This window comes from Eubalaena glacialis, chromosome 6 (assembly GCF_028564815.1).
Source record: "Eubalaena glacialis isolate mEubGla1 chromosome 6, mEubGla1.1.hap2.+ XY, whole genome shotgun sequence".
Classification (NCBI taxonomy): domain Eukaryota; kingdom Metazoa; phylum Chordata; class Mammalia; order Artiodactyla; family Balaenidae; genus Eubalaena; species Eubalaena glacialis.
In genome coordinates, this window is record NC_083721.1 from 12,259,465 (window position 1) to 12,381,360 (window position 121,896).

The following is a 121,896-nucleotide window of genomic DNA, read 5'->3' on the forward strand; positions in this document are numbered from 1 at the left end:
CTGTTTTCCTGGGTCCTACCCTTCTCAACCAAAACTAAAATATGCTCTCTTTTTGTTTGTTTGCTTTGTTGCTGTATTAAACTAATAATCTTCAAGATGGGACTTAATTAGCAGTCACCTCTGCAGTGGGTCTTCCTTTCTAATTCCAGCTGATCTAATTCCTGCCTCTTTTAGAGGCAGATGAAACAGTAAACGGGAAAAAGAAAAAACAAAAGATCTCTGCCGCTGCAAGGTTAAATATCAAGTCTTTGAAAGCAAATGATTTGTATGTAGCACAAAGGGGAGGGAAGAGCAAATTTCTGAATGAAGGTAAAACCTAAGAGAAAAGATACACTTGACCGTAAACTCTTGGAAGGGAAACAGTGTATACTCAGAGCAGGGCTGCTCAAACTTTAATGTGCCTTGGAGGCACCTGGGGATTCCCTAGGACTTGCAGAGCTGGTTCAGTAAGTAGAGCTGGGGCAAGACACCTAACCGTCTCCCAGGGGCTACTGATGCTCCTACGAGACCAGGTACCACAGCGGGCAGCAAGGCTCTAAAACATAAATCATACATCCACCTTCAACTATTATCCTTACAATAAGAACACACATTAGGAGATTTAAGGACCAAGCTTGACAATTCCACTCTGGTATAACCAAAAGAATTGAAAGCAGAGTCTTGAAGAAATATACGTACACCCATGTTCACAGTAGCATTATTTCACAATAGCCAAGACATGGAAGCAACCCAAGTGTCCATCCCTGGATGACCTGATAAATAGAATGTGATATATAAATGTAATGGAATGTTATTCAGTCTTAAAAAGGAAGGAAATTCTGGGACAGGCTGCAACATGAAAGAACCTTGAGGACATTATGCTAAGTGAAATAAGCCAGACACCAAAGAACACATATTGTATGATTCCACTTAGATGAAGTATCTAGAATAGTCAAACTCATAGAAACAGAAAGAATGGTGGTTGCCAGGGGCTGGAGGGAAGAGGAAATGGGGAGTTGTTTAATGGATACAGAGTTTCGGTTTTGCAAAATGAAAAAGTTCTGGGGATTGGCTGCATGACAATGTGAGTAGGCTCGACAATAACTGAACTACGCACTTAAACATGGTTAAGATGGTAAATTTTATGTTATGTGCATTTTACCACAATTTTTTTAATGTTTTTAATAAATTGGAAAAAAATCTTGGTTTTAGAAACATTGTAAAAAAAAATTCTTTTTCTACCAAGAAAGCCATATTTCAGCTAACTCTTATTCAATTCTTCAATGGGCTGGTCAGCTATCACCAGTCCTGATACCAGCCAAAAAAGGATTAATCAATTTTTCTTCCACACTCCCATGTCCTCTGGTCAAAACTCTATTTCAGTAATTATTGCATTCTGATCAACGTTCAAATTCTGTGTGTCTCCACCTCACTCTCTTGAATGTGAGGTTTTGAAGGCGATGGTTTGCCCTACAGCTATTTGGTAGATGCTGCTGGAGGCCGAACCCTCAGGCACTTCTCCTCTCCTGCTTCCTGACACAATCCCCATTTTACTCCGGTGTCTCCCCTTCTCCAATCTGTCCACGTGCTTCCGAGGAGGCTGGGCCCCTAGTGCGTGGGCCATGAGGAGTCCAAGTCAATCATGATGGCGCCATTCCCCTTGTCAATGATTGGTTCCAACATAGTCATGGGCCAATTTTGTGGTCAATGAGATAGGAGGGGGTTCTGCTGAGGAGCTTCAGGAAAAGATTTCCTTGCTTTTTTATTTTTTTTAAAAAAAGACACATTTATTCAGCTTCATGATCAGACTATTACATTTAGCAATCAGCAGCATGGGTGCAAAAAAAAAAAAATCTACATTAAAACCCTTTGTTGGAATGCTTTATACTTTCCACAGAACAGAAACTAAAATAATCTGTTATACAATTGGTCACAAATACAGTCCTCCAGGTTTTTTTGCCCATGCACATGAGTTTTGTCTAAAACATGTCTTCTTTGTAGCAGCCAAGCCCTGCCACCACTGTGCTGGGCTGAGTTCACAAATTTGTTGTAGCCTGGAGCTTCCCTGTTACTTCTCCGGGTCTCCTCTCCTGCTAAGCTTTGTTTCCCGGCAGTAATTAAAATCTTCTGCCCCCGCCATAGCTCCTGCTGCTGCTGGAACCACCACAGCCACCCTGTTTTCGTGGTTTGGCAAAGTATTGGCCTCCACCACCACAGGGGCCAGCACTTCTGCCTCCAAAGTTTCCTCCTTTCATGGGTCCAAAATTTGAAGATTGATTGTTGTAACTGCCAAAATCATTGTAGCTTCCGCCACCTCCAAAATGGCTTCCATCATTACCGAATCCATTATAGCCGTCCCCACTGCCACCATATCCCCCACCACCGCGGCTGCCACCAAAGGCATCTCGACCACTGAAGTCTCCTCCACGACCAAAGCTGTCATTCCCACCAAAACCACCTCCAAGACCACCACCAAAGTTTCCAGAACCACTTCGACCTCTTTGGCTGGATGAAGCACTGTCATCTCTTGCTTAGGTAGGGCTTTCCTTTCTTCACAGTTGAGGCAATTCACAGTGTGGTATTTCTGAATGACAATCTTGTCTACGGAGTCATGGTCATCAAAAGTTTGGAAAGCAAAGCCTCTCCTTTTGCCACTGCCTCCATCAGTCATGAATTCAGTCACTTCAGTTTTCCCATACTGTTCAAAATAATCTCTTAGGTGATGTTCTTCAGTGTCTTCTTTAACGTCACCACCAAAAATCTTTTTTACAGGTAAATGGGCACCAGGTCTTTGAGAATCTTCTCTTGAGGCGGCCCTCTTTGGTTCCACCACTCTCCCTGCATCCATGGCCGCATCCACCTCCTCCACAGTGGCGTATGTGACAAACCCGAAGCCTCTGCAGCGCTTGGTGCTTGGATCCCTCATTACCACACAATCTGTGAGCGCTCCCCTTTGCTCAGAATGGCTCCTCAGACTCTCATTGGTTGTTTCAAAGCTCAAACCTCCGATGAAGAGCTTCCACAGCTGTTTGGGCTCTTTGGGACACTCTGACTCGGACATGACGGCAGTGGAGGGGGGAAATGTCAACGATACTTACTCAGCAGCATCCATGGGCAGAAAGCCCATCTACCGAACATACCTGGATTTCCTTGCTTTTAAAAGAAGACACAAGGAAGAGATTGTTCCTCTGCTTAGGAGGGATGTGGTCCGCCCGAATGAGACACAGGGGATGAAAGCCGCTCTCTTGACACCAGTCTGAGGGTTAAGCCAGCACCAGAAAGGGGCAGAGGCAAAGGAATCCCGAAAGACAGAGAAAGAGCCAGAGCCACGCTGCCTTTGGATCCCTCACCATATAAAATAATAGAGTGCTTCATGGTTTAAGCTGGCTGAGTAGGAGTTTTCTGTCTCTTGCCTCCAAAACCACCTTAACCAACACCAGTACCTTGCAGACAGGAGATACTCTGAAGTTTGCTGGATGAATTAAAGTAGGAAGACGGGGCTGGTTCATTGCCCTCAGAGGACTCCTTAGGCAGCATGACTGTCTCCCATGCTAAGCAACCTCATACACGAAAAGATTTTTCCAGCTAGAAAGATACAGGGTCTTTTTGTTTGTTTGCTTGCTTGTTCTATTAAAGGATTCTTCATGGGCTACTTTTCCTGGAAAACATTTAAAATGTCTTTTAATTTTACCTTTTGACAGCCTGTGTGTTACAGAGCAAAGTTCAGGAATAGGTCATCACAATGGCAGGTGTTTATTGAGTACGTATTATATGCCAGACATTATTACGCTGTTGTCATCTACACAACGGCCCTCGGCTTGATACTGGTATCACCCTCCTTTTACAAATAAAGAAACAGAGGCACAGAAAATTTAATTCCCTTGCCCAAGGCTAGCAACTGGGATTTGAACCTGAACAGTTGGCTCCTACATTATGCTGTGTAGGTACACTTTGGCTAGGTGCACTGTGGCACTCCTTAGTTCAGATAACTGCAATCCATTCCCTAGAGGGTGGTCAGAAAAATCTTTAAACTATTAAAATCTCCTTAAGACTCAAATCATATTAACCTCCACTCAGTGCGCTTCAGTGGATTCCTGTGGCTGTTCTAGAGAGCATCCAAGATAACTGACACAGCCCACAAGGCTCTGCCTGTGTTATCCACAGTCATTTCCAGCCCTGCCCCCATCCTACTGACCACTCTGGCCACTCTGACCACCTTCCAGCTCCTCTAACATTCAGTCTTTTTCATCTCAAGACCTTTACACCTGCTTTTCATTCTGCCTGGGCTCACACCTTCCCCTCTCCCCTCAGACAGACAGATACACACACACACACACACACACACACACACACACTTACTCCTAGATAACTTCAGCTCATGCTTCAAGTCTCAGTGTAAACATTTTACTTTCTCAGCGAGTTCTTTGCTGACCCGTTAGTCTAAGTTTGTCCCACCATCATCCTCTCCCCTGTCACCTTTGTCACAGCCTTTATCAGAATGGATAATCCCATCAGTCGGTGTGACTTGCTGCTTTGTCTCTGTCCTCCCCAAGGAGAGGCTCAGCTCCATGTCTCTGTTGTCACTAAGGTGTCCCCAGCGACAGACAGGCGTATTATTGGCAATGGTGGGGAAATATTCGGGGAAAAGGGGGAGGAAGGAAGTTGAGAGGGGAAGAAAAAGTTGGACGGAAGGAAGGCAGGTGAAACTGGGAGAAGATTGGAAGGAAGGAAGGGATTGTGGGGCTCCTCTGAGTTGCCACTTTCATCACTAACATTCTCCACTCAAATAAGCAAGGGCTTTGGCCTTAGCAATGGCTAGCTTGTTTCCTTCCTTCCTCCTTCCCTTCTTTCCTCCCTCTTTTTCTTCCCTCTTTCCTCCCTTCTTTCCTCCCTCCCTTCCTTCCTTCCTTTCTCTTTGTATGTCTACCCTCCTATTTCCTTATTCCTTTTTTTAAATCTCCATAAAACAAAAGTAAATTATTAAATAGAACCAGCATCAAAACATTAAATTATCCTTAAATTTTAAAGTGAAACATCTGTATTGGGCACACAAGACATTTTTACCATTTTTTACAGAGAGTCACAGGGATTTTCCTCCTTCCACCCTCCTTTCCTTCTCAAGGACGTATCCATTTATATTACGTGGATGGGTCTTACAATCTCCCCTACATTTCGGTGCAATAATACCAACCAAGTTAATATACTGGAACTAGGCATATAACTAAGAAAGGCAACTAGACAAATAGCTGGATCTTTCACATATAGGATTAAGTGACTGTAAAGAAATTGTATCATGGGGTCAAGAGATTTACTGCTTAAACATTTTCCTTTAATGAATTAAGAAAGAACTAGTGAGGAAAATATAATGACATGGAAATATCCAAGCAAACAGAAAACATTTAAAGTTGAGAACTGTTAAAATAGAGAGTAACCTGAGAAAAGCAATACAATTTCTAGCACTTTAAGTCGATTTAAAATAGACAAAATAAATTCATTCTAGAACATACCCAGCTACCTACGAAATGTGATTATATTCAATATACTGCCTTAAAATTTATTTTTCAGAGCACTGCATTAATAATATAAGTAAAATGGTATTGACCAACAAAACTCTACACCACTGACGCCATACATTGTTTTCCTGGGTATGAAAGCACAAAGGATTGTGCTTTAAGTATGGAAAAATGGGAAATGCCTTCTTTCTTTGTTTGGGTCATTTTCACATTCATTTTATTCAGAATACCCATCAATTAAGAGCCTGATGTAGCAATGAGACTGATGAAAGCAAGGAAGGAGGGAATCTATGCATTCAAATTAGTATTATCATTCAAGGGTGTTCCCTGGAGATTATGCATTTATTCTTCAGTAACTCCATCCGCAATTATTTTGGGAAAATTTCCATTTGGAACTATCTTTTCTGTGGCGGTTCTGCTTGGCAGGAGGTGTACAAGTTAGCTCATCACTGATATACGTGTATCACCTGCCATGATAAAGGTTTAGGCTTGGAAGGGACTTTACAGTTTATAAAGTCTTTATTTTATGGATGAGAAAACTGAGATCCAGAAAATTTAAGACAGTTGACAAAGTCACAGAGCTTTCATTCACTTAAAAACCAATGAGAGGGCTTCCCTGGTGGCGCAGTGGTTGAGAATCTGCCTGCCAATGCAGGGAACATGGGTTCGAGCCCTGGTCTGGGAAGATCCCACATGCCGCGGAGCAGCTGGGCCCGTGAGCCACAATTACTGAGCCTGTGTGTCTGGAGCCTGTGCTCCGCAACAAGAGAGGCCGCGATAGTGAGAGAGGCCCGCGCACCGCGATGAAGAGTGGCCCCCGCTCGCCACAACTAGAGAAAGCCCTCGCACAAAAACGAAGACCCAACACAGCCATAAATAAATAAATAAATAAATATTAAAAATCAATGAGAGAATGAGAAAAGGGATTTGAATCACCACTTCATTGAATTGTTCAACGTATATAATTCTTTTTTATTGGATCCCCTCATTCATTCATTCCACAAATATTTACTGAGTACATGCCCAGCACTGCTGAGGATATAGCAGTGAACAAAACAGACAAAAAACTGCACATCTTCATGGAGTTCACATTCCAGGGATTCAATAAAATTTAAATTCCTGATTCTATTTTCTATTCTAAGGTTGCTGTTTTAACAATTCTCAGGAACCACCTGATTAGAATCAAAGATGTTGAACAAAATGCTCTACTGACATAATTTGATGAGTGTAGGAATTACAAAAATGAGTCAACTCTATTGATTACAAAGAGACAAGAAAGCAGTGCACGTTCAATTTTTTAAAGGAGAAATTAAACCCCATGAAAAAACAATGTTCCAATATGACATCCAGATTCACCAGCCATATCTCCTAAAACAGAGGGCAAGACTGTTAGAAATAAGAGAAAAGAAAACTAAGCATTTTTAAAGGCTTTCCATGCAGGGTAAGAAAACATGAAACTTTTGGCAAGCATCCTGGCAGCTTGCAGGATGAAACCACTCACTGCCTGCAACTGTTTATCCCACAGCTGTTGGAAATGAAGGATGTCAAAATACGCAAAAGTAAGAATCCATGCACAAACATCAAAGAAGCAAATCTCCTGGGCGCACCCAGTGCCGAAGTGGACGATAGATGGAGCTCATGAGGAGACGCAGGAATGAGAGGTCCTGGACCATGTAGAAGACCAACCAATCTTGATGTCACAACCAGAACCTGGCCTGTGTTCATGTCTCCTGTACCGTCATGGAAAACTATCCCAGACATTCGGAAATCCATTTTAATAGGATACAAGGCCTGTGGCTGTTACTTCATTCTGTACAAGGTGCATTTATTTACTCAATGATGACATCAAGAAAACTTAGGCAGAGTTCCCTTTTTTCTTTTTGTGGTTTTTTTTTCTTTTTTAAAGAAATCTCATATTTACTGCCCCAAAAGAAATCGTTATTCTTAAAAGCCAAATGTTGATCCTATCTTATAAAGAAAAAAACATTTTTATTTTGAGAAGCTGATATTCTGAAAGTTCATACAACCCTGTAGTTCTTTGGTTTAAGTGAAAATACCACATTCCAGGCACAAAGGAGCGGCTAAATTCACTAATGGGGCAAAGACTATGCAACCTTCTAGGTGACAGTTTCACAATTTGGAGAAATGGTGAAATGCTTTGTTTCTCTGTTTTTCAATCTTTGTGGAATTTGACCATGTTAGTTTTACAATTTCAATAAATGTTTACTAAAAATAAAATAGAGTGAATCTCTACTAGGGCTAGAAGAGGCATGTGCTAAGGTTCCCCCTTTCACATAAAGTAACAAAGGAAGGTGACGAAGCCATAGAAAGCAATGGAGAGATTATCCACAGGTCAACCAAGTCATAGAACATGGGATATACAAGGATTAAGTTTTTTCTCTTACATCACCTATTCATTCAAATAATTCAAGACACTTTTGTAAGCATTAGGAAATTGGTCCCTAAAATGTCATATGCTATTAAGGTAAGAAAAAGAAAGAGGGGGAAGGCAGTCGAGGTGCATTATAAATCACTCTGATGAGAACCTAGAGAGGACACAGGACAAGCCACAGTTCTGAGCTGCAGGCTGCACGAGGCTGAATCAATAGAGGCAAATATGGCTTCCCAGCCACCGTGTGCTCTGGCCCGCAAAAGTCAGCTGGCAGGACTTGTATCATATAATAAATTCCCAGAGGACAGCTTGACTACATATATAAAAACATGTATATCCTTCAACCCAATAATTCCTCTTTTAAGTCTTTAAGAGCTAATCAGAGAAGTACACAAAAATGTCTGCATAGAAGATGCTCATTTCAGCATTCTTTATAACATGAAAAAAATGGACATGCCCTCAATGTCCCACAAAAGGGCTATATGAGGGACTCAAGCTGCCTTTAAAAGGAAATACACAGACATAAAATCAGTGATATGAAAAATATCTCCGTGACATATTGTTGAGCAAAAACAAGCAGTTTATAAAATGACATGCATGGTATAGTGTCATTTTTATTCAACGAGATGTACAAATGATAGAGAGACATCTGGAAGAATGGTCTCCAGTCAATTGGCAGTGGATATCTCTAGGCAGAGAATTTAGGAAAACCTTTACTTTGTTTCTTATTCTGTCCTGTGTTGTTCCAACCTTCTAAAAGAGTGCGTGTGGATTTCATCATCTAGTCCTGGAAGGACTGGGAAAGGACCACCACTGGAGCCTCTTGGAAAGTCCCAGGAAACCCTGGGATACTGGTCAGTGGGAGGCCCCGTGGCTGGATTGGAGGGTAGGCAGAAAGGCTTAAATGATGTGGAAGCATAGAGAGAGCCAAGGCAGTTTATGGCAAGAGGAAGGACTGTGACGAAGCAGAATTTCCGGGTGATTAGGCTGAATTCTCTTCAAGTCTGCATGGCATTGCATGTCCCCATTATTATTCATAGAATTCCTGCCGTCAGAGGACTCAGTGGGCCACCGCAACAGCCTGGCTAACCAAGATTTCCTCGGTTAGCTTAGGGCCTGTGCAGGAAAAACAAATACCAAGTTAACTTTCTCAAGAAATACCACCGTCTTTCGAGGTGGAGGAGAAATTGTTCCAGGGAACATACTAAATCATCAAGGTCCACGGGTAGGCTCAAAACTATCTTGAATGGCAGTTGCATTCAGCACTATGAGATATACTAAGTTTTTCTTTCCTAAAAAAGGATGAAAAAAGAGATCAAAGGATATATTTCTTACTATGACAGGAATCCAGCAGTGATTATGGAATATCCTGTAACTATTATATTTAGCTTTGAAATCCTGATAAACCAAAGATGTGCGTAGTTATCTACTAGAAGTGTAAGAGCTCTAATGGGTAAAATTTTCTGGGTGGGTAAATGAGAAGCATTTTGGTCCTGGTTACTAGTTTGCCTGATTGGAGATTTCTTACAGAGTGGGTAGAGCTAGCAACAGAAATTAAAAGTATTCACTTTTCAAAGAATCTTCAATACTTCAATAACACATTTTCCATTACCTAAATTCACAAAGGTGTCATAAAGATATACCCAAAATACTTATTTAAAAGGAAAATATCTCCAAAATTATTACCCCAAAGAGTTCTAATTTAAATGTCTGGGAAAATGACATCCTAATTTTCAGAGGGCTTTCCTACTTGATCCTTTTCAAACTTAACTGCCAAAAGAAATAAAAGATAAAACCATAAAGTAAAACCAAGCTGCAACAAAGAATCTTCAAACATTTGAGCCTCTTTAAACATTTTAGAACATCTCAAAGTGAAAAACGTCTCTGCTCAAACCTAGTTAGAAAATATTTGATGTTACAACACAGATTTTCTATCATGCACTTTGAGTTAACACAGAGATACGATCTAATACAAGAAGCATGGCTTCTCCCACTGGGAATTCTTAAGATATAAGAAATACAGCATGCTGCCTATTTACTTGGTTTGAATTAATAGCAATGTATTTATAGGATATTACTGAGATCAACTTATTCTCTGGCTGTTCACCGCTTAAAATTTTTCCCATTTAGCAGAATCCATACATGGCTAATGTTAAAAATGAGTTTTTTTGTGAGACCAAAAGAGAAAAAAAAAGTATTTGATTGTATAATCTTCAAAGTGTTTAATTTGTATTAAAGCTAAACCCAGAGGCTCTGAAACCTTCAGGGCTCTCCATGTGGATTTTTGTTCTGGTTCACACACCTTGAGACAAAGGCTCATAGTCAAGATGTGAAAAAGACGTTTTTTTGTGTGCGAGATGCGGGGCAAATTTATTCCCGAGGCAGCCTGGAATGGGCTTCAGAAAATGGATAGAGTGTCTTCTTAAAGAAAGGGCCTCTAAGTAAACTCGACTGCCATTCAAAAGATTTGCTCTGACACTTAACAAGTGGTGCGGGAAGAAAGGAAAATCTGTTGTTAGGTTTGGGGTGTTTATCAGCCCCCCTCGAGACACTTGACCTAATGCTTTGGCCCCCCTAATCCGCTGATCTGCATGCCGTGGCTTCGCAAGCCTCAGCCCCCAACTGCCGGCCAAACTGCCTGCAACACTTGTCCCAACATACAGCTCCCTGGGTACATTGTGAGCCGCTCACCTACTCCCCCGCCTCCCCTGCCTCCCCCCTCTCGCGGCTCCCCCTAAATTTAATTCTGCTCACAAATTGTGAAATAAGTTGTTTGGGCTGGATTTGTCGAGGGAATTGTCCCACTAATGAAACAGTCTGTTCATTATACAGTTGTAGGACGGAAGATTTAGCGCTCCCATACCCCGGGCCCCGGGCAGGTTAAGGTTTTTAGACTGACAGTTGACAAAAGAATGAATAGCTCTCTCCTGTCAAATCAGGCTTACAAACAGCTTGGCATACAAACAGTTACTGCTTGTATGCATGCGGATTTAGGGTCCCCGCCTGCTAATGCCCCAGATTTGTAAGTACAAATTGGTTAGGCTTCAAACTGTTTGCAAAAGGAATAAAATGACCAAAAATTAGTTTGTGTTAGCCTTTCCCCAACCTCCCCGCTCCTGCAAGTGAAACATTAAAAAAAAAGAAAAGGATAAAATAGTGTGTAATGGTCTCATGGAATATTGTTGGGTTTTTGCTTAAGACATCAAATTAAGCAGGACCATTGTTTGGCAGGAAACATTTTGTTCTGTTCGGGCACCCTGCTTCCCAGAAAGCAGCTGAAAATCTAATGGAATTAATTTAAGATGTGTGATTTTAAAAGATGGTGGGGAGGAGATCAAAAACTTTCATTTCTATTCATTTTAGTACCTGTTGCTTAAAAGTAGTCACAATACTTCCCTTCCTTTTAATTGCATTGGTCGTTTAAAATGAGTCATTTAGATTTCTGAACCTTACTCATAGGCAATTATGTGTAAATTAGATAAAACCCATTTTATTTTTCTATGGCGTTTCAATTGTTTTGTGACTACGTTAAACTAATTTATTGATGCAGAATGCTTTACAGGTAATAAGGTGACTATTTTTATCATGTGATTTATCATCAGTTTGGTGATAATTTTTAGTCTGGATTGGCTTAAGTATAACTCTTTGATTTATTATAAATGCAGGAAAATAGCAGACAAAAGTAATATCACGTATTTCTATCACTTTATAGGAGAAACAAACAAAGGTAACAAACTAAGATTTTTTTCAAATTCAAGCTTGATCTAACTAACATTTTTGACTTAAGAACTCTTTCCTTCTTGATCAGATACAGCCCCAGGAAGGCCAAATTCCCTGTAATACTAGGAGTTAGCACTTCATATTTTAGTAAGTTCGTTATTACGTTTCTGTGTACCCTAAAGACAATTTTAAAAAACCAGATCTTTTGGCAACTTTGCAAGCAGCCATTATGAATTAGTTCAAACATCCCTTAAAACCTTTACCCTTATCAGTGTCTAAATCCTGTACTGTTATTTTGCAGCATTTAGAGTTCCAAACAATAAGTATAATCTTAACTCATAAATGTGCAAGGTCAATGATATTTGGCTGTTGGAAATCTGAATAGAGCAAAAACATTAGGCTGCTAGAGGGTAGGAGGGACAGCCTTCATCCCTGATGTGGTTAAATCATTTTCTATGATGTTGTCCAAGTATATACTGCACACATGAACCCTGATGTCAACATTGGTCCTTTAAATCTGGGGGCAGGAGTAGGAAAGAAAGTTTCAAACAACTCAACAACAAACTCTACACTAGGGCTGCACAAAAACCATCCCCGGGGGGGTCTCTTTCCACTTTCCATCTCTCCTCCAAAACTTTGCCAATATTTCCCTGTAATGGCCATTCTTTTTTCAGCAAACCTAAGATTTTTTTCCTACTTCATCATGACATTTTAAGGCATTTCAAAGACAGACGCCATGACTTGTGAAGAACTTTGGGCTGAGGAAACGCATATGTTTAGTGAAAACTTTTTAGAGAATTATGCTTAGAAAAATGGCATTTCCCCATGAATTTTGCCATGGAATGACTCCTTTATCGTGGAAAGCTGTTGGAAAAGTCAAGGGCTTCAGTAATCGGTCACTTGTTTGGGGCAGGCTTCTCTTTACAATCCACTAGGATTAAAAAGAACCCAGGGATGAGTAAGACCAAAGCTGATCCAAGTTCCATGCAAAGACTGAAGAAAAATGAATAAATACTTAGGGTTGCCTATTTGCCTTAGTACTGATGAGATACGAAAGTTGCTGGTGGAAGCCATTTTTAATAGCAAGTGGTAGACTAAAATACAAAGCTTTTCTGCTCAAAAAAGGAGACCTGGTGCTAAAGAAAACGGCATAATTAGCAGGGTGGGGGATGGGCATTGTATGCAGGTCTCTGTGGAAGGAAGTGCCATTGACCTACATGTACAGTCTTCCAGGGTGGCAAAGTGACCCCTCTAAGAGCTACCCTGCCCCTGCAATATGGGAAGAATAGTATTTCCTACTGTTGTTGTGATGAATAATTTATGTGTAACACTATGCCTGGTCGCCTGGTCCAGCAATTTAAAATATATATAAGATCAGTATCTATATCTAGATCTGTATCTATCCTTATGAGGTTTTTGAGCAATCTCAACAGGCTAAAGCAGAAAAGTACTAGTGTCTTCTGAGGCATCCAAAAAACCCAGTGGAAAACACAGGGCCATGGTTGTAGCCTAATAAGCTAACCTGACTGGTAAACCCCACTCTGGTGCTAGACTACCAGGTAAGACTTAATTCATCAAATGTCAGGTCTGGATGTCTGCCTCCCTCATTTCACAGATGAGGAAACCAAGGTTCAAATTCACATGGGGTTAAAACTCAGGTCCTGTAACCCCCAGTCTAATAATGTCTTCAGCACATTCATTTTAAAGGAAATACTGTAAATGCTGTAAGCTGGTTTGTCTTTTGGGTACGTAATTCTAATTTTATTTGTATAAAAAGGGACATTTGGGTGAGCTCAGTGCGTTTTCTAATTGACACTGTTTGGCCACTTTTTGCCTTCTGAGTGTGTGTGCAGATCTGTAAGAGCTATTTTTAGAAGTTAATTACAGTGTCTAATTTTTCCAGGTAAATGCTGAGGTGGTAGTTATTGTCTTGTTACTTGTGAAGTCAAATAAACCAAACTAAACACACCTATTCGTTTTTCTTAACATCTTTTAAAAATTTAACATTGAAAATACATTTTTCATATAAAAGAATTAGTGATTTGAGAAAACTGTACCTAAACCTGGGCCCAAGGGAAAAATGAATGGCAAACAGGAATGCCAATTAAAACAGGTTTTATGAGAAATGTACTTGCTTCACCTTACACAGGTTTTCTAAGATGCCCTCAGTTCCCCTAGAAACCTCTAAAAGGTTTTTGTTTTCTCCTTTCCATTCCCTTTCTGGGGTGGCTGCCAGACCAACTTCACCACAAGCACCAACTCAACAAGAAGGGACAGAAGCTAAAACAACTACCCCTCAGGGCTCAGGATAGACTATTAGCAGCTGATCTCTTGGACTACATATTGCATTGATTCAACAGACTCCTTGTAAAATTCAAGTATTATCAGCACACCAGTTCGGCAGAGATTATCTTTTAGAGAAAGGGGTACAGAAAGAGAAAGCTAGATCCCCCAAGATGAATTTCATCAATTCTCCCAGTACCAGCTCACAGAAGATGCATATGAGAGCCACCACTGTTTAACTAAAGATGGGACCTGGATATTCAATCCCATGTGAGAAGGAATACGGTGTAGGAGGTTGAAAAGCAAAACAAAAAACAAATAGGCTGTGCAGTCAGAGGACAAGCCTTTGAATTTTATTTCAACTACCCAAAAGCTATCTGACCTTGGTTATTTTTTTCTGCATGTATAGACTTTTTTTTAGTTAATTTTTTGTTGAAGTGTAGTTGATTTACAATATTGTATTAATTTCTGGTATACAGCATAGTGATTCAGTATTTTTGCAGCTAATACTCCATTGTCGGTTATTACAAGATAATGACTATAATTCCCTGTGCTATATAGTATATCCTTATTGCTTATCTATTTTGTACTTAGTAGATTGTATCTCTTATTAATCCCATACCCCTAATTTGCCCCTCCCTCCCCCTTTGGTAACCACAAGTTTGTCTTCTATGTCTGTGAGTCTGTTTCTCTTTTGCCTATACATTCATTTGTATTATTTTTTAGATTCCACATATAAGTGATACCATACATTTGTCTTTGCCTGATTTCACTAAGCATAATACTCTTTAGGTCCATCCACGTTGCTGCAAATGGCAAAATTTTATTTTATTTTTTATGGCTGAGTAATGTTCCATTGTGTATATGTAACACATCTTCTTAATCCAATCACATATTGATGGGCACTTGGGTTGCTTCCCTGTCTTGTCTATTGTAAAGAGCCCTGCTATGAACATTGGGGTGTGTGAATCTTTTCAAATTAGTGTTTTTGTTTTTTTCTGGCTATATGCCGAGGAGTGGAATTGCTGGATCATATGGTAGTTCTATTTTTATTTTTTTGAGGAACCTCCATGCTGTTTTCCGCAGTGGTTGCACCTTGTTTAAGTTATTTAACTAGGTTGTGCATGGTTTCTTCATCTATAAGGTGGGGGTGACATTGGATATTCTCAAGCTCCTCCAGTGCCCTGCTCTTCTAACTGAGGTCCTTGGACCAGCAGTATCCACACGACCTTTTTAGGAATGCAGAATCTCAGGCCCCGTTCCACCTGCGGAATCAGAATCTTTTTTAATAAGACACTCCTATGATTCATACACATGTTAAAGATTGAGAAACGCCGGTTTAGAATACACTTTCCTCTACACTCTCAACTTATCCCTTGAGGCTTTGGCTGGGTGGTGTATAAATGAAGGCTAGAGTTTTCGACTAGGATCCCCCATACACCAGAACACTACCCAGCAGTAGGGGTTGCCAGGCTGGTTATTTAATGAGTTTTATGATACATTGAATCTTCCAGACATCAAGGCAATTTGACCATTAAAGAAATAACTTTTTTTAAGGTAGCCCAAAACAAGCCAACTCAAGCGATTAATGGGATTAGCGTGGCGATACTGAAATCAGAGCAGTACCACGTGAGTCTCTCTCCGTCACTCGCCACTGCTGTCCTCACGGCTGATTATGGCACATTGTTTCATCAAATTAAACACCAGAGGGATGTTGTAAAGGCAACATATGGTCCTCTTTCAAAAGTAGTTAGCCTGACATTGCACAAGTGGCCTCATCGTGGCTTCCCTGAAACCTTCTAAATCAATGCATTGAGGGTATTTGCTTTTGCAAAACAATGTCTCATAAAAGTAGTTGCTTCTAATTGCAGGGTTGCTGTTGTCGGAAGCACGGCCAGGATATGAGATGCGAAGGAGAGCAGACAGAACCAGGTTAGGAGGGGTTCATCTTTTCCTGGGAGACCATCACGGTGGCAGCAATCATAGGAGAAAAGATGTCTGTTCTCAGAACTGCCACTTGGATGGATGTGGAGCTCTCAGAAATCTATTTTTTGCCCTCTCTACTAGGCATAGCAGACAGGGCGTAGGTTTTAGAATCAAGATATGAATAATTACATGCAATTAAAAGACTTGCTGAAAGGGAGAAGATTTTCTTTAATGATCAGGAGAGAGAGAGGACAGTGTCTTGTGGAAGAGCCAGGCTCAAGGCAGCTTCGTCAGCCTCTGCTGGGTCCAGTGGAACCTTCGGAGTTTATAAGAGGCAGTTTATACACCATTGAAAGGTGAGACCAGCCCAAGACTGAATTTCAAGAGAAAAGTCATTAGACAATATTAGGAGTAATGTTTGGTTGTTATTTTGCATTTATGTGTCTGACCTTTCCTCCAAGTAGCATGAGCACTCACCAAAGTATAATTACCAAACAGCAATCCTCACAGAGCCCCTGTGAGCCCAGTGTGCGATGGCATCAAAGCCATCTTCCTTTCTCCTGGTTGCAACTCTTTTTCCCACTCTCCCCTCAAAGCACCCCCAAAATAAGAGGGCTTGACCAAACTGGGTGTGGGATTTAGATTGCCACGGGGTATGTCAAGTCATTCTGCGGCACACCTTAAATTTATACAGAGCTGTGTGTCAATTATATTTCAATAAAACTGGGGAAGAAAAAAGATTTTACCATGAGGTACCTCCTACCTTCTGGTTTGTGTGTAACACTTTGTCAAATGTTATGGAACAGTTGCCACCACCTGTAGGGGGCAACCCTAGGTCCATAGCCCCTTCTGTGTCTATGCAGAGGTAAACACGACCAAGCAGGTAGGGAATCTTTGAATCACAGCCTGAAAAAACACATCTTTTTTTTTGTATTATTGAAAAAGAAGATATGATTGTTTTCTAAATTTTTTAAATATACTGTAGAGGATAAAATAAAAAGTGAAAGTTTTGTCAACTGACCATCCCCTCTGATCATCCTTCTCCCTTCTGCCTAAGGACACCACTGTTACTGGGTATGTTAGGTATTCTGAAAGGGATCTTAGATGGTGCCTCATCAATTTCCCAATGGTTATTGGAATCTCCTTTATGATGCTGAGAATGAGTGAAAATATCCCTGTAACTTCACCCTGGTGAGAATATCCCACAAATAACATAGCCTTTTACACTGGAAGTTGGGAGATACTGATTTTTATCTTGATTGATTGATTTTTTTAAACTCTGGTAGGATCATAGGGATACTATTTTACTCTTCATAAAATGGACATGATAAAACTCACCCCCTTCTTACCACAGGGCAAGAAGCAATAAATAACTAGGTATCCAGGATAATAAAATCCAGGACAGTGGCAATTTTAGTGACCTCAAAATTCCAAGTTGTTTTCCTTAACCCAATGAAAACTTTAAAAATTTAAACAGGTAGAAGTTGAATAAACAATCGTTAAGGTCGTTATCTGCCAAAGAAGCTATTCGTAAAGTAAAAGGATGATTTTAATAAGAAATAAAACTCATCTACTGGTCTATTAAGAAAATTCAACGTGGAGAGATATCATTATAAATGTGAGCGAAACATTGTGTTCCTGCTGGAATAACAGGGGCGTGTGTGTCTTAGAGTGGAGCATGGCCCCTCCATTACAAGGCTCAGAACATAACACAAATCTATGCCCTCAACCACGACAGGGGCAGGACCTAACGACCAGGTTGCTCCTGGTGTGAGATTCATGGGGGTTGGTGTGCATGTAGTGCCTTTGTCACTCAGCTGAAATAATAGATAGTCTTAACCAATTTAAATGACCTTAATAAACTCGTAACCCTGGTGTTTTGGCCACTTTGGGATCTGCTGTAGCTGAAGCGTAGCAAACAACCAACCTGCTGGGGGAAGGTGCTACTCAAAACACACCTGTGATGAGTTATTTTTTGGTATCAGTTTAAAGCCCAAACACTGATGCAATTTGGCCCTCTTTAGAGCCAGGCTGCATCAGCCGCTCTCCCCATTAATTAGCGTGAGCTCTAAGATGTTGCTAATAGCTACACATCTTGTAAACATGTTGAGTGGACCCTGCCCCTGAAGGCTCTCTCTGTTAAGTGATATCTCAGCTGGGGCTGGCAGAGCCAGCGTCACCCCCAGGGAATAGCGGATAGGTGCGCAGCCTCTGTGCAGAATCAAAACATCGTGCTCTGAGTGCTCCCTTTCTCGTGTGGTTCCCATAGAGGCGACTGCCTTTTGGTAGTAATGATAGTAATACTGAGGAGAATAAAAATAAAGAAGAAGGGGAGGCGCAGGAGACAAAACTTGCCTTTATACTCACTAGGGAAGATTTCTGTGAGGCCGGGTGGTGGGATTTTGGAAATACTGGTTTCTTGCCCCCAAGGTAAATGGGGACATCAGCCTTGCAGAGAAGAAAGTCTCTTGGACTGTTCCTTAGTCAGCTGAGATAACCGGTCAGCCGCTTTAGAGCTACTAGCTACCAAAACTAAAACCACAGCTGAAGATGATGAAAAACAGGTTTGCAAACCAGCTTTCAGCTAGGAAACAACTAAGGGAGAAGAAAGGATGAGTGAGGAGGTGGAGAGGCCGCATGGCTGCAGCATGGTTGGTTTGCTAACTTTATGCTTGAATTCTTTTGTAGGATTAGGTTCAATTTTAAGTGTGCAGTGGAATATGGGGAAGGTTGATGGTGGAAACCAAGGAGAGAGGAAGCCTGAATTTGGGGTGAACTCATCCCTGTTTGTCAGTTTCAGCTGAAACTCTGCCAGTTTCAGCACTAGAAGTCCAGTGCCCAGGGAAACCTCTCAGTCCCAGACCAGGACAGTTGGTCACCTTCCTGGAGTCACAGAAGTGCATAGTGGACAGAGACCCCAAAGACCATCTCATCCAACTCCTTCATCTTATATAAAGGGAAACTGAGGCCCATTGGGGTCCACGAGCAGCACAGCATGAGGCTCAGGTCTTCTTAATAAAGGATGAATAGATCTACTGTCTTGTCACGTGGGTAAAATCACCAGAGATTACTAAATGCAAATATGGCACAAGACAAAGGACAGGCTCAAAGGAAGGTGGGTTCTAATCCCGGTTCTGTCACTAAATGGGGACCTTGGATAAGATAATTTCCACCTGCCAAGCACTCTCCACAGATTATTTCAGAATCTGAATGATAGTTCTTTGAGGGAAGATTAATCTATCCATTTACCAGATGAAAAATTGGATTCAGAGAAATCAAGTAATTGGCCTAATGTCATAGTAAGAGGGGAGATTTGAAGGTGGACTGTTTTGACATCAAACTAAATATGCTTCCCAGAATGACACTTAACTGGTATGAAACTGCAGGCAAATTCCAACAGCCCATTGCTCCCACCAAACGACTCATCAAATAGGAACGACTGTTGGAAAAGAATTTTTTTCTGTTTGTGCACTGCAATCAGAGAGGTAACCCAATCATCACAGAATGCCCAAATGGTTGATAACTGAGGGATAAGTACCTTGCTACTTCCAAGAAGGATTTAGCTTAGCAAGATACACTTATTAACCTGAGCTTTCATTTCTTTTCTCTTCTTTTCTTTCCTGAGAAACTCAGTATCTGATAGACTTTAAAAATTTTTTATGTCATCAGTTTCTTATCTCTACCAGAATCAGAATATAAACTCAATGAGGACAAGAATTTTATTCACTGCTATAACATATATACCTGGCACAGAGTAGGTTTTCAGTACATCTTTGTTGAATGAATGAAAGAAATTCAAAATTAGACATATAGAAAAGTTAAATACTTTTGCTATACATTTTTATTTTATAGTGTATTCAAAGTTGATTACAAGCTCAATAGAGGAGGAAGTAGAAATTAGGGAAGCAAAGATGTATCTGCCAGAAAAATTTTACTCGAAAAATTATTGGATGGGCTCTTAAATAAATGTGTGTATTTTTAATTTTTGTAAATTAACTATTTTAGTTATACTAAAGGAGATTGGTATTTAAATGAATCCATTTTTTTATGTGTGTGGGGATCATATAATGAAACAAAGAAATGAAATTTTATGGTAAAGTTAAGTCTCACTTCCCTTTGTTTATACAGTGATATATACATAGGGAGCACAAAGCTGAATGGTGTGATATTTTATAATTATTTTTGCCTTTTGCATATTTATCAAGTATCTACTGTCAAAACAATAATAAATAAACCAAATTTTTCAAGCTGATTTTTAAAGTAAATCTTTGGATCTTTTCTAAATGATTAACATTTTTAAAATTAAAAATTTCTACAAACATATACAAGCACCTCTGTTTTTTCAGCATATATGTTATATATAAGTTTCCTCTGATACTGTGGATGAAGTGGGTATGCAAAATTAGGGTTTGGGATTTATGAATGAAGCTTTATATCACTTACCAAGTTTTATGTTCCCTAACTAGTTAGCATTTGAAAATGATAACACATCTTTGAAATGTATATTTGACAGTGTCAAGTAAATAAGAATAAATCACATAACTTCAAAAATGTTATTAAAATAGCCTCAGCCCTTAAAACACATTTTAGAGGAAAAAGTAAACTCTTATACAGAGTTAATCATAATAAAGCAATAAGTCAGGTTTGATGGCAGGAGATCAGAAAGTAAGCTTTAAAGCAATATATGGTGTTTGGAGTTTCTGCACAAATGTAATGGTCTGAGAAATAACTTTCTGATTGGATTGCACTGCCACTCTGTTTTAGATGTGCTATTAAGATACTGATGGAACATCTTCTTTCTTTGTGGATACAAGAGATCTAGTACCATAAAGAATTGATTAAATCTGTGACCATTTCAAGGCAAACAGTGCATGAAATACCCATACTACAACAAGGAAATGTGTCAAAGCCAGGTTAACAGATGCATGAAGCCATATGAACTCTGCTTCTTTTGGCTTAGTCTTTATATCTCCCTAGAACTATGACTAATCCTCTTTATTTGAACAACTTCAAAGGCTCTGATTTAAAACACATGGCACACATATAACGACAAACTTAGTTCCTGCCAGCAGGTAATCAGAGGCAACAAAAAGTGTCTCTTGATGAGGAATTGCCTTGTTGTCCAAGGCACCACTTCAGTTTATCCAACAGAAATTCATCATGTCACAGCCCACTGCTCAGAGGCAGAATGAAGCCTGGTTTGCTGAGGCAAAAAATAATATAGCCTATCAGACTTGGAAGTGTTCAATTTCATCCCACTGTACCTACTTATAGAAAAACCTATTAACTTTTGTATAACTAACTTTGTAACCAGGCCCTTTAGTTAGTTATCTTGTTTCTAACAGCTTTTCAATTGACTTTTATGAATTTTAGAAATATATAATAATATCATCTGCAAATAATTCCTAACCCCATATGTATAGGGGTTTTTTGTTTGTTTGTTTCTCCTCTCTTTTGTCTTCTCTTTTCTTGTTGCATTGGCTAGTACTTCCAGAATAATATTAAATAATAGTTTCCATAGTGGTCAATATTGTCTTATCTTTGATAATAGGAAAATGTTTTTTCCCATTGTGTCTAGGATCTATTCCTAATTAAAACTTTGTAAATAAAAAATGGCTGTTAAATTTTGATAAAAAGTTCTTTTGGCCACCAAAAATATACTTATGGGGTTTTTGCCCTGTGACCTATTAATATAGTGAATTTTGATATCAGATTTCATACTGTCAAACTATCCTTGCATTCCTATGACTTTTGCATTTTAATAAACTCCTGAATCCTATATGCTAATATTTTCTTTTAGAATTGTACCTAAGGATATACAATATAAAGAAATAGTATTATCCCTCTCCACACTGCTGTTTCTATTCTCTTTGGCACTGTAGGAAGGGGGATGCTGTTAATACACCTCTAGAAATTTTTGCTGAAAGCAAATAATAATAATAATTGTAGTTTACACTTATATAACATGTATTCTGTGACAGATGCTAATCTAACAGCTTTGCATGTATTAATACCTTCAATCCTCAGAGCAGTCTGTAAAGAAAGTACTATCATCGTCATCATCATCATCATCTTTGTTTTTCAGATGAGGAAACTGAGCTTAAGTAACATGTTCAATGTCACACAGGTAGTAAGTGACAAAGTCCAGGCAATTTGCCATGAAAGTTTATGCTTTGATTCCCTAAGTCACTCATTTATTCAACTGTAACATGTACTTACTGAGTGCCTACTACTTTGAAGGCACTGCACAATACATTTGCCTTTAAATAAGCAAATGAATATTTAGGCCTATGTAATGAATCTAATATTTATATCCCTTTAGTCCAGGCAGTATTTCCATAAATCCTTCTCCCCAACCTTTTAATATTTCTGTCCTGCCTACTGAGACCCAGTATGTAGACAGAGGGAATATTAAGTTTAGCCCAAGATACTAGCTTAGTCTGATGGCATCCTGGCAGATCCTGTGTGGGTACCCATGGTGACAAGGGAGAACTAAATACCAAATGTCATCAAACATCAGTTTGATAAAGAGGCTGCAGGTGATGCTGCCACACAACATGTATTGTCTGGAAAAGGTAGAAAACTAGCTAGGCTAAGATGTGCCATAAGACACAGCGTGCTTGGTCGGGAGAAGGGTAAAAAATGGGGAGAAACTACTTCCTCACATCCATCAGCACAAGAAAATCACTGAGTGCAAGCTCCAAACAAAGCTTGAGAGTGGAGCCGTGGCCAGGAAGTGGCTTTCACACCATATGTCTTTTCCCCTGCCCCAGAGCCCCTGTGGCATTTTTGAAGTGTTGGTCCTTGATACCTTCTATTACCTGGTTTTAATTAACCTCCTGAAGCCCCTTTGTCTGGGTGGCAGTGTCAGCTGTGAGGGCGATGAATAGAAGGCACCCCTGTCAATATTTTTTGGAAGGAGCCTTGTGAATGGGCCTGATGAGCCGAGGTTGGGGGGCAGGGAGGGTTGGAAGGAGTGCTTCCTCTTTAATCCGGCATTTAATCACTGGAGCTGAGGACAATGGAGGCTCCTCCAGCCTCCCAGAGCCCAATTCCATTTGGCAAGACCAGCCCTCTTTCGTCAGCCTCCCAAGGAGGCCCCACCTCCCCATGCTCCGCACAAGATTCGCTTCACAAGTGTCATTGAGATGAAACAGCCAGTCCGTGGGACTTAGGACTGCGGGGCCCAGCCTTTGCGACCAGCCCCAGCCCATCCTTCACAGGCCTTTGTTACTCTATAGATCCATAATTCCCTGAAAAGCTTTATTTCGATTTCCAGGCACCTTTATATTTAAAGTTCTCAAAGCAAGTACAACCCAGTGGAGTTATTTTCGACATATATTATTTTTCCTAAGAAAATTATGATTCCACTGAAGAGTTAAGGGTGCCAGGTGGTTTCATAGCAATATGAAATTATAAACCCAGTGGCACTAAAATAAAAGGAAACTTCTCAGTGATTTTAATCTCTTCCTTTTCCTTCTAAGTCCTTAACTGCTATGGCTATCTAATTCTATATAATAATCGCAGCAAAGATGGGATTTTTGTATTTTGCGTTTTTTCAGCCACGTGTTGTTGAATATTGCTATGCTGCTTTTGTAACGATTGTTTTAGTGCCTAGATATTTATTTCATCAAGCTCATATAGTTAACCTGTACCCTACTGCTGGATATATATATATATATATATAAAGGGATGTTATACTATAGGCGAGACAGCTTCAGCCCTGGGCTGCCTTTTTCCAACAGTGTGATCTGTGTACCTTAACCACTCTGAACATGCGTTTCTTCGTCTATGAAGTGAGGGTAACAGCGCTGTACCTCCCAGGGCCACCATAAAATCAGAGATGATGTGCATGAGAGCTGTTTCTGAGCTGCAGAGCCCATACAAGTGGTAGTTATTATTAGCTTGTTTCCAAATGTTCAACCTTAACAGTAAAGGTTATAGTGAACATTTTCAAACACATAGTATTCAACTTCTTTTGAATTCTTTGCCTAAGACAGATTCCAAGAAGTTTGATTACTGGATCAAAAATTACGAACGTTTATTTCATGTTATTAGATCTTAAATCCGAATTGTTGCCTGATTTTCAAATGCTTTGAACGAATTTACATTGTAACTGGCTATGTAGCCTTTTGCCAAGGCCTCAGGGACACAGCATATTTTCATCCTAAAACATGTTGGCTAATCACATAAGTTGCTGCCATTTCCGTTGCTGGACTACTGGTGAAGTCTGAATATTTTTCATGTCTTCCTTTACGAAAAATAATTCCTTTTGTGTGTGATTGCTTATCTATTTGTCACTAAGTGAGCTTTTATACAGTATTAAGACCATTTTTTTAAGAACACAAATTCCCCAAGGTAGCAAGAAAGAGACTACAGCACGTAGAGAAACCAACTTGAGCTTTAAAACATCACTTATGTACAAACACATTTGCAGGATTCTGTAGTCAATGAGCTCTCAAAAACCAAGAACCCAAGTCTCAACTTTTTTCTTGAAATGCCTCCCTCCACTATGGTTTATCCACATCTGATGCCTGACCCTGAATCTTTGGTCCTTTTCTGTAGTGTGGTGTAATCCAATGGTGTTGCCTCTATGCATCCCAGGAGACCAGGAAACTGGGAGACCATGTAGCCTGGATTGAGTGGAAAAGTCTTTTTTTTTTTTTTTAACATCTTTATTGGAGTATAATTGCTTTCCAATGGTGTGTTAGTTTCTGCTTTATAACAAAGTGAATCAGCTATACATATACATATAACCCCATATCTCCTCCCTCTTGCATCTCCCTCTCACCCTCCCTATCCCACCCCTCTAGGTGGTCACAAAGCACCGAGCTGATCTCCCTGTGTTATACAGCTGCTTCCCACTAACTATCTATTTTACATTTGGTAGTGTATATATGTCCATATCACTCTCTCACTTCATCCCAGCTTACCCTTCCCCCTCCCCGTGTACTCAAGTCCATTCTCTACATCTACGTCTTTATTCCTGTCCTGTCCCTAGGTTCTTCAGAACCTTTTTTTTTTTTTAGATTCCCTATATATGTGTTAGCATACAGTATTTGTTTTTCTCTTTCTGACTTCCTTCACTCTGTATGACAGTCTCTAGGTCCATCCACCTCACTACAAGTAATTCAATTTCGTTTCTTTTTACGGCTGAGTAATATTCCATTGTATATATGTGCCACATCTTTATCCATTCATCTGTCAATGGACACTTAGGTTGCTTCCATGTCCTGGCTATTGTAAATAGAGATGCAATGAACATTTTGGTACATGACTCTTTTTGAATTATGGTTTTCTCAGGGTATATGCCCAGTAGTGAGATTGCTGGGTCATATGGTAATTCTATTTTTAGTTTTTTAAGGAATAAGCGGGAAAATCTTGAGAGAGGAGGTAAAATTGCCCTGCCTCGGATCAACGACAGCAGAACACAGATGTGAGGAGCTGGTCCACCTAAAGCATTTAGTGCTCAGCTGTCCTATCTATGAGGAACTTCCGTTCCATCCAGGAGATGGGTGTTCACAGAGTCAAAACTTGGAAATAAATGGCAAAACACAAAACAAAGAGATAACTATAAGAAAACTCAAATGATAGTATTATAATCACAATATGTGAGTGTAAATATAATGGTATAATATTTGAGTATGGTGTTATAATTACAATATTTTAGTATTAGTATATTAGAATAATATCTGAGTATGGCATTATAATATGTGAATACTGGTCCTATAGTATATTCTTTGAGTATGGTATTAATCTTATAACATTTGAGTATTAGTATTTGAGTGTAATATTAATATTATAACATTTGAGTATAACGTTTAAGAATAGCATTATAATTATAATATTTGGGCTGTATCCTAGCTGGAGGACTTCACGTTAATGTACTTGAGCCTCAATTTCCTCATCTGTGGGAAGATATTTTTTTCTCAAGGTAACATGAGAAAAATGTGTGTTGAAAGATGTATTTGTAATATTATTTAATGCTTTACCATTTACAAAGCACTCTCATGACCCGGTCTTGATTGAGCCTTATGGACTCATTTTACAGATGAAAACACGGAGGTTCAGAGGAGTCATGTGAATTTCCTAAGGTTACAGGAGCCAGATTAAACCCAGGCCTAGAAGTCTACATCAAATGGTATTTTATTTTGTATCTCCTAAGTATGTGGCAAGCTTATATTTACTTACGTTGTCTCGTGCAACCCTCCAGCCTCTCCAGATGAGTGGTCAGTCCTACTTAGCCCTGGCTCATAGAATGACACTGAAGCTCAGGGAGATGTAATCACCCAGGGAGTTGATGGCAGAGCAGCATGAGACTCCAAAGGCTGTGCTTATTCCACGGCACAACCAGCCTCCCCAGAAGATGATGGATCTTGGTTGGGGGAGAGAGTCAGGAGGCTGCTGGACCCACATGACGCAGGGGCACTGTGACTTTCTGCAGAAACGCTGAGTGGGCTGGGGACCACAGAGGCCAACAGCTTTTAGCTCTAGCTCGACCAAGCAACAGGTTGGTTCTGAAATGTGTGCTCCCATCTTCACAGCACATCATTGAAAACGAAGCCAAAATCCCACTACCTATTATTTCGTTTGGGGCGGGCAACGAAGATGAAACGTGAGCAAAAAATTCTTTGCCATTTGAGCTAATCACTGAAAACAGATTGTTTGCTTGCTCAAGGTAACGAATCTCTTTCTTTTCCTAAACCTTAAGACACACACAAATAAACAATGCACTATCATTATTAGCTAGTTGATAAATAGGTTTAATGCAAGTTTCTATTTCTTTGGTTTTTGTCTTCTGATTACGGTGTACTTTGTAAACCTCTAACAAAGTAGAGTAACAATTAACGGAGTAAAAAATTTTCGAGTAAAAATGAAAATGTTCTTCTCACCTCATTTAAATAGAGAAAATTTATTCTTCAGGTTTAGGGTTCTGCTTTTTAAAGTGTGTGGTTTCGGACTTCCCTGGTGGCGCAGTGGTTAAGAATCCACCTGCCTAATGCAGGGGACACTGGTTCGATCCCTGGTCAGGGAAGATCCCACATGCCGCTGAGCAACTAAGCCAATGCGCCACAACTACTGAGCCCGCATGCCACAACTACTGAGCCTGCATGCCACAACTACTGAAGCCTGCGCGCCTAGAGCCCGTGCTCCGCAGCAAGAGAAGCCACAGCAGTGAGAAGCCCGTGCACCGCAATGAAGAGTAGCCCCCACTCGCCGCAACTAGAGAAAGCCCATGCGCAGCAACGAAGACCCAATGCAGCCAAAAAATAAATAAATAACTTTATTTTAAAAACAATTTTTTTAAATAAAAAAATAAAATGTGTGGTTTATTAAGAAGGATTTTTGTATTATTCTCACAAAATTCCGTGTTAATTTGCATTCCTTCCTTTTTCAGGAGATGTAACAACATTGTGATTGTATTAATCATATGAATTAAATATAATATGCTTTGTTATTGATTTTCATTTCATTCCTTAGCATCCAGTACAAATATTAGAAAGGCCATGCTTGAGTTATGATCATTGCAAATGACTGTAGGTAAACATTTAATATTTTAAAAACAAAATCTTTTCATAAGGTTTCTTTTTTAAAAAAATACAATTAAACTGTTAGTCCTCCCATATTGAAACAGATGCTGTTAAAATATAATTGTTAGTTACAAAGGGAAATGGAAGTCATATTAAATTAATATCATATTATAGCAAATTAACTTGAAATCTATTTATATTATCAGTTTTCATTTTATTTACAGTTTGATGGCTTTAAAAAATTATGCTGCCAACAGACACAAGAAAGAACGCTCAACATCATTAATCATTAGAGAAATGCAAATCAAAACTACAATGAGATATCATCTTACACCAGTCAGAATGGCCATCACCAAAAATCTACAAACAATAAATGCTGGAGAGGGTGTGGAGAAAAGGGAACCCTCTTGCACTGTTGGTGGGAATGTAAATTGATACAGCCACTATGGAGAACAGTATGGACGTTCCTTAAAAAACTAAAAATAGAACTACCATACTACCCAGCAATCCCACTACTGGGCATATACCCTGAGAAAACCATAATTCAAAAAAAGTCATGTACCAAAATGTTCATTGCAGCTCTATTTACAATAGCCAGGACATGGAAGCAACCTAAGTGTCCATCAACAGATGAATGGATAAAGAAGATGTGTCACATAAATACAATGGAATATTACTTAGCCATAAAAAGGAACGAAACTGAGTTATTTGTAGTGAGGCGGATGGACTTAGAGACTGTGATACAGAGTGAAGGAAGTCAGAAAGAGAAAAACAAATACCGTATGCTAACACATATATATGGAATCTAAAAAAAAAAAAAATTGTCATGAAGAACCTAGGGGAAAGACGGGAATAAAGATGCAGACCTACTAGAGAATGGACTTGAGGATACGGGGAGGGGGAAGGGTAAGCTGGGACAAAGTGAGAGAGTGGCATGGACATATATACACTACCAATCGTAAAATAGATAGCTAGTGGGAGGCAGCCGCATAGCACAGGGAGATCAGCTCTGTGCTTTGTGACCACCTAGAGGGGTGGGATAGGGAGGGTGGGAGGGAGGGAGATGCAAGAGGGAAGAGATATGGGGACATATGTATATGTATAACTGATTCACTTTGTTATAAAAACAGAAACTAACACACCATTGTAAAGCAATTATACTCCAATAAAGATGTTTAAAAAAAAAAATTATGCCATTGCTGTACACCTGAAACTAACACATGGTGAATCAACTATACCTTAATGAAATTTTTTTTAATTATGCCATTTCTCCATGTCTATCATTAGTTGAATCTTATCCAAAAAAAAAAAAAAAGTCTGTTAAAACCAGAGATGATTTTGAAATAAATTGAAACAAAAATTTGTTTCACTGTTTCATTAATAGAGCAAGTTACAAAACACAGTTTGACCTTGAGCTGTGGATGATTAGCGTATGTTGACCATGGTGGAGAACAGTTTACAGAATTAAGTTTGCCCTGGGAAAAACATGTTAATGGCACAATTTTAAAACAGATTTCCTGCATTTTCAACTACAAGCAGGAGAGGATTTGTATGAATCACAGAGGATAGGACTGTGGTCTCTGGAGCTGCAAACTGTGGCCCTTTGTAAGTTTTATTTAGCACCCTTGCAAATCCATTGAACAAGCACAGAAATATTTTAGATTTTTGAAACAATTGATTTCTTGAGTTTCAAAATATTTTTCCCATATTTCAACAGCCATGAAATTACAAAGAGAATAATAACAATATTCTGCAAAGAAGTGTGGTTTTTGTATGAACACAGTTTTTAAAAACCTTACAGTCAGATTTAACTGGCTGGGTTCAGTTTATGGGGCACGTGTATGGCTGATGACTATGTCTGAAGGAAAAATAAAGTGAATAATGATTTGTGATTGTTTGCTACCTGTAACCACATTGACAGCATTAGAGCGTAATGCTGGTGACATAAGTAAAATACAAGAGAGCTATGCAACCCTCTGGGGAAAAATCTGAGCCTGAGGAAGGGTAATCTCCCAGCGCCAGGCCCCAGCTCTGCCAGGTTCATTAGGATACCTCGGCCTGGAGCCCTTCACCCATCTGCCAAGGGGGACTTGGCTTTGCCCACCTTTCCTGGTTCAGCTCCAGAGCTGGGAACACAGGGCTGAAAGACCACGTGCAACAGGCAAACATGGGTGAGTTCTCCTGTTTATCTTGAATGCCCGTGGCCTCTTTTCTCATCCTTTGCAACCCTTCATAGTCCCAGCTCTTGGTTAAAGATCTGATATCCACATTTATGCCCTCCTGTCATTTTAAGTAGTGGGGTTGCTTCTTCTATTTAAATCTGAAAACTTACCTCTTAAATAGATGGAGGGGGTTGAAGCTATAGTTCACTCATGAAACTATGAGAACACAGATGGGGTAGCAGAGCCACGGGCCCTGGTGACCAGGCCTGCTAACGTCCCGGGTCTCAAAGCTGCAAAGGCCCCCAGGGGCCATCTGGTTGGGCCTTCAGCTTTCAGCCTTGAGGCAGGTAAGGTGATGGGCTTGGTGACTGCCTAGGTTTGTCAGTCCACCGGGGGAGTACCACTGGGGGAGTAGCACCGGGGGAGTAGCACCGGGGCAATGCCAGCCCCCCGACACCGGCCCCACCCCCTGCTGGAGTGAGCTCCTCCCTGTAATGAGCTACACAGCACTTACTTTCCGTGGGTTTCATGAAGACTAGAATTTCCGTGGCGGCACTGGGAGGAAACAGTAAAATAGCAGGTGATTACATACAGGCTGTAATCGAACAGGCCAGGCCCATGTAGACAAAATGAAGAGCATGGATTAAATGACTTCTCAGGTCCTCTGAGCCCTTCAGTTCTGAGACTCATAACAATTAGGGCAAAGACTGCTTTTTTAAAATTTTTATTAAAGTAGAGTTGATTTACAATGTGGTGCCAGTCTCTGCTGTACAGCAAAGTGACTCAGTTATACACATGTAGACATTCTTTTTTTTAATGTTCTTTTCCATTATGGTTTATCACAGGATGTTGAATATAGTTCCCTGTGCTCTACAGTAGGACCTTGTTGTTTATCCATTCTATATGTGATAGTTTGCATCTGCTAACCCCAAACTCCCAGTCCATCCCTCCCCCTGCCCCCCTCCACTTGGCAACCCCAAGTGTGTTCTCTATGGCAAAGACTGCTTTTATTTTTTTTATTTTTTTAACATCTTTATTGGAGTATAATTGCTTTACAATGGTGTGTTAGTTTCTGCTTTATAACAAAGTGAATCAGTTATACATATACATACATCCCCATATCTCTTCCCTCTTGCATCTCCCTCCCTTCCACCCTCCCTATCCCACCCCTCTAGGTGGTCACAAAGCACCGAGCTGATCTCCCTGTGCTATGCGGCTGCCTCCCACTAGCTATCTATTTTACGATTGGTAGTGTATATATGTCCATGCCACTCTCTCACTTTGTCCCAGCTTACCCTTCCCCCTTCCCGTATCCTCACGTCCATTCTCTAGTAGGTCTGCATCTTTATTCCCGTCTTACCCCTAGGTTCTTCTGACCTTTTTTTTTTTTTTTTTTTTGGATTCCATATATATGCGTTAGCATACAGTATTTGTTTTTCTCTTTCTGACTTCCTTCGCTCTGTATGACAGTCTCTTTTTTTTTTTTTTTTTTGAATTTCTCAGATTATTTTTCTGTATCGATTCATATGATCATGTAGTTTTTCTTCTTTAGACTATTATTATGCTTGATTACATTGATAGATTTTTTTTTTCCACACACACTGTATTTTATTTTTACAAGAGATAAATAGACTGACACCAAGCATTGTACATGGATGACCACAACAAAAGCAACAATGATTGCAATTACCAAACATGAAACACACTCATACTATGTCATAATATTGACATTCAGTCCAGTAATCCTCCACTGTAACAGCTCCTTTACTTTGCAGTGAAAATTGATTTGTATATTCTTTGCCTCTGAGTCCTTGTGGGATTTTTTCTTTTCTTTAAATTCAAACAGAAAGTCACAAAAATTATACTCATCCTCATCAGTTCACTCAGTCCCATGTAATTAATTTTTTTTTTCATCTTGATCTTTTGTTAGCACTTTTATGAGCTCATCAGTTTTTCATTAGAGTTCTGAAAATGCTTATTCATTCAGTTCAGCAGTACAGTCAGGTACCAGAAACCTGTACTTGTCAGAGTCTTTTCCATGAATTTACTGAAGATGAAACCCTTTTATAGGAACATATTTACAAAAGCATCAGAGTACACCCAGAACTGTCTGTAAATGACAAAAGACTTAAAAATGACCACGGTTAAAGATTTGGTGAAAGTTCATAATAATGCAGTTGACAAGAAAATTAGTTATTTCTGAGATATACATTTTAAAGTAATAACTAGGATTATGACTTATAACATTATACCAGAACATATACGATTTTTAGAAATTTCATGTAATGTCTGAAACATTTATATTAACATATTTCCATACAAATAACCCAATGAAAGTTTAGTATTAGTTGTTTTGTTTGTTTGTTTATACTGCAGGTTCTTATTAGTCATCAATTTTATACACATCAGTGTATACATGTCAATCCCAATCGCCCAATTCAGCACACCACCATCCCCACCCCACCGCTGTTTTCCCCCCTTGGTGTCCATATGTCTGTTCTCTACATCTGTGTCTCAACTTCTGCCCTGCAAACCGGCTCATCTGTACCATTTTTCTAGGTTCCACATACATGCGTTAATATACGATATTTGTTTTTCTCTTTCTGACTTACTTCACTCTGTATGACAGTCTCTAGGTCCATCCACCTCACTACAAATAACCCAGTTTCGTTCCTTTTTATGGCTGAGTAATATTCCATTGTATATATGTGACACATCTTCTTTATCCATTCATCTGTTGATGGACACTTAGGTTGCTTCCATGTCCTGGCTATTGTAAATAGAGCTGCAATGAACATTTTGGTACATGACTCTTTTGAATTATGGTTTTCTCAGGGTATATGCCCAGTAGTGGGATTGCTGGGTCATATGGTAGTTCTATTTTTAGTTTTTTAAGGAACGTCCATACTGTTCTCCATAGTGGCTGTATCAATTTACATTCCCACCAACAGTGCAAGAGGGTTCCCTTTTCTCCACACCCTCTCCAGCACTTGTTGTTTGTAGATTTTTTGATGATGGCCATTCTGACTGGTGTGAGATGATATCTCATTGTAGTTTTGATTTGCATTTCTCTAATGATTAATGATGTTGCGCATTCTTTCATGTGTTTGTTGGCAATCTGTATATCTTCTTTGGAGAAATGTCTATTTAGGTTTTCTGCCCATTTTTGGATTGGGTTGTTTGTTTTTTGGATATTGAGCTACATGAGTTGCTTGTATGTTTTGGAGATTAATCCTTTGTCAGTTGCTTCATTTGCAAATATTTTCTCCCATTCTGAGGGTTGTCTTTTCCTGCTTTTAAATCGAGAACACCATCTAGCTTCCTGCTCCCTGGCACCACCTACATTCCAATTTCTTAGCTAGAAAATTCTCTGCTTCCCCACCCCCGTCCCCCATCCCCACCTCCATCCCTTATGCCCCTTGTCTCCAAGTCTTATTATTTCCTCCTTCAAATTGTTTCTCAAGTCTTTAGCTTCTCCTTCCAGTTATATTATTGTACACACATCCTATCACCTCCCCCACACATCAGGGCCACTCTTAGGTATTTAATATGAGACGAGTTTGCCTGCCTAAAATGTCACCTCCATCACGTCACTGCTCTGCTCCACAGCGCACCGCCCCTCCCCACGTTCTGGCCTACGCCCCTGCCCACTTGTACTCCTTATCGCCTCCCTGATGTCAATCAACCCTCTCCTCCAGGACTCCACTCTCTAGCCCACTACACCCTGCTCGCTCTTGATCAGCTCTTTGTTCACACTGTTTCTTTTCCTGAGAAATCGTTCCCCTTCTCCAACCTTTCCAAGTGTTATGGGCTTAATTGTTCCCTCGAAATTCATATGCCGAAGTCCTAACCCCAGAACCTCAGAATCTGACTCTACTTGGAGATTGTGTTTTAAAGGAATAATTAAGTTAAAATGAGGTCATATGGGTGGGGCTAATCCAATATGACTGGTGTCTTCATAAGAAGAGGACAGGAGGACACAGACGTGCACGGAGGGGAGAGCACGTGAGGATGTGAGGAGAAGACAGCCGCCTACAAGCCAAGGAGAGAGGCCTCAGAAGACATCCATTTTGCTGATACCTGGATCTTGGAGTTCCAAGACCTAGTCTCCAGAACTGTGAGGAAATAATATCTGTTGACGATGCCCACCAGTCTCTGGTACTTTGTTACACAGCCCCAGAACTCAGACATCAGTATCACCCACTCACCAAAGGATCCGTCTGAGTCCCACATTCTCTGACTGCTCTTGTCTATCCTGTTCTCCCCTTTCTCTGAATATCATGATGGAACTATTGAGAGTTCAGCTGGGCAAGGAAAGACATGAGGATGTGATAGTGATAAGAAGTAGTGACAGGGACTTCACTGGCGGTCCAGTGGTTAGGACTCCGAGCTTGCTTCCACTGTAGGGGATGCAGGTTTGATCCCTGGTTGGGGAGCTAAGATCCTACATGCTGCACAGCGCAGCCAAAAAAAAAAAAAATGTAGTATCAAATCGATAGTAACAATGGATTACAGGTCCAAGTTGGGTCAAAAATTGTGGGAGTTGGGTGTTCCAAAGATAAGTGGTCATAGTTGGAGATTGGAATGCGCAGTAATGGCAGTCATGACAAGGGGTCACATCCAGTGGTTTGCTCTTCAACTGGCACTTATTAAGTTGCACTTATGATCAATCCCTCAGAGGCTAGTTGTTAACAATTCTCAAATTGTCCCACTTGTTCGGGCACCTCCAAGTTACCACATTCGCCATTCAGTACTTAGTAGCCTCCAGCGGCGCAAGGGAAAGGAGATTTGTCACAGGGCTCGTCGATTCAGGGCTACAAGTTGAGGATGAAGGCTGAAAAACAGAAGATTAGGGGAGCACAGGGGGCTAACTTATACCTACCCCAGTGATAGACACTGGGGATACAACAGAGAAGAAGCAAACCAATGCCCTCAGTGAGCTTACCTACTAGTAGGGGTTGGCAAAGCTCCAGGGGCCACTGGTGACAGTACATCTATTCCCACAGAAAAGTAAAAATAAGGCATGGCACATTTCCAGTCCAGCTCATGAAAGTCTATTTTGAAGTTAGAAATGGGTCAAATAAACCATACGTCTTTCAAATACAGCTCTCTTGCAGTCATAAAAAAAAAAAAAAAACAAAACACTAAGGTAGCCCTTTATGTACTGATAAGAAATGAATTTCAGAAATGTTAAGAAAGAATCCAGGGACACAACAGTATGTATAGTAAGCTTCCATTATGTAAAAATGGGCGAACATACACACACACTTGGACTTACACACACACAAACTTGTGTATTAGAATAATTCTGGAAAGTTATCCAAGAAACAGGCAACACTGATTGACTCTGAAGAGGGGAACTGAAGGACCAGGGTGAGAAGAGAACTTAACTTTTTTTTTAATTGGAGTGTAGTTGACTTACAATGTTGTGTTAGTTTCAGGTGTACAGCAAAGTGATTCAGTTATATGTATACATCTATTCTTTTCCATTATAGTTTATTACAAGATAATGAATATACTTCCCTGTGCTATACAGTAGGACCTTGTTGTTTATTTATTTTATATATACAAGTCTGGATCTGCTAATCCCAAACCCCTAATTTATCCCCCCACCCCAGCTATCCCCTTTGGTAACCATAAGTTTGTTCTCTATGTCTGAGTTTGTTTCCATTTTGTAAATAAGTTCATTTGTATCATACTTTAGATTCCATATACGTGATTATCATATGATATTTGTCTTTCTCTGTCTGACTTACTTCACTTAGTATGATAATCTTTAGGTCCATCCATGTTGCTGCAAATGGCATTATTTCTTTCTTTTTTATGGCTGAGTTATATATATATATATATATATATATATATATATATATATATATATATATATATACACCTCATCTTCTTTATCCATTTATCTGTTGATGGACATTTAGGTTGCTTCCATGTCTTGGCTATTGTAAATAGTGCTGCAATGAACACTGGATGTATATATCTTTTCGAATTATGGTTTTCTCCAGATATATGCCCAGGAGTAGGACTGCTGGATCATATGGTAACTCTATTTTAAGTTTTTTAAGGAACCTCTATACTGTTCTCCATAGAGGTTCCACCAATTCACATTCCCACCAAGACTGTAAGAGGAGAACTTACTTTTATTGTATTTCCTTTTTTACTGTTTGCATTTTTATCACACAGTGTTACTTTTTCAGTTAAAAAAAAATTAATTAATAAAAAGTAAATATCCACACTTGGAAAGAATAAAGTCAATTTAACTTTTCCTCTCATACTGTATTCAAACCAAAGTCCAGATGGATTAAAATTGTTACGTTTTTAAGAATTAATTATATATTGCAATCATCAATGAAATAATTGATTCAAGCAAGAGTTATCAATGGATTTAAAAAGCGAGTAGTGAGAGTTTTTGGGGGGAACAAGAGAGTCACACAGTCTCAAAGCTTCACTCCACAGATTACTTTTTAATTGTGGAAGAAAATTTAACCTGATCTTTGGGTGAGGAAGGATGTTTTCAAGCATAAAAACAAAAGACAAAATCCACCCCCCGACCAACACACATACAAATTAAACAGGTCTGATTGCACACAAATTCAAATTTTCTTTCCCGAAAATTCCACTGTAAGCCTAAGAAAAAGTAATCTTCAAATTTCAAAAAATAACTACTATGAATATGGTAATGAGTTAGTGTATGTATTATATAAAAAACTGACACAAATTGACTTTTAAAAAATAAGATCACAATAGGAAAATGGACAAAGGAAAAAGATATTTCACAGAACATATGATAATAGGAAAAAAAATATTGCCGCATCATTCATCAAAGTCATGCCAAGTGAAACGAGACTGCACTTTTTACTTTTCAAATTAGCCAAAATTTGAAATGGGAGACTACTTAAAGTAACAGGCACTCTCACTGAGGCTGGAGGAAATATAAATCAGTTGAAATGCTCTAAAAAGAATTTAGCCAGTGCACATCAAGAATTGAAAAGCAGTTCATAGGGCTTCCCTGGTGGCGCAGTGGTTAAGAATACGCCTGCCAATGCAGGGAACATGGGTTCGAGCCCTGGTCTGGGAAGATCCCACATGCTGCGGAGCAACTAAACCTGTGCGCCACAACTACTGAGCCCGCGCTCTAGAGCCTGCGCGCCACAACTATTGAGCCCATGTGCCACAACTACTGAAGCCTGCACACCTAGAGCCGGTGCTCCGCAACAAGAGAAGCCACCGCAGTGAGAAGCCCACGCACCGCAACGAAGAGTAACCCCCGGTTGCCGCAACTAGAGAAAGCCTGCGCGCAGCAACGAAGACCCAATGCAGCCAAAGAATAAACAAACAAACAAACAAACAAAAAGTTCATATACATCAACTTAATAATTCCAGCTCTATGACATTAATCTAGATAAATAAGCCAAATGCAAACAAAGCTTTATATCTAAACTGTTCATCACATCATTGTTTATAATAGCAAAAAACTTGAAGGCACTCAAACATCCAGTAATAGGGAAATAGTTAATTACAATACTTCCGTACAATAGATTATCTTGCAGCCAATAAAATCAGGATTTTCTTTTTTTTTTTTTTGGTGAGATAATAATAAGTCAAATAGCAGCAAACAAAACCATACAGTAGGATCCCTATTTGGATTTTTTAAAGAAAACCGTTAAAAAAGAATTGGAAGATTAACAATGATCATCTCTGTGTAGTGAGACTATATGTGATTTTTATGCTCTTATTTATACTCCTTTGACTTTTCTAAACTTTTAATCTATTTTATAATAGGAGAAAATTTTATGTAATAATGGTAATAACAACATAAAAGCTAACGTTTATTGGGCATTTCTTACATGCCAGGCACATTACCTGTATTATCTCATTTATAGATAATCCTGTGTTGGAGGGATTCTCATTACTTCCACTTTACAGATAAAGAGATCAAGCTCAATGTTAGCTCCAGAAATCAAATCAGGCAGTCTCTCTCCAGAGTGCACATGTTTGAAGAATTTTAATTGATGAAGCGAAATGCTCCTGATAATTAAAAATTATGACAATTTTTTTGTAATGAACAGAGAAAAATGTTGACATCAAAATGTTAGCAGTGGTTATCTCTGGGGATGGAATTTGGGATGATTACAATATTTTTATTTATATTTATATTTTTAAAAATAATCATAGATTACTCTGATGATAAAGGAAAATGATAAAAAATATGAAGTATTAATATTATGGGTTAATTCAGAAAACTGACAGCCATGTAGTAGGAACATTTTAATTAGAAAGTATATTTTGAGTTCCAAAAAATTTGAAAATACAGCCCCTTCATAGAGAGGTGGCTGGCTGTGCCATTTTTGACAACCCAATATGCTTATACAGCAAGATAATAGCACTTTTTCAGTACCTACCAAGTACTTCTTTGTGTATACCAAAGTGCTAGCGTAACTATTTTTTATTACTTTCCCTTATCTCTCTTTTTTTAAATTTTGTAAATTTATTTTTTATTGAAGTATAGTTGATGTAAAATATTATGTTAGTTTCTGGTGTACAGCAAAGTGATTCAGGTATATATATATATATATATATATACTTTTTCATATTCTTTTCCATTATGGTTTATTACAGGATATTGACTATAGTTCCCTGGCTAGCACAATATTTTGAACATAGAATTATCTCCATAAATGTCTATTGATGAAAAGTGGCAATACTAAAAGAAATGTTCTGGAAAAAAATTTTATTTTAATTAAGAGGCACAGTAACATAAAGCATCTTATAAGGTGAATTGATTCCTAGCTGAGTCATATTAAGACCTAAAGCTGCACTGCCTATTATTCAGATTCTTTCCAAGGCAATCGGATAAAGAAAGCTTGTGAATATAGAACATCAGAAAGAAGGAAAGCAAGATTCATTCTCAAATCCAAAGTTAGGTCCAAAGACACTTCCTCAGAAAAGTATCTGCTTCCTGCTGTGTTTTCACTGAAGTGTTTGCTGTAATTAAGTATACCCTCTCTTCTCTTTCACTCATTCTCTTCCCTTCCCTACTTCTCAGTCTCAGTCCTCAGGGGACTGTCAGTATCACTCCTTCCTCAGTAAATAGAAGCTTGTACCACTTCTAAATTGACTTCCTGAGTCAGGAAAGCTACTGAGAGAGCTTGGGCACCTCCTAGAGGAAGCTGGCAAGCCTGTCAATCTGGTTTGGTTTGCAGAGAAACACTGCCACCTAGTGCAAGAAAAAGCAACGTTTCCATTCATTTTCTTGAGCTAATGGTGGATAAAATATTTATAGCACAATCTCACTTTTAAGCTGAATCACATTTAAGCTTTCCCAGGAAAATGTCTGAACTTCTTTCTACCTTAAAACATATATTTCAGTGAATTGAAAAAGCACGTGGGACTTCCCTGGTAGACCAGCGGTTAAGAATCCGCCTGCCAATGCAGGGAACACGGGTTCGAGCCCTGGTCCGGGAAGATCCCACATGCCGCGGAGCAACTAAGCCCCTGCGCCACAACTACTGAGCCTGCGCTCTAGACCCCGCGAGCAACAACTACTGAGCCCACGTGCCACAGCTACTGCAGACCACGGGCCTAGAGCCTGTGCTCCACAACAAAGAGAAGCCACCGCAATGAGAAGCTCGCGCACCGCAACAAAGAGTAGCAGCAACGAAGACCCAACACAGCCAAAAATTAAATAAATAAATTTATTTTTTAAAAAAAAGAAAGAAAAAACACGAAATTGGGTACTTCTTTCCTATAGAAATTACCAGAAACCTGAGCTAGACAGGAAAGGGAATGAGGAGAGAATAAAGGTATCTTTAGTTCATGATTAATTTGCCGTTTCCCTCATTATTACTGCTACTTTCCCTTGTTTGTGTACATATTTTGATTCTTTGTCAAAAGCTTCACCTAACCGAGTCCCATGGACTCAAGATTACATATGTGTTCATGTCAGCAAAACTTCCTGATGTGATAGTCTGCTTTGGTAATCTCGTTTTGGGAATATGCTATTAAAAAATGACTTTCAAAATAGAGATGAACTAACACAACATTGTAAAGCAACTGTACTCCAATAAAAATTAATTTAAAAAATAGAGATGAACTGATGATCCAAAACTCAGAGTAAAGACTTAAGATTTATCACAGCCAAATTGGGAATGATAAGCATTATCAGGTGTGACCTGTAGGCCTTGGCAAAGCAAACCTTGGAAAGTTTAGAATAAATATAGAGGATGTGATGGGGATAAAAAAATAAATAAATCCTTTATGGAGAAAAATAATAAAAACAAATTCTAAATATAACAGTAATAATATTAATGGTTCAAATTATCACGTTAAAACAGTTTAGATTAAAAATTTAGCTATATTCTGTTGACAAAAGATAAACCCAAAACATATGGATAAGAGAATAGTGATGATGAATAAAGATATGCCAGACCAAAAAAATCTAAGATAGCCATATTAATTATAGACAAAATAACAATATAGAGGGTAACTAACATTTTGATATAAAATTCAATTTACTAAGAAAACATAATTCTAAACTTGAAGGCATCACATAAAATAGCATCAAAATATATAAACCAATCATTGGAAAACAGGAGATTCTAAAATTAAATGGGACCACAAAAGGCTAAGGGGAGCCAAGCAATCTTGAAGAAGAGCAAACTGGGACATATTTATAAAGGACCTATTGTAAGGCTATAGTAAATAAGACAGTATGGTACTGGCACAAGAATAAACAAATAAACCGATGGAACAGAATAATGAATCAATAAAGAGACCCACCTATATACAGTAATCTAATTTATGAAAAGCTAACACTGGGACAGTTGAATAAAAAAAAAGTCTTGATCCCTACCTCACATCAAATATGAATATCAATTCCAGATCGATTGCAGGTTGAATATGTTTGGTTGAACCACATGAAACTGACGGTTTTGTAGGTTGACTATTGGTAATTTCATATAATGCAACCCAGTAAAACAATAAAGCTTTTGAAATAAAACATAGCAGGATATTTTCATGTATTGAAGTAGGCAGAGATTTATTAAACTGACACATAAAATGTGATAATAGTAAAGAAATAAAATAAGTGAATTAGAAAACCTTTTAGCTAAGAAACTTGTTTCTTAAAAGACACCGTTTAGGGACTTCCCTGGTGGCACAGCAGTTAAGAACCCGCCTGCCAATGCAGGGGACGCGGGTTCGAGCCCTGGTCCAGGAATATCCCACATGCCGCGGAGCAACTAAGCCCGTGTGCCACAACTACTGAGCCTGTGCTCTAGAGTCCACGAGCCACAACTACTGAGCCCGCGTGCCACAACTACTGAAGCCTGCGCACCTAGAGCCCATGCTCCGCAACAGGAGAAGCCACCGCAATGAGAGGCCCGCACACTGCAACAAAGAGTAGCCCCTGCTCGCTGCAACTAGAGACAGCCCATGCACACGCAGCAACAAAGACCTAACACAGCCAAAAATAAATTAATTTAAAAATAATAATAAATAAATAAGATCATTGAATGCTAGTCCAAAACACTTAATAATAAAAAAAAAAGACACCATTTAGTGTGAAGAGGTAAGCCACAGAGTGGGAAAATATATTGAAAATACATGTACTCAACAAAGGACTTATATGTAGATTAGTAAAGACCTCCTATAAAGTGATTTTTTAGAAGCTAGAAAACCCAATGGGCAAAATTATGGACAAGTATTCATTTCACAAGAAGATATCCATCAAATAGTTATCAAGAAAAGGTCAACTAATATGTGGCAACCTGGATGGGGGGCAGTTTGGGGGAGAATGGCTACATGTATATGTATGGCTGAGTTGTTTTGCTGTGCATCTGAAACTATCACAACATTGTTAATCGGCTATGCTCCAATATAAAATAAAAAGTTTTTTTAAAAATTTAAAAGAAAAAAGGTCAACTAAGCCCACAATTCTATACTGCTATATACCCACTAGAATGACAAAAATAAATAAGACACTACCAAGTATGGATAGGATAAGGAAAACCTGGAACCTTCATATACTCCTCGTGGGAGTGTAAAATGGTCCAACCATCTTTGGAAACTGCTTCACAATATGTACTAAAGCTGAAACACTTGTGTACTCTATGACCCAGCAATTCCACCCCTAGGCATGTATTCAACAGCGATGTATACAAATGGTCACCAAAAGACATTCATAAGAATGTTCATGGCCTCATTATTTGTAATAGCCGAAATCATAGTATAAGCCAAATGCCCATCAATAGAGAGAATGTATAAATATATTGTGTTATATTCACACAGTGGAATAATATAAAGCAGTCAGTGAGAATGAGTCGTTCATAACTATTCAAATGAATAGATCTTATAACCATCACGTGGAGTGCAAGAAACAAATAAAATACAAAAATAATATTTCCATATATATAAAGTCCAAAAACTGGTATAAAATCAATCTAGGGTGTTATAAGTCATAGTAGTGGTTATCTGGGGGAGGGGGAAAGACTCAAGGGGACTTCTGAGTCTGGTAAAGGTCTCTTCCTTGATCTGAGTGCTGGTGACAAAAGCATATTCAATTTGTGAGAATTCATGGAGCTTATACACAATTAAGACCTGTGAACTCTGTTGCAAAGAGGCTTTATTCCAATAAAAATTTGCTTAATCAGTCTAACGAACGATGTGCAAGATCTCTATGGAAATGTCTCAAACTCTATTAAAAGACATTAAAGAATATTCAAATAATAGAAGTATATGTCATATTCACAGATAGGGAAAGTCACTATCACAAAATTCAAATTCTCTCCAAGTTTATCTACAGCTTTATTGCAAGCCTGATTTTTAAAAATCCTTAGGGGGTTTTCTGGGAAATGAGAAAAGCTGGATCTAAAATTTTTAGAGAGGAGCATGGGTCTAGAGTAACCAGTACACTCCTGGAGAAGAGGAATAAAGTGGTATAAAGAATTTATTGAGATTTAAATCAGTTAAGGCAATTTGATATTGGCACAGGGATACACAAATTTGCCAGGAGAATAGTATAGAAAGCAGAAACAATCTCAGACATAGATAGAAATTTTATGTTTGCATACCAATAAATGGAACTGGGAAAATGAGTTATTCACATAAAAATGGATACCTACATCATATCATGCTCAAAATTCATTATAGATAGATTAATAACTCAAATGTGAAAAGCAAAACTTTAAAATGTGCAGAAGAAAAGATTAAGAAATATTAAGAAATATCTTTCAGATTAGGGAAGGGCTCCTAGGGATCCCAGCCCTAGGATTCACTAGCTGTGAGATCCTGGGCAAGTTACTCCCTGTTCTTTAGTTTCCACATCTGAAAAGTAAGGATACTTGTAGCACCCACCACATAGAGTTGTTGAGAGGTTTCCATGAGGAATATGCAAAAAGTGTTGAAAACACTGCCCGACACTTATTAAGTGGTATATAGGTTCTTGCTTTTGTCATTATTATTATTTGTTGTTGCTGTAGAAGTAGTTACACTCAGTTACAAGGGACAGGCATTCTCAACTTGGCAGATCTATGCCTAACAAAGTTCAGAAATTTTAGTAACTAAGGGAAGAAAAGGATATTCAATAGTGGCGGTAGCAAAGAAGACGAAAAAGCAACAGAAAAACATAATAAAGAAAGGACAAATTAAGAATTCATGATCCACTCCTATCAAAAGCCAAACATATGTAAATGGATTGAATTACTCTATTCATCATTTCATTTAATCTTTATCTGTGTGCATCCCTGCTACTTACCCCCAAACTGCCCCCACCAAGAATAAGCTCCATGGGGGTGTATTTTTGTCTTCTCTCTGTCTACTTCCACATTCTGAAATGCACAGTGCATCGTGGAAATCCAATAAAAATCATTTGATCAAGGGGACAGAATCTCCAACCTTGATGGTGCAAACATGAACCGGACAATGTGTTCTTTGTCTATTTGGAGGCACATTTTCCGGTAAGATGCTGCAGAAATCAGAAACATAGCAAAACAGAATCTTCTTGGAGGTCCAGTAGACTTTGCAGTAAGTCTTTTATGCTCATCTGTTATAACAAGTAAATATTTATGACTACCTAGAGTGTTTTAAATTGTTCTTTAATTTCACAGTATTTTTACTACATGTTCATAAAACATAGAAAAACTGCAATGTACAAAATTATGACTCACCTGCCCAAACAAATGACATTACACAGATACAACATTTTGTGATTTTGCCACTATAAGGGTGTGTTTTTTCTGCAGTAATTTTACTGTTATACCATGCTTTTTATTAAAAGATTTATTACTGTCATCCTAATTTTATCAGCCAGTTGAACACAGCATTTCCTGCTTTTGCAAGTGACATTTAAAATACTGAAAAACTGATTTTTTAAAAATTCTGTGAACCATAACCCTAAATTTCATTTCTAACTGACCAAATAGTAACATTGCTTTGTCACCTAAAGCCAGTCAGCTTCCATGAGTTTATAAAAACATTATTTTGGGCAAGTCACACAAATGATAGTTCTATGATCTGAAATATCCAGTGTTTGCTAATTCCTCCCCAATAAACTTTAAGGGTTTATAATAGGCACCCAAATCACCATTTGAGAGCTACGTATTAGGAGAAATCAATCAGAATTAGTACAAGGTTGAATAACTAGTGCAGTAGGCCTTTCTTCCCATCCTCTTGACTAGCTGGGCCCCCCTCCCCCTCCCATCAAAACAAGAAGCTGATTTTTGTTTCTGGTTTCATCATATCAGTGTCTGGTTTATAACAAAATTAATCTCTTGTTGCTTCATGGATAGCATCTCTAACAGACATTAACTTTTTGTCAATAGTTTGAAACTTCTAGAAGAAATGAGATCCAGCGAGTGCGAGCACCTCCTCTAACAGAGAGTTTTTTAAGGTAAGTGTTGCTGGTAAACCTTTGGGACAGCAGGGTTTAAGGGCTGACTCTGTGAGAATCCAGTGTCACCAATAGGTGGCGTACCTGGTCAGAAATCCATAGGCTGTGGGGATGTATGGAGGTTACAGACAGCTACAAACGTTGGAAGCAGAAAGTGAAGAGATGCTCATGGTCCAGATAGATTAGCAAATATCAGGAGGTGGGTATTTAATAACTGAGGCACAATACTAACTGAAAATGTAGGCTGTAAGTGAAGGATGGCACCACTAATTGGAGCAGCCCTCCACTTTGAGTGCTACAGGCGCTCTCTCTTGGGCGATGGAGCCCCAGTCTCTGGTCCTCTGGGCCAGCGCTCTCTCCGTCTAGCTGTCGGTGGATTCCAGCCACCTGCCCTTCAGCAGGCAGCCAGCAGATCCCCAGCGTAGCTGAAGGCACAGGCTTGGTGGGGATTCAGGAACTAGGCCCAGCAAGTTCCCGCATCTGGGATACATGAACCTACAGATACCATTACACTGGTTGTTTAAATACCTGGGCAATTCGTCTCCCAGGTCTCCTAAGAGTCCCCTCCCTCATGGATGTAGATTTTGCTAGCTGGGCTCTCTGTACAAAGTTAATAAAAAAGCTAATAGGTGTCCATTCCCTTCCCCTTCCTTCCCCTGCCCTTCATTAGCTGTACCCTGCCCCAGGCAGTCAAATGCCCACCAGGTTTATACTTCAGTCTCCTAAGACTTCAGGTAGCTTGAGCCAGTTCCTCAGAGCATGATCACTTCCAAGTTCACTGAAAAAAATGGAATTTCTGTTGCCTCAAAATTAGACTAGATCCTGAACCATGATCACCTTCTAAATGACCAGCCATCCACTTCTGTGGCATCTCTAAAATATCTCTATGTTCACAGCGTAAAGGGTGTCCTTCCATTATCGTATTCCAACTTTAAGTCCGCTTCCAGTAAAAAGAGGTGATACTGGTTTTAATGAATGATTCTCTGCAATCGGCCCCAAAAAAGATGGAACAGTTATGCATGGGGGCTGCTGACTGTCAATCAATGGATATGCTGTTCCCTGGTTATACTGCCTTGAAGAAAGGGAAATTCCAAACTAAGCCAAATCATGAATATATCCAGAATTTTAAAATACTACAAGCAGGTTTTAAGAGAATGGATGTTGACAAAATAATTCTTGTGGACAAATCATTGAAAGGAAAGTTTCAAGTCTTTTTTAATTTGCTCAGTGGTTCAAGAAAACTTTTATGCAAGTACGATGGAAAAGACTATGACCCTACTGTAGCTGCTAGACAAGGTCAAGATATATCATGAGCATCTTCTCTTGTTGTTAGAGTTTGAACAAACCAGCAGTGCAGCTCCTTGGAGGCCAGTTAGACTCAAATACTAATACAGGTTCTGGCTGGGAGAAAAGATCTTGGCTTAGGCAATGGGTATTATGAAGCAGTGAGATTAATGCCACAGGTCAATGTATTGAAACAGCTGATAAATAGGAGAAGCAAAGGATTTCTGCTTTGGAAAGCTAAGGAACTTTGAACTGATTGCCAGGAGAATGAGGAGGAAGATTGCCCTGTATTGGGAGTGTGGCGTCTCTGTGCCACAGATGAAGCTTTGTGATTCCTAAGGAAGGGGCCCCATGGGAAGGACCAGCAGAGCATGAACAGCCTGGACCAGCAAAGCAGCAACATCTGAATGCTTCGCTCCAAATCGTGCTTAACTGTAAAACACTCTCCTTTATTATACTTAGAGGACTTGCTGGTTTCTTTCCATAAGCAAAAAGCACTTCTTAAAGTGCCCTTTGCAGCAGTGTTATTTCTTTTCCAATTAGTTTGAGTTGGGATCATTTTTCCTTACAACACAGTATTAACATCTAGTAGGTTCACCTCAGAAATGAAGAGGTTGATCTTGGGAGCTCTCCTTTGTGCTCCTGGTAAAGGATGATTTCTGGGGAGGATGTGTTATGAGGTGGAGACTTCATAGAGAAAACCAAAGACTGAATTGAAGTAAGCTACAGTGAAATCTGGTTACAGAACATTTTAATGACTTTTACCACAGTTAATAAGAGGGAAAAAAGAAATCCAATGAAAAATTTTCAGCTCTTACCTCATTTAATCTCTCTGCCCTTTTGAACACCATATATTCCTATCTCATTTGAGAAAAGATTTAGGATAAGGTTAATATTTTTGGAATGTATTATAATAGGTTGATATTTTCTTACTTTTTCAATTACTTTTTTAACAGCTTTATTGAAATATAATTCATATGCTATACAATACCCTTGTTTAAAGTGAAAAATTCAATGGTTTTAGTATATTCACAGAACTGTGCATCCATCACCATAGTCAATTTTAGAAACTTTTCATCACCCCAAAAAGAAACCCACGCGCATTAGCATTCATCCCTATTTAACCCCAAGCCCCCAGCCCTAGGCAACCACCAATCTACTTTATGTCTCTATAGATTTGCCTACTCTGGGTATTTTATATAAATGGAATTATACCATATGTAATATTTTCAGACTGGCTTCTTTCACTTAGGTAATGTTTTTAAGGTTTATCCATATTGCAGCATGTGTCAGTACTTCATTCCTTTTATTGCCAAATAATACTCCATGGTATAAATACACCACATTTTATTTATCCATTTGTCAGTTGATGGATGAAGACAACGTGGGTTGTCTTCACTTTGGGGGTATGATGAATAATGCTGCTATGAACCTTTGTGTACAAGTTGTTGTGTGAATGTGTATTTTCATTTTTCTTTGGTACATACCTAACAGTGAAATTGTTGGGTCATATGGTAACTCTGCATTTAATCTTTCAAGGAACTTTCAGACTGTTTTCCAAGGTGGCTGCACCATCAATTACTTTGTATCTAAAAAGTTTCTCAGTGTTCCAGAGATTTAATCACGCTATCCAATTAATTTTCTCCTTATTTTTCTATGATTTTATATTTTAAATTCACTAGTCGCATATGGACTTCATTCAGTAAATTTGAAGTTTGGATTTTCCTCCAAATTCCTCACCAGTGATTCCAGAATCATTGCTGAGTAATCTTTAATCTCCTCTTTGATATGTATTCTCTTCTTTTATATATCACATTTTTATATTTAATAAATGATAATTCTGAGTTGTTTATGCTGTTCCATTGATCAGTCCAAGTCAATACCACATTATTTTAAAGACTGTAACTTTGTTTTAATAATGCATGTTACTAATCGCTCCTTATCACCCTACATTTTTGGAATATTCTTTGTTTATTATGTCATTTGAACTTCAGAAAATTTGTATTTACTCCTTTGAAAAAAAAAATCCAATGGGATTTTATCACTATTGCATTAGCTCTATAAGTTAATTTGAGATGTTATTATTTTTACAATATTTAAGTCTTCTACCTTGAAACATGCAATTTCTGCAGGAGAAACTTCAGAACAAGTCTTGAGTACTTAGTGACTTGTTTCCTCTATGAACTAAAGGAAAAGGAAGAATCAAAAATGTTTCTGAGATTCGGGGTCTGAGTGACTAAGAGAAGCTTAATATAAGCCGACAGAGTATTGCTAAGGACTATCAAAAAGAAGAGGGAAATTTTTTCAATGTTACTTTGGAGGACAGAAAAACAGTCAATGTCTCAAAATTATGAGGAGATAGATTCGGCCAAACATACTAAACCATTTTACATAGTAGAGCTCTCCAAAAATGAAAAAAAAAAAGCTGCTGTGTGAGAAGGTAAACCCTTCATTTCTGGAGGCATTCAAATGAGGATGGATCACCAAGTATCAAGATGACAGCCCTCCTATTTCTAATAGTCTGTGCTGACTACTTGTTCTCCAAATGGCCATAGTATAATTGAAACAAGGAACTGGAATTTATGAAGAAGAAACGTAAAAGAAGATCAGAGTCAAGGATGGGCTTTGGGTAGTGCTCAAAGGAAGGAGAAAGAAGAGACAAAAGAAGAGAAAGAGAAGATTCGAACAATGAAGTAAACACTAGAGAAAAATCACAGACCCACGGATGATACTGGAGGACCAAGGAAAGGCTGGCTAAGAGTCAAATACAACAGAGAGGCTTAGAAAGTAAAGTAGTAAGCTTTACTTTCTAGTAAAGCTTAGAAAGAGTCACTAGATTCAAAAATAAAGTCATAGGACAGCCTGGCGAGTGAAGGTCCAGTAGATCTATTTGACAATAGAGTCATAGTTGAGTGACACTGTAAAGTCAAGTGAAGGTTTATTTTTTCCTGTAGAAGAGGTTGTGCACATCCGAAGTTCAAAGTCCAGACAATACAGATTTAGAGATAGAAAGTACAATAGACCCTGGCATTTGTAACTTTGATATTCATGGTTCTTACTGTTTGTCAATGACCCCACGATCCAAGGCAAGTAGTAATTTTTAAATGTTGCCAAAGCACACACTGGAATCATGTCTGCTGTGAAAGTGCTGTGCAGGAGTGAGTCACTTTTTTGGAGAGCAAGCCTAGCCAGCTGCCCAACATCTGTATCATATCATGGCTTTGTTATTCTCTACTAATCTCTGAATATGCTGTAACTGTCATGAAGTGGTAGGAACTCTACTTCTTCATAGATCCAGACAAGCTCATGGATAATGTTGCTATTACAGTGATGTACTATGACAAATTACTTTAGTCCAGGTGACGCTTGAACAATGTGGGGTTTAGGGGCACCAACCCTCCTCGAAGTAGAAAATCCTAATATAATTTAAGTGGACCCTCGGCATCCACAGTTCCTCCTCCACAGTTCCGCCCATAGATTCAACCAACCATGGATCGTGTAGTGCTATAGTATTTACTAATGAAAAAGAATCCGCATGTAAGTGGACCCACGCAGTTCAAACCATGTTGTTTAAGGAGCAACTGTACTTTACAAAGCCACTGAAGTGCCTGAAGACATCACCATGATGTTTTGGATATTCTCTCCATTTTCTGGAGGTAATCATACATGAGAGATACTCAGAACAGTGCGATTTTTGAGGCTCTCAGAACACATTTCTTAAAATTATTAAGATTATACTTACTGGAAGAGGTGAGGCCATCACTGTAGAAGAAAGCTCTCTCAGGAAATGGGAAGGGCTGTTTTTTAGCTCAGAGAAGGAAGACTTTGGAAAGAAGAATAAAGGATGTGTCTCAGACTATTTCCCCAGAGAGCAGACATCAGAAAAATTGTATCTGCATGTCCTTTATTGTATCTGCATGTGATCTCAATAAGGAGTATAAGAGAGTGAAGCAGTGAGAAGCTGCACAAGATATGTTACTGAGTTGCTTGATCCCATGGACCTCTTGAGAAGCCATATGACATCGTCTCAGGACTGCCGTCTGGGATGAGAAGGGAGGAAGCATTTATCCAGCAGCTCGCATCCCTCACTAGTCAAAGAACACTCCAGGAAGCATTAGCTCTCCAGCACTTCTGGGTTGTACTTATGAGGATGCCGAGGGGTACCTGCAGGGTCCCAAGCCACAGTGAAAACAGATAAGTCCTAGGATGGGAGGCAGGAGGTGCTGGCAGAATGCTTCCATGTGCAGTTGGTTGGGTGGCTGGAACAAAAGATAAGTGTGGCTGAAAGGATCTGAAGTGGTACATGAGAGGTGCCTGATCCAAGATGTTTGTGGTTTAAGAAGACGTGTGTTGGTGTGAGCAGGATGATAAGAAAACTCAGACCAGGTCCTGGCTCCTCTCAGGACAAAAAGATACCAGGCGCTCTTACAGGAATGAGGATGCTGTGTTAGGAATGAGTATTCGATATAAGTAGGGAAGAGTTGTCAAAACCACTGGTAAAAGCAGACTGAAAGGATGATGGGATAGTGGTAGGGGTCTATCTGATGCCAAGCATTATGAACTTTTAATTCTTTGCATTTTCTCCATGAGTGCCTTCACCCTAAGAGTAGGAACTGAGAAAGCAGACTCTGTGGGTCGGGTGGAGTGGTATGGGGCGTCTAGCAATGGTTGGGTGGGAAGGTCATCAGAGTGGTGGGGAGGGCAGCATGGAAGCAGCTGATCAGAGAATCAAGAGTAGGTACAACAGACAAAGTAAAACCAAGGCCCCAATGTATAGAGGTTTCTGTGACAATAGGAGCAGAGCAGGAGCATGGGAGAAAGAATAAAAAAGGAAGTCGTGGCATCTTGAAGGTGGAACAGAGCCGTACAATGATGACAAAGTCTACAGCACACTCAGTGCTACCAGGTGAAGACATGAGTGTCACTTCATCCTGCAGTGAATTGAGTAATATGGTTGTTGACATCGCCAAGAAGGAGTTGAGAAGGAAAGAAGGAAACTGACATGGTTCCCGAAATTGTCCAGGACAGAATAAACAGTATTAGATGATACTGGTGATGATTTGGAGGTGGCTAAGCCAGTGGTAGTAGAGACCTAGATGATAAAACATAGAAGAAAGCCTGTTGGAAGCGATGGGGTATGACCTCATCATAGAAGAGTTTAAGGAGCCAGCATGTTAATGAACAATCAAAGCAGCTGCTGAAGTTTAAAGACAAAGCAAGATTTGCTTCAATGAAGACTTACACGAGCACTATTTCTCCAGGACGTGTTGGAGAGGTAGGTGTAGATTTTCACTCTTACTTAATGCACTGGGTATCATTTGAATGTGCTAGCAGGAGCCTGCATTGCTCTTGTGATGATAAAAAATGAAAGAAATAAAATTAGTCAAGGACAAAAGTAGGATTCAAGCCCACAGGGAACAAACACTTTTCCACCACCCCCTTGACTCTGCAGCTGAACAGAACAGGCAGTGGAATGGTTTCTTTAGTCTTCCAAACACTTATCTTTGCTAAATCAACTTAAACCATGTGACCCCATTAACACAAAGAGCAAATGGAAGTGAGTGTTTCAGAAAGATGGAGAGATATATAACCTGTGGTAAATGTTTAACATGCCACACACAGAGATCCAGCCATATTTCATCGGCAGCTGTCTTTTTTTTTTTTTTTTTTTGGACTTCAAGTTTCCAGGGAGGAACCCACCCCTACGCCCTCTGTGCCTTCATTCCAACCCCTGACTCGGCAAGAGGTCCTGGAAAGCATCCATGTCATAAAGAGAGATGGTGACAAAGAGTAATGATTATAATAGCTACCATGATTGAATGCCTCCTCTGTGCACAGTTTAGGCTAAATACTCTATGTAGTTTATCCCAGTTAGTCATTAAAATAACTGTGAGCAGATAATATTAACTCTATCTTGAAGACTGGGTGGTACAGAGCTGCTGTAGGGATTCAGCAATGTCCTCAGGGTACCAGGCTCCTTCACGTTCCTGCTCTGCCCTCAGTGATAGGAATTACTCCCCCAATCTGTGTCTGTGTTCAAGCAGGAAGAAGCAGCAGAAGAGGCAGTACCAGCAAACGTACCTTGTATTGGCCAGAACTAGTGTTTCATTCAGGGATCATGTCGATTAGAGACAACAGAGTCCACTTTAGCTTGTTTAAACACAAGGAGTTCCTTAAGATATACAGAGAGTTCTTAAATCATTGGGGAGGGCTGAAAAGACTTTAGTTGAACTCAGAATGCCACCGTAGAATTGGGTTATCAAGGGAGCTGCTGCCTCTTCCATAATCAGGCAGTTGCTGAATTAAGAGGCCATCTTCTCCTACAGGAAGCCAGTGCCACAGTCATCGGCTCCAAGGCATCTGCCACAACCTGGAAGCAAGTCAATCAGAAAACACCCCCCCAAAGCACTAGCTCCCAGGCTAGGCCAGTTCTGCCGAGACGCAGGCCAGCAACAGAGGTGCTCATAACCCTTCTCTTGCCCCCCACTGAACTCAGTTCCCAAACAAACGTTCATGGTCCTCTCTCCTTGTGACTCAGTTCCGACTCAAGGATAAAGGATCAATAAAACTTAAATCATGTGTGGAGCCCCAACTGCCATGGCAGTTGAGGACTCTGCAAATTGACTATTTTGGTTTTCCAATCTCTGTAGCAGAGGCAAGCGAGAGAAAAGCGTTGGCGCAGAGGTTGAGTACACCAAGCCATTGTATTAGCCACAATTGTTCTGGAAAGTTGGGAAAGCTGGTGTATGGACAGTCATCCTTCCCTTCTTCCATCCTAGGCATCCCGGCCACACATATCATCTCATTTAATCCTCACCTCAACCTCTCAATGACATATTGTTATCCCCATTTTATAGATGAGGAAACTGAGGCTTATAAAGTTTAAATAATAATGTTCAATATCCTTTCATAACCTACAGTGGAATATAATCTGCAAAAAATAATAACTGGATCACTATGTTATACCCCTGAAACTAATGCAATATTGTAAATCAACTAACTGCAATAAATAAAAAATTAAAAGGTAATAATGTTCTAGAAGGTAGCAGAATCGAGATTTGAACTAAAGTCCATGTTCCATTATCCTCATGTGGTAAAATTAATATGTTTGCTTTGCTGAAACTAAACACCAACAATAATGGATTCTATTCTTAATTCCCTTGCTTCTAAATATGAATCACTGGCTTTCAAAGAACACTCGTAGGTGCTTTCCCATCTCGAAACCTTTGCTCCAGCAATTTTCTTAATTGCCTGTGTTGCTTGATCCCATGGACCACCTGAGAAGCTTGATGATGTATGTGTCAGGACTGTATGAGGTGAGAAAGGAGGAAACATCCATCAACTCACATCCTCCATTGGCCAAAGAATCATCCCATGAGGCATTATTGCCCTTTTTCTCCCATATCCGACTACTCATATCCAGCCATCCTTTCAGGCCCAGATCAAGCACCTTTCCACAGAGACTTCTCCAGTCTCCCTGCCAAAATGTAGTCCTGCATTTTCCGAATCTCCTACATATTTTCTTTGTACCTCCCTTCATACATTTCCCACATTCAACATATATAATCACCCTTTTCACATTATAACTTCCTTGAAGACAAGAATGATGACATTTATCTCTATTGTCCTTTAAAGCTTCTGGCACAATGCAGAGTGTAGAAAGTGTTCACTAGATGAAAAATAAAGAAATGAATAAATTTCCCTAGGGAGGTGCTCTCTTCTTTAATGTATTGGATAATCTGTATCCGGGTAATTATAAATCAATTGCTCTAGTTTTCTAATGTTTTTAAGTAGAAAAACTTTTCTCCATCACCATCATCCACCTGATTTCTTCCATAGTGAGCCCTCATCAATTAATGTAACAGAATGTTTTTTACATATTTATTTGATTTTAACATTTTTATGAAAGGAACTAAAAAAGAGAGAACAGGACAACATCTTTGTTTTTTGTTGTTGTTGAAGTATAGTTGATTTACAATGTTGTATTAGTTTCTGGTGTAGAGCAAAGTGATTCAATTACACACACACACACACACACACACACACACACGTATGTTCTTTTTCATATTCTTTTCCATTATATGTTATTACAAGATATTGGGTACAGCTCCCTGTGTTATACAGTAGGACCTTGTTCTGCATCTGTTTTACATATAGTAGTTTGTATCTGCTAATCACAAACTCCTAATTTATCCCTCCTCCTCCCCTTTCCCCTTTGGTAACCATAGTTGTATGATGCTATTTGTGGGGGGGTGGGGGTTGCGGGATCTTAGTTTCCCAACCAAGGATCGAACCCGCGCCCCCTGCATTGGAAGCGTGGAGTCTTAATCACTGGACCACCAGGGAAATCCCTGGTAACCATAAGTTTATTTTCTGTGTGCGTGAGTCTGTTTCTGTTTTGTAAATAAGTTCATTTGTATCATATTTTAGTGCTGGCTTTGGCAGCACATATACTAAAATTGTATCATATTTTAGATTCCACAGATAAGTGATATCATATGATCTTTGTCTTTCTCTGTCTGACTTACTCCACATAGTGTAATAAACTCTAGGACTACATCCTTGGAGTTGAAATGAGTTCACTTTCTCTCTGGAACAACCACAATAGGTCAATTTTTATACTAGTTCAGGCATTTGCCATAAGTAACAATTCATTGGGCCAAAATGAGTGGAACAAATCATGATAGTGAAAGCATCAAGGAGTCTCCATGCTCTACACTTAATTCATTCAATTTCCTGCTAAAGTAGAATTTCTTGCATTACTGTTAGCCCTTCAGGTCAGCATAGAGCAGCAGTCTCCTTCATTTCTTCTGGAAACTTTCCACTTTGGAACCCCGAAAAGAGTAGCCAGCAGTCACCAAGGTGGGTTGTCTCCCACTGTGTGGTTCATGAAACCGGTAGGTGGGCAGCTTCCTTCTGGTTGCCATGGAAATGACCAGGGCCACTGGCCCTCTGAAAACGGAAAAGAACAGCAAGTGCAAGAACAGGCATTCCGTCCGTCCTGCCTTGCAGATTATACCAGCTGTCAAGCCAGAGTGAAGGATCAGGCAGAGGTCTGGGAGTGGCGGAGCCAGCCTTGCAGTGGAGCTTGAGATGTAAGTAATTTCTCTGTTCTTTTTTTGAAAAGCATGTCTAGCTTAACAGTTTTTAATAGCTTTACAATTTCTGCCGCATGGCAGGAAAGTTCTGTGATGGTTTGAAGAATCACCATCGGCGCCACCTTCTTCTTGTCGTGTTTGCATTTCCTGAATATAACGCATACTTATAAGTCACTTTCACCGTGAAACACTCCTTTAAGCTTCCAGGCGTATGAATTGCTCTTTACTGAGATTCTGCCTTTAAAAGGAAATGTTTTCAGTACATTAAGCAAAGAATGAAATGGTCTTCTCAGTCCCTAAATAGATAAACTCACTTAGGTTAATATTATATAACAAATATCGCCGTGGAATCTGAGCTTCCTGTTTCTATTTTTAAATCTGGCTAAAATAAAAGAAAAAAAGAAAACAAACAAAAGAATCCGGCTATATTTTCCTGTTGATCTTTAATGCTAAATAACAATTAAATGAAAGAGATTTGTGTCATATCGCTTTTCCTTACCGTAATCACCAGCAAAACTAGGAACTCTCAAAACATTGGCTTTTATTGTTTCTTTGCTCTGATTTTATCTAATGGTATTATATTTACGGTTTATTTACACACTAGTCATTAGAAAACATAGGAAGACAAGAAGAAACCAAATTTAGATGAGCATCAACATTTGGATTGGTTAACTTTTTAAAAAATTGGTCCTTGTTTTCAAAAGTGAAACAAACACGATAAATACTGTAGTAAAACAGTAATGGGGATGTTTTAATCAAAACCAGTAATCCTTACACAGTTCTGCATATATTCATTGTTTAATAAATATGTTTTGGGGCAGTTTTTTAGCAATAAGTGTGTTGGTGTATATTGAGGAAAGGAAATGTTTCAAAAGAATTGTGCATAATATTTATAAAAACCTGTCCTTAAAAACTACCAAAAATATCAGACCTCGCTTGCTTGAAATGTTTTTTAATGAAAACGGTGATATTTCGCAAGTTTTTTACTTTTATTTTTATACCAAACAATTCAATGTAATGCATTTTTTAAAAATAATGTTTGAAAGGAAAAAAAGATTTCTCATCATGTTTTTTGAGAGAAATTGGGCATTTTCTGAAAATAACAGATTCAATACAGTGTCTATGGAAATGAATACTTTTCAACAGTTGACATAGCACTCCCAATTTTCTTTTTCGCATCCATATTTTTATCACTTGAACCTAGTATATGATCCACTTTTAAAATTCAGGGTCTATGGAATTCCCTGGCAGTCCAGTGGTTAGGACTTGGCACTCTCACTGCCAGGGGCCCGGGTTCGATCCCTGGTCAGGGAACTAAGATCCCATAAGCCACGCAACGCAGCCAAAAAAAAAGAAGAAAAAGAAAAAAAAATTCAGGGTCCAGTGGCTCGTGTCTCTGTGTCAATGGAGAGAAGAGACAAACCACACAGTTCCATGGGTGTGTGATTAAGGGGGCCAGACCTGCCGAGATGGGGGTTGGAGCACCAATGATCTAATTAGCTAAACGTATAGCAAGCCATTCACAGGAAATGCTTGAAGGGTTTGCAACCATTGGTTAATAAACTCTCACAAGAACCTGTGTTGAGTAGAAAGGTGCAGTAGTTACATATTTTAGTTAAGACTTCCCACTGGCTTGCTCTCTGAGAGTCTTTGTCCCACATTCCATGACTATGTTAACAGCAGCAGCATTCAACCAATGTTGTCCTTATTTTAAAATCTAATTTATAAGCCATTTCTTTTTAAAAAAAAAAAAAAAAGTGTTCTGATGCCTGTGCATAATAGAACTCACTTCATTCCTTTTGTTTCCTGTTCATCTAGCGTGAGGTTTCTATACACACTTGAGGTTAGAGGCCACGGAGTCTAGTAATAGAATCCGAGGCATGGAACGTCATGTGAGTAGGAACTTGACCCTGGGGTGGGAAGTGAAACTGTAATTTCCACCATGACTCCTTAGAGTATATTTGGCTGTCTGGGTTCAAGTCTCAGTTGTTTCCTTCTGGCTCTGTGACTTTGACCAAGCTATTTAACCTCTCTGTGTCTTCATTTTCTGATAAGAAAATGGGGCCATAATATCTACCTTTACGATTATTGTAAGGATTAAATGAAATAAAACAGGTAAAATACTTCAAACAGTACCTGGTACAAAAGAAGCACTTATTAAATATTATTAATCATTGAAAAATACGTGTAGTTCCTAATTTCAGTCATTTTTCAACACACATGGAACTCCCACATTTCTTATTTGAAAGTACATTGCTTCTTATCGATGACCGTTTTCTATAGGTAGCTAGTTTAGCCCTGGGAACACAGGGCTGAGGGGCAATAAAGGTGTGTGTAGTAAAATGTGAATACAATAACATCTGTTCTCTATCTAGTAGTCTGAACTCTCTTGGGAGTCAAGAGTTGTATATTTGACAAGTTAAGTCCGAGGTGTCTGTTAGCTATTCAGGTAGAGCTATTCAAGTGAGATGCTAGATACATGAGCATGAAGCTCAGGGAAGGGTTTGGGAGCTGGTTAGTCATCAGCATATAGATAATACTGAAATCCAGGGGTCAGCATGCAATCGCCAAGGGAGTGGATATACAGAGAGAAGAGAGCCAGGCGCCAAGCCAGGGGCATGCAACACTCAGGGAAGACGAGAAGATGTCAGCCAGATACTAAGAATAAGTCGGCATTGAGGTAGCAAGAAAAACAGGAGCATGTGGTGTCAAGGAAGAACAGAAAGGTCTTCGCTCAGGAAGGAGGGAGCTGGCAACCATGCTGAATGCTGGTGAGAAGTCAAGCAAAATGAGATGAGGACATTAACCATTGATTTTGGAACATTTTAGGGGGTGGGAGTCACTGGGAATCTGATAACAATCATGCCAGTGGAATGACCCTAAGAACAGCCGGCTTAGAGGGGCTTAAAAAATCTAACATAAAACAGGCACTGGGCTCTCTGTATACTTATAGATTTGCTTGCAAAAGCTTGGTTTTTAATTTCTTTTATGGTTAACTGATGTGGACCTATAAGAGGTCTGAGGTAGGCAAGAACTGTCATCCATGAATCTAGCCTACTAAAGATTCGTGAAAGATGTGAAGACAGTTTAAGAGATGAGGGTGGTTTCTTAGCAGATGAGAAATAGAAAACACTCCTGACACAGGGGGCAACATAAGCAGCACAAGGGAGGCATCACACACACACACACACACAAGAAGACAATACACACACACACACATCCATCAGGACTTGTTCTAACAATATTCCCTGATGCCTTTCCATTCCAGTTTTGATCCATTTCCCATAAAATGATCACTTCTCATTTGCATTTCTGAACTGCCTGGGCTCCAAGGTCATTAGGAAACCAGGATCTTCTCTGTGTCCAGGAGCTTTACAGGATTCCTCTGGAGTCATGCCTAGTCACCATTTCATGGGTATTCAGTTTAGCCCAAATTGTGTTACCCATATTATCCACTAGAGTTCTGCTCTTGTCACAAAAATAACCTTCAATGAGTCATCGATGAGGTCAGGAGGCCTTCTTTTCAAATAAAATTCTTATGTTAGAATAGTTATAGACTTACAGAAAAATTGTGAAGATAGCACAGAGAGTTCCCATATACCCTGCACCCAGTCTCCCCTATTATTAACATCTTACATTACTGTATTATACATGTGTCACAATTAATGAACCCATATTGATACATTATTATTATTTTAACTAATATCTATATTTTATTCAGATTTTCTTAGATACCTAATGTCCTTTTTCTGTTCCAGGATCCCATATTAACTTTAGTTGTAGGCACGTAAAACCCTAAAAAATCTTCCAAGAAAGCAACAAGGTTCAAATTACCTTTGGTTCCAATATTTGTAACTAAAACCACTAAAGGAAAAATTTAACTCTTACTTGTCTAAAATCTAATGGTTGAATACAGATGAAAGGAAAAAGCTTAAGGCTTACATCTTAAGGAAATAGTTTAAGGTATTTTATGGGCTGTAATAATGTACAACTGTAAGTGGAGGACCTGAATCCCTTTTTATTGTTCTGGAAGCAGGTAATTAAAATATTAAAGGTCTGCCAGCATTTTTTTGTTTCTCATCTCCTAGCAAAGGGATTACTCTGACTTATTTTCCTTGGCAACCTCACACTCATATAATACAGGCCCAGTAATTTGAGCAAAGCTCTCCCTGAATTAGTTTCACAAGACTGGATGCTTAAATGTTAGATTGTGGGGAAGTTTGCAGCAGGGGTTATTATAATCCCTCAATGGAGAGCAATTAAGGCAATGGCTTCTGATGCCCACAAATATCTGTGAGATCAATATATACTAACTCAGCTCATGCTTCCCTTAAGCCTGGGGAAGCCATGTGGAGTGAGGTAGAAGGACGGTGATCTGGGGTCCTGACTCAGGGCTCATGGTCCCTATCCTAGGTGAGTGTGTTTCACCCTTTGTCCCCATCAGATTCACAGAAAAGCTCCAAGGCAACTGCAAACTTAGACGATGCTCACTGGTAAAGTCACAAGAGGTTGGGGATGCCTCATGGGTCTTTTGCCAGATGTCATTCGATGACCTTCAAGGAGACTCACAGGCAAGGCATAAGATATTGAGCTTAAATTGCCACCCTCTCACCAGTACACAAAATCTCCTTATACTTCCTCTGTCATGGCTGAGCCACATGCTGAAATTCCTGCTAAAGAAGAAGATGGATTTTGCTTGCTAATTTGATATGATACACTCCACAATTCCAGGAGGTAAAAGGTAAAAGAGGAAGTAAAGGATCAATAACATGCCTCTCTGACTTAGCTAATATAGGGATTTATTTGGATAATATAAATATTTACGGAGTGCCTCTATGAGTCAGGCGCTAAGGACTGGGGAAACCATGGTCAACGTGAAGACCAGGGCTCTGTCGCATCAGAAATCTGACTGACACAGCATACCAGCAGCAATTGTTCCAGCATCCAATAGACAAACTAGTGGGTGAAATCAACATTCAATTAAGTTGAATGCTTTCAAAACATAAAACATCTGCTTTTCAGTTAGTTCTTTTGAAAAATAACTTATATATATATATATATATATATATATATATATACACACACACATATATATAAAAATAAAGCTATTTTTTAAAAATATTTATTTATTTTTATTTATTTATTTTCTTGGCTGCATCAGGTCTGAGTTGTGGCACGTGGGATCTTTGTTGCGGTGCTCAGGTTTCTCTCTAGTTGTGGCACATGAACTCAGTAGTTGTGGCGTGAGGGCTTAGGTGCCCTGCAGCATGTGGGATCTTAGTTCCCCGACCAGGGATCAAACCTGCGTCCCCTGAACTGGAAGGCGGATTCTTTACCACTGGACCACCAGGGAAGTCCCCAGTTAGTTCTTAATTATCTTAGTCTAGATGCTTTTGAGCACTTTAGTTCATTTCTATCATTAACTACGTTTAATCTGAAAGCAGTAATCCAATTGATACTTGAAGAGATCCTGGCTTCACCAACCAGTGGGCACAAATAAGGTTTAATTAACACTAATCACTTGTATCTGGTTGGTTTGTGCTCCCATCTACCTGATACAAGTCCTTGCCTCCTTCCCACCCCCATGTCTACACAATAGAGTCTTCTCTAATCATTTCTTGGGGTCCCCAGGAGTGCCTCACCTGTATTCACAAATGGTCCTCTCATGTGCCTCTGTCCCCAGCCGCCATTGGATGTTGACTGCCCCCCACATGCTGCTGTCATGGGGCTCCCTGTTAACTTGTTGCCCGGAGAGAAGTGTCTAGAGACATCCCAGTCTGTCCTCCAGGAGAGGCCAAATGATGCTATCTGCCCCTCATCCCTCGCTGTGCCAGAGCTGGTTTGCCCTCAGTGCAGAAGTGGGGAGAATGACTCTGTCTCCTGCTCAGTGTCACACTTTCTCACCTGGGCAGGGGCCACTGTGCCCTGCACCTCCGAGTTCTTGAGAGCCGTCCATGCAGTATCTGCCTACAACTCCACTGGACTCAGCCCAAGGCTTTAATTAGTCTGGGTTAAGAAGAGGCAAGTGCTGTCCCGTCCCTCCACTCATTCCTGCCCCAGACCCTCACACATCATCTTTACTCTTCCTTCTTTTTTCTCAACAATTCCACATATGCAAATAACCACCTGGATACGGTCATCCCCTGAACTCGTGAGACGTGTCCAGATGCATCTGTTCAGACTGGGCTGGGTCCAATACAGGGTGGCTACTATATGACAGCTCTGAGCTTGGTACTACAGAAGAATGGAAAGGAGTTTAGGACATTGTTACCCTAAGAGCTTATGATCCAGTCTAGTGAGAGTAATAAGACACATGACACAACTAGTGAATACTGCAGGGCTGTGAATAAAGACGAGCTAGTGTGTTTGATCCAAAAGTGGTTTGATTGGGTGGTTTTGTTTCCCCATAATTTCTGTATTCCTTTCCTATCACCATTCTAACAAATTCCCACAAACTTAGTGGCTTAAAACAACACAAATTTATTCTTTCACATTTCTGGAGGTCAGAAGTCCAAAATCAGTCTGACTGGGCTAAATTCAAGGTATTGGCAGGGCTAATCCTTCTGGAGACTCCAAGGGAGAATCCATTTCTTGCCTCTTCCAGCTTCTAGAGGCTGCTGGCATTCCTTGGCTTATGGCCGCATCACTCCAATCTCTGCTTCTGTTGTCAATTTTTCTTCTCTCTCTCTTCCTGCATACCTCTTAGAAGGACCTTCGTGATTACGTTGGGCCTACCCAGATAATCCAGGATAATTTCCCCATCTCAAGATCTTTAACTTAATCACGTATGTAAAATCCTCCTTGCTTTGTAAGGTAATATTCATAGGTTCTAAGGATAAGGATATGGACACCTTTAGGGGCCGTTATTCAGCCCACCACAATATCCAGCAAGCACAGGAGAAGATCAGAAAGAAAGTGTTTTGATCATTTCCCATACTCTTGCTGTCTCTGTAAACATTTTACACACATTTAAATTAGTAGAAATGGGAATTGGACAGTTATTTCCATTTACCAGACTTGCTCACTCATAATTTCAAGGCCTCGCATTCCCCAGAATTTACAGGAAGACATCTGTAAATTAGGTTCAAGAAAAAATGATACAGAAAGATCTTTTTGTTTTATGCTGAGCTTGTTCTCTGTTTCAATTTTCAATGCAAGCAGTGCATTCAATTAACCAATACTAGGGCTTCCCTGGTGGCACAGTGGTTGAGAGTCTGCCTGCCAATGCAGGGGACACGGGTTCGAGCCCTGGTCTGGGAAGATCCCACATGCCGCGGAGCAACTAGGCCCGTGAGTCACAACTACTGAGCCTGCGCGTCTGGAGCCTGTGCTCCGCAACAAGAGAGGCCGCGATAGTGAGAGGCCCGCGCACCACGATGAAGAGTGGCCCCCGCTCGCCGCAACTGGAGAAAGCCCTCGCACAGAAACGAAGACCCAACACAGCCAAGAATAAATATAAAAATAAATTTTAAAAAAAGACCTAAAGAAGAAATACATGGCGAATATCTTTAAAAAAAAAAAAAAATTAACCAGTACTTTAGATTTTGGGGAAGGTGGCTTTTGGGATGTCCTAATATCCCAAATTATATATATTCCTATTATCACTATAATTCTGACATTACAAAATACCATAGTTTATGAATAGTACTATAGTACTCTGTGTATTATAGTTGCTTATGAGTAGTAGTAATAGTACTTATGAACAGCACTAATAGACTATATATTATGACATGCACCTTGCTTTACTCTTATTATAACCTTGTGTGGTAGGTATTATCATTCCCATGCCATATTGAGAAAAATGACTCAGAAAAGCTCTTTGGCCCAAAAATATTCAGTGAGTTTAACAATCACAAAAATGCTTTAAATTGTGTCCCCTGAAGACCCGAATTGCATGCTTGAAGCTAATTTGGCCTAAATTCCAACTTATGGAGACACGAACTTGTATTTCCTCTTTTTCTAGATGAGGAAATCTATCAGATGATAGCAAAGTGTGTAGGTCTTACTGTATAAATCAAATGAGAAATTGACCCCATCAGAATCACAGCGAACCCCGTTTCCTGCCTCTCACGATGAACCATGTGAACTTCGATGAAGGGGAAGTGATTTTTGTCAACAGAGACTTTACAAGGCGGTGACTTCAGAATCACTTGGAAGGGTGTGTGAAAATTCAGTGGCTCGTACCAGGGACGGGAGTGTGCCGTTGTGGAATGTGAAGAAGAAAGAAAAGACAACACTTATCCTAGTAAGAAAACATGGGGGAGAAACCCAAATTAGCTTTCAACATTATAAGCTTTGAAATATTAAGCAATAAGAACATTATTCCTCTTTCCAATACCATCTTAGGTAGTGCTTCTCTCTAAACTGTCTCCTGCAGTGCACTTGTGGAGCAGAGCCAAGGAAAAGGAAAATGCTAAAAATCTCTTTTTTTCAAAAAATCATTCTCAAGGTCCTCCACCTAAAGCCTTCATCCAGCATCTCTGCGAGCTTCTCACCCACAGACACAGAGTAGCCAACATTTCCTCCCTGGCCTCCATGGGAAGGGTGATTGCACAGCCACAAACGAGTGGGAACTGGGCCTGAGAACAGGTGGCCACACAGTTCTGGGTCCTAGAAAGGAGTTTCACCCCACACTTCTCCTGTATTTCTATTTAACCCTCGCTATCCCTCTAACAAGGGGCAAGGTAGGGATAAGGCTTAAAGCGCAATCCCCTTGGGCAAGAATGTGTTTACTTAAGTCTGTATTAAGGCTTAACCAAGTGATATTAGACCCCTGTATGAGTGGGGTTTCAGCACCAGGCATCTGAAAAGAGTGCATGAGGGGATGACCAAGGAACTAAGAGGAAGGCACAGCAAGGGGACAGCAGGGCAGGAGCCTCGACCTCATTCCCACCTCCTCAATCCCACTCTCTTGTGCCCTCTACCCCCTCAAGGATTCCAGATAGTGAAATAAATTTATCTGGAGAGCCTGGAGTTAGAAGGAGTCAGCAAATGGAGAGAGATAAACCTTCAAAGAAAATACAAAAGAAAAGCGTTTTCTCACTTAGAACTCACTGTTTTCTGGTCTCTGCCCCTCTAATTCAATCTCCACCTGGCACCTCCATGAACTTCCTTAAGCACAGATCTACACGGGTCTCCCCTGCTTACAAACCTTCAGCGCCTCACTTTTGACTCTTGCAGGGGCCTCCAAAGGGGGTGTGTACATCAAAGGGAGTACACGAGCCAGTGGGGTAGAGCTGACAATACTCAAACTTCCATTTTTATTTTTCGTCTCAAGTATTTAAAATTCTACTCTTCGTGTATTGTTTACAATGTAGATAGTATAATTATGGTATTTCTAATACCTTTATAAATTAAAAATTATATCTACTGGGGAGGGGTTATATTGGTGGGGGTGAAGATCAGAAGCATTTGGAGATCAAACCCCTTAGCTTGGCTGGCACAGTCCCGGCCTCATGGCCCCAAGACACGCCAAGTACTCTAGTCTGAGATTTTGCTCAAGCAACTCCTCTATATGCAGCACCTCAGCTTTCCTCACCCCATCCCCTCTCTTCTCAGTCCACACAGCACCATCTCTGGGAGTCTTTCCCATTTCCTCCTGCCCAACACTTGGTCTGTGGCTTTAATAAGCACTCACCATGCACGTCACCTTATAGTTAGTTGCCCAGTTGTTTGTTCCCAGAGTACATGCGATGTTCCTTGAGCAACCCATTAGACTCCAGCAGTGAGCGAGGCCATCTTAACTGCTGTCCATGTCAGCAGGCAGTGTGCGCCCCTTTTTTTTTTATCCTTATAAAAGACTTCTACAGACAAGTTTATTGACCTAGATGGAACATTTTAGAAAAACATTTTCTAAATGTTTACTGTAATGTATATTTAAATTTCCAAATGATAGTTAACCCAGGATTTTACAACTAAGCCTAGAATTTTGTTACCAAATGTAATAAAAAGCTTTTAAAACCCTCTAACAATCAATGGTATAAGTTTCACGTTCTCCTGAATATATAAATTTGGTATACTTCACTTCTACTGTTAACGTTTGTATTGTTTCTAAGAGACCTTAACTTTTAATTTTCTGGAACATATTATCGTTAAGTCTTTTTATTTTTTGGTGATAAGAATGAATAGCAGGAGCAGCATTTGTTAAACCAAATCTAATATGAAACTGACTCTTTCTTGTGAGTAAATTTGTATTTTGAAACAGTAAAACAATAAGGTTTAATATAAAGCAAAATAATTTTTTTATGTTTATGATCTGCCAATTTCCCAGAAAAAGTTTTGTGGTGACTTTAGTTATATACCAGATATATTAAAATCACCAATGGACAACACATATTTTATTCAGGTGCCATCTGAAAGTTTTAAAAATTTGTTGACATAATATCACTGAACTGTCCACTTTAAAATGGTTGAAATGATAAATTTTCTGTTTTGTGTATTTTACCACAATTTTTTTAAAATGTGTTGTTTCAAGATTTTTAGGTTTTATAAAGGTATTGTATTAGCATAACAATGAAAAATTTAAAAGACCATCTCTAATCTCATTATCCTATCAAGCATTGTTTACATTTTTTTTTCACACACACACACTGTATTTTATTTTTACAAGAGATAAATAGACTGACACCAAGCATTGTAAATGGATGACCACAACAAAAGCAACAACGATTGCAATTACCAAACACGAAACACACTCATACTATGTCATAATATTGACATTCAGTCCAGTAATCCTCCAGTGTGCGCCCTTTTGATAAAATACACTCCAAGAGTATGCGTACACGTCTCACTTTGTGGGATACACCTAAGATTCCAAATTGTCTCCTTTTCAGGAATTCCACTCATTTTCACCACCTCCAAATCTTCAAGGATTTTTGCAGGGACACACTCTGGGTATTACATTTGGGAGAGACATCCTCACTTAGCTCCGCAAGTCCTGCTTCAAAGTGGGTTTCTTGGGATGCCCAGATGCTGGATTTCTTCTCCCTTTCTTCCCCGTGCTGCGTTCAGATTTATATTTCAGACTGTCTGCTTCTTGCTGGAGCATCTCATCAGTGTCTGCTTCTCTTACTTCTCCAGTTTCTTCAATTGAGTCTTTCCCTTAATTGTCTTTGCACTTTAAAAAAAAATCGCTTCTAATTTCAAATTAAACTTACATGTGAATTAAAATTTGAAATCACTCAAGTTTTGATTGCTGTAAGGATTTGGAGAGTGTCACGCTATTTTCCCACAATCGTATGTCTTGTCTTTTGTGTTAAGACTATAGAATTCAAAGCATCATTCTTCATGACATTTCAAATCTGTTTCAGGCAAATGGTCCAAAGGCTATCCTCCCGCTGACACAATATCTCCTTACTAGTAATACCTTCTTATAAACAAAACTAGTCCAGTTTGAAACATTCCTTTTGGAGCCAAGTATAAACATTATCTACATTTTGGGTGTAATCCTAGATTGAGAAGGAATCTGTGTGGAATTTGTTTTGAAGTAACTGATGTCTGTATCTGCTCAATTCAGGAGTCTTTGCTTTCATGCAGCTAGCTGCTAATATTAATTGCTCTCAGGATTTCTCCAACTGAGATATAAAAATAATATTTCAAATGAGTCTGAATAGGAGCTCCGGTTTCTAAACATGTTCAGTGATTCAATGATCAAAGATTTAACGGCCATACATTGTTTTCAGCATCTTGCCTGAAAAGTTTAGGTGGATTGATACCACCTGAGCTTCTTTTGTCATGGTTGCATAAAGCTGTTCATTGTATCTCACAACCTAGGTATGTCAGAAACTTCTAGTGCCCACCAATACCCACATTCTCCTCTCCTCTCCTGGCAAAGTGCTGGGCTTCATTTCCAAGCTGCTTGCAGTCACGTGGCGCCATGTGGCTGAGTTCTGACCCATGAAATGTGGGCAGAAAATACTGTGGAGGGGACTCCCCTGCCGGTCCAGTGGTTAAGACTCCCCGCTTCCCCTGCAGGGTGCGTGGGTTCAATCCCTGGTCAGGAAACTAAGATCCCGCATGCCGCGCAGTGCGGCCAAAAAAAAATGAAAAAAAATACTGTGGAGGACCTGAGGGCCCTAGAAGCTGGACTAAATAAATAAATAAATAAATAAAGCCTGAGTCGCTGAATGACTGTGTGGAGTGGAGCACACCCTCCCTACCTCCACCCCCCTTTAATGGCATTAGACTGCATGTAAGGGAGGAATGAACCTTTACCCTAGTTTCACTGTGCATTTGTCCATTAGTGGGCAGACTCCAGCATGGCATAAGCAGAATGACCACAAATAAAACCCACACCCCCTGCCCCTCCCTATGCCTCTGGCCCTCCCTATGCCCCAACCCTAGGGGTGTGGAGGGGGCTTATATTAGGACACAGTCTGCAAATCTCAATGATGGAGCCCACAAAAAGCTGGGATGCTGAGAAAATGATCTGTCAGACGAAGTCAGAGGATTCCAGCCCCACAGGACCCCTCGACTGCCCCTTCCCACTGCCACCCCTGCCAACCTCATATCCTGTCAATCTCTCTATCCTACTTTTGATTTTAAAAATTCTGGTCACTCTATGCTAATTACATAGGTAATTTTACTTTTAGGTTTCCCACTCAAGAAATATTTCTCTAATCAGATATTTTGAACTTAGCCACTCCCAGGCAGTCCTAGGTGCAGACTTAATATCCCATACAAATTGTTATTATTATAATTATTATCACATTACTCTGTGATCATTGGTTCCAGTGTGTCTTTGACTGGGGCATAACCCCTTGACGAAGCTCCTACTAGCTTTATTTTCTAGCACAGTGCCTAGCACAAAGCAAGCGCTCAACAAATGTTTACCAAGTGACTGAAAAAAGCATAGTTTACCAAATGTCAGTGTACCAAGACACTTTTAATTGCTTCTTATAGATATCCCAGTTCAGATTGGCTTGAGTAGGGGAAAAAACTTGGCTCATATATTTTTAAAAAATCAGGGCAGAATGTCAGGCGTGGCTTGATCTGGGTGCTGAAAAAAAGATTGTTAGGAATGTCTCTCTACTTCTTGTCTCTGTTTTCCTCTGTGTTGGCTTCATTCTCAAGCTCACCCATTCTGGACACAAGGCAGTTACCAATAGATTTGTATTTCCCTTCTACAAGCTGAGCAACCCCCAGAGAAAAAAGTGTCTTTCCCAACAGTGCCCCCCCTACTGTGGGCAGAAGCAGGTCAAGGGGCAGGGACAATGTGATGTATCTGTGCCCATTCTGCTTATGCCAGGCTGGAATTTGCCCACAGATGAATAGATACATACTGAAAGTAGGGTGTTCATAATCCACATTCAACAAACCTAAAGAAAGAAATCCATGGTAAAGCTGAAGGAGATCCTTAAAAAACTAAAAATAGAGCTACTGTATGATCCAGCAATCCCACTCCTAGGCATATATCTGGAGAAAACCATAATTCGAAAAGATACATGCACCCCAGTGTTCATTGCAGCACTATTCTCAATAGCCAAGACATGAGAGCAACCTAAATGTCCATCAACAGAGAAATGGATAAAGAAGATGTGGTACATATAAACAATGGAATATTACTCAGCCATAAAAAAGAACAAAATAATGCCATTTGCAGGAACATGGATGGACCTAGAGATTGTCATACTGAGTGAATAAGTCAGACAAAGACAAATATCATATGATATCGCTTATATGTGGAATCTAAAAAAAAGGGTACAAATGAACTTATTTACAAAACAGAAGTAGAGTCACAGATATAGAAAACAAACTTACGGTTACCAGGGGATAAGGGGGGGGAGGGAAATAAATTGGGAGTTTGGGATTGACATATACACACTACTATATGTAAAATAGATAACTAATAAGAACCTACTGTATAGCACAGGGAACTCTACTCAATACTCTGTAATGGTCGATATGGGAAAAGAATCTAAAAAAAGAGTGGATATATGTATATGTATAGCTGATTCAGTTTGCTATATACCTGAAACTAACATGACATTGTAAATCAACTATACTCCAATAAAAAATTAAAAAAAAAAACTGAAGGAGAAAAATGTCCAACTAGCATCTCTGTGGAAACCCCATCAATTGGTTACCAGGGATACTTGTCCCCCTCTGTAACCCTTCATGAGGCTTCAGGCATGTGGCCTCCTTGTTCTGGCCTTCAAGTTCCCTGATGTCCAGAAGGCAGCGCCCCCGCTGCTGAGGCCCAGCCAGGGCCTTGACTGCTAGGAAGTTGCTCACAAATCCCTTTGGGGATCTCCAGCTCCACTGGAGAGCTCCAGGAAATCCATATCTTTTTCCCTTCTTACCCCTTGTCTTCCTCCATGCACACCTCTGAATGGTAACAGCACCTAAAAGAATGAGGTAGACACTTTTGTCACCAGGTTCCAGCTGATGTATAGATGCCCATCCCTCCCTTTCCCTCTAAGGCTGGGGTCAGAGCAGGCCATTGATACTGATGACAGCATTCCTAGTTCTAGGATGACGGGGTTACTGGGACATGAAGTCCTAGAAACCTCCTGTGGAATCTGGGACAGGTGATCATCTAAAATTATCTGTATTTAATAAACTATGCACTGTTCCTTACTAAGTGGGGTACTTGCCACCACATTCTAACACAATTTAAAACAAGCCTCTCGTTCAGGGAGAATTCTGGATCTACATGTTTCTCAAAGCCCTTTCTTTTACTACAAAATGAACTAATGAATAAATCCTTTAAGAAAACCCTGTGCCATGGACCTAGAGATTGTCATACTGAGTGAAGTAAGTCAGACACAGAAAGACAAATATCATGTGATATCGCTTATATGTGGAATCTAAAACAATGGTACAAATGAACCTATTTACAAAACAGAAATAGAGTTACGGGTGTGGAAAACAAACTTACAGTTACCAAGGGGTAAGGTGGAGGAGGGATAAATTGGGAGATTCGGATTGACATATACACACTACTGTATGTAAAATAAATAACTAATAAGAACCTACTGCATAGCGCAGGGAACTCTACTCAATACTCTGTAATGACCTATATGAGAATAGAATCTAAAAAAGAGTGGATATATGTATATGTATAACTGATTCACTTTGCTGTACACCTGAAACTAACACAACATTGTAAATCAACTATACTCCAATAAAAATTAATTTAAAAAACCATTTGAAAAATCCATTTTTAGAAAGAATAAAAACACTACTTATGGGCTTCCCTGGTGGCGCAGTGGTTGAGAATCCGCCTGCCAATGCAGGGGACACGGGTTCGAGCCCTGGCCTGGGAAGATCCCACATGCCGCGGAGCAACTCGGCCCGTGAGCCACAACTACTGAGCCTGCGCGTCTGGAGCCTGTGCTCCGCAACAGGAGAGGCCGCGATAGTGAGAGGCCCGCGCACCGCGATGAAGAGTGGCCCCCGCACGCTGCAACTAGAGGAAGCCCTCGCACTGAAACGAAGACCCAACACAGCCAAAAATAAATAAATAAATAAATAAACAAACAAACAAATAAATTAATTAATTAAAAAAAAAACACTACTTATACTTAAAAAAAAAAAAGAAGAAGAAAGCCCTGTGCCAACTTCAAAATAAACACAAACACTATCCAGTCTCCCGAATGGATTTTAGCCTACCTCTTTTCTATGATCCTATATTTGTGTGTACATTCAGGAGAGCTTTCTCGGTTCAGCCTTCCTTGTCTTCCTCTTTTGCACATGAGCCCTTGGGGCAGGGTCCAGGTCTTGTTCATTTTTGTTTCTTCTGCTTGGCCTTACCTGACTCCTGCCTTTGCCTCCTTCCCCTTCCCTACTTCCATAGCCTCTGGTCCTCACACTCAGGCCTGACCCACCTTGGGCTCTGGAAGCAGAATCAAGTCCCTTAGAACATAAGCTCATTGTCTTATTCTGGGCTGTATCCCCTGGGCTAGCAAAGTGCCTGCCACCTAGTAAACTCCCAATGGGCATTTGTTGAATGAATGAATGTATTATGATTGCTGTGAACCAACGTCTTACCTTCCATTCAAGTTTACTTGGCTGAGCTGATTTTTAATCTCCCAGCACTCAGTCCACCAACCTGCTAATGGACTTGTGCTGCCTGCCTGTGTACCTGACCACAGCGTTTTTAGCTCTGTCCCCCACCTTAGATTTCACATTGATTTACTCTGCCATCTTGTAGCCTCATCTTGCTCCCTGAGGGATGCAGGTCTGCCTAGCTTCTTTCCTGCTGTCACCATCCTCTTTGGACACATGTTTAACTCCCTGGAGTGACCTTCCATCAATCCTTCCTTACCACGCTTCCTGCAGGGGGCCATCACTAGCTCTGGACTCTCCTATTCAGAGGTCTTATCCCCAGTATCTTGCCATGCCTACCACCATATGTATAGATGCACTGAACTGTATTGTTTGGTCTGTCTGTTCAGTCATCAGCTAACTCAGGAGAAATTTCCTTAGTTTTGCAAAACTGAAACCTGGTGCCTTATTTCATAATGTGAGTCTTATTCCAATCACACCATAAAAGAAGACCACACGTCTATTACATGCCAGGCACTGTAGGGCATTTTCCCCCAAATTGGACATCAGGGTTGCTCTTTAAATTAAACATGCATTCCTACCTTATTTAGGTCATTTAACAGTGCTTATATATTGCTTCCTTTTGGAGCCCTATAGTAAGTTATTTAATAAAGTCAATTTATAAAATTTGTTCTGGGAAAGGAGTAGGTAAATCAGGATCATTGTGATTAACTGGTGTGTGATTAGTCTTTTCATTGTCGAGTAACACAGGTAAAGTAGATTCTAATACTGGACTAGGAGACCAGGAAAAGTATGAATGGTCCTACAAACAGATTAATACGATTGAGGGGAGCATGTTTGTCTAGTTTGAAATTGAAGTGTACCATTAACTAAATGTTTCACCGGTATTCATGCTGTGCTAACAGGTAGCACGTGGGTAGCTGATTCCGACAAGGAACTGTTTGTCTCCTGAATTCCAGGAAGTCAGATACTGGGGGCGGGGGGACGGATATGTGCCTGTTTAGAGAGTAGACAGGTATTCAGTACGGGCAACGGGAAGTTTGGAGGATGTGCACACTCAAATCACTCCAAATCCCTGCCCACAGACAGGCTGCGGTAGGTCTCCTGTCCGGCATCTGCTCTTGCTTACTTGTTGGCATGTTAGTCTCACTACCAACAGACATCACGGGGAGTTTTACAGCTCAGGTGAGCAGAGTTCATGGGATTGGCTGAGGCCTCCCAGGAGGTTCTGAGAAAAGAGCATGGCCTGCACTTGGGCTCCTAGCATTGCCTGCCTTTGCTAGAACTGCAAGAGAGAAAGTTTGAGACGGGTTATTTAGGGGGCTCCTTTTCCGGAAGCTGCACATTTCTAATGAGAGGCTGTGATAACATAGCTGCACATTTTCTTTCAGGTGAGTTCCAATGAATCGGCTCATGAAGGGGAAACTCGCTGGCCCACCCTGAGACAAGAATGGCACCACCCTCTGTGTGCAGCCTCCTTGTGATCGGTGCACTGGGCGTCTTTGCACTTGACTGCTCCGCGAGAGCTCAGCAGAACAGCACGCTGATTTTCACGAAGGAGAACACCACTCGGAAGTGCAGCTGCTCTGCGGACATCCGCGACTGTGATTACAGTTTGGCCAACCTGATGTGCAGCTGTAAAACCGTCCTGCCTCTTGCAGTCGAGCAAAGCAGCTACAATGACCATCTGACCATCTGGTTCACAGACACGTCTGCACTGGGACTCCTGTTGAACTTCACGCTGGTCCGGGACCTGAAGCTTTCTCTGTGCAGTACCAACATTCTCCCCACTGAGTACCTGGCTATTTGTGGTCTGAAGAGGCTTCGCATTAGCACCGAGGCCAAGCATCCCTCCCCAGAGCAGAGTTTACTCATCCACGATGGTGGGGAGAGAGAATCCAGAGAGAAGCCCATGTGGTTACACCAAGGCTGGCAAACCTGTATGTATATCTCCTTCTTAGATATGGCACTTTTCAACAGGGAGTCATCCTTAAAATCATATAGTATTGCAAACTCTGCCGTCATGGCCAGCAACTTCCCCTCCTTTTCCTACTTTAAAACCTTCCCAATTCTAAGCAACAAAAGCTATGTTGTCACATTCATTTACTAACATTGTAGCTGTGTCCAACCTTTGGGACCTTTGGCACATTATGGATCATTTCAACAAGGAATCTGTGAACAAGGTCATGGGTTTTCCTATCCTCAACTTCACTTCACCCCCAGCCCCCATTCTGCCGGCCCTCTCTGCTCTGCCCATGCACATCCATGGGAAAACAAAATAAAAAGAGCCAAAAAACCTACTTGATTCAGTCCAGAAACGTGCCTTGAGGGCCAGCTAGAGGCTAGGTCCTTGCTACTGGGGGCAGGTGGAAAAATGTCAGATCAGAAATGGAGAGACCAGTGCACCCCAGGGACTACTTAGTGGAGCTCAGCAGAGGGGATGACCCCCAAGAAAGGCGTCTTCCTTCAAAACATTGCCTTAATTTTTTTTTTTTTTTTGCTTCATTTTGTTAGATAGGTTGGAATTCCCCTAAGCAGAGAATGATAGACTTCAGCATTTTGAGACTGTGAGCACCACAAAATGATTAGGTTCTCTTAGACTGGTATTTTCCAAATATCTTGTTAAGAATATTCACATTGAGAAAGGGGAGTCTTGTGAGTGTGCTTAGTGAAGGAGGTTTGAAGCTTGGAGGATAGGGTGGGACCTTAGGACCAAATGAGGGCACTAGGGTCCTGAGGAAGGGATACAGAAATAAAAATTGGAAGTCACAAAAACCAAGTGCATTGGGTTCTTTCCTTAGAGCAAGGCCTAAACCCAGGGAAAGTTTTCCTCTTCTAGCCCTTCATGTCCTTCTCTTGTCTTGCCTCCTGTCTTCGGCCCCGCTGTACCACTTCCCCATTTTTCCTCTCATTGTCTTCATCCCCCTCCTCCTCCTTCTCCTGCTGCAGAAATCAGAACTTAGATTAATACCAGTAGAACTATGTTTGACTACATGAGGGACTAGCCTGGGAATGTAATAGTCCCTTATAACATTACTCCCATGGGTAAATATGCCCAGATTACTAATAGATAATTAACGAAAGAACTTTTAGCACTCAGTCCATTTGGAAGTTTAAGACTGGAAAGTCAAGACACTTTGTATGATGGGGTTAACACAAAATGGTTTTATGTGCATTGATACAAGGAACTAACACAACATATTTCTTTTTTAATTAAATTGGCTTGGGGATTCCCTGGTGGTCCAGGTTAGGATGCCGCGGTCTCACACCTGAGGGCCCGGGTTCAGTCCCTGGTTGGGGAAGTAGGATCCTGCAAGCCATGTGGCACAGCCAAAAAAAAAATAAATAAATACATTTTAAAATTAATTAGTTAATTAATTAAACTGACTCATCATTGTACGAAGAAAATCTTCTCTCCCAGAGACCCAACTAACCATTAAAGTGGAATATAAAGAATCTATGGCAATTATGGTATAAATGTCTAAATTCAGAGTGCAAAAAATTTGAAACATTACTGAATTTATGATATCATAATAAGAAATAGTTTTATTATGAAATGACAGGCTGTCTTGGAATTGACGACTTTATATCACATTCATCACATTTTTCTCTTAACCTTAACACAGGGTAACTGAAATAACCTGAAATGTCTACATTAGCTTAATTGGTGGGGGATTTGGCCATTCGGGCTAATTAGCATGCATCTATAATGTCAGTGTTTAAATTAGGCCAAAACTAAGACCAAAATATGAATTCTAATAGAAAAATGTAATGACCTAATTACTGACATTGTATTTGAGAAGTAAGATTAAAGTGATGGAAAAAGACAAAGAAGAAAAAAAGAGCGAGAAAGAATGGCAAGAAGGATACAAGTGAAAAGATTAATAATAAATATATTTACTGTCATTAGTTACTGAAAATGTAACAAATTGAATTTTAATAGATTTTTATTAATATAGTATAACATTAACTGATGTTAGACATTATGAGCATCTTAATGTGCATATCTTCCATTTGGTGGCTTTTAATAGTTTCAGAGCCATTTCACATGTGTTTTAAGTGATTCTTATAAGAAATAATTGTGGGTCAATGGGACTTAAATCAATAGAGGAGGAAAGCTAATTAACTTATAAATCAAGCCTGAGGTTGCCAGGTTTCTAGACTGAAATGCAGTTCAGGTTGTGCTGACAGAGGACAAATAAGCATATACATGGGGAAACATGGCATTTGGTGCTCAATCACAAGGTTGGGAGGACAACAGGGAGTGGTGGGGATTGTGGCAAGCTGAGCACGCACATCCAACTGAAGGGTCCACAGCAGTGCAAGCTGGCTGAGTGTCACTGCCATGGGAGAACACAGCAGGGCCAGATCTGATCCTTCAAGGGAATTAGGAACTCCAGGTGATTTGTAAATGTTGGCACATTATTCTGTTTTTTGTTTGTTGCTTTAAATACCACTGTGTGGGTCAAACTATGTCAGTGGTCCCCATGGTGTCTGGGACTAGCCATTTGTCACCTCTGATCAGTGGTGTGCTAGTAAAAGTTTAACCACCAGCTCTCCCCCCAAAAGTCTGTGTGTAGATATAAATGTGCGTAAGTTTATTATAAATTTTATTGATAGAAAGGATGTGCAGCACACAATTTACAAATGATAATAAAATGTGTAATGCTCTTTATTATAAACTCTGTACGCAATTAACTCTCAAAGAATGCTTTAGTTGATTTTTGCCAAAATCTTGTATCCAAAGCCAACCTAGGGTGGCAATTGATGAGCAAGTATAATTCTGGCATAAGTGTTCGTTGATATTTTCATTTATGTTAGGAGTAAGAGGAAAGTTAAACAATAAAGATGTATGTGGGAATGTCACTTGTTAGTCAATGATGTAAGCAACTTCTTTGCTGAATCAAATAATAGGTTTCAAATACTGGAGGAAATTTTCCTCAATTTAGGGGACTAGTCACAATGTAAGGGCTACAGACATGATACATTTTTAAGTTTAGTCTGCACTGTTAACATTTTTCCCATCACACTCAACAAAATAAATAAAACCCTGATATGTAGTGTTTTAAAAGACATTTTAAAGACCTATTTCTTAGCTTTATCCACTGAGAGGGCCAAGAAGCAATGACACTCCTGTAGCAAAAAGCACACTGATACCTACATTTTGGTTCCTCAAAACCATTCCCCATTAAAACAAACAAAAAAACAACAACAAAGAAAATAGGACCCCGGGACTTCAACACAGGGAGCCCGGGTTCGATCCCTGGTCGGAGAACTAGATCCTGCATGCCGCCACTAAGAGTCCGCATGCTGCAACTAAGTCTGCACGCTGCAACTAAAAGATCCCGCAGGCTGCAACTAAGACCTGGTACAGCCTAAATAAATAAATAAATAAATAAATATTTTTTAAAAAGAAAATAGGGCCTTGAAGAAATAACTGATTCCACAGCGCTAGGGCAGCAAATATTTAAGGGTGAGCCTGGAACATCTTAATGTGACAGAAAGTAAGAAAAGCTCAATAAATTGATGGGGACATATAAAAAAATATAGGAGTCAGCTTAAAGAATTCCACTGGTCACAAAGGGACCATCTGAGCATCAATATGATCAATTACCGGGGCTTCCCTGGTGGCGCAGTGGTTGAGAATCTGCCTGCCAATGCAGGGGACACGGGTTCGAGCCCTGGTCTGGGAAGATCCCACATGCCGCGGAGCAACTAGGCCCGTGAGCCACAATTACTGAGCCTGCGCGTCTGGAGCCTGTGCTCCGCAACAAGAGAGGCCGCGATAATGAGAGGCCCGCGCACCGTGATGAAGAGTGGCCCCCACTTGCTGCAACTAGAGAAAGCCCTCGCACAGAAATGAAGACCCAACACAGCCATAAATAAATAAATAAATAAATAAAAATTGTATAACTTTAAAAAAAAAAAACCAACAGATTTATTTAAAAAAATATATATATATGATCAATTACCAGAGTGGATTTTAGCATATTGACTTGAAAAAAATTCCATGAGTTAGTACTGTCAAAACAAAGGAAGGAAGGAAGGGAGGAAGGGAGGGAGGGAGGGAAGAGAGGGGAGGAGAGGGAGGGAGGGAGAAAAAGAAAGAAGTGGGAATGGGGAAGGGAAAGTACTACTTTACAGAAGAATGGCAACTAATATATATAGAAGGAATAATAGAAATACAAAATCACCATTTTGCAAACACCACAATAATAATTAATTCTGAAAAGAATCATTAATGGATGCTAAAAGGATTGGATGAAATACTGTCTAAAAGTATTATCATCCTGCAGATTAGTTATTAACCACAAATGGTACCTTTATGATGGAGAAAGGTCCCTAAATGAGTGACTGAACTTAATGGGACAAATTGGCATCATGGGCTGCCTGATGTGATACACTGAGAAGGACACATTACCTATGTAGTATTCTTGCCTAAAACGTTAAACCTGCATCTAATCCAAATCCAAATTGAGGGACATTCTGCAAAAACAACAAATAAGCAAACCAAAAACACTGGCCTGGACTTTGCAAAAATATCAGTGTCATGAAAGTTTAAAAAAAGGGATGAGGTGTCCTAGAATGAAGGAGACGAACCAGTCGTGACAACTAAATATAATGTGCAATCTTCACTGGGTCCTGAATTGGGGAAAAACCAACAGCTATAAAAGACAGGAGAATGGGACTTCCCTGGCGGTCCAGTGGTTAAGACTCCCGTGCTTCCACTGCATGGGGTGCGGGTTTGATTCCTGGTTGGGGAACTAAGATCCTGCATGCTGTGCGGCATGGACAAAAAAAGGGGGGCAGGAGAAGATAGATGTCTCAGCTCAAGCAAAGAGAGTAAATTTCTCTTTCTCTGACTTTTGGTTATATTCAGGCCCTCAAAGGATTGGATGATGCCCATCTGCACTGGTGAGGGTGATCTTATCTCTACCAGACACCCTCACAGACACACCCAGAAATAATGTTTTATCAGCTGTCTGAGCATCACTTGGCCCAGTCAAGTTGACACATAAAATTAACTGGCACAAACAGGAAAAGGCAACTCCATAGAATAAGCATCCATTTTATCTAGTGAGAACAAACTGCTGTCCCCTTCATGATGGAAAGGGTCTAGTATAATGAAACTGGCTGGTCCTCCCAGGGAGTGTTCCATATTGGGGGATCAAGATTGGTCTCTGCTGCTGACAGGTTGGATGCTAAACAGATCAGAAGTCCATGTTGAATCCATACAGAGCCTTCATCCCTGACACCATGGCTACTTTGTTCATGAGCCCATTGGGTAAGCACAGGAATAGCTAGGGAAAGAGGTAGACTGGTATCTATAGAATGAGTCATCTCATCCACCTTATTATTGGGAGCACCCTTTTTGGTGGGGGCACTTTGGAGTATTCACACAGACCCAAACATCCTCTTACCTGTGCCTATTCTGAGTCTGTCCCTATAACTCTTCCCCACATCTCCTTGTCTTATTCCTTCCAAGTCCTGTTACATTCACCCCAGCCTTTCTTCCTCTGGGTTTTGTGAGAGAAGTAAACCATATAGAAAATGATTTGAATGACTATTCTCTCAATTCTCCCAAGATGGAACACACCTAGATGCATACAAGATAAGTTCATTTATTACGTAAAATGGTTACCTTAGGGCATTATGGCTCATTGCCTCTAGGAACCCCAGTTGAGAAGCGGTGATCCAGCCAAGCCATTAGTTACTACCAATGAGTCAGAATAGATCTGTAGTTCTACCCGTGTTCTTTCCAGGCAAAGCAGACAACCAGATGAACGGCTTGGTGTTCTGCTGCTGGGAACGTTTCCCTTCACTGCTTCCCTCATGCCTACGCCTGATTGGGGCTATAATGCTACTGAGCCCACTTCAGATGATGCCAGCACATCATGTGGAACCATATGTGTTCTAGACTTGAATTGTTTCTTCCTTAATCAATTGGTCATAGGTATGGCTCAAGGGACACGTAGCAATGCGTCAAGAGTAAGAGCAACAAAGCACAGGGAACAGGTAAGTACTCTTTCAACTTGCTTGTGTCTTCAAGATCGCTAGCATCCAGTCACATATATACGACTTCCACTCATTTATAGAGGGCTGTTCTGCATGCCCATCATTATATTTTTAGTAGATCAGATAACTTCAGTTTATTTGGGGCAGCTAAGATCATACGGTCACTTGGTGTCCCGTGGTTAAATATTCAGTCTCTATTAGGGCTCACATCAAGCCAGGAGCAATTTCTCAAAAGGAGAATACTTATTTGTCATTTAATTGAATTCAACTTCAGCTTACTACCTGATCCATATTGGTCACAGGCCTAAGATTCTCCTTACTATAAGAGTATTTAAAGCCACAGGACTTAATTTGGTCACCTAACAAGAGAGTGAAAAAGAGGGCCCAGGATCAAAAAATAAAGCACCTGAATACTTAGCGATCACTTAGAGGAGAGCCAATAAAGGGTTGACAAGGTTAGTGAGGAAGGAAATAACATGAGCCTGGGGTGTTTTTGAAGGAATGGTGTTCTGGTAAACGTTTAATAATCAGCTCTCAAGGAAAAAGGAGTCCAATTTGAGGCATTTGCTGATTTCCATGGTGCAAATACTCCTACCATGGCCAATTTCAAGCTACAATGTGGCATCACTGAACTTGAAGTTGGGAGGAGATGTGCAGAATCAGCTCTGTAAGCTAGACGAGCCAGCCCCAGCACACCTTAGAGAGGACCGTGTTTTCAGTAGGAGAGTGGGGTCAGTTCCGTTGAAGGCTGTTGATGGGTCAAATAAGGTAAACATAGGAGGGTCCTCTGGCTTTGCGAGAGGTAAGGCATTGGTGACCTCAATAATGGAAGTGTTAGTAAAGTTGTAAGGACAGAAGTCAGATTGGAGAGGTCTGAGGAATGAATGGGACATGAGAAAGGGCTGGAGTTAGTGAAGACAAATGTATGGAGAAGTCTGGCTGTGAAGGAGACCAGAGAAACAGAGCAGTGGCTGGAAAGAGTGGTCAAAAGAAATTTTAGGATGAACTTATTAATGTAGGTGTGCATGCTGATGGGAATGACACAGTACAAAGTGTTGATGAGGCAGAAGATAGGAAGGCCAAAAGAGTGAAGCCTTTAAGGGGATAGAATTCTGAGCACAAGTTGATGAATTCATCTTTGATAGGGAGAAGGCCACTTTTTTCATTTTCATGAGTGGAGGCAAGGAAGAGGAGTACAGATGCAAGTTGGTTTGTAAATGTGGTTCCCTCTGATGGTTCTCTCTTTTCAGTAAAGAATTATGTAGTTATTAGTTGGGAATAGCATGAAGGGTTTGAGAAGAGGTACATAATAATCTCCTGGTATGGGAAAGCAAACTTACCATGGGAACATTAAAAATACTAGATAGATAAATTTGTTGAAATCCCTAAGGTGCAGATGACTCTCTCATGATCTCTTCATTGCCATGTGTTTACACATTTTAAGCCTTTGCCGTTGTTTCACTGGAGTGATGGGAGAAGGAAATGATAAAAACCTACGGTTATTCCCACATCTTTAACTCAAAGTCAATTTACCTCTTACTTAAAGTCTTTCCTGCTTCTTCTTTGCTTATTGGTTTGCTAAGAGCTATTAGGCTCTTCTTAAGTCAGTTGTGAAATTTGTATTTTGCTAGAATACACATTTTCTGTAGAATTTCAAATGTATTGTCACTGGGTTCCGTATCACATTTTCTCATAATTAATTTGGCTCTTCCTCATGTCTGGTTATATGTAAAGTTGTGGGGATATGTATGTGTGTTCTGTATTCTTCCTTAATTAAGCTTGGGTTTTTCTTGTAATTCCTATGTTTTGGGATTTATTTTATTAGTTTCTAATTTATTAATTACTGTTTTGACTATTCCTACTCCACACATTCTTTGAATTGTTTTGCTGGGTTTTTCTTTCCTTTGTCATTTCTGAGGCTGAATACTTTATTTCTGTTTTCACTTTGGTAATTATAAACTTAAAGTTATACATTATTCTCTGTGTACCCCTTTAGCTATGTACCATATATGTTTATATGGAAATAACATTTTTATTAATTTCTAGAGTTTTTAGATAATGTATATTTTATTTCCTCTTTGATTCAGAGATTTAGATGACGGTTTATTAATTCCAACGTAGTGAAGGCTTTTTTTTTTTTTTTTTTTTTTAATTAGGAAGTGTCGTTCAACTTCTTGAATTTGGTATGTCATTTAACTTTTTCTCTGGTTGGAAAACGTGCCCTATAAAAATCTCTATTTTGAGGAATTTGTTCAGGTTTTTGTTTTTTTTTTTTGGTAGCCAGGTTAATGACTGATATTTATAAATGTCTCACAGATGACGTAGGTGATTAAATAGACTCTGTTTGGAGAGTACAAAATTCTATCTATCTATATATTTGAGCTCACTGATTATATTATTAAAATCCCATATAAACTTACACATTATTTGACTACTTCATCTGCCTGACTGAGACTGAGAAGCATATTCAAATAATGTATTACAAAGAAAAATAATGTATTTAGTGTCCATTTGAAGTCTGTAGTTAATTTAAGAGAAAATATGGAAAATTAGCCACTCAGGGACAGATAAAGAGAAGGCCACAGTCTGGCTCAACTATGACTAGGGTTTTGCTGGGTGAGTACAACAAAGCAGGAGGGGGAAAGGGAGTTGAAATTGTTGCAAGGGAGTGACTATAATCTTGTCCCCATGAAATCCAATCTGGATAAGGAGGGAAACAAAGGCAGGAGCAAGAGGATGGGCAGTGAAAAGTGATGGGTTCATTGGACCAGAGGTAGAGTAAGCAAACTAGAAGGATGGAAGTGACGCTTTCACTGGGGAAGACTCCCAGTAACTCCCTAGTAACTTGGAGGAGGTCCAAGATGCAATGATTATGATAGGAGGATTAGAGTCAGGAGGTTAGAGAACTAACTCCAAGTAGATATTGCACTGGAATGTTGAAGCCACTAAGAATGAATGAGTGAATTTTCATAAAACAATTCTGGAAAGAAATTCACCAAAAATTAACTGTTAAGGTTGTAAGTGACTCTTATTTTCTTCTTTGTATTGTTCTACATTTTCTAAATTTCTAAAATGTAGTAATGCAGGTAGTACTCTTAAAATCAGACAAAGGTTAGTTTTTAAAGTCAACTTAGTTTTTTCAATAGTTTTTTTCAAAAATTCAAAGCTCGGGCTTCCCTGGTGGCGCAGTGGTTAAGAATCCGCCTGCCAATGCAGGGGACACGGGTTCGAGCCCTGGTCTGGGAAGATCCCACATACCGCGGAGCAACTAAGCCCGGGCGCCACAACTGCTGAGCCTGCGCTCTAGAGCCCGCGAGCCACAACTACTGAAGCCCGCGTGCCTAGAGCCCATGTTCCGCAACAAGAGAAGCCACCGCAGTGAGAAGCCCGCGCGCCGCAACGAAGAGTAGCCCCTGCTCGCCGCAACTAGAGAAAGCCCGTGCGCAGCAACAAAGACCCAACGCAGCCAAAGATAAATAAATAAATACTAAAAATAAAATTCAAAGCTTGATTTGATGTTTCCCTCTGTAATCATACTATAATGTTACTGTGTATTTATTGTACAGTTTTGCTGCCCTAGAGTAAAACTAAATAACACAGAAAAAAGAAACATTCTTTTGTCTTTATACCCAGAAGAGATACTTATAACTCTGTTGTCTTTTTTTAAAATTTATGTATTTTGGCTGCACCAGGTCTTAGTTGCGGAACACGGGATTTTCATTGTGGCATGCAGGATCTTTTTTATTGTTTTTGTTTTTGTTTTTAGTTGTAGCATGCGGGCTTCTTAGTTGCAACATGTGGACTCTTAGTTGTGGCATGCATGTGGGATCTAGTTCCCTGACCAGGGATCAAACCCGGGCCCCCTGCATTGGGAGCGCGGAGTCTTACCCACTGGAGCGTCAGGAAAGTCCCCAACTCTGTTGACTTTAATAACGTATCTGCTTTTGACTTTTTCCCCAAGAAGGAAAGACAGTAATGTACAAATGATATTGCGCTAACAGAGATAAGTGAGTTCTCTCAGAAAGGATGCATCACTATTTTTGCTTTTGCATTGGTTGTATAGTTCTTAGATGTATTCATAAAGTGTCCATTGTGAATGTAATATAAATATCATATAGGTACTATGATTATGAATTATATACTCTTTTACATTTTAACACTAGAAGATATAAAATACTAAACAGATAAAATGATTTCAGCTGCTCCTCATTTTGCATGAAATATTCAAAGAAAAGTTTACTAAAAGAGACATCCTGGAGCTACTAACTGTAATCATCTTGAAGGAAAATGCTCTACACAATCCCAGAAATCTTTCCACATTTACTAATGGTGAAGATATTTAAACGGCCAGGGACTTCCCTGGTGGTCCAGTGGTAAAGAATCCGCCTTCCAATGCAGGGACGAGGGTTCGATCCCTGGTTGGGGAAATAAGATCCTACATGCTGCGGGGCAACTAAGCTCGCGAGCCTCAACTAGAGCCCGGGTGCCGCAAACTGCAGAGCCCACACGCTTTGGAACCCGTGCACCACAACTAGAGAGAAACCTGAGCACTACATCGAAGAGTCCACGCGCCTCAACGAAGATCCCGCGTGCCGCAACTAAGACCTGATTCAGCCAAAAATAAATAAATAATAAATAAATAAATCTTTTAAAATAAATTAATAAATGGCCATTGGCACAAAGGAAAAAAATGAATCAAATTGAAATTTATGATTTTATATCTGTGGTTTTTGCATAATAATATCCTATTGACTTCTTCATAATATTAACTGCAATTGTAATAAATTTTTGGCTTTTTACATGTTTTATTATCTGTCTTCAGCACCTGACTAAAGATCCAGAAGGCGAAAGAACACACCTTTCTTGTTCATTATAACAACACATCTGCCTTGTTCATATTGATTCCTATTGCCTAGCATAGTACTCAGACCATAGCAGATGCTCAATAAGTACTGTTGAATGAATGGATGATAATAGAATTACCCGGTCTAAGTAGAAGATGTATTTTAAAAATACTGAATAAGCTCAGTATTTCCATGCAAGGAAATAAAACATCGTTTACTTTTATGTTACTCTAAATTTGGATGAAGAGAAATTTCACCAACTTTCTTTTTGTTGAAGAAACTGTCATTTCAGAAAATGTAAGGAATAGCCATTACAGTTGAATTGCCAATACATTTATAAAAGTTGAGTGGCTTTCCACTGGGGATACCAATATGGCAAAAAACAATTTTTTTTAACTTTTAAAAGTCTGACTCTTTTAAATCTGGATCCCATCAATAATCGTGGTTTGACTGAAAAGATACTCTTACTGAATTAGATACAATGGCTAAATGCAGTTTGAGACAGAGAATATAGAAATTTTCTAACATTTTTAAGAGGACCATTTACCTGCTCTGGATGGAGATACTTGTCTCTCTTTACTTACAATAACTATATACGTGCAAGGTAAAGAGCTTTCCTCACTTTAACCCACTGCTTAAATGTCAGTGAGCATACCTCTATGAATATCTTAAAAAAAGAAAAAAAAGGAAGAAATAAAAGCTCCTCTCTGAACAAAAGCTATAACTGAAGAGTTATTAAGTTGGATAAAATTACCATTACTACAAAATTAAAATAACTCTTGTTTATTTCGTTAGAACTCTTTGGTCCTAGTGTTCTTAGCTTTTAATTAATGGAAATAAACTTGAACTACTTTAAGCAAACACGCACACAAACAAAACATCATCAACGACAAAACAAAACAAAAAGACATTTATTCTAAGGATTCTGGGGGTATCTAAGGGAACCCACAGACAGGAGTGCAGTCCTGCTTTAAGAAGAGTTGAGTATAGGAACCGGGAAAGGCACGAGAATCCCATATGCTATTCTTTTGTCCTCTTCTGCTTTCTAGCACATCTGCTTCATCCTTCTCTCCTGATACATAGACTAGCTTTCTCAGCTCCTGAATTGACATGGTATTTATGGCTTTCCTGCAGCTTCTGAGTTCACTGCAAGTCCAGCCACAAGCAGGGACTCACTGTCTCTGTTTCAAGTGCAAAATCTTGGGAGAATCTGATTGGCCTACCTTGGATCAGGTCCCCATCCTTTGCTTAGTCAGTACAATGTAACCAGGCTTCCAGCCTTCACTGGGTGGGGTGCCTTTCTCCCAAAGAAGGCAGTTCCCAAAGGCAGAGGGGGAGGTATCTATAACTACTTTAAGAACTAATCTACCCAGTAACTTATAACAAATGTCTTGTCATCTTGTTTTGAGAATAAAGAGATGTAAACTGTTGAAAATATTGATTTATATCAACATAGGGTAAAACATTTACCACTAATTAAATACACAGATAATGTCTAGTACCATTCAGTCAACAAATATTTATTGCCTACTGTGTGCCAGGCACTATGGTAGGTACTCTGAAGCTAGCAGTGAACAAAACATAAAATCTCCTCCCCCATGAAGCTTACATTTTACTTTAAGTTAATGCAGAGCTGTCTTCGCCAAGGCAAGGGCTAACATAATTTAATTAAATAATTAAATGATTTCTTCAGCTTTTTTTTTTTTTCCAGAACAGAATTATTGAGTTATAGTTTTAGGAAGAAAAGAAAACTTTGTAGATCAGGGATTCATAGACTATTAGATTAGACTATTATTTAGACTATTTATTTGCCTGCCAAATAAAATTTTTAGATAAAATGAACAATTTGGGAGGACTCATAGCTTTCACTACTTTTTAGTTTGCCAAATAAGGGTATAAAAACAAACAAACACACTACCATATACTATCATCATTATTTCATATAAGGAAAGAGATTTCAGTATCTTAACATGGAAAGAGAAAGACAATCTCTGAATAAAGGACCATTTTTTCCCCCCAAGAAAGGACATCTGGCTACTCGACATGAACAGACTGTTCTTACTCTTCTCATCTGGCAGCTGCCTAGGGAAAACTTCACAGGTTCATAGACCTGAATTTGGTAACTATCGTTCCAGACTACAGAGTCTGAGTTGGCAAACAAAACAAAAGTGGTTTGCCTTTTTTGTCTGAATTTATGGGCCAGTTAATCCATGTAAAGTCATAATTTGGTGGAAAAAAAAAAACAACTAATCAGAATTATTGCTTGGAAAGATAACTTTAAAAAAGCACTGAACTAACTGATTGGTTCAAACAAAATGATGGATGTAAGAGTTCTAAGGAAGCAGTCTTTGTCTTCCCAGATACTAAAAGCACTCCAACATTAAATAGTGATGACACACTTGGGACTTTCCTAGAGGTCCAGTGGTTAAGACTCCGAGCTTCCACCGCAGGGGCCTCGGGTTCGATCCCTGGTGCAGGAACTAAGATCCCACGTGCCATGCAGCATGGCCAAAAAAAAAAAAAAAACATAGTGATGACATACTGTATTCAATAAACAAATTAGTCAGTTTAATACTCAAAGCACAGAGCATTTTATAAAATAATTAGTTTCAGATAATATACTGGATGACAGGCAATTAAAGCAGCTACTCAGTTTCAGGAATTTAATTTCCACAGGGTCTATAACCTCTAGAAGGACCTTTGGCTTGCTTTGGCAGCAAGGTAACTTCTAAGAGTTTAACTTTGCCCTTCAATTACCTGAATAGGCAGATTGTCAAAGTTATAAATACATGTTGTCTTTTAATTTGTTAGCTTGCTTTAAAACGACCAGTGTTCTCCTCTCTACCCATATTCAATCACCACTTGTACAGTGGAAGATCTTTTTGAGGTTTTAGGCCAAAATATTAAATAGTCCTTAAGTCCTCTGGACCTTGTCTTTGTTACCTCTACCCTAATCAAGTTACTGCAAACCTGTCTCTTGGCTCTGGAGTTGGTGTCTAGAGGCTGACCAGGCACAATTTGAATCTTTTGTGATAGGAATTGGAGTTCAATTTCACCAAGGAAACACTGTTGGAATCAGAACTTAAATCAATGCTGAATAGCCAGAATATAAGAACTTAAGAGTCATTTGAGTAGAATGGAAGCTAGATGTTATTAACTTTCCCTATTAACTGGAAGAAAATGTTACAGAGGACGCTCTCAGCCTAGATCATCTTGCCAGTTTCCAAAAGTGAGTCATGGGTGGGCAGATCTCAAATCCAATCAAAGAAAACCAGAGGCAGATGTGTATGACATAGAAATTCTTGAGCTTGGGATCTTTTTCAACTTGGAACTTAAATCTCAAGTGAAATTTTGACAGGATGGTGTAGGCAAGGAGGCACTTTGGTAGGAGTACAGACTGGCACAGCTGCTATAAAGAACAACTTAGAATTAGCTAAATTACAAACGCACATCTTTGGATCTAGCAATTCCACTACTAGTTCATCCTACTAGTGACCATTTTTCGAAGCTTTTCATTGCAGCATTGATTATTACAGCAAGACTGGAAATAACATTAATACCAATTTTTTAATGGGACTGGTTAAATAGATTATGGTACAGTCTAACAATGGATCACTATGCAGGTGGGTATTAGAAGAGACAACGTTTTATGAACAGATATGAACTGATCTCCAATTTATGTTAGACTAAAAATGCACTGTTTGCACATTGTGTAAAAAGGGTAATTCATAAAATATACATCTTTGCTTTTATGTTCATAGAATATCTCCGGAGGATCATAAGAAACTTTTAACATTGCCGGCAAACTGGAAGGCTTCTAAGGATGGGTGGCTTTTTTTCACTATATGAATGAATGCCCCTTCTTACCTTTTGCATTTCGAGACAAGAAAATTCGCATATATGCACAAAGGTGAAGGAAAAGGCCCTACATTTGGTGGCACAATGGGAAAGCAGGTGAGTTCCACTTCAAAGTCAAATACCCGGTTCCGCCCTTGGCAGTTAAGATTGTTACTCTGTGACGCAAGTCTGAAATGTGTCACAACCATCTCCAACCCTCAAGTCGATTTTTCCTTCCGTTTGTTTCTGAAATCAGCCAGGTTTCGGAACTGCTAGCAAACCTGGCATTCTTTCGAAAACACCAAAAACACTTTTGCTTTCGTTGTAACAGAGGGAAGGTGGCTAAAATATCAGGCCAAGGAACATTTTTTCCTAAATGAGATTCAGTGTTTTTGAAAGTGCTCGGTAGCCATAAAGCTGTAGACATACGAAGTATTACTCAGTAGAATTAGTCATAATTATCATACCACACCTCAATTCAGTCTCGAGAGTAACATCTCACCCTCCGGATTGCACTTTCCCTCGTCAAACCTGGCTTCCCCTTCTGGCTCCGCCCCTCCCCTCCTCCCTCCCCTCCTCCCTCCCCTCCTCCCTCCCCTCCTCCTTCTCCTCCTCCTTCCCCTCCTCCTTCCCCTCCTCCTTCCCCTCCTCCTCCTCCTCTATTTGCCCCTCCCAGCGCTTGGCGGGAGGTTTCCTCGCGTGACTACGTAAGTGCGGAAGGCGCACTGCAGCTCCCTGGGCTGAGGGACGGCAGGGTTTACTCTGTCCTCTCATCTCTATGATCCTCTTTGTGACCCGTCGGATAGCACCGGAGTCCCAGAGTTCCATGCCAATAGTCCTCCACGCCGACAGAGGACAGTGCAAAAAGCTGACGTTCTCGCGAGAGGCGCGGAGTTCTCTCCAAGTACTGAGAGCGTGAGCGCAAGAGGGCTCAGGGGGTGCACTGTCGCTGGAGGGAAGACGCGACGCGGCTGAAGCTTGGGGGAGCGCGCGTGCGCCTTCGCGAGTTCTACGCTGCAGGGGCCGCCGTGTGAGAGCCGGTGTGAGACCGACGTGCGGGCCGCGGGAATGTTCCGAAAGGCCCGGCGAGTGAACGTGCGTAAGCGGAATGACTCGGAGGAGGAGGAGCGAGAGCGCGACGAGGAGCAGGAGCCGCCGCCGTTGCTGCCGCCGCCGGGCACCGGCGAAGAGCCGGGCCCCGGCGGCGGCGACAGGGCCCCCGGGGGGGAGTCGCTGCTGGGCCCGGGGCTGCCGCCTCCTTCCGCGCTGACCTCGGGCCCCGGGATTGAAGCCGGGGGCTGCTTCCCGGGAGGCGCGGAGCCCGGTAACGGGCTGAAGCCGCGCAAGAGGCCACGAGAGAACAAAGAGGTGCCCCGGGCCAGCCTGCTCAGCTTCCAGGATGAGGAAGAAGGTAACCGCCGCGCTTCGACCTCCCAGATCCCGACATCCCTACCCCGCGCATCCACCTCGAGTCCCCGCATTCCCTGGACTCCCAGCCTCAGCCCCCGGGAACGGAGCCCCTTCCCGCCCGACCCGCTGCACACTGTCCCCGCCTCCGGCCTTCTGCTCTGGCTGGGGACGTGTTCCCGCGCCGCCACCAGCCTTTTCTTAACTACCGCCTCCTCTTCATCGTCCTCCCGTGCATCTTCTATTCCTGGATCTCAGATCAGTCATTCTGAGTTTTTCAAGTGAAAATTCAGTGTTCCCTGTCCTGCCTCTTTTAACTGGCGGGTGTGTTTTAGGGAGAACTCGAGTCAGGTCCCCAGACTGCTCTTGGCACGTTCTCTGAGCCCTCTGTAGGTCACCGTGCCCACGCCTTTTGCCATCCTCGTCCTGGTTAGACATCCTTGACCAGGAAGGCCGGGTGTGTAAGGAGGAGTACTCGGTCTGGGAACAGACGCCCGGAGTTGAAGCTCTGGTTCTGAGTCACCTTGGGCCAGTCCCTTGCGATCGCGGAGCCTCAGTTTACCCATAAAAGTAAACAGGGGTACAGATGTGCGGCCTTCCTCGCATTGACATTTGGACAATGAAGAGAGACAGTGTAATGGTATTTCAGGGCAGTTTATCCAATCTGGTGTGAGGGGCCAGGCTGCAGTGGATTTAGATTTCTGATCGTAAATGAGCCTTAAATCTTAAACCATTTTACCTCCCGAATTGTTGAGTGTGTGTTTATATAACCCAATTAAGTGCATGTTATGAAGCATCTCGACGCGGGATGCTTTCTTGTTTCCAGTAATAGGCAGTTTCTCTTTGGCTTTCCTGTTGTTTTTTATCTTACGTTTGAGAGGAGTACAGCCACATTTTTGTTTTTAATGATACAGGGACAACTTGGTGAAGTGTTTGCGTTTGACTTTTAAAGTTTTCAAATCAAGGATGATGGATACGTCATCAAAACTTATTTTTGAAAAGTGATTAGCTCTCAGCTTAGTCTTGAAATAACAGTATGTCAGTTTGTGATGGATATAGAGTTACTCAGATTTGAGAGCTCTGTAAACTAGCACCTTTTGATTTTGGGTATTTTGTTTCAGATACCTTAATAATATGATAATCAGGTGCTTTTTCAATGACTTTTTTTTCCTCCTGAAATAGATGATTCAAGGAAGACAGTAGGACACAGGAAAATTTTTTGCAGTTACATGTGTTTTGCCTTTTAAAAAGTCTCAAATTGGCCTTATTCCAGATTAATTTATGAAGTTGACTCAGTTTTTGAGAACCTATTACAGATTTGAAATAATTTCAAGTTATGTAATGATTTGGCGTGTATGAGTATATATTTGGAAGAATTTGAAAGTTAGAATGGAAAATACTGTCTGAAAATGGTTACTACAGACTTCGTTTAATTTCTTTTCTTAAGAAAGTGAAGAAGTTTTCAAAGTGAAGAAATCAAGTTATAGCAAAAAGATAGTAAAATTGCTTAAGAAAGAATATAAAGAAGATCTTGAAAAATCGAAGATTAAGACAGAAATCAACTCATCAGCTGACAGTAAGTACCAAACGAATAGGATTCTTTTGAAATGACAAAATGAAACTCTTTCTCACAGGGATTGAATGGATTTGGTATATATAGTGAACTTGTTCAGTTGACTTTGTCGTTGTCAAGGATACAAATTGAGTAACGATACAGTTCTTTTGTTTAATTATAACACAGTTGCATTGTAAATGCATTTTTTAAAAAGACAGAACCATTGCCACTGGAATGTTTCTGCTGCAGTGACTAAGTTGTCTCCCAGTTTTCCTACTAGTGTTCCAATTGCTGTTGAACAGAGAAGAGAGGTTTCCCACTTAAACCTGAGATACAGGTTTATTCCTATTTGAAGGAGTACTGTGCAAATTCCCGTACTTGTATTTTGCAGAGACAAGTTTTCGATTCCTTTGGTGTTATTTACACAGTTAGTTTAATTCTTAGAGAACTTTTAGGAATGCTCTAAGTCTAATGTTGATAATACTCCCATTCAGCAGCCTTATCAGCTACACAGATGAAGACTCCTCAGTGTGTGGCCCCTGCCTGCATTGTACAGACATCTCTCATGTCCTCTCACAATCTAAGTTAAAATTTTTAAGCAGTTAATTTGTTCTTAGGAAAGTGGTTCTATTATAATATGCTAATATGAGTTATTCTCATGCAAGTGCTTTAGGGAAATCTTTTTATTTTATGGAGTTAAAGATAGAATTATTATTTCCCAGTTCTCCACTATAGGCTTAATGTGGAAAAGTATGTCCTTATATCTCAAATTTGCAATCTTATTTTGGAGACAGCATCACTTAAATGTATAACTGGACCCAGTATTTGGCAAAGTGTCCGATGAAGGTTAACTACATTTTTTTTTAGAGGTGGGTGAAGGAATGCTTCATAGATAAAGTGGAATTTGAAGCGGGCTTTTTGATAATTTAAATACCAAAGGCTAAGGGAGGTATGGGGATAGTAAAGATTAATGTGACCTAGGCTGTTTTCGAAAAGAGCAAGTATGCCTGATAGGCCAAAGTAGACGATTTGTGGAGGAAGCGGAGGTTTAGGGTGAAAGGTACCTTGCTGACAGATTGTGAAGGATGTTTAGTATCTAGTAAGGGATTTAGGGTTGCTGTTTCAGTGACCTGCAGGATGCCAACGTGATGAATGCCTTTTGAAATCTTAACCTGGTATTAGCATGCAGCATGGATTGGCACAGGGAGAGATTGGAGGCCTAAAGCAGTTTAAATGCAAGGGCCAGCCTTGATCCATTAATAGTGGGTTTAAAAAGGTCTCAGTTGAGCAAGACTGAGGCTTTTCCTGACTCGGTGGGAAACTGTGGATGAGTTAAAAATGTTTGCTCTGGGTGTGGGAAAAGAAATAGAAAAACATTATTTGAGAAGTATTGCAAGGGAAGAATTGGTAGACCTAATGTATGAGTCAGCTATTGGATTTAAAAGAAATAGTCAGATTTGAGCTTTTGTGCCAGGTGACTGAGAGAATAATTATGTATGATATACAGAAATAGGGAATGCAGGTGGGAGGAGGAGGGTTTTTAGGGGAACTGATTATTTTGGACTCTAGGAAGCTGCTTCATTTTTTCCAGATCTCTTGAGAACCAACTGTGTACGATGAAATCGAACAAGGAAGGTCAGGAAAAGTGAGAACTGAGAAAGGACCATTTACTGTTGGGTTAAGAAATTGAAGCAAGTACAAGGTTTTTGAAGCCACCTTCTGTGACCTCTTCTATCTTCTACTTTCATATAACGGATTTCCTACTCACCCAATAACTCAATTAATGTCCTCCGCAAAGGTGGAGCCTCTGTGTTACATAGGTCGTCATCCCTGAAGTGATGGCGCTCTGTAGCTCTTTTCATTCATCAAATCACAATCCCAGACTTTTCCTACCCCAGCCCTCCTTAGACAGGCAGAGGTGCATTAACTTGAAAACAAGGGTAGTATCAATCTACTTTTGTGATATTCCTAAAATAATGAATTTACCTTTAAACTTGAATTTGAGTGGAAATGGCCAGTGAAGAGTTGGAGATGTAGATTTAGATATGGTGCTCATTTAGGTGATAATTAAAACCAAGAGTAAATGGAATTGATGAGGGAGTAGCATAAAGGAAAAATTCCTGAGGACCAAAGACTTCTACCTGTAATAAGCATACACATAGAGAAGAGGGTTTACTGAAGAGATAAAAAGAATCATAAAGTCCAAAGGAGAAGAGATAGGAAAGTTTCAAGATGATGATTGTCAGTTGTGTGAAATAGTATCAGAAGGGTCAGGAAAAGTAAGGGCTGAGGAAGGGCTATTGACAGGGTTGCTGTGTTTTTTTCCGGAGGAGGGCATCTGGCAAAAGAGACTAGTTTACTTGCCAAGCTCTGTGCCTGTTTGGAGGAAGGAACATCTTTTACTAAATTGCTCAGTTATACTGTATGAATTAGCTGTGGCTGCAGCCTTTGGGTAGTTGGTGAGCTTGGAATGGGAGAGATCAAAGGCTGTTTGCCAGGGTTGAGGATGCAAATTGGTGAGGAAGCGGGGCGGGGGGTGGGGGGTAGCAGGTCTGCACTGCTGCTTTGGGAAGTTTGGCAGAGAGAGAAGGAAAGGACAGTAGAGAAACAATTGGGATCAAGTAGAAGTTCTTTTGCTAAAGAGAAGCCTGTGTGTCTTTGTAGACAGAAGAGAGGAGAGGGAGAGCCTGACCCCCACCTCCTCCTTTCAGATTATGTTAAACTCCAACTCTGTCCAAATGAGTTCACTTCCATTTTCAAATTTGGAGCAATCATAATTTCAATTTACATATTCTTAATAATATTATGACCAAGAATTTTATCGCATTAATTTTTCAGTGTAGTTTGTTGTTTAAAATCATGTAATCATCCAAATGATACATAGTTACACTACTATTAACTAGACTTCCATATATCAGTGTTTATTTCCTTGTGTTAAATGTATACTTAAATAAAATAGCGGCAAATCTAAAAAAAAAAAACATTCAAAGTAGAGAGAATATTTGTGACAGCAAGTTTCTTAAAGTAGTAGTCAAAGAAGTTGAGGCACAAGAGGAGCCTAGAAAAGGTTATTTAGCATCTCTTTTTATGAAGCTGTCTGGAAGGATAATATATGACCAAGTAACAAAAATTCACCTGTCAACCATGTTTTGGACTTGTATTTGCTCAATCACAAGCAAATACTTATCAACTTATTGAAACACTGAATCTTTTGAAGTCTGCAGAAATCTTTATCTGGGCATATCTGATCTAGTAAACCTTCTTGTAGTTCTGTTTTGTCTATAAAAAGCCATTGATGTAGTGTAGATTGAGAGCAGAAGGAAATGGGTAGTTCTTGACTACATCTATCTTTATACATCTGATTAAACTGAGTTTTAAAATCTCATAGCCTCAGAAGTCACTTCAGAGGGAGTCTGTGGCTAACGAGGTAGGATGGTAAATTTAAAAAATTAAAGAGCCTTAAAGCAGAATGACCTAAATCTTCTCAGTAAAGCTGGGGGGGGCGGGGAGTCATTATCCCCAGCACTCTTCTTTAGGGAAGTAGAATATGGTTTGAGAAGAATTAAGAACTTTTGAAGCAGTTTTGGGGAGGGAGGGGAACATGCTAGGGAAACAACAGAAGTTTACCTTTCATATTTAGAATGAACTTTTGTTTTACTCTTCCGTTATATTCATGGTGCCTCTTGTGTGCATTGCCAGGTTCAGTGCTTCAAGGTGAAAAACACTGATTTTCTGAGTTTTGCCTGGGATGGAAGGTGTAATAGGACTATTTAGTTGTAAGTAAAGTAAACCGTTTGGTGTAAAGTAAACCACTGTAACAGTGGTGCCTCCTGGAACCCTGTGGCAGGAAAGTAGTCTTGAAACTGGCCTCGGGAATGGCCTGAGAACTAGAGAGCTCTCTTCTCTGTCCACGTGGCCAAGTACGGCTACTCCACAACTCCCTTCCTAGTTTGCATGTGGTTTTTAGTGCCACTTAGTCTCTGACTTGTCTCTGTGTCCCAATTCCAGATTGCCAGAAAAATCAAGTTTAGTCACACATCCACTCTTAAGCGTTCAGTAATGGCAATGGGGTCAGGGGCTTACACAGTGTAAATGTGACTTCTGGGTCTCAACCCTTCAGATGATGGTTGACAAATGGCTGTGAACTAAGACGATGTCGCATCAAGTGTTCATTACAGAGAGGTATATCTGGTCTATAATCTTTGTTCTTGATAGAAAGCTGCCTCAAATGGGCTTAGAGTTTAACGAAACACTGACATGTAAAGTGAAATAATGCTTCCAAGAGGTTTGAACAGTTACCTATGAGAGTTTAGAGGGAGAAACAGTTAGTTTTGATAAACTAGCAAAATTTTGATAAAATTAAAGGTAGCGATTGGGCAGGGCCTCATGCATCCCTGTGTCCCCTGTATTGTTGTTACCTCCCAATTGTGTTTATTGTAATTATTCATTTTCACACATCAGTGGTTTTAGTTTTTTATAAACAATTAAAATAGTTCAAGCTTTTATGAATTGAGCCCATAATTGCATTAGAAGTGACTCCTTAATTTATGGATCTTGTTTTAGATGTATTTTATTACTTTTTTCAAAAATTAGATGAATCTCCTTTGGACAAAACAGGTCATGTTAAGGACACCAGTCAAGAAGATGGAGTTATCATCGGTGAACACGGGGAAGATGAAATGGATATGGAAAGCGAGAAGGAGGAAGAAAAGCCAAAGGCTGCCGGAGCCTTTTCAAATGCTTTATCTTCTTTGAATGTTCTCCGTCCAGGTGTGTACTTGCAAATTCTCCTTAGAACTGAAGTAAGCCCTCAAGAGTGAGCCGTCTGTAAAGATGGTCGTTAAGGAAGGAGTTAGCTAAGTGGTGTTTCTTATGACATCCCTGTTTGAAGCCAGGTTGTTTCGTTTTGCAAATACAGAAAGTAAGAAAACTAGAAACTTCCCAACTTTCCAAGTTCATTCTCAGACAGGCAGTTTTATTATGAAAGCAAATGTAGGGCTTCAAGTAAGTGGTACTAAAGTCCTTTTTTTATGTATTTCAGATTAAGATTTTAACTTTTTTAAGAACTGCTACCAAAAGCAAAATTGCTACTAGTTTTATGTTCACACTTTTTTTTTTCTTTAACTTTTTTATGGAAATTATTTGTAGATCTATTCACTGGCTAATCAGCTTTTGAATAAATAAATGCTTAGTAGCCAAATTTAAATTATGAAGAGAAACCATTTAACTCATTATAAAATCTAAAAATACTTACTCTGTGGGAATTCCCTAGCGCTTTCACTGCTGTGGGCCGCGGTTCAATCCCTGGTCGGGGAGCTAAGATCCCACAGGCTGTTCAGGGTGGCCAAAAAATAATAATAATAAATTAAAAAAAAATAAAAATGCTTACTCTGGGTTTGTAAAATGAAAAGTTATGTACATAGATCTAGTAGCATTCTAATTGGTACAGTCTTTATGGGAAGCAGTTGGACAATATGAATCAGTAGATTTCAAAAGTTCTTAGTCTTTGACCCTGTAATTCCATAGCTAGAAGTTTATCCAAGGAAATAATGTTTTTATTGCAACATTATTTGCAATGAGCAACATTTAGAAAATGTCTAGCAGGAGAGAAATGGCTTAGTAAGTTAAGGTGCATTTACATGATGGGATATTACATAGCTATTTAAACAACAATTAGAAAAGTAGCAAGGCATTAATTTTTACTGCAGGTGAAAATGTCAATTAATTTGATTATGTAGTAGATTATGCTTTATTGAGTGAATGTTGTAAACCACTAAAAATTATGTTTATGCAAAACAACATGGGGAAAAGCTTATGTTTTAATATGAAGAAAAAATTAGATACAGAATTATATTCAGTGTGCTTACACGTCAACTGAAAACTATTTGCAAGAGAAATATACTATAAATCTAATAGTGTTTTTTAAGGTTGTAAGATTGTAGATCCCTTTTTTGTTTTTATTTGTTTTCTGGTTTAGTAATAATTGTGATTTTATTGCTTTTGTTTATTTCTTAAAAATGAAAAAATATACCATTAAAATAAAACTGCTTTGGTGGATTTTCCCTTCCCCCCCTTCCTGTACATATTGCCATTATACATATTTTTTAGTTTCCCTAGCGACTTTTACTTTCATTTAAACTAAATTAAAAATAAATCAGTTGTTTTGCAGGCACAGTTTGGGAAGGGGGGCGGGGATGCCAGCAGATAACATTAGAACATCACTGTGACAAGGTTGTCTTGACGAGATTCACTTATCTTTCATATTTTCAAGAAAATAGAAACTTTATTCCCTAATATTGCATTTGTTTCCAGGAGAAATTCCAGATGCAGCTTTTATACATGCTGCAAGGAAAAAGCGTCAGATGGCCCGGGAATTGGGAGATTTCACTCCTCATGATAGTGAGCCTGGTAAAGGCCGCCTTGTTAGAGAAGATGAGAATGATGCCAGTGATGATGAAGATGATGATGAGAAACGCCGTATAGTTTTTTCTGTGAAAGAAAAATCACAAAGACAGAAAATTGCGGAGGAAATAGGTAACTTGATTTAATGGGACAGTAAGCCTGTTTCATTGCTATTAAATATAATTTGATACTACAATCAAATAAAAAGTACCTATACTTATTTAACTATGTTTAATGTTAGAGAACTGTTCTTGCTTGGGTGTAAGAGTCTTATTGGAATTTTTTGAAAAGTGTAGCATGATTTTGGTAGCTAGTGTTTATTGAGCACTGTGTGACCAGTATTGTGCTAAGCACCTAACGTACATAAATATATGTAATTGGCTCTTCATTCTTAGGAGGCATTAGGTTTCCAGAGGTTAGGAAACCTATCTAAGGTTTTAATCGTTACATTGATACTGCCTTTTGCTTAAGGTATGCTGTGTGTTAAGACAAACAAAAGCAGAAGTATCAAATGCGAGAGAGATCATAATAGACGTTTTAACTTTAGTACGATTGAGTTAATGCCAATAGTTTTGCTTGATTTTTGTGAAATATCAGGGTAGCATCTCTTCCCTCACTGTTTTTTTGGAATTATTTACTTTGCTGCTTATGGCTATAGGTATTGAGGGGAGTGATGATGATGCTTTAGTAACTGGAGAGCAAGATGAAGAGCTCAGCCGATGGGAACAGGAGCAGATAAGAAAAGGAATTAATATCCCTCAGGTAAGAACCAAAGAATTAAACTTCAAAAATTAAAAAAAGAAATTAAAAAACTTTTTAGCTTATCTTGTTGAAGTAAAAACATACTGCACATTGAATTGATCCTTTGTCATTCATTCAAGTAACATAATGAGGAAAATTATATAAAGTTACGTATCCAGTAAGCTGTTAGAAGAAACTATATTAAATTTTGCTGTTTACCATCCAAATGATGGAAGAATTTCTGGTTTCTTAGGTAAGTGTTTCTCAAAGTGGTCCTTCAGCCAGCAGCATCAGCATCATATGGAAGCTTGTTAGAAATGCAAATTCTCACCCTCCTGAGTGAGACCTAGTGCATGAGAAACCCTGGGGGTGGGGCCCTGCCATCTGTTTAACAAGTCCTCTGGGTGATTCTGTTGCTCCTAAAGTTTGGGAACCACTGTATAGATAAGGTGTTTCTTTCCTATAGAGCTTATTTTTTTCTGACTTTAAAAATTATTTTGTAGAAGATGGATTTCTCAGTAATGCAAAAATCTTATTGTAGATGAAAAATATCTTCCTAAATAGTTATAACAATTTATTTTATAGAAGTAAGTAGTACAGTGGAAATATCACATAAAATTTTTTTGGTTGCTAGTGTTTTGACACAATTTAATGTCCCTTCTAACTCTAAACTTCTTTGTTATTGTTTTCCCAAAAGTTACTAGAAATGAATCCAGTAATCCCATAAGAATTAGAAATGAATCCAGCCCTACTTTTATCTGATTTTGAGGAGCTCTGCAATTACTTATTTTAATTACATACTATTTGGAAAATGAGTATAATGTTTATTGTTAGTGGTTTTTTTGTTTGTTTGTTTAACACTAAAGGCATGGGATTTTTCTTTTCATAGTTTCAGCTACTAGTTTTAATATACATCCCATTTCTTTTCTAGGTTCAAGCAAGTCAGCCCACTGAAGTGAACATGTACTACCAGAACACTTACCAGACAATGCCTTACGGTTCATCCTATGGCATTCCTTATAGTTACACAGCCTACGGATCATCCGATGCCAAATCTCAAAAAACAGATAATACAGTCCCTTTCAAAACTCCCAGTAATGAGATGACTCCCGTTACTATTGATTTGGTAAAGAAACAGCTTAAAGACAGGTAGGGCAGATCAACTTCTTAAAGACCTGTCCTCTAGCTTTCCGTTCCCTCAGGCAACATGTAGTCTGGGGTAGCAGATGCAGAATATCGGCAAAGAAGATTCACTGGCCTATCTTCAAAAGCTAAACAGAAGATGACTTCATACTTTGTTCTGCTACCTTCTTGGATTACTTCTGTGGAAGCCTCGAAAAGTTTTTAAAAATACCACTCCATGATCTTGTTGAAGACAGTTCTGAATTTGCACCTCTTGGACTCTGAAAAAGTGTAGTCAAGATATGGGGGGAAAAACAAAACAGTGAGATTTTGGTTAGCCCACCAAATAACTTTATATGAAGTCTGTAAACTGCCGTTTTTTGAGGAAAAAAGCAGTACAGATGAAAAGATCCACTCCAAGCATTTTTATATTCTAATAGTGGAACTAAATGCATTATTATAAATATTGCAAGAGTCCTGACAGCATAGACTTCCAGATGTAAATGTGTTATATTTATCCTTTTCTGTTCTTAAGGTTGGACTCCATGAAAGAACTGCACAAAACAAATCGACAGCAGCATGAGAAACATCTGCAAAGCCGAGTGGACTCCACCAGGGCTATTGAAAGATTAGAAGGGTCTTCTGGGGGTATTGGTGAACGGTATAAATTTTTGCAAGAAATGCGAGGGTATGTCCAAGACTTGCTTGAGTGTTTCAGTGAAAAGGTAAGAATGCAAAAATATTAATCTCTTTGAATAAGGCAAAATTAAGGAGGTCTAGATTTCTGTATTTCTCAGAAAATATCCACTGAATTCAACTTTAGAAGTGATGAAAAGTCATGCTTCATTTTCTCCACTTCATTAACAACCTTCTATCTTGGGGTAATCTAGTGCCTTGTAGAAAACAAAAAAAGATAATTCAAAGCATATTTAAATAAGACTTTGGCAAATCCTGCCTTAATTTAATGGTGGATTATTGGCCTGTCCTGAATTATTAAAATATAAGGGACTCATGAAATTTTCTTTTTTATGGTTCAGATCTAAACTCATCTTTAAACTGTTTCTACAAGTAATTCCAAATATGCATAAAGTTGCAATATTTTATTAGCTTTTTTTTACCCTAGATAAAGTTGATTGCCATTGCTGCTAATAGTTTTCATCTAAATAAGCCTGTGCTTAATTCATTTCAGAAACCATTCATTGGCCATAATTTCTGTTAAGGTCTCATTTCTTCCAAGTTCATTTTTTTTAGTATGACTGTCAGCTGGCACAATTATTTGCATCCTATTGTACCATTTGTTTGCATTTTTTGTTAGCTGCACACAGAATCCTTTTCTGAAACAGCCTTTTAATTGATTTTTCTTTAAGATAAATGTTATTGTTTGATGCATTGGTTTATAGGCATTTGTGGACTTCACAGCCTTTTCTTTAAAAAAAAGTAAAATCATGGTGCTTTTGAATATCCTGTCTCCATAAACTTTCAAGTGATACAGGATTAGAAGGCACATTTTCTGTTATTCTTGACCATATGAATTAGCATAGAATCAGTAAGCATACAGTATTTTAACTTTTTATTATCTCCGTTGATTACTTCAGTATCTTAAGGCCAAAGGCTGGCTAAAGAACAGTGCCAAACTGTCTTCCAAATGGATCTTAATGGTTCCAGCCAGTCTGGTCAGATCCACCAAGTCTTCTCTGAAGGATTCATGTTCTTGTCCTTATCACCTGATTTGTGGAGAAGCAGCTACATTCTAAGCTATGATATCCCTTGTGGCAGATCTGTGGCTTAGGGTGACAAGTACAGGGGTGAGAAAGAAACATAAGTTTGACTCTGCAGAGGGGCTAGAGTCAAGAGGGGAAGTGGACATAAATGTCGGAGCTGGCAGTTGTGTCCTTCCTACTAATAAAGCCCTTATGAGCCCAGGGGACATGGTGCTGGGAGCAGGTCTAATAACCTTTTGTGACTAGAGAAAGGATCTCTGTCTTAAACCATACTTTGTGAGATTTGTCCCTATGGAGCTTTTTCTTGAAGTATCTGGGTCTTTGCTTTGGAACTTACTTGAGTAAACTTACACGCTTGTAATTGCAAACTGAACTCTTAAAAAATATTGACAGTAATATGATCAACTAGATTGTACCATTCTTGAGTTAAAGAGACTAGTAGAATATCTAGTTCATAAAGTTTTCAATTGCTTACTATTTTAAAAACACTTAGTAGTGTACTTTATCTCTCCTTGATTACCCTGTTCCTAGGGAGGTAGCCCTCAGACTGTGCTAATACGTTTTTACAGAGTCACTTAGATAAATGTTTATGGAGCAGATCTTAAACCGTATCTATTATATAGTGACTACATTTTAATTAAAAGAGAAGTAGGTAATTCCCTTTTAAATATGAGTATTTTATTTTGACATTTTCATATGCATTTGATTTTATTGAGTCTGCTGCTGAGTTAATGTCATAAGTTGTCATTTTGGAAATACTGAGGAATAATTGGATAGATTTGAATATTCATTCCAGTTATACTATAAAAATATTGTTTCAGGGTAAGACCATCAAAATATAAACATTCTTTTGTTTTTTTTCTCTTTTGTTATAAAAGATTAAGTGGTTTTGAACTTAGATTTTTAATTATTTTGCAGATTATTTTAACTTTACATTGTTTTGTTTTCCTGCAGTCATCTTCCTTCTTGTGTTCTTTGTCTTAAATTTGGCCTTGAAATAATGATAGTCAATAACAATTTCCAGTTTGGAGAGGGTAAAGAAATTGTCATGGTGCACTCTTGTGCACTCTTGAGATAAATCAGTATTGTTAAGAAACATGAATGAGAGCTGAAAATGTGTTTTAGGGCTTTTATTCTCAGTAGAATTTTCTCTGGGCTTTGTTAAAAGGCATTTTAATTACCTAAACAGGAAAATTATGTTATCGGAATTTTAACTATAAATTGAATAATTAAGGTTCTGTCTGATGCAACCTCAGGCGTGTAGCTCTTACAGTAGAGGAGTGTTAATAATCTCCAGGACTAAAGGAATGCATAGGTACATTTGTCTTTAGTCCTGCGCAGTTTGAAAAAATGAGGGGGTAGGTAAGTGTAAGTCACAATAATATGACAGTAATTGCTTTAAAAATCGATTCTAGTTAATTTTAGAGTCTGTGGGCTCAGCTCATATCACCAAGATAATCAGTGCAGATTTGGGGACATTGTTGCCCATGGTGTGGCATATTAAAAAATAAAATAAGTCCATCAGTTTGACCTTTCTGTGAACATTTGCTGCTTTTGCAATGGGATCATGCAAGTGTATAAAATTGCTTTTATTACAGACATCTTTGTATTCCACCTGCCTTTTTCTATTTTCCGTTTACAGTCTGTTCAGTTCAGGACGCTGCTATAACACTCGGTGCCAGTGTTCCCAAACTCTAAATAATGTGTTTTTTCATTTGCACTAACCATCAGGAAACTAGAATTTCTGGTTTCCTCAGGTATGTGTAGTGGTTGTTAGCGTTTTGTGAAAGTTTCATAGCATTTGGTTATAGCATAGGTATTTATAAAGAGAACGTTTTCTGGTTTTTCCTTTTAAGTTAGGTCTCATTCCGTAAGCTTTTTGTATTCCATATGAACCAAGTGAATGCTTAGCCGTGGCTATTAACCTGGAAAAATTTGTTGACTTTGTAAACTGACAATTTATACAAAGAATTTTATTATTTTACTTACAAATATGGAAAAATTTAAACATTTGATAGGAAGAGAAGAACTTTCTGAGTTTTAGATAGATTGATTTTAGACAGGTTAGTGATAGCTAGAAATTTTATTCACTGTATTAATGTAAATGAATGCAGTTCATGTTTTAAATGTGTAATAAAGCCACAGAGATGCCATTGCATCTTTTTGTATTACACAGCAATAATAGTTTATTTTAAACTACAAAAATTGGCAAGGGAGATCATGCTGCTAGAAAGTTAAAAATGGACTTTTAAAAAGGACTTTCAAGTACTTTATTCTAAAAGAAGCACTGAAATTTCTGACAATTCTTTACTCGCTCTCTTTACTAATGTTAAAGTGTTTAACCTAACCAAACTTTTGCTCCAATAACTAGGCACTGGACATTATAGCTCCATATACGGAATAAAAGAAGAAGTGGTGTTTCCCAGAAATCATAAAACTGAATTACTATTTGTGTTTCATTGAGAATTCATGATTATTCTGTCCAGAGGGTACTTTTTCAGAAATCCGGAAATAATATGGAACCCTCAAATATATAAGCAGCTGAGGAGTTTGGTGTTACGGAGTGTGTTGTATTTTTACAGGTGCCACTGATTAATGAACTTGAATCAGCAATACATCAGCTGTACAAACAGCGAGCTTCCCGCCTTGTCCAAAGACGACAAGATGATATTAAAGATGAATCTTCGGAGTTTTCAAGCCATTCAAGTCAGTCCATCTTGAAGGTTTTTATTATTCATTAAACAACCTTGTTTACTTAGTGCATCCTAATTGAAAATTAGACGTCTCAGAGCATTTTTTCTTTTAAAGAAACAAATTTCCTTGCTTTTGTGTCAGGTAGATCTAAAATTAGCATGTGCTTGGATTGTGTTTAAGAAAATATAGCTTTGCAAAGGAACTCAAATCATGTACTAATATTCTATCTATCTTATTCTTCTTTGGGCATATTCTTTCATTCTTTATAGTAAAGACATCATCAATATTTTATCTTAAAACCATATCTATTTGGCCTTAATTGATTTTCCCCCCATTTTAACACCAATACAAATGCTGTTGTTGATCACAACAAAGGTTTTGAGTTAGGGGCTGGGAAATTTTGTATGGGAGAGGGGTCTTTATTACATAACAAATGATACAACTCCAAGATTAGGGGAGTTTTGAGCTTCACCCCTTAGATAAAGCAAAATTTTTTGTATTTAAAATTTTTTTGTATTTTCTAGTTTGCCTCATATAGTGGGTTTTTTCTTAGTAAGTCAGTTGGTGCCTACACTTCTTGAAATTGTAGTGTAAAAATTTGGAAATTGAATTTATATTCCTTTCATTATGATGTGTGTTATGGAAAACCAAAATTAATTGGAAACGTCTTATTAAATAGTTGAGCTGAAATTCTTTAACCAGACCTTTTAAACATTTTTTAATTCCGCTTTTTCATTGCCCTCTATATTCTTGGGTGCTGTAATAGGAATTTTCCTACGTTGGATTTCTCGTGGCTTCTTTTGTCATCTCTTTGGGCCCTATGTCAGCAGTTCTTAAATGGAAGTGTACATCAGAATTACCCATGATATTAATTTAAAATGCGGATTTCTTGGTCCTGTCCCCAGAGATTCTTGCCAGGTCTTGGATGGTGTCCAGTAATCTGCATATTAAACAACCACCCCAGGTGTTCCAAGTGCAAAGGGCCCTGTTATTCTTTCTGAAAACAATGCTTTATCATATAGTGTGTCCTCTAAATTAGAGAGACATTGAATCCCTGAGAAAGCATTCTGCTGTGTGCTGGATGGGTTTTGGAGCATCATAAAGAGGTGGTAACATAGCCGTCAGATGAGTCAGACTCAGATGTAAGCCACATGAATGGCTTTGACCTTCTGTTTTTGCCATACACGTTTAAATTGGATTAGTGCCATTTTGGGCACCTAAATAACTAATGCATCCCGCCCAAATCACTTTTGATCCAGACAGAACCAGATTTCTGGGGCAAATTACAGGTAATCATTATACCTATGATGAGAAGTAATTTCCTTTTAAGTTAAATGGTTGGGTGAGCTATACATTTCATCAAATACTTTTTCCTGCCTATAATCTGTTCTTTATAATTTGGAGGTATTTACTTATATGGAATTTGAAGTAAGGATTGAATGATGGATGTTGATTAGATTGATAGCTGGAAAGAAGTGAAAGGTAATGAGAAAGTGAAAAGTATTATCCTAGAGGGAGTATTCATTAATTGCCGAACATTTGAGAAAAATTGCATGGGGTACTGAAGTATCAATTCTTTTTCTGATCTTTTTTTAAAGAAACAAAAATACAGCCAGAAATTCATTTGTTTAGATTTGTAAACACTTATCAGAGTTACTGCATATAATTCTTACCGAGATGAAGGAGGCTATCTCTTGAGTCATCTACTCTCTTATATCTCCCTCAATATATATTTTACAAAATCTGTAAATATAATAACATTTTAAGTATTTATTATAGTAGAGAATTTTCTTTAAAATATTTCTTTAATGAAGGGTAGCTCTTAAAGAGGCAGGAATCATTTCTGTAGTTTAGGACTTTTTAGCCAATTCATCTATGGTGTGTAGTGGAGTTCCAGTTGAGGTAGAGCTGGGGCATCTTGTTTACTATACTGATCTTTTTTTGTAATTTGAACTCGGGAACATACTTCCTAATATCCAAGCTATTTTGAAATATGAATGAAAAATTCAGTAAAAGAGTCAACTTTTAAAAGTAGTAGGATCTAGGATAGTTAGGATACACTGAAGTGGATACCAGCTCAGTTTTGGTTTTATTTTTCCTGTTGCTGCTATCGGTGACACATCTTTGATATCAGGAAAAAAACTGTGGAAAAGCCTTAAATTGATGTCTTTCGTTTTGCACGTGATCTCCCCCTCCCCCACCACCACCCTTTGGGTTTTGTGCTTCTCGTTACTATCCCATGTAATACAGAATATCTCCATAGTGTAGAACTTAAATGTAGACATGAGGAAGCATCACAGACAGATGTTTCCCCCACTCTTCCTTCTACCCTAGGCAAGAGATTCGAAGATTCTTCTCTGGAGAAAGAGAGTGGGTCCAACGAAAAGACCATGAGACACTATAACGTCTGGGGTCCCCAACAGAAAGTTGACTTGTACCCAGGGATCTGATGGAGATGCCTCTGTTAGACAGCTCCCACCTACATCCACGAAATTTCCAACCTCATTCTTACATAGGAGGTAGTTAATGATCATGGTGAACAATACAAGCAATAGAACCAAAGGGACTGAGGAAACAAAGACAATGCAGGTGACAGTAGAAAATTTAAAACATAATTGCTGTCCTCAGGGAGATGTTGGAAGGGATCCTACACGTAGCACAAGTAGAGGATGCTATAGAAAAGGAATGTTCTAAGAAGAATAGCCATATCTCAGAAACTAAAAATATGGTAACTGAGATATAAATTTAAATAGGAAGGTTGAAAGCTAAAGCTAGAAAATTGCCCTAGAAATTAAAAAAAGAGAGATGGAAAATAGGGGAAAAAAGAAATAAGGGAATTGTGCTTTGAAAGTAGGGTTTGAGAAAGCACAACTTGGTCCTATCAGATATGATTTTCAGTCTATATGTTGATTCTGCCCTTGTTCTTAAAGTAGTAATAGAGAATAAATTTCTACAAAGAAAAATTAGCATGAAATAGAATAAATGATTAAACTCCTGCAACAAAGCTGTTTTTTCATCCTTCCTACTTATGTCTCTGCTGTCCTATCATTTAACATGTGATGCCTAAGTTCGTCCTTAAAGTAATGTATTATTTTTCCCTTTACACAAGTAATTTAGATTTTTAATTTATTTGGTCATCATGATAGCATAAACTAGTTCTGTTACTTAGACATAAGAATAGGGATTAAGCCCATTTGCATTTGTGTAGTGTTGTTGAACTCTCCATTTATCTTTCTCTTCCTTTTTGTGGGAACACAGATTAATATTGAGATTTGCTCTAAACTAGGAAACTGGCTGGTTTATCGGTTACTGCAGAATCCTGCTGTTGAGATTAGAAAGCAGTCTGTCATTATGGCTTATTCTGTGCAAACTCTTTCCTCAAGATTGTTGGAGGAAGGCTTTTAATTTTAACCATTGTTGTTTTATAGATAAAGCTCTGATGGCACCAAATCTTGATTCCTTTGGACGAGATCGGGCACTGTATCAAGAGCATGCAAAACGTCGGATTGCAGAACGGGAGGCGAGAAGGTAATTCTACAGATGCTTGCTGTTGGTTTGTTTGTGAAGGGAGGAGTCTCTTTTATCTGGTTTGGGAACTTGATATTTGTTATTTAGGACTCGTCGTAGACAAGCCAGAGAGCAAACTGGTAAGATGGCAGATCACCTTGAAGGCCTTTCCAGTGATGATGAAGAAACGTCTACAGATATTACAAATTTCAATCTGGAAAAAGGTTAGACATTTATTTCGAAATGAGATTCATTGTCAATGTGCTTTCTCCTTGGCTGTGGTTTCTACCATGAAATAATTTGAAGTTTTGTGGCCTCTGCTTTAGAACTAGGCACTTTGGTTTAATTGTAAAAACTTGCACCCATTTTTATTGATGAGTTCTCAAAATTAGTGGTAACACTTTGTTGTGGGGTTCATCTAGTACTTGCATTATAAATGATATTACTCTTTGAATCACAGAATTTTAAAAGTGACAAGAAAATGTTTCAGATCCCAGGGGCAGCCCTAATGCAGCCTGTCTGGTCTAGAAAGGTAAAGGTTGGCAGTAGGGCATTCAGCCCTAAAGGAAATTCCTGATTTTGGGAGCCCCGAATAATTCAATCAAGAGGAATAGTTAGTTCTGTTACATGAAGACATTTCCAGAAGGATCCCCAAGTAAAAGTCTTTATTCCCCACCACTGGCTGTGATTATTTGGAATTATATTGACTGCGAGCCCTTTGGAACTTAGTTGGATAAGCTTATTTTTTTCTCCCACTCTTTTTACAGTGAACATTTCCAAACGTACGGAAAATTGGAAAGAATAGCACAGTGACCACCCATATACACCTGTCACCCAAATTCAGCAATTCTTACCATCATTTAGCCAAGTTTGCTTTGGATATGTGTGTGTTTTGCTGAAACATTTGAAATTAACTTATAGACATCATGGCACTTCCCTCTAAAAACTTTAACTTCTTTAAAAAAAAAAAAAAAGGATGCTTTTCTACCTAACTGCCACACTATTGTCACACCTGCGAAAATTACCTAGAAGTTTTAGTATCATGTCTGCATTCAGTTTTCCTCCGTAACAGCCCCCCGCCACCCCGCCCAGAATTCTTGGGACTGTTTCTGTTACTCTGTATTTTCTAAACCTGGATCCACACAAGGTTCCTGCATTGCACTTGGTTGTTACATCTTTTTATGTAGAATTAGTGAATACCATGATACCTTATACACATACACACACCCCTATTCTTTATTTGTTTAAGGCATTAACTTTCTGAAGAGACCAGGCCACTTATCTTGTAAAACGTCCTACATTCTAAATTTGTCTGTTTCCTCATGGTTTTAACTTGTTCTTCCAGTCACTATATTTCTTGTAAACTGGACGTTAAGTCTTGATTAGATTCAGGTTAAAGCTTTTTTGGCAAGAATACTTCACACAAGATGCTGTTACCAGCATGATACCAGATGGCAAATGTTAGGTTGCCCACTATTAGTGGTGTTAAGATGGATCTTGAGAAGTAGGTTGTCATGACTCGGTCTCTTCATTATAAAGAGTCTGCTGTTCCAAGTCATATGGAGCATTAAATAACCTTTTACTTAAAGATCCTAGCATCCATTGCTGATTCTTGTCTATGTCAGTTATTGCAATCACCAACAGACTTTGAAAGAAGAGAAATGATTGGTCACTGATCATGATACACATCTGTTATTTACGTGGTGATTTGTGGGCTGCAGAGCTAGATACAGAGTTTGTACTTTATGCAATTACTCACAGTTACTATTCCATGGTGCTTGAAATTTGAACTGAGTTTTTGGGGACAGGTGTTATTTAGACTGTGGTGACAGATAATAGTACATATTGGAACTACGCAAAGCGGAGACTACCTGCACTATGGTTTGCATGATAGACGTTTGGAACCTAAACTTATCTCTGATTCTTTTCTTTTAAGTTGCAGTTAACAATTATTCCTTTGCTAATGAGCCCATCTTATTGATACTCAAGCTACAAAGAAAACACTGAAAATATTTGAACTGTGTTTTTTCTACTGCATACTAAGTTTTGATTCTCTGTGGGGTTTTTTTGTTGTTGTTGTTTTTAGATCGCATTTCAAAAGAGTCCAGCAAGGTTTTTGAAGATGTCCTTGAAAGTTTCTGTTCAATCGATTGTATTAAATCCCAGTTTGAAGCATGGCGTTCAAAATACTACACATCCTACAAGGATGCTTACATCGGCCTTTGCTTGCCAAAGTTGTTCAATCCCCTCATAAGGCTGCAGCTTCTCACTTGGACTCCTCTTGAGGTGAGTGGCTTCTATCACTGTTGAAAAGCAATATACTGGACTTCCCTGGTGGCACAGTGGTTAAGAATCCACCTGCCAATGTGGGAGACATGGGTTCGAGCCCTGGTCCGGGAAGATCCCACATGCCACGGAGCTACTAAGCCCGCGTGCCTAGAGCCCGTGCTCCGCAACAAGTGAAGCCACCACAATGAGAAACCCACGCACCACAATGAAGAGTAGCCCGCGCTCGCTGCAACGAGAGAAAGCCCGCGCACAGCAAGACCCAACGCAGCCATAAATTTAATTAATTAATTAAAAAAAAAACAAAAACAAAAAACACTTTCTTCTAAAAATAAAAAAGCAATATACCATGATGCCTTGGGCAATTTTAATCTCAAAGCTAGAGATGTAAGCCTCAGCAAAGTGTTTTTCAGGGGAGATAGGTCACCCAGAGGGCTATAATTGACACATTATCACTGGGTATAATCTTATGATCTTTCCTTTTATGTTCTGTCCCTTCTCAAGAGAACTGTCTCTTGCTTTTCGATTTTTATACAGTGTCTTTCTCAGTCAACTAAAATTACATGTAGTGACGCTGAGATATTAACATGAATGAATAAGAACTTGGTTCTTTGATTCCAGAAAAACAGAACATCATGGGAAAGCTCAATGAGGAAGATGTGAAATGGGACCCTGAACTAAGTCAGTGGTGATGGAAATCAGGAGGATGAGATAAACTGATAGATTTAAGAGGTGGAATCAATAGGACCTCTTTGCCTGTTACATAAGGGAGGAAACTCAAATTGTCTGTACACATGTAGTGGTCATGTTTAAGATACGGTTTTGGAAGTTACCACATATGGATGGAGCCGTGGGCATGAATGAGATGGGCTGGGTTGAATATGTAAACTGTAACAAAAAGAAGGCTGAGGTTGAAGCCCTGAAAACAAGAGGAAAAAAAATCTAAGCTCTGGGAACCATTCAGCTCCCAGCTCCCGATTGCTCTTTGCCAGACCTTGTGGAGTCCCGCCCTGGGCATGTGTTTCTTAGTGCCCAGCAGAGGCTCGGGGACACTTGTGTGCATCTGGGAGCGCTCCTTCTGTGTAGCTCCTTCCCCTGCCCCACCGCTTGTAGCGTTGCAGCCTTCCTGAACTTAGGTTGTCTCCTAACTCAGCAGGACTGCTCTGCTTGCAGTTGCCTACCCTCATCTCCTCTTCTGACCAGGAGCTCACCTCATTTGATTCCGTTCTTTCAGGGGTCATGGTCCTGTACTGCCTGTGGTCCATTGTCTGAAAATAGATGTTTCATATATTTGTCCAGTGTTTAGTTTATGACTGAAGGCTAAATCCAGTTCCTGTTACTCTTTTCATGGCTAGAAGCAGAAATAGCCACTATTTTAAATGTTTGGGTAACCTTTTAAATATTTTCTAGGCAAAATGTCGTGACTTTGAGAATATGCTGTGGTTTGAATCTTTGCTGTTTTACGGTTGTGAAGAGCGAGAGCAAGAAAAAGATGATGTAGATGTTGCACTGTTACCGACCATTGTGGAAAAGGTGATTCTCCCTAAACTAACAGGTAGAGATTACTGAATTGAACGTTCAAACACATTGGGTTTTTCACATCTATTTTTAGGAGTTTTTAATCAGAGCATATTTTCTCATAGAAATTACATTATTAATAATAAAGCTACCACCAGACCCAGAGATGGCTAAAGAGTACCTATCTCTTAACTTGGGACTTAAAGACCACCTTGGGGAGGGCCTGGAGTTGGGGGCAGTAATTGATCCACAGGCAAATTTCAGGCTCTTAAGAACTGCCTGAAGCAAAACTGAATGCATAGTTTCAGGGGGAATATGCATTTTTCTGGGGAGCAGTTTCATTACTTTCATCAATTTCTCACAAAAAAATTAGGAATCATTGACATAGGGACCTATTTAAAATATTGATATTAAAAATAAAGCTCAAGTTCAGTTAGAAATTCTTGATGCTGGGACAACATCTCCTAGGATATAGAAATCCTGCTTTCCCCAATCTTTATTTTCACCAAGAAGCAGAAAATAATAGGAATCTGTCCCCTCGCCACATGTGCCTAATCTTCTCAACATTCCCACGGTTAAGAGGACAAAGAAGACTGAAGCTTACACTCTAGAGGAAGAAAAAAATCATGATTGGCATTTCTAAGTTGGGGACTGCTTGACATCAGATTTAAGTCAGCAGCAATTTACTTCTGTATCTCAGTACATTCTACTTTTTATTTTCTTAATAGTGATAGCTGAAAATATGTGGGACCCCTTTTCTACAACACAGACTTCAAGAATGGTTGGAGTTACTCTAAAATTAGTAAATGGATATCCTTCAGTAGTGAATGCAGAAAACAAAAATACACAGGTAATTTAATTATTATCTATGAAAGGTTTTTTAAATTTTTAAAAATTTATTATTTTATCTTCTCCTTTCCCTTTGAAAATGAGCAAGAGTTGAGAGAATGAGTGGTTATATTCTGAGCCAACGAGAAAATCTGATTCTCCCACTTGAGGCATCTGTCCTTTATAGCCTGAAATATACAAAATGTGAGATAGTAGTTTTTAGTTTCAAAATATCGATTGGGAAGGATGATGTAATTAGTCTAGATAGCCTCTCATTTGTACTGTTTTCACCCTCCTCACCACCCCACCCCCATTCTCAATCAGACTAATGAGACATCCCTTGAAGAACTGTATTTTTTTCGGGAAAAGAAAAACTACTGGAATGGATAACAATTGATCATTTAAATGCTGAAACATTTAAATAGCATGTAAAATAACCAGGTATTGTTTTATAAAGTTTCAAAACTTCAGATTGCCGCTGCCCGCACTGAACATTCTTATGAGCTGTTTAGGTATGAGAAAGTACTCCTTATCATTGTTTTATCTTCACTGACCTCATTTTGAGGAACCAGATTATAGGTCTGATCTTAAATCTTTATATAGTAGATTAAGAGGTTGGAAGATTTCTAAATGGCTTTATTGCTTGGTAATTGATGAGGGGTGAACGAAGAGTAAGTAGTAAATATTAAAGACCTTAGGACCTTCAGTGGGGAAAGTTAAAAAATTTGAGATGCTGTTCACTCAGAATTGAATACTCTATATGATTTGGAATATTGCTTATTTTTATTTACTAAAATTTAACTTTTATCATAACCCTTATTAAAATGCATGATCTATTTTTAACTCTAGGTTTACCTAAAAGCGCTTCTATTGAGAATGAGGAGAACTTTAGATGATGATGTATTCATGCCCTTGTATCCCAAAAAGTAAGTAACTCCTGAGAACATTAAAGATGATAATATTCTCCATTACCTTTCAGAGAAGACTTCTTAAACTCCGGAAAACTAAGCATAGCTTGAAATACGAGCTTTACCTACATAGTGTAAACCTGTAGCCCGAAGAGAGTGGCTCAGTGGGGAAATTGCTCCCTTAAGCAGCATAACGCAAATAGTCCTCCCTTAGTATCTCACAATAAATTGCCATTACCTTTTAAAATTATCTTCTGGAATACAGTTGTTTGAAAATTTGAAAAATTAGTTAACTTCTTATGTTCACCTCTTTTACTTACAGAAATCTTCTAGGAATCAGATGGCATTTAACACACAACTTTGATCATGATGTGTTTCTCTTTTTTTCTTAGTGTCTTGGAAAATAAAAATTCTGGGCCTTACTTGTTTTTTCAACGACAGTTTTGGTCTTCAGTTAAGGTATGTGTCTGTAGGCTGTCTAAAAGACTTCAGATTTTGTTTGACTTCATACAAACTAATTTTATTCCAAAAGTTTATTCAGGTTTGATGTTTGCAGAGGTGAAAATGTATTCTGAGTTCCAGTAAGGTCCAAACTAGCCAACAAAATGCCTTACTAAACCACAGCAAATAGAGTACCAGATACTCTACTAAGTTGTGGAAATATAGCACTGAATTAAGGTAGAAGTAGAGCCTTCATGGCGTTTATAACCAAGCTCAATTGACAGTAGCAAATAAGTAATCTCAGATGTGATGAATTTTGAAAAAAATTCAAAGTTGTATGACAAGGGGCACAGATACCTTGATGGATGAGTCACAGAAGATTCCCTTCCACCCTGAGGAAGTGATATTTACGTTATTAGTTGGCCCTGAGGTAAGGGAGAGCAGGGTACACTAGAATGGAGAAAAGGCCAGGATGGCTAGAGTTAGGGAAGAGATGAGCAGTTCAGATGATATGGGAGCTCTCATTTACACGCAGACATGTAATCACTCCCTAAATCAAGATGTATAGCACTTCCATCATCTCCCCCAAATTCCCCATGCCCATTTGTAGTCAAGCCCACCCCTACAGCCTGGCCACCCCTTTTTATTGTCCCGTAGTTTTCTTCGTAAGAATGTCTTAGGAATGGAATCATATACTAACTAGCCTTTTGAGTCTGGCTTCATTCACTTAACAGAATGCATTCGTGATTTATCAGTGTTGTCTTGTGTTCACTCCTTTTTATTGCCAAGTAGTATTCCATCGTATGGTGGATATACCACAGGTTTTTTTGTTTTGTTTTTTATCCATTCCCCAATTGAGGGACACTGGATTGTTTCCAGTTTGGAGTAATTATGAATAAACCTGTTTGCACACAGGTTTTTCTGGGTATATAAGTTTTCATCACTTGGGTAAATACCTAGGCAAAGCTGTTTTCTAAACCAACAGTATATTAGCGTTCTAGTTATTCTTCTTTCTCACCACTCACCACACTTGGTATCTTCAGGGTTTTTATTTTTTTTAAGTCATTCTCCTAGGTGTATAGTTGTGTCTTGTTATCGTTTTAATTTGCATTTTCCTAACAACTGATGATGTTGAGCATGTTTTCTTTTTTTTCCCTCTTTTTTTTTAAATAAATTTATTTATTTTATTTATTTATTTTTGGCTGCGTTAGGTCTTCATTGCTGCTTGCGGCTAGCGGGGGCTACTCTTCGTTGCGGTGCGCAGGCTTCTCATTGCGGTGGCTTCTCTTGTTGCAGAGCATGGGCTCTAGGCACGCAGGCTTCAGTAGTTGTGGCGCACGGGCTTAGTTGCTCCGCGGCATGTGGGATCTTCCCGGCCCAGGGCTTGAACCCATGTCCCCTGCATTGACAGGCGGATTCTTAACCACTGCGCCACCAGGGAAGCCCAAGCATGTTTTCACGTGCTTACTTGCCATTTGTATATGTTCTTCGATGAAGTATCTGTTCAAATCTTTTGCCCATTTTTAAAAATTGGGTTTTCTTATTATTGAGCTTTGAGTTTTGTATTCTTGATACAAGTACTTTATCAGATACGTGATCTGCAAAGAGTTTTTCCCCCCTAGTCTGTGTCTTAACAGTCTTTCAGAGTGCAGAAGTTCTTCATTTTGATGAAGTCCAACTTATTATTTTTTCCGGTTATGAGTTGTGCTTTAGGTGTTGCATCTAAGAAATCTTTGCCTAATACAAGGCCACAGAGTTTTTTTCCTATCCTTTCTCCTAGACATGTCATAGTTTTAGGTTTTACATTTAAGTCTGTGATCCATTTTGAGTTAATTTTTATATAGGGCATGAGGCCTTGAAGTTCCTTTGTCCCAGCACAGTTTGTTGAAAAGACTATCCTTTTTAAAATTAAATTGCTTTTGTACCTTTGCTGAGAATCATTTGCTCTTATATGGGTTGTGGAAGGGTTTTTAGTAGGGAAGTGACATGAAAATATTGCCCTTTTTAACATATTCTGGCTTCTGTGTGGGGATAATGAAATGAAGTAGGTGAAGATAGTAACAATGAAAATGGAAATTAGTACTTATTACATATTTACTGTGTGCCAAGCACTGTAGCACACCCTCTTACATAGATTATCTCATTGAATCCTCACAGCAGCCCTATGAGCTTGACTCTGCTGGTGGGACAGGGAGGCACAGAATAACCTGCCCAGGCTCATCCCTTTGTTAAGCGGTAGAGATGGGAGTCTAACTCAGCCACTCAAACTCCTGAGCAGCTCTTCTCAACTGGGTTTCTGTGGAAGAATTAATACCTGATGCCCTAAGGCCTCCATTGCGTATGCAACTAGAATGGTACTAGCTTGTACCATCCTTGGGAAAATTATGTAAGGAGTCACTCAAATCATTTTCTGTAGGTTTTAGTTTTCTCACAGAGCCCTGCTTGAGAAAAACTATACCAGAGCTGTTGCTCGTAGTCAGTTGAATAACTGCAGGGTCCACAAAGAGATGACGGCGGCTTCGATCAGGGGCATGGCAGCAAGGACTGAGAGAAAGGTACAGAATGGGAAGAGGTGGGGTTTGACAACTTGAGGGAAAGGTCAAGAATGATAAGGCTCATGTAGGCTCTGGCTTGATTGACTTGTTGGATAGTGTTGCCATTTCCTAAGATGAGAAATACTGGGAATTTAGAATTTTATGGTGGAATGGGCGGGGGCTTCCATTTTATATGTATTGAGCTTAAGTAGTTCCAATGTCCAGGTTCATGAATTCTGGTGAACATGCAATGTGGTAGTCAAAAAGAGAATTTCCGTCTTTTTGCAGGGTCATAGGACTGGTTTAGGCATGATTTTCAAGGGACAACATTTATCTAAGAATCATCATTTGCCCACCAGTACTTTCTGTTATGATGGAAAATGTTCTGTATCTGCATTGTCCACTATAGTAACCACTAGCTCCATGTGGCTATTTAAATTTTAGTTAACCTCAGTCATTATCAGAAATATTCAGACCCTTCAAAACTGCTTATTAGTGCTTTGGCAAGACATGGTCCAGGGTATTTCATAAGGTGTTTTATTGTGTAAGTAATTTACTTTGTACTTAATTTAATTGCTTTACATTGCCTCTCAATTTTTTTTCCTTCTCAAAAAACCAAACTTTTAGTAACAGAAATCAGATTTGTGGTTGCCACAGGTGGGGAGTTGTGGGGAGATTGGATAAAGGGGATCAAAAGGTACAAACTTCCAGTTGTAAGATAAGATAAGTTCTGCGGGTGTAATGTACAACATGATGACTGTAATTAACAATAGTGTATTGTATATTTGAAAGTTGCTAAGAGAATAGAAAAAAGATTTGTAACTGTGAGGGGAAGGATGTTAACTTATGGTGATTATTTCACAATATATATTTAAATCATTATGTTGTATGCCTTAAACTTACGCAATGTTACATGTCAATTGCATCTCAATAAAACTGGGGAAAAAATAATTTTTTTCTTCTTTCTAGCTCTTAGGGAATTTTCTTCAATGGTATGGCATTTTCTCAAACAAAACTCTTCAGGAATTATCAATAGATGGTTTATTAAATAGATACATTCTCATGGCTTTTCAGAATTCAGAATATGGCGATGACAGCATCAAAAAAGCCCAAAATGTGAGTTAAATGACACATATTGTAGTTTTTAAAGCATACGAGTTAAGATGGATTAAGTTTTCTTTGTTTGAAGAGATTTGAGAATTTCATGAAAACCCCTTTGATTATCGAAGTTGGTGTAATGTTGACAATCTCCCCTTAGCATTTTTTACATAAAAAGTTGTACTGTTATATATGTGTATATTTGTCCTTCTATCCATCTATCTATATCAATATTTTTATAGGTATTAATAAAAGTTTTAATTTGGGGATAATTTTTTAACAGTTGAATGAATGCTATTTTAAGTGTTACTAAAGAAATGGTCTCTTTTCTCATTTAAGAAATAATTTTAGTTAATTTTTTTTACTTCATATACGTGAGTTACACAGTTTTGATAATTTTTTAAACTATTTTTTAAACAATCATATGATTAAAGAAAATGTGCAAGTACACTACAGTTTTTCGACCTAACCACATCAGAGTAATTCACTGACATGATATTCCCTCACCCTCAAATAGTTTTGTGTCTGTTTCCTATAAACATGGATTTTCTTGTACATGATTACAATATGACCATCAACATCAGGAAATTAACATTTATATATTACTGTCACCTAATCCTTAGGCCCCTTTTCACGTTTTATCAGCTATCTCAATAATATCCAAAGGAACTGGCAAAAGAAATTCCCAGATCATCCTTTGCATTTAATTGTCATGTCTCTTTAGTCTCCTTTAATCTGGAAGAGTGCTTCATTCCTTGACCTTCATACCTTGACACTTCTGAAGATGATAAGCCACTTATTTTGTAGAATGTCCCTCAATTTGGGTTTGTCTGATATTCTCTCATGAATAGATTCAGATTTTGCATCTTTGTCAGGAATTGTCCTAGACTTCATTAGTGTGAGTCCCTTCAAGTTGACCTCTGTGACCTTGTGGCATGTCCTCTAATTTGGGGGGAGCACTTTCTTGCTTTCTGGCACACGATGTTCCAGGCTTATCTTGTACCTGCTTGGCCCAGCTCTGGAATCAGTTGTTTCTCCAAGCATCCCTCGGTTCTTTGGTGGGGAGCTATCTCTACCCACTGGCTGCTTTCTCCCGGGTGGGAAACAGCCTCCCCTTGCTCGGGTTTTGGTACCCCATGCCAGGTTGCCACCATGCCCTGTTCATGTCCTGCTTGGGCTCTTGCCCTAGGCTGCCCCTCTGGTGTGATGCTCTCTTCACTCCATTCTGGGCCAGCACGGCTCCTACTGCCAGCAAGGATGCCTGCTTACTGAACTGTTCAGCATGGGGAGAGGCTGCAGTTTGGTACTTATGCTATATATGTTTTTACATCAAAAGCTGCTGATCAAAGGACAGTTCAGTTCATTTAGGGCTTTCTGGAAGACTGGAAAATGAAGCAATTGGTTATCAATTTTATGTCCCTAATTTACTTAAATATTGGAGAAATTATTTATCTTTTGCTTTGAGTGTCTATATATTGAAGTTTAAAATTAGGGTATATCTAGGTGTATTTGTATAGTGTATGTAGAAAATCAGGTTTAAAAGAATATCCCTTCTAAGTAATTAGTTATATGTTGCTCAATAGCAAGTCTTCTAGTTAAACACATTATACACATTATCTAGACTCAGCTTTTAGATGCTTTAATTTATTTTTGTTTTAACTGTTTACATCTTTCTTCTTCATAGGTAATCAGTTGTTTCCCCAAGCAGTGGTTCATGAATCTGAAAGGAGAAAGAACTATTTCTCAGTTAGAAAACTTCTGTCGATACCTTGTACACTTAGCAGATACAATTTACAGAAACAGTATCGGGTGCTCTGATGTGGAAAAAAGAAATGCAAGGTAATTATTTGTAATTATTGAATGAAACGGTGATCTAGTGTCTTTAGTTGTTAGGTTTAGTAGTATTAAAATGTTTTCAGTAGAGACATGTTTATATTTTACTTTAATTTTTATTTTATTTTGATTCTTTTCTTTCTTTTTTTTTAAATTTATTTATTTATTTATTTTTGGCTGCTCTGGGTCTTTGTTGCTGCGTGCGGCCTTTCTCTAGTTGCAGAGAGCAGCAGCTACCCTTCGTTGCGGTGCGCAGGCTTCTCATTGTGGTGGCTTCCCTTGTTGCAGAGCACAGGCTCAAGGCACATGGGCTTCAGTAGTTGTGGCTCACAGGCTCTAGAGCGCAGGCTCAGTAGTTGCGGCGCACGCACAGGCTTAGTTGCTCCGCAGCATGTGGGATCTTCCCGGTCCAGGGCTCGAACCCATGTCCCCTGCGTTGGCAGGCAGACTCTTAATCACTGTGCCACCAGGGAAGCCCTATATTTTACTTTAAATTGTAAACATTGACTTAGTATTGATAAACCTACCAAAAATACACATTATTTTTTTCATTTTTGCAACTTTTACCTAATCTTTTTTCAATATGTTATTTATGAAGATATAAGGGAAGATTTCTGATAAGTGAATCATTGCTTTTTCTGTCTCCTCCCTTGAATAATTGGGGAAATCTCAGGCTCTTAGAACATCATGGATCTTGGTCTTTGGAGGTTCATTTTACAGATACAAACCCTAGAAAAGATAACCATTGAAACCCAAAGTATATTGAAGGTTATATCTCAGTTCTGAGATCTTTGTGCTCTGTGTTGAGTTTTTCTGTATCCGCCTCATGGACTAAGTCATCACTCATAATTTATGGAGAGCAGCTTATACATATTTTTTATCAAGGTTTCAAGGAAGGAATGAACAAACAAACCATTACCCCTTTTTCAGTACATTGTCTTGGGTGTTCATGGAATTTGGGGGTAGATCTCTAGCATAAAAAGTAAGTAATAGTAATAATAACAACTAGTACCATTTGGAAGAATTTTTATTTTTGTTTTGTTTTTTGTTCTTTGTTTTTTTGGCCACGCTGCATGGCTTGTGGGATCTTAGTTCCCAGACCAGGGATTGAACCCAGGCCCACCGCAGTGAAAGTGCCGAGTCCTAACCACTGGACCACCAGGGAATTCCCAAAGACGAATTTTATTTTTTAAAGTTTCATTTCATATATTCTTCCTCATGTCAGAGTTTCATTTTCATTTTGATCACACCATTAGTCATACCCCATAACAAAATCTTTTTCTTTTCCCCTCTTCCCCGTCCAGGAAAAAGAACCTTATTTTCTTGAGAGAAAATTTGTTATCTTTTATAATAAAATTAAAAGCAAAGTAGATAGTAAATACTTCAGTGGTTAAAAAAAATCTTTGCCAGGTGATTTTGGGGGTTTTTTTTGGCCACACTGTGTGGCTTGTGGGGTTTTAGTTCCCCAACCAGTGATCGAACCCAGGCCCTTGGCAGTGAGAGCTCAGAGTGCTAACCTCTGGACCACCAGGGAATTCCCTGGTTTATATTTTTATTTCATCCTTAACATGTCATTTTGGTGTTGGTTGTTATTTATTGGCACTAATATTTCTTCTCAATGTGTTGTTTTTTACTAGATAAATCTTACTTCACTTTTTTTTAAACTTTGATTTATATATGTAACAGTGTTTTGTTTGGGAGTAAATATCAACAAACAGTATTTACTTTTCTATGGAAAAGAATTTCAGCAGCTGTTCAAGCACCTGCTGTGTGCAGTGCACATAAAGTAGGTTCCACGTGAGTCACAAAATCTTAAAAATTATAATCCTTCCCTAAAAGGTGCTTACTACAATTTTGTAGAGAAGAGACAGCTAATAATGTCACATTGTGTGTTGTTTCTCACAAGTGGTTCAACCTGTTGTAAATGTTAAAAGTAGTTCCTGGCAGCATCACCTGGGAGTTTTGTTAGAAATGCAGATTCTCAGGTCCAGCTCCAGACCTACTGAACAGAATTCTGAAGGTGGGGCCTGGTGATCTGTGTTTTAGAACACTTCTAGGTAATCCTGATGTATGCTAAAATTTGAGGATTACTGAGAGTGACTTCTAGCTGGGTGATAAAAGAAGCCAGGTTATACTTCATTAGTGAATTTTGGAGGAGTGGAAATTACTCTGGATCTTGATGGATTGGTCATGAATACCCACGAATATAATTTGTGTTCCAGGTGTATTCTAGGAGAGCTAGGACTCTGGTTTGGGAAGGAATGGGAGGCAGGGCTCTGAAGTAGTTAAGTTAGGCAATAAGAGTGCTTTCTCTCCTTTCTCGATAGTAATGAAAATCATGGATCTGAATGAGATTTTGGGGTGTTTTTATTTTTGAAAATGGGTCCTCTGTTTCTGGGCATTTAAACATGGGCAGGTTTTTTTTTTTAATATGGACAATTTTTTTTTCCACATGCTGTAACCTGCTGATCTGTGTTTCCTTTTTTCTCTTTTAGGGAAAACATAAAACAGATAGTAAAACTCCTTGCAAGTGTTCGAGCTCTGGATCACGCTATATCTATTGCAAGTGACCACAATGTGAAAGAATTTAAGTCTTTGATCGAAGGAAAATAGATCTATGAGACTGAAAAGAAGCCTATTTGTTCTAATACCATTCCCAATGTAAAAATTTTGTATATATGTAAAGTTTCTTAAACTGTAAAATATTGACTCTTGTTTTAATACAAAGAACATTATTAATATTCAATACTGTGTCCTTAAATGCGATTTCTTCAGAATGAAAGGAATTCAGATTATTTCTAGGAAGTCTGTGAATGGTTTCCTTACTGCCTGTCATACTTTGTTTACAGAAGTATTTTATATGGTCATTTAAATTAACCCTCTCAGCTAATTGTTCTCTGTAAACAATGTGTGCAGTGTATATTGTATAATTATGCATATATATATATATATTTATACCACCATGGAGTTACTTTCACACTGGAAATTTGTGGTGTTTTTCTACGGAGTAAGCCTTTTAACAGCAGAAAATTATTCAATAGCAAATTGTCTTAGGGAAATTACTACACTGTTGCAACAAAAGGGCTGGCAAGTGACTAAGTATTCGTCACCTTTTGGTTAGCAGTTGCTATCACTGTAGCTGTGCTGCCTTAAAATTGAGAGTTGAGTGTGGACTTAGTCGTTGGTGAATGGTGAACTTTTCTTCCTTGAATTAGCATTACAGTCAACTGTACGTTTAATGTGAGCTCTAAATAAATATGTGCAACATAGGTTTTTGAAAAGAACATAGAAGTTTCATTTTTGGAAATAATAGACCCACAACCTAATGCATGGTTTGGGGCTGACTGTCCTGTCTCATTCATGATTTTACTCCCTGACCAGCTTAAAAAAATACATGCATTTGAATTTTAGTAATCTAGCATTATATTTTAAATCTCACATATGTGAGTTATGATATGCAATAAAGAACACGCCTTGCTGATTAGCTACACCCAAGCAGTTTAATATCCATGGTCTTCTGTAATGTTTATACCATGTTGTAAATATTCAGAGAACTTGTTTTAAAGTTTATGCTTTCTGATTCTGTGATTTTCAAAAGAGGAACTTTTTGGAAATTAAGGACTATTGTTTGATAATTATATATGTAATTAAGCTTTAGCCAAGCATTAAATTAATTTTTAAATAGAAACTTTGTTGTATTTGGCTGGCGACTAATTTTAGTTGGAGCATTTCAAATGACTAATATAGTGAGACTATTAGCATGTGTACCCTTGGTCAAGTCAAATAATATTTAGAACAGTGTCATGCACTCT

At 39.1% G+C, this 121,896-nt stretch overlaps 2 protein-coding genes and 2 pseudogenes across 5 annotated transcripts; 3 read left to right on the plus strand and 1 right to left on the minus strand.

The window, feature by feature from the left end:
• Positions 1-2,096: 2,096 nt before the first annotated feature.
• LOC133093153 (heterogeneous nuclear ribonucleoprotein A1-like) lies at positions 2,097-3,040 on the minus strand (annotated as a pseudogene).
• A 42,333-nt stretch (positions 3,041-45,373) lies between these two features.
• Positions 45,374-45,937, plus strand: LOC133092913 (microtubule-associated protein RP/EB family member 1-like; annotated as a pseudogene).
• An 8,680-nt stretch (positions 45,938-54,617) lies between these two features.
• Positions 54,618-83,472, plus strand: EPCIP (exosomal polycystin 1 interacting protein). 3 transcript variants are annotated; one of them, XM_061192900.1, is made up of 3 exons: positions 54,618-54,781; positions 72,184-72,732; positions 83,207-83,472. In XM_061192900.1, the coding sequence occupies exons 2-3, from the start codon at positions 72,243-72,245 to the stop codon at positions 83,263-83,265; spliced, it is 549 nt and encodes a 182-aa protein (XP_061048883.1). In that variant the 5' UTR covers positions 54,618-54,781; positions 72,184-72,242; the 3' UTR covers positions 83,266-83,472. The 3 variants fall into 3 exon arrangements, with proteins under 3 accessions (XP_061048883.1, XP_061048882.1, XP_061048881.1); XM_061192899.1 differs by lacking the exon at positions 83,207-83,472 and adding an exon at positions 78,556-78,722; XM_061192898.1 differs by lacking the exon at positions 83,207-83,472 and having other exon boundaries at positions 72,184-75,645.
• A 4,950-nt stretch (positions 83,473-88,422) lies between these two features.
• PAXBP1 (PAX3 and PAX7 binding protein 1) lies at positions 88,423-120,830 on the plus strand. 2 transcript variants are annotated; one of them, XM_061192901.1, is made up of 18 exons: positions 88,423-88,900; positions 90,344-90,472; positions 95,045-95,221; positions 96,764-96,985; positions 97,512-97,615; positions 98,526-98,743; positions 99,252-99,441; positions 103,020-103,143; positions 106,560-106,659; positions 106,747-106,862; positions 108,725-108,924; positions 110,335-110,479; positions 111,171-111,292; positions 112,120-112,196; positions 112,571-112,637; positions 116,123-116,269; positions 117,936-118,090; positions 120,580-120,830. In XM_061192901.1, exons 1-18 carry the CDS (start codon positions 88,558-88,560, stop codon positions 120,695-120,697), a joined length of 2,754 nt encoding a protein of 917 aa, XP_061048884.1. In that variant the 5' UTR covers positions 88,423-88,557; the 3' UTR covers positions 120,698-120,830. The 2 variants fall into 2 exon arrangements, with proteins under 2 accessions (XP_061048884.1, XP_061048885.1); XM_061192902.1 differs by having other exon boundaries at positions 95,069-95,221.
• Positions 120,831-121,896: the final 1,066 nt, after the last annotated feature.

Coding starts and splice junctions, on each gene's coding strand:
- PAXBP1 (XM_061192901.1), top strand. CDS start 88,558: ATGTTCCGAAAGGCCCGGCGAGTGAACGTGCGTAAGCGGAATGACTCG. Junction 96,986..97,511: donor GAAAATTGCGGAGGAAATAG/GTAACTTGATTT, acceptor TTATGGCTATAG/GTATTGAGGGGAGTGATGAT. Junction 98,744..99,251: donor AAGAAACAGCTTAAAGACAG/GTAGGGCAGATC, acceptor TCTGTTCTTAAG/GTTGGACTCCATGAAAGAAC.
- EPCIP (XM_061192898.1), top strand. CDS start 72,243: ATGGCACCACCCTCTGTGTGCAGCCTCCTTGTGATCGGTGCACTGGGC.